At 44.0% G+C, this 144,179-nt stretch overlaps 1 protein-coding gene and 1 pseudogene across 1 annotated transcript; both read right to left on the reverse strand.

The window, feature by feature from the left end:
- Window positions 1-19,468: 19,468 nt before the first annotated feature.
- LOC147428675 (putative pectinesterase 68) lies at window positions 19,469-20,778 on the reverse strand (annotated as a pseudogene).
- Window positions 20,779-40,217: 19,439 nt separating this feature from the next.
- LOC147428676 (transducin family protein / WD-40 repeat family protein) lies at window positions 40,218-117,477 on the reverse strand. Its single transcript, XM_086497689.1, has 23 exons — window positions 117,029-117,477; window positions 116,373-116,430; window positions 103,673-103,795; window positions 103,505-103,592; window positions 103,385-103,421; window positions 102,815-102,923; window positions 102,673-102,730; window positions 102,490-102,587; window positions 102,292-102,411; window positions 102,131-102,197; window positions 101,944-102,047; window positions 101,669-101,799; window positions 101,015-101,600; window positions 100,370-100,462; window positions 99,698-99,883; window positions 99,402-99,612; window positions 99,159-99,256; window positions 47,613-47,717; window positions 41,796-41,897; window positions 41,523-41,702; window positions 41,162-41,438; window positions 40,831-41,069; window positions 40,218-40,690 (listed from the first exon to the last, which is right to left on the reverse strand). The coding sequence occupies exons 1-23, from the start codon at window positions 117,346-117,348 to the stop codon at window positions 40,601-40,603; spliced, it is 3,480 nt and encodes a 1,159-aa protein (XP_086353815.1). The 5' UTR covers window positions 117,349-117,477; the 3' UTR covers window positions 40,218-40,600.
- Window positions 117,478-144,179: the final 26,702 nt, after the last annotated feature.

Raw genomic sequence — 144,179 nt, forward strand, 5'->3', positions numbered from 1 at the left:
TGTATGACACCATGGATACCATGCCTACCCCAATGATGGGCATGCCAAGAAACACACCATGGACCTCGTTTGTTAGTAAAGCACCGCTACATGGTAGCTCAATGCCTGCAATAGTACCTACAAGTGCGTACCAATCGTATGCACCTATGGGTCATCACACTCATGTAGTCCCTACCCCTCCCATTGTTTCAACTACCTATGCTCCACAACCACAATACACAAGTTCTTATTTCCATGGGACTATACCGGCTAGCATTAACATGTCACATCCGACGTCTGCTATGCCTAGGGCCACCCATATGAACTATGGACCACCACATGGCACAAGATTGTACCCAACGTGGAACCCAAGGGCTTCCTATGCGCCAAGCCCAATGCCAATACCTACTCCACATGTAGTCTCTGGAGGGCCTTCACCCACGGTGCCTGCTCACTTAGGTGACTTGGCAACATTTGCTCAAGCTATTGGTTGATCTATTGCTGAGAATATCCGTAACACACCTTATAGAGAGCCTAGAAGTAAGGCAATACAAATAGCCAAGCTCACACAAAAATTTAGTGAGACGGGGATGTGAGAAAGCATATCGAAGTGTTTGAACAAATATGCGATTCTCTAGGAGAACACAATGACCTACATAAGAGCAATGCTTTAAGCCTAACCTTAAGTAGAAAGGCTGGGGATTGGTATAGAACCCTAAGGGTGGAAGAAAAAATGATTTACCGTACTCTTAGGAGACTGTTCTTAAAAGAATACATACGAGAGGGAGTGCTTTGGGGTGTAGCCTCTCAGCTCCAGAAAGCCCAACAAGAGGAAGGAGAGTCGGTGAGAGACTTTATAAGTCGCTTGAAGCATTTGAATTCTCGTTGTAATCCAAATGAGCGCTTCAACAATAACCAATTGCTTGATAGATTCATTAAGGGATTATGACATGAGGATATCTACAATGGCCTAGTCATTAGAGGTATCACCACTTGGGAAGCAGCCACCACCAATGCGATCCAATTGGAGGATAATCTAATGATTCAAGGAGAAAGAGTGTCTGTTGAGACTAAATCTATTAGCTCGCAAGCATCAGGGCATCAGCCAATGACCTTAAAGCTTATTGCTAAGGAGCCAAAGATATCTGAGATGACTTTAGCATATCTCACCAAGGCTATTCAAGAGAGTCTTAGAGACAATAGTGCTCCGCAAAACAATTATATATATCCAATTTGTGCTTTGATTTGTGTTCCTTCCACTGGTGGAGCATCGTGAAGTGATATTTTCAGTGCTCTCTCTTTCATTGAAAACATTCTCTACCTTAGCACTTTCCTTCACCTCCTATGTGGTATCTTCCCCTTTTGTAGGGTCACTTTGAGTCACTTGGTTCCACCTTGTTTCTTCATCTTTGTATAGCTGATTGAGCCATGCATGTGGATCTTCTTGCTTCATGTACATAGGATTCTTGTGTGCATCTTCTTGGGATTCGGCTACGAGAACTCTTTGAAATCTCCTTGGGGGCCTCTCTCCAACTCAAACACCTCACACTCCCGTTCTAAGTGGGATGCTCTTTGTGCGGACTCTTCCACTCTCACAAGTGGTGGCACTCTTACTCTTTTTTGCCCTATTGCACCCACTTTTTGTTTCCCTTTAGATTTTGTTTTTTTCTCTTTCTCAATATTCACTACAAGAGGTTGTCTGCACTTGTGACGTTTTTAGCGACGGAAATACATTGGGTTTTTATACTCCTTGGCGTCACTAAGACCGTCGCTAACAGCGTTGCTATGGGGACGTCGCTATAAGCGGCACTATATGCGTGGCTATACTCGTCGCTATATAGCAATGCATATAGCAACGCTTATAGCGACGGTTACAGGCTACCTATAGCGACACTCATAGCAACGTTGCAGAGCCTTATATAGCGACGACCGAGAGTAAAAATTTTTGATGTTTCAATAATAGAGTAAAACTAAATGAATCCAAGATAAGCCCAGATTCACCTTTGAAAGAAAGTGCAAGGTATAGACCCAAAGTAGTCACCCACAAGACAATATAACCATTAACTCCATCATCCATAGTATTGTTTGCAGAATAAAGATACAAAACTGACAAAAGTAAATTGATGAAAGTAAATCAATGACAATTGTACACATTATAGGCAAAATCACTTGATTGTTAAGCTTTGCAAATGTAATAGTTACAACACCATGTCAATATTGAGAAAATATACATGGTTTTCCAATAGTTACAAAAAGACATATACACATCATCTCATTATACATGCTATGACAAAAGGAAACTAATGCTATCTAGTTGCGGCTAGACTGACGTCGTCTAATTAGACATCTCATCGCGTCCAAGCGGCGTATCTGTTGGATTCTACAGAAAAAAACAATAAGACAGCTTTCTATAAGTATAAACATATAATTTACAAAACAATACAACAAATAGAAAAGAGTAAACCCTAATACTAACCATGCCGTCCCGAGAACTTAGAATGTCCATCAGGGTTTAAGCCCTTTCTACCTGTGTACGCGCGCTCGTACGGTGTGGATTCACGTCCTGTCATCAACCACTATTCAAAACATACAAAGAATCCATTATGTTAGAATTTAAAAGTACAAATAGACGTAACTATCAAACCTAAAGAGCAATGCAAAAAAACTTACAAAATCGGCCTCAAATGATGCCCACCCGCTGCTCCCCAAGTGGTGCGAGCTCCCTGCCTCTACTCGTACTCTGGCTGCCTCCTTTTGTCTCTTGCACTTCTCACTTTGAATTCTTCCAATCTTCTTTGGCCAGCCAATCTGGTCTGTTCCACCCATGCTTTATTGGTTTTTGCACTTCAGAGCGCTTGTGCTTGCAGTATTCGCGTATTCAAACCTTCATCATGTCTTCATTGAAGCGCTCATCCCGTGTTGACATAGGAAACTTGTCATGCATCATGCTGATGACTCTGTCTTTTAATTCACTTGGTACTTCACTCCAGGTGTTTAGTGTGTAGGGTCTAAACACCTGAGATCAAAGACCACGCATGCGCGAGATCACCTTCTTGCCTTCATCATCCAAGATGATGCCGCTATTGAAGTTGACGAAGTACGGCAAGCCCTCTCGCCTGTGACACGTGAACCTGGGTGTCCCGAGAAGAGTCTCTAGTGGTGTGTCGATGGGGGTACGGACGTCAGGTATCTCCACTGGAGTCTGGGTCCCGAAGCGAGGAGTGTCGACTGGGGTGACTCCTAGAGGAGTAGGTAGTGGTGTGTAGCCAGGAACGGCCGATAGCCGCACAAAACCTGGCATAGATGGTGATGCCGTGGCTGGTGTGGTAGTGGGCAAAGAAGGGGAAGGTAAAGAGCCTCGTTGAACATGAGGTGGTGTCAAGGCATTGGCGATGGCATCCCCACAACAACCGCCACTGCCACCACTAGAGCGTCGGTGCGTAGACGAGTGCGAAGATCATCTCATCGACACCGAAGCTTTGGAGCGTGCTGAATGCTCCAAAACAAAGGAAGACGCTGAAGGAGTAGAACGACGTGATGGTGCTCTAGAGCGATGACGATCCTCGTACCACTGCCTCTGCCGGGGTGACAAAGAAGAAAGAAACTCATCATCATACATACCTGCATTAAACACAGGAATATTTAATCTTAATATTGAATGGAGAAGAAAACATGGACAAATAGAGAGAGAGAGAGAGAGAGAGAGAGAGAGGACTCACAAAGGGGGAGGGATTCCTGTGTAGAGAGATTCCTGTGAAGTTCTTGTGAATTTGTCTCCCGTGTGCATTCTATGTATCTTGTAAAATCACTACGCTCCGAGTGTGATGGAGATTGAGGCTGCAATCCTGAAAGAGGTGATCCGTCTCTGCTCACAGATGCTGCTCGCCCCTCCACTAGATCTAGTTGATCGTGTGAAAGAGACGCTAAGAAGTAGTAGTAGTGCTTCTTAGCGTCTCTTTTATCTGATTAACTAGATCTAATGGAGGGACGGGCAACATCTGTGAGCAGAGACGGATCACCTCCTTCGTGATTGCAGTCTCAGTCTCCATCGCACTTGAAGCGTAGTGCTCATCAGCATATCAGACTTTCAGACACACTGAGGAGTGTCCCTATTTGTGAGAACATACGTACTTGGAGTGGACGCAACGACGATTAAACACAATTTAAATTTCTCAAGTATAGCCACGTGAATACAATATATATTCTAAAACGGAGCAAAATTGTTCAAATATAATGTTTATGGCTTTAAGAGGCCTCTCTCTCATCCTCGCATAGCTCAGCATAACTCCCTATATCTATATAAAGCTCTCCGTTTAGGCAGATGTCCTCCGTTTCATTTTGTAAATCCTCTGCATGCACCCCCATAGAGAGTAACAGCTTGATGCTCATCTGGCACCACCTCAGCGGCTTCTGACTAAGCATCTTCTCCAATCTCCTCCATTGATGCCACTGTGATTGGCACATGGTAGCCCTCATACGTCTGTGCACTACAAGGGGCTACCTCTACGACGTATCACTAGTTTGATGCAGACTTTGTAGGATGAAATATCACCTACCAGAGCCACATAACTTACATGAGAGCTTCCGAGCACATAACTTCTAAAATTGGATGTTAACTATTTACATGCTTACTTGTTCATAATGCTCAGGTAGTACAAAAGTGTCTCTTAGGTCGGTCCATTTTTTAGTTGAATCCACCTCAAGGAAACCAGACTCTTCTTTGCACACAGTAGCATTGCGACCCTCCATGTTTATCTTGAACCATTGCACGTCGAACAAGTCGACAAAAAATCCTCTATAATCGATCCTCAAAATCTCTTGAAGCATGCCAAAGTAAGTGAGTTTTGCCACCACAGGATCTGCATCAAAGGACGGTCATCGACTAGACTGTTCAAATCTTTCCATGATTCCACAATCTTGAGTAAATCGCTTTTTGTCGATCCGTTCTACCCTGAAATGTCAACCTTTACACCATGCTGCTATGTATGACTTATACTACAACCAACAGAGATTATGAGTGGCCGTTCAAACATCTAGAAAGTCACTAGTCATACATTGCAAACTTACCTTGGTCACGCAACCCCGAGAGTACTCCCACTCCTCCTCAGTCACTTCTTCACCGCACTGTTGTGCGCTTTTCAATTGGTTGTGCAACCATCTTAAGCTCATGAATGTTGGTAGGCTCTCCAGACCCTCCGGATAATGCATCGGTGGTCGTCCTCCACGTCTCCACTCGATCTATGCCCTTTGTCGCTCTTGCTTTGCATCCTCGTATTGTGAAATCCAATTTTGCATCACTGGATTGTGAAGCATGAAAAATCATTGATTTTAGCCTCTAGATCTTTCGTCATCTTCTTCTCAACACCGAGATTGCACATGACAATCCCATATATACGCTCATCATCTATGGTTCACCATAGCATGTCCCGGGCTTTATCATATGGACTAAAGAGCAGACATGCTTGCGGCAGCTACGTCTCCCAATCACCAAATGGATTAGTCATCCATCTTGGAATGATGTCGAAGGGTAAAAAGGGATCCTCTACCCGCTAAGTAACATGGACTAATGACTAGGCTTTATCTTCTCTAGCTCATAGTCGAGGATGACTCATAAAATCTAATATCTAACCAACCCAAATGATTTTATCATATTAAATCTGATCATTTAATGTGGGATAATAAACGGGAACAAGGGTTAGAATATAGACGTGTGCTTACGGATCTATCTCAACACGGGGCCAATGCTAAAGGGGTCCAAATGAGAGATGGTATGTCAAAGAGCAAGGTTAACTAATGGAGCTTAAAAGACCTTAGGGTTAGCTTCATTAAAGACCTCCAATGTATTTACGGATCTATCTCAACACGGGGCCAATGGTAAAGGGGTCCAAATAAGAGATGGTTTTTCAAAGAGCAAGGTTAACTAATGGAGCTTAAAAGACTTTAGGGTTAGCTTCATAAAAGACCTCCAATGGTTAGTGTTGAAAGTCTTTTGACCTTAGGCAAGCTAGGACTGAGATTGAGGTGGGAACCCAACCTAAGCTTGAGGTGCTTGTCGTGCTTGATGACTAAGGTGCGTGCTTGATGACTAAGGTGCTTGTCGTGCTTGATGACTAAGGTGCTTGAGGTGCTTGTCATGCTTGATGAGGAAGGTGATTAAGAAGCTTTCTATACATGGGGGTTAAGGTGCTTGAGTGAAAAAGAGACCTTACAAACTTAATGAGGAAGGTGCTTGAGAAGCTTCCTATGCATGGGGGGTAAGGTGCTTGAGTCAAAAAGAGACCCTACAAACTTAATAAGGAAGGTTCTTCAGAATCTTCCTATGCATGGGGGGTAAGGTGCTTGAGTCAAAAAGAGACCCTACAAAATTAATGAGGAAGGTGCTTGAGAAGCTTCCTATGCATGGGGGGTAAGGTGCTTGAGTCAAAAAGAGACTCTACAAAGGAGGGGGAAAGCCCCAAAGTTAGGGGAATCTTTGACTTAACCTCCCACTCACCCAAAGGGTACCCTTTTCTCAAGGGGCACATGGGACACATGTCAGACTCTCCCTATGCTTAGCCACATGGTGTGCTTGAATGCTATTGGTTGGGCTAAAGAGGGGTCCAATGAGCTTCTAGTTCCATCCAACAAATATCTAGATATTTTCAAGCTCTCTCTCTCTTAAGGGGGTAAGGAAGACACTTGTCCAAAGACTACCCATGTACTTGAATGCATGTTGCATGTGATTGGCTAGGAGGAGAGGGGTCAAATGAGCTTGAAGCATGTGGAAAGGCTAGAACTCACCCCAAGCAAGCAAGGGGGGTGCTGGGGGGGTATACACCACACACACACTCATCTTGTGAATTCATTCTCACTTGGTGAAAGTAGAGGAAGTTCACCTCCTTCTCCAAGCTTGTGAGAAGTAAGAGTCTACACCAACACTCTTGGCTATGGAATGAAAATCCAGCCAAGAGCCATGCTTCATTGCTTTAAGCTTGCCATCTTCTCCATCTTCATTACTATGCTATTATGTATGCTAGCAAGAAGAGCGATGATAAGTGAGGAACTATTTCTTTCTCCTATGGAATGTTTCTTCTTTCTCTTCCCTACCCTCATTCCCCGCTAGCTCTCTCAACCTTCAAAGGTGTTTGAGGCCTTGGGACTGAGGCTTGGGATAGTTAATGCTTTCTACAAAGTTTATGTTATGTTTGTGATGCATGAAGCTTTCCATCTTCATTGCATCACCTAGGTCACAAGGAACACAAAGATTGTATTGTACCAAGTCTCTCTTGATGGGAGAAACTATAATACAAATGCCTATTGGAGGGGGGACCAGCTCCGTATGAATCCGGTCCTCAACTATTGTCATGTTCTCTAAACTCTCTCTCTCTCTTGCAAAAGTATTGTTCATTCCAAGTTAACTAAGTATCATGTTTATGTTGCTACCATCAATTAAGTTCATCCGCTACGCTCACAAAGTAATCTCACAAAAGTGCTTCATCTAAATTCCTAATTCCACTATTCTCAAAGTTCATAGGCCATTTCCATTACAAATATATCATAGTGGGAATTGTGTAACAAATTCGTGTGTGAACTTTAATATCATTGCTAGACGTGTTTTGCAGTTTATTTTACCGGTGGCCATTAAGGGATGTTTGTCTCCTAACGTCCGTAACACAATCTACGAACTTGAAAAGTTGGTGCAATGGATTCGCCAAACTAAATGCTGCGGAGGTTGTGTGCATGTTTGAGAAACACTTTCCTACTACCATGCTAACCATTCAGGTGCATCTTCTTGTTCACATAGTTGATGAGGTGGAATAGCTGGCACAGTACATTCCAGATGGATGTTCTTTTTAGAACGTTTCATGAAAACACTTAAGGACCGTTTCTTAATACCTTGTCTTCATGTCATAGGATGGACTCAAATTGAAGTACTTGATCCCCGATGTTTGGAGGGTCTGCAACTATTGCTTCTTTTGATGGTGCTCCTTTGTAAGGCTTACGTAGGCTCTCATGGAAAACATGGTGCATGAGCCAATGGTTGGGCAAATTCAATCGATAAGCCATCTCATTGATTGGCTTAAGAATTTTAAAGACCGTAGTATCTTTCTGCTAGTTTAGCATCATACTCTTGGTGGTCCGTAGGGCTCTTGCCCGTAGTATGCCTCAAATGAGCCTTGAGAAACTTTAGCAAGACCCAATCATTTTCCTTAAAGACTAAGGCTCTTCTGTGCTTATTAGCAACAACCCTTTTTGCCTTTGCTTTGAGATGGATGTAACCTCTTTAATCTTTGGACAAGATTTTCGTGAGTCTTAGCTATATTCATAAGCAGTGAAGATCTTCCCATGTACTTTAAGTAGTAAGGGAACTTTGGATCTTCCCTCTTTAAGCTCGAAGGGTGCTTTCCCCATAGAAGTACGTACAATGTCATTGTACGCATACTCTATAAGAGGCATGTACTTCTCTAATTGAGAATGTTGATCTACGTCCATGACATAGGCTTTTAGTAGATTCAAGAATCATTAGATTAGTTATTTCACTTTCGTCATCCGTTTGTGGATGATAGGCCAAAAGAGAAATTTTATCTACTTCTTAGATTCCAAAAGAGACCCTTCTAGAAATTGCTGGTCATTCTAAGATCTTTGTCCAACACTATGAATGTTGGCAAGCCATGATACTTGAAAATTGAGATCTAAAGAGGGTTGCCGTTTGATGTGCCTTACTAGTCTTTTTGATGGGCATAGAGTGTGTTTTCTTGCTAAGCCTGTTGACTGAAACAAGCCAAGTTTCTTCCCTCGATCACATTTCAATTTTTGGTATACCACGCATTTTGAAACATACTCTTGTATGTTTACTTTTCATGGTAGACCAATAGAAATACATTTCTACTCCTTGAAGAGTAGATTATGGATTCCCTCTTTGCCCCACATAAGGAGAAGTATGGGATTCATACATGACTTTTGTATTGTATGGGTGAGTAACACATAGCCTATTGCCATTTGGAAGATAACCATCCTTCAAGGTGAATGGTTCTTTTTTCTTCCCTAATGCAAAGGTTGTAATTACATACTTAAGTTCTTGATCAGTAGCATACTCATCTATCATAAAAGATAGATCATTCTGAGTTGCTATAGACACCACATTTACCGTTGGTCGTTGTAAAAGTGCATCAACTACTTGATTGTGCTTGTTAGCAATGTGAGCAATATGAAATTTGAATTGAAAAAGAAAATTTGCCCACCTCGTTTGTTTGTCGGAGAGCTTGGTTTGCGTCATGAAGTTCTTGAGGCTTTGTGCTCCATTCATAGGATGAATGGAGTCCCCAAGAGATAGTGTGTCCACGTGTTTAGGGCATATAGAATAGCTAGTAGCTCTTTTTCGTATTTGCCCAATATGCACTTATCAAAGTTGAGTCTTTGGCTCTCATATGCGATGGCATGCCCTTCTTGAAACAAATAACTGCAAGGAAATTACCACAAGCATCACATTGGACCTCAAATGGCTTTGAGAGATCTAGTAGTGTGAGCACACGTTGAGAGATAAGATTCTCCTTAAGCTTCTTCAAAAGCTTCTTGCACTTTTGCAATCCATGAATACTTAACGTTCGTTTTTGTTAAGTCATGTAATGGGCACACATACTTACAAAGCTTCGTACCTCTTGTAGATTCCTTGGATTAGGCCATCTTTTTATTACCTCTAACTTTGTTGCATCCATATGGGTGCCATCTTTAGAGATAATGTGACCTAAGTAATGAATCTCTTGTAGGAAAAATTCACTTTTCTTTTGATTAATGAAAACTTTATTCTCTCTCACAACTTGAAAGATTACTTGGAGGTGTCGCTTGTACTCCTCAAGAGAATTTGAATGGCCTGAAGATTTTTGTCCATCATGAGTTTGAATACATCTGGAGCATTTGTCAGACCAAAACTTGTAAATTATCAAATAGATCTTCTACCCACGGCACGGAAAATCTATTTTTCATAGTGATCTTATTTAGTGCTCTATAGTCGACACACATGTGACATGTGTCGTCTTTCTTTTGCACTAAAAGAAAGGGTGAACAAAATGGAGAGGAGCTAGACCTCACCATCCCTTTTTTCACCAATTCATGCACTTGCCTCATGATCTCCTCTTGTTGAGCTTGTGAAACTCGATAGGGAGGCTTGTTAGGCAGCGAGCTTCTCGGTAGGGGATCAATTGCAGGGTCATCATCCCTCATTTTAGAGGTAGCTCACTATGGATGTCATCAATGAAAACATCTTGGGATCCATAATTTTAGGAAATTGGACAACTGTAATTCCTCTTGATTCCCTTTATTGCAAGGATATGGTGTTCCCCGACTCATTAGCATCTACGTACATGCTTTTTTTTCATGTAGGTGAAGCAGATTCTCCTTTCAGGGAACTTCATGTTGGAAGCCATGCGGTTAAACCATGGTGCCCCAAAAATAACATCCTCATGTTTGAGAGGGGAGATGAAAAAATCCTCTTTGTCCACATAGCTTTGGACATGAAGCCTCAATTTCCCAATTAAGGGAGTAACTGAGATGTTTTGTCCCTTGATAGATCCATCGGCTTTTAATATATCTCCCATCTCGTGGGCTTGTATGCCTACCTTGGTGGTCAACTCCGTGGATATGAAGTTGTGAGTTGAACAAGGGTCAGACAAAACAAAGGCATCATGCTCTTGCATCTTTCATCAAGCATAGGAAAGGAGAAATCCTTGGCAATGAGCATCCTCTTTTGGAGCTTCAAATATAGAGGCTCTAGGAGTCTCATTGCGGGCAATTCTCTTGGGGCAAGAACGATAACCATGGCCTTGCCCTCCACACTTAAAACATTTGTGGTCCTTACAAAAAGCTTCTAGCTCTTTAGAAGAGAGTTTATATTTACCTTTGTAAACTCCCTTCTCCTTGGACCGATTGTTGTTGTTGTTGTTGGAATAGACTTGGTAAGAATTTTGGGCATTGTTTTTCTTCTTGGCATCACTTTTGTCTTTATTTTCCATTGGCTTTACATTCCATCTAGCCCCTTTTTGGAAATTGATGTGTGAAGCAACCATGGTGTGGTGGATTACTTCGGTGATAGAACCAGGCCGTTGAGAGTTGAAACTCAAGCACCTTACCCCCCATGCATAGGAAGCTTCTCAAGCACCTTCCTCGTTAAGTTTGTAGGGTCTCTTTTTGACTCAAGCACCTTATCCCCCATGTATAGGAAGCTTCTGAATCACCTTCCTCATCAAGCATGACAAGCACTTCAAGCACCTTAGTCATCAAGCACAACAAGGACCTCAAGCACCTTAGTCATCAAGCACAACAAGCACCTTAGTCATCAAGCACGCACCTTAGTCATCAAGCATGACAAGCACCTCAAGCTTAGGTCGGGTTCCCACCTCAAGATCAACCCTAGCTTGCCTAAGGTTAAAGGACGTTTAACACTAACCATTGGAGGTCTTTTATGAAGCTAACCCTAAGGTCTTTTAAGCTCTATTAGTTAACCTTGCTCTTTGACAAACCATCTCTCTTTTGGACCCCTTTACCATTGGCCCCGTATTGAGATAGATCCGTAAGCACATTGAAGGTCTTTAATGAAGTTAACCCTAAGGTCTTTTAAGCTCCATTAGTTAACCTTGCTCTTGACAGACCATGTTTCATTTGGACCCCTTTACCATTGGCCCCATGTTGAGATAGATCCGTAAGCACATGTCTATATTCTAGCCCCTAAGGAGTCCCGTTTATTATCCCACATTAAATGATCAGTTTAATATGAGAAAATCATTTGGGTTGGTTAGATATTAGATTTTATGACAATATTCCACTTCAAACATACCTGACACATTTTATGCCAGTCGCGTGACTTCAAACTGGTAAGCTTTCCTTCTTTAGTGAAACACGTTCGGAGCGAGTGCATTACACCAGTGGGGTCCGCACAGATCGAAAGGTCTCTTTTACTTTGCGTTCTTGGGCTCCTGTCAAAATCCATGGCGCTTTAGGGAGTTTTATCGATCCATTGGATGCTGTCTGTGGCCAATATTTCTTCATACGATCCATATTTCTAAGGCCAACCCTAGCTCCCACAGTATCTTTCTTGCCGGTCAGATGGTCCCATAGCAGATTACCCACATTCTTGAATATGTGCATTGGATCAAGCAAGTGATTGATCATGAGTCGGGGCCAATATGGTAACTCGTACCATAGAGAGAGTCTCTTTATCCCTGGGGCAAACCATCATCACACATCTCCTTCGCTCTAACCATGCTTGTGAAGACATCCTCGGTAGATCTCTTCCCAAAAAGCCGTCGCGTAACACATGATTCTCTGAAAGATACACTTGATGACCTTCATAGATTTGCTTCTTCAATGATGGCACCCGACGTGCATTCAGTCTACGTCCACATGTGACACATGCTCTATATTTGCTTGTTTGAATCCCTGCATGTATACACATGAAAATAGATAAGCTTGAGAAAAACCAAGATTTACAGTGTTTGAGTTTGAGTGTAAATCACCTGAGCATTCTGTTAGTCTGGGATAATCATGCATGGTCCACATTAGAATGCCTCTGATCAAAGCATTCTGTTGACCTGTGTGTCGGCTCATATCCACCACGTGTATGCCAATCTACAATTGTTGTAGCTCTTCCAATAGTGGACGAAGATACACATCAAATTTCTTCACTTTATACCACCCCGACACAATCAAGCTTAGCCACAGGTGCCCCTTCTTGGTAGTCAACCACGGGGGAATGTTGTAGTTGATGATGACAACGGGCCATACACTATAAGATGTATTTGATCTCTGACCAAATGGATTTACGCCATCCATAGCCAGGCCTAGGTGCAAATTTCGAGCTTCCCTGGCAAAATCCGGCCATGTTTCGTCTATATGTGTCCAGGCTGCGCATTCTGCAGGAATCCGTAGCACACCATCCAAAGATTTATTCTCCTCATGCCATGATGCTAGGGTGGACATGGAATTACATTCGAAGAAATGCTTGATGCAAGGAAGCAGAGGAAAATGTCGCAAACCTTTTGTGGAATTTTTGTTCCATGGAGATCTACTCGATATCTCTCGGAATCACATTTTGGACAGTTCTCCATGTCTATGTATTCCCCTCTGAAAAGAATGCAGTCGTTAAGACAAGCGTGAATCGAATTGTAATCCATCCCCAAGTTTTGCAAGATCTTTCTTGCTTCCTCTTTGGAATCTGGCATCACATTATCAGTTGGCAGTATGTGCTCTTTGAGCAATCTACACAACGAAAAAAATGCGGTACACTTGGTGGGTAGCTGCTACTGCAGCTGTGGTCTCTTCTTTGAGCTCTCTAACTTGCACAAGTCCTCTTCTTAGTCTAGTAGAAATTGTTGTTGTCCTTGGTGGTGGTGGTTGCTCTTTATCATCTTCTCCCTTGTTTAGTTGCCAGTCATTTTGGGTGGGAGTGGGTGGTAGATGCTCTACTTGGACTATGGCATGATAGGAAATTCATGTGATTACCTCTAGAGCTCCATGATAAGTAATGGTAGATGGTTTCTTCGATCTAGTCAAAGCCATATGTACATATTGTGCATGGTTTTCTGGCATCATGTATGCTTGGGTAAAGGTAGATGCCATTGCATGTGTAGGGCTTGTGTATCTTGTTATTTTTTCCTATGAAGTAAAAATATTGATGATAAAGCCTTAGAACATTGGCCACCTCTCTTTGCTTCAAGTCTGCAAAGGATGTTGGATTGCTTGGTGAATATATATCTATGGTTTCCAAGTTGTCCTATTGCATGGTTTACCCTTTGGAAGTCTACCCTTCAGGCAGTAGCTCGATGGAATTTTTGAGCCCGACCTTCTCTAACAATGGCTTGATTGTGGGGGCTTTAGCAAGGTCCACTCCTTCCTTTGGTAGTAGGTAGATGTCCACTTTAGTCCCTTCTCCACTTTTGGATATTCCATGGTAGAAACTTCATGTGCTTCTTTGGGGGGTGCACTATGTAATCATGCCAATGTATCACGTGATTTCAGCAGGAGGGTTTTTTTAATGCAATAATTTTAGTGAAGTTAATAGAGGTATATTAACAAAAGGGGTTTTTATACTCCATCTTGAAAACAAAAACCTAAAATAAGGGGTCATTTTATTCATTCAAACATGTTAAAAAAGGGGGGTTTTAAACACCCCCAAACACTCGCTATATAGGGGGTTTCTCAATAGTGCACCCCTTGAGTGTGCTTCCAAGTGTTCTTGGCTAGTCCAAGTGACATTGATCTCTTTAAGTGATTCTTCCTCTAGTAGGTAGGGTGGTGACTCTACCAACTTTTCTTTCACAGACTTCTTCTTGGGAGCTATCGATAAGGATGATATAGCTCTTGCATATAGTCCAAATTGGAGATTAGTAGTCCAAAAGTGTTATTTTGCAAGTATAAGCTTTCAAATACTTGGAAATAAACCAGTAGAAGGCATGCATGGAGGAGAAAAGTAAAAAATCCAATCTTGATAATTCCTGAAATAAGCGTGTCTATTTTGCAATTTGTGCATATGAACTTGAAATTTGTGCATATTATCAAGATTGGATGCCCTAGTGATGTAGGAAGGGTTCGAAGATTGGTTAGGTTTGGAGCTCATATATGTGAGAGTTAGACTAAAAAGTATGTCCGCTTTTTCGCTTTTAGACTAACCTAGTGATAACTTGTGATTAGCTAGTCCATTACCGATTAAATTTGGTGATGTACAACTAAGCCATATTATGACTTTATGGAAATTCCCCCCAGATGACTACTTGCAAAATAGGCGCACCTATTTTGAATGTCTAGATTTGTGGATTTTTTGGCTCATGAGCATTGGCATCGGTAAGGTAGTGAAAGTTGACTTCTCATGCAATTTGCACTTGAAATGAGTGCTTGGGGTCAATGTGTATCCAAGTTTGGCTTTATGCATAATTTTAATATTTTTAGTCAAGATTTGACATTCATAGTTGATTTGGTGGGTGATCCATGCATATAAGGTGTGTAGGTGTTAGAGTTCAGGCATCTCTCTCAATTTATCCAGTCGATCCTAGTTTCTGCTAGGGACAAGTGAGGACATGTGTTAGGGGAGTAAGGAATGTTTTGTGGATGTGCCTAGCTAGTATGAGGTAGTTCTCTTTGCCATTGCCTGTGAAATGTAAAAGGTTAGTGATATTCGCAAAAGGAGGTGGTGCATTTGTTGTAGGATCCTTTGGATAAATATACCCATTGGTCCACAAATCCAAATGATGTTTTTTGTTTGTCCTTCTAAGTTCTTTCTCCTGTTGGGATAAGAAAGACTCCTTCCTACATTTTTGCAATGGTGCGTGTACGCTTGCAATACATCAACGTGAAGATGTTGTGTGTTCTTTCTTTGGGTAAGTGTTGAAGATGAAGGGGATGGGGATTGCAAGTTCAAATTGATGTTTTCATCAAGAAAAGAAGTGTTTTCCATTCCTATGACTAACAAAATATCTCAAGTTTTGGCAGCGAAGGCATGGAAGCTCGCATTTGACATCACTGTAGTCCCATGTTTAGAGTTGATAGAGTTCCTGTAGCTTATGTTTTTGGAGGGAACACTTATAAATTAGTGTTTCAAATCATTAGTCATACGGTTATTTAGATTCTTGACAAGAGAAAGAAGGACAAGAAAAGAAGGCGGCGGCTATCAAACAATGAATTTCATTTCGGCTATTTGTTGGTGCAAAAAAGCGTCACCTATAATATAGTATCTAACATTTTCATTTTCTCTCTCTAAGATGACGTGGAACTTCTTACAGAGCCCAAAAGTGAGTCCAAAGTTCTCCTAATGTTTGGAAGGGAATAATGTCGTGTTTGTCTTCGTTGCAAAACTTGGTGGGCATGATTTTGTTTCCGCATATGTACAAGGTGGCTAGTATATGAATGCTTTCATGGGGTGCAAAAAAATTCCTTGAAGAAAGGCTCGGATATATAGGCATCATCCTCCATTGATCTTTCTAATTATAATATTTATGAAGGAGATTATTATAGTCGATTGCTCCACACATTCAAATGTGAGTTTTGATTTGAAGCCATATGGGAGTTTTTGGTTCATCTATCGTGGTTGAGTCAAACTCTTCAATAGGTCTTCAAGTGACATCTCTATAGGAATGGTCTTTTAGGAGCACTATTGTAGCCGTCTCAAGTAAGATATGGTCATAACCCCAATCTTGAATCGTTTTAAGTTGTCACATAAATGGGCGTACCAATATAACCTCAAAATTGTTGTCCTTTTCAAAATCTACTAGCGCAAATGTATATTTGTATTCAATCCCACAAGATGTGACTACTATTTTCTCTAGCATCCCACCAATGTATGTTCATATTCAATCCCACAAGTTGTGATTGCCATTTGCTACCTAATGCAAATCTTGGTTGTTCAAGCTATATACATCTTTTTTAAATTTAGAAGGCCCAAATAAAACTTTTGCTATCTATTGTCTGTAGCAAGGCTCTTAGCTATCAACCCTTGAAAGTTTACATGTGCTAAGGTCCAACAAGGGATTTGGTGTATGTAGCACTACTCTTAGGTATCATATCTTTAAAGGTATACATGTTCTAAGGGACACTGGGTAAATGTAGGAGGGCTCTTAAGTATCTATCAACCCTTTAAAGGTATACATGTGGTAATGGTCTAGCAAGGAAGTTTAATGATGTGTTGTACAAAATGATTTTGAGACGATTCAGTACTACCTAGGGTGGAGACTAGGGCAACGAGGAAAATTGTTATTGCACCAATAGGAACATATCAAGACTTGGTGAATAACAACACTTCCAGTAAGGTGGGGTATGCCTTTTGGATTCAAAACCATAAAACTCCCCTTTTACTAATTATTTAAAAAAAGAAATATTTCTTTCTAAAAAAGGAGGTGAAAAATTTATAATTTGGCCGTTTATAACTCTTACATATAATCTCCATTTTGAAAAAAAATAATAGATATGCAATCTTTATCTTTTTGTACATATGTTACATGGTATGGTTTTACTTGCTAGATTTTAAACCTCATTTCGGGGGAAAATTTTGAATTCAAGTAAACTAGCCATTTTTCATGTTGCATTCAAAAGATGTCCTTTGATTGCTTTCTCAAAACTGAAGGTTGGATTGTCTTAAAGTGCCAGATAAAAAGGCCCTCCTAGACCCCATTCTCTTGCTAATGGAAGCCACTCGAAAATGAAATACCATGTAGGCGAGTGAGGGATGTAAGAGATCTCTCTGAGATCTGAGATATAGGAAATCTTCCATCATTCCTATTGTTACGATATTGAGCACCTTTTGTTGTATGTGGTTAGCATTACAATTGGGATAGCAGTTGTATAATGGCTAATCACCGTGCTGTCTTTATTTTTCAGTAATAAGTGAGGTGATGCTGTGTAGATTGGAACTTTAGAAACTGAGAAGAAGACATCGGCAATAAAACCAATAATTCCTTTCGGCCATTTATTTTAGCATAAGTGTTGTAGTTATTTTTTTCAATAAGCCTGTGTGGCTTTGTTGTACAACGTTAGTGAGAACCTACCCTATGAAGATTCATGCAATAAGTGATAGGTACCACCCATGAACTCAAGTGTAAAGAAATTAAATACTTAACTGTTTGGGAGCTACAACTTTAACCCATTTTCTTGCAAGATTTTCTCTCTCCTTCCCTTAAGCTATGTTGTTTGCTCTAATCTGTCCTCTAATCTTGTTCATATCATTTTCTCTTACAAGATTTCACCATCTTGACTATGTTTTGTGTGTGTGTGTGTAGATTGCGTTGTCTTTGTCTATCTGTGTATGTGTACTTGGAAAGGGAGAGATACTGAGATGTATGAAGGGTGTGTGTGTGTGTGTGGACAGCTTGAGATTCTGACATATATTATCTCGAGTCTCCCAACACTGGTATCAGAGTGAGGTGGCTCGTGAAAATCGTCTGGGGGATTCACTCTATATACAAAACGGGACACCAACTGTTGCGAGCAGATAGCTTTGATAAAACCCCTATATATGATGCCAGCTACTGCGAGCAGACAGCTTTGATAAAACCCCTATATATGACTCATATTAGAAAATATGACCCCCTTTCTACACTTATACGACAATCAACAAAGAAAACTATCATACCCCTATCTTACATATAAAATTTAGGTCTCACATGATCTAGCCGAGTAAAACTAGTCAAAGAGTGTGTAGCATATTGACTGACAACGTACTAAGGAACCACTTTCGTTGATAACTAGATGTACCCTCAATGTGTCTTAGTTTGACTTTCAAATTATGCGCTCAATCAACGTGCACTCTGGCTACTCGTCCAATTCTGACCCATCCAAAGTTGGTGTAAATCAACCCTTGATCTACTCCAAATTAGTCCTTATCTATGACGGGCTTGATGCAAAATTTGATGTGTGACCTGATAAAAAACTTCCCCAAAATTCATCCAAACCCTCGTGCACACCAATGACCAATCGTTACAAGTAATTAACCCGGGTCACGTTTCCCCCTCCCCTCTCCCATAAATATGATACCCCCCTCCCTTATTTTTAAGCTTGGGAGATAAATTATCGAGGGCCTGCCCCTAACTTATACGCTTATTAACTTGTAAAAAAAAACCCTCCCTTGCACTTACGTGGTGCGGTAAGTTTTCCATGGTGAATCCCCCGGCGAAAATCGGAAACATAATTTCAGTTTGTGAAGAGATAAGGATCAAATAGGCAAAGATCCGATTTGAATACTTGATTTTAAATGTTAATTGACAATTTTTTCATCAAATTGCGCTTAGCGACAGTCGTAAACCGGTATGGAAGCACTCAATTTTAAAATTGCTAATCTTTGTTGAATTTGTGAAGAAGAAGAGAAGTAGGATCAAGAAAATTGATGAAGTGATCATAAATTTTGAGATCGATGGCTTAACAATAAAAGTACCAATGAAATTTGACAAGCCTTGTAGATTTTGAAGTTGCTCGCAAAATAAGAAGGGAGGATCTTTGATGGGTCATTCAACAATTCTAAAGAGGGGATGGGAATGTAGGGAGCTTTTGGAGGATTTTTTTGCTCAATTGAGCAATTTTAAAAAAAGCTCCTTTCGCTCCACAATCTTTGGAGCAAGCTTTTTTTCTTAACTCTCTCTCTCTCTCTCTCTCTCTCTCTCTCTCTCTCTCTCTAAATGTACACACACACACACACACGTGTGTGTGTGCATTTCTTTCTCCCCCTCTCTCTCTCTCTCTCTCTCTCTCTCTCTCTCTCTCTCTCTCTCTCTCTCTCTCTCTCTCCATTGTATTATATATCCCTTCTCCCTCCCCTCCCCCCTCTCTCTCTCTCTCATGTCCAAGTGGATGTGCACTGATCTGACGTCAAATAAGTAGTCGACGTGGAGCAGTCTCCTTGAGGTTCACCCAAGATAAAAAGGCCTTAGGCCAATCAAGTAAAGAAAGGTGGTCTATTCGACTATGAGGACTGGAGACTACTTATTAAAATTGTTGCTGGCCCAATAGGAGTACCAGTTGAGCCCAATTTTGCATTTGTCTAGTGGCATCGCCAACTTGCGTGGTATTCTCTTGGTTTGTTGGGGCCATTGCGCTTCTGTGCCATAAAAGAGCCACAAGCCTTGGCAATTGCACGCAGTTCACATATATGATATTACCATCATGATTAAACCAATCACCAGTCATCCATAGTACCGATTATTATATAGACTATGCCAAAATTACATTGCATGCTTAAATTGAACCTTGCCCTATTTACCTTATAGAGTGAAAGTCCACCACCGAAAATGAAGTCCACAAAGCCTTGTATGTAGCAATTGTGGAATTAATGGCGGCCCTTATGGTCGTACAAGGTATCTTGTGTTCCTAAAAACTGACAGTTATAAAACGTGGCTCTGTCCCCAGATATTTGGAAGGCCACCGCCTGCATGTCATTGGAGCCAGGATGGGGATAAGGTGCCGTGTTGTGGAAGCATGCAACAATTTATAGTCAAGAATTCGTATTATAAGTTGCTATTGATTGCTACACCATCATCATCATCAATACTCAAACAAATTAGCTTGCACTTGTACGTACCGAGAAAGTGATGTCTTTGGATATAAAGCCATCAGACATCACCGACATTAAGGTGTCTCGAAAATGGAGCCTGTAGACCTTGCGTTGTCGTGCATGTGATCATCGTCTAGCCAGCTTGTTTGCCTGTGGCACCTTGGAATGTGATGTACGACTTCTTCTTAGGAATCTTCACCTTCTCTCTATGGCAAAGCATTGCATTATAACATGATGTTCAGTGTTTTGGGAAAATCATTTTTCCGAACATACAAAATTCCTTTCCTTGATTTTGTCAAGAGGAAATTTCAGAAAATTAGGGTTTTTTTTTGGCTTTTTACACTATTTTTGTTGATTTTGGGGTGGCATTATTTCCTTCACTCATAAACTACCGCCTCAATCTGAAGGACCACTCATTCAATATTTTCACTAGGAATAGAGTTGATCGCCGCTTGCGCAGACTTAAAATAGCCACTTCCCTTCTTGTTCACGGCAATTATTCATGCTACAGTGTCCACTATACCGTAGAAGCCCACCTGATGTGCGTTCTTCTATGCTACACTCCATTCAGGACTACTGGAAACGTAGTGACTTGTTAATGCGCCTTTTTTGACCAACCTGTCTCCTACACGTGCCACCCAAAAGAGGTAGTCGGTTCGTACTGTGACGATTTGGTGGTTGTGCCCTGCATCATGTAATTGTGAACAATGAGAGCCTGCATTTGCATCTACATCAGCGGATACTAGCTACAATGCCTAAACCAATTGTAGCAACATCACAAAGACGAGCTGGTGCCCCATATAACAGCTAGTCCTCAAGTAATGAGTCGATGGGCTGTCCTATGATCTCCACAGGCAGGAAGATCAGGGTGGAGCTAGGAGGTGTATGGTCAGTGACAAGACCTAGCTTGAGAGAGAGAGAGAGAGAGAGAGAGGGAGAGGGAGGCTCGCGCCTTTCATGAGGTGACACTACTCAGTCGTCTCCTTCTGCAACAAACTTGGCCCTTGACTGCCTACTCATAAGTACTCGCTCCACCCTTGCCATCATGAAGCACCTTGCCCGCCCTTGGCATCCTCCTTGCCCTCCTTGCCTTATGCCTACTTCGCTCATTATTGCTACCCCGTCAATCCTCATATCACACCTCTCACGCTACTTTGTCAAGTTGTTGAGGCCCGCCATCATGCACTCACACACATGCACACGCGATGGCCACCCCTCCCAGATCAAGTCCTTGACCTTTTGGTGCTCTCAGCTATGGGGGTTGTCTAAGGCGGAGTGTGCAAGAGAGGGAAGCATGTAAGAGAGGGGAGAAGAGAATTGGAGAAAGAGAGGAAGCACATACAATTTGGGTTAGTGGAGAGGAAAGTGAGAGAGAGTCAACTCTCTCACTTTCTCTCCCTATATTGATTAGGGAAAGAAAGAGTAAGGGTGGTTTTGCACGGCCACCTGGCTTACATCCCAACAACCTCCCACTTGAAGGTCATGGTGGCCAATAATGGCATTAGTATAGTTAGTTTATACAAAGTTGATGAAGGATCACTTAAGCTTCATCTTACACCCATAAGTTTTATGCAATGTGTAAATCGCTCCGAGGCTAGGCTCTTCGTGAGAGCATCTGTGGGGTTGTCGTCAATGTGAACCTTGACAACCTCGATGTGCTTGCCAACCAATGCATCTCGTATGACATGGTATTTGACCTCTATGTGTTTTGACTTTGAGTGAAACACCGGATTCTTTGCCAAAGCAATGGCACTGTGACTATCACAATGTAATACTAGAACCTCGTGAATACCCAAATCTCCCAATAGACGAGCTAACCATATGGCTTTCTTGCTTACGTCAGATGCACCAACATATTTTGCCTCAATGGTAGATGAAGACGTGCAAGAGACACAATCTCCAAGAGATAGATGCTCCAACAAACATGAACACATAGCCATATGTGGATCTTCTACGATCCACACTATTTGCATAATCCGCATCCGTGTAACCTACAATAGATGCATTAGTGTTTTCAAAGCGTAAACACTTGCTAGCTGTACCCTTCAATTATATGAGGATTTCTTCACTGCTTTCCAATGCTTCTTGCCAGGGTTTACCATGTACCTACTAACCACTCCCACTGCATGTGCAATGTCTAGTCTTGTGGCTACCATATCGTACATCAAACTGCCAACTGCTAAAGAATATGGCACTTTCGCCATTTCCTCTTTTTCAGCAATTGTCTTGGGAGAATCTTCCTTGCTAAGTTTGGAGTATGCTTGCATTGGGGTACTCAGTGACTTCCCCCTGCATACTGAAACATTACAAGACTTTGTGGATGTACTTTTCTTGAGATAATTCAAGAATTCCACGTTGCCTGTCTCTCTTGATACACATACCAAGAAAGTGATTGGCATTTCTCAAATCTTTCATGGAAAACTGAGTGCTTATCATCTTTTTCAATTGATTGATCTCATCAATTGATTTTCTTGCAATAAGCATATTATCTACATACAAGATCAAAATGATTAAAAAAGCACCATTCAACCTCTTTGTGTATAAGCAGTGATCCTCTTGACTTCTTATGTAACCCTGAGACTGCATGAATTTGTCGAATTTTTGATACCACTGCCTTGAACCTTGCTTGAGGCCATAGAGTGCCTTTTTAAGTCTACAAACCAATTCTACCCTCGTTGGCTTTTGGGTTTCACATACGAAACCCTCTGGTTGTTTCATGTAGATATCTACGTATAGATCCCCGTGAAGAAATGTTGTGTTCACGTCCATTTGGACAAGTTCCATGTCCTGGATAGCAGCCAAGCCAAGCACAGTGCAAAGTGTAGTCATCTTGACTATTGGAGAGAAAATCTCATCAAAATCCACACCTTTTTGCTGCTTGAAACCTTTGGCAACTAGACGAGCTTTGTATCTAGGCTCAGGATCTTCCGCTGTGTATACTTCTTCTTGTATACCCACTTTTGCAAGGTAAAGAATTTTTACCTTTTGGTAATTCAACCAAATCCCATGTCTCATTAGCCACAATCAAATTATATTCTGATTGCATAGCCTACTACTACTTAATGCTATCGTCCATTTGTATAGCTTCTTTGTAGTAGGTTGGCTCTCCATTGTCAGGGACCAAAATGTGGTGTATACCCGACTCAAACCGCTCGAGTGCAAATGCATTAAAAAGAGGATGGAGTGTAGGAGGGCCTCTTTATTTTCCATGAGCTTATGGAGGTGATTAACATTTTGACGAATAGGTGTACGCCATGTGTGCAAGAATGGTGGGTGTGTAAGAGATGTGTAAGAGTGGTCAAAGGATGCACTCCCCCCCTCAAAAAGGAGGTGGAAAATTTTATGATTTTCGGTCTTCCATAACTCCCACATATGATCTCAAATTTGAGCAGAGATCATAGATCTGTAATCTACGTATGGAGCTCTTTCCATAGATATGCTACATGATATAGTTTTACCCGCTAGATTTTAAATTCCATTTTGGGAGGAAACTTTGAATTCAAATAAACTAGTTGTTTTGTCTGTTTGAATTCAAAAAATTTCCTTTGATTACTTTCTTAATATTAAAGGTTTGACTTCTTTAAACTGCCAAATAAAGAGGCCCTTTTAGACCCCACTCTCTTCCTAATGGATACTCTTATAGAGTGTCTCAGTGCCTGACTGCTGGACTCTGCTCTCTCCAGAGCAATAGTAGTATCTTGCACTTGAGGATTAGGTGCAACAATACTGAATTGAGTTGGTTCGGAGGCTACATCCTCAAAATGAACGCGTCTATACTTCTTTAATGGACTTCTTGTGCATTTTTGATTCATTGAAAATCACGTGTGAGCTACGAATGACTTTGCGAGATTCTGGGTACTAGAGAGGATAGTCCATCGCTCTATTTGCAAAATAGCCTATAAAAATACATTTGTGTGACCTGGGATGTAATTTACGACGAAGTTCTTTGGGCACATGTGCATATGCCTCACATCCAAATACACGTAAATGCTTATAGCTTGGTGTTTTCCCAGTCCATAATTCCTCTAGAATTTGGAAATTCAAAGGAGAACTACGTGACCTGTTGATGATGTGCACACCTATCAGAACAACTTCCCCCCAAAACTCTAGAGTAAGCTTGGCCATAGAAATCATAGAGATAACTCGCTCTTGAATTGTGCGATTCATTTTTTCAGCTATGCCATTTTGTGTAGGTGTGTATGGAGCAGTAAACTGCCCACGAATGCCTCTTCGATTGCAAAAATCCTTGAACTCCGTGGAGACGTATTCTCCACCATTGTGTATGCGAAAAGCTTTGAGCTTTTTTCCCGATTGGTTCTCAACCATGGCGAGGAATTTTTGGACCATAGAAAAGACCTTTTCCTTACGCTTAAGGAGATACACCCACACCTTTTTGGTAGAATCATCTATGAACGTGAGAAAGTAGTTTGCCTCCCCTAGAGTTTTATGTGGCATTGGACCACACAAATCACTGTGCACTAAGTCTAGGGGTTTGCCTAGTTTTTTGTTCAATGGCAAAGATGTTAACCTAGTATGTTTGCCGTATAGACAATGCTCACACAATGGAAAGTCCGTGTAATCTAACACAGATAAGTAGCCAAAACACTGAAGTGTTTTCATTCCCTTTTGGCTAATATGCCCTAGCCGGCTATGCCACAACTCAGTAGATGGCAGCTCGCAACATAGGTAGAGTGTTCGTTGACACTCGAAACAAACATAGAGAATAGGGATGCATTTTTATGACCTTTCATCATGACTAGGTTGTTCTTGTGGATAAACCAAGAACGATTACCAAAAGCTATAGTGTAGCCAAGATTATCAAATTGCTCCATAGAAAGCAAGCTCTTTGTAAGCTTGGACAGATGTCTGGCATTCTGCAACGCAAAAGTAGTGCCATTATGCATCTGAAGTTTCACATCACCAATGCCAATAATGTCAATCTCATAGGAATCACAAAGCTTGACTATACCATGCATGGATGCATAAAAGGAAAACCACTCTCTATACGGTGTAACAGGAAAACTTGCACCAGAATCAAGAATCCAATTCTGTGCATAACCCTCATCCTGTGCAACCAAAGCATATGGAGTGAGAACTGAAGTGAAATTGAGAACATCTAAGGGATTTGCTGTCACCTCTGCATGAATCTCTGTTGGCATAATGTTCATCACTGGAGGAGGAGCATCCTCTATTGTAGTGGTAGGTATGGGAGACTCAATCACATTGAGCTCCTCAATCTTTACCATACTATTGCCTTTTTTAGAATGATCTTTTTGCATGTTTTTTTGATCTCTTAGAAAACTGCGACAATCCTTTTTGTAATGGCCCTTCTTATGGCAATAGTAACCCTCAACATTTCTGGCATTGCGGTCTCTACTTGAGTTCCTGTGTCTGTGAAGATTTCGCTCCCTACTTTTGCTTTTGTATTTGGTCATGTCATGGCCTCTTGACTTCGTTGAACTGCCAGCCATATATGCATCTCCCTGAATAGCACCGTGGAGATATTTACATTGAATTTCTTGTGAGCAACGCATTTGTGACGTCATTGAACACTAACTTGCCATTTGGAGCCGAATTACTAATGGTTGTGCAAAAGATGTCCCATGAACTGGGTAGAGAGCATAACAAGAATATAGAGTTGAGTTCGTCGTCAAACTCCTTAAAGCCCTGAGATGTCAAATGAGTGAACAAGGAGTTGAACTCATTTAAGTGACGAGAAATTGTGCTACCTTCTTTCATGTTGTCATAATAATCAATAGCTAATTGTCCTAAATTATTTTCTCATGTTAAACTGATCATTTAATATGGGGAAGTGTCAAGGGAGAAAAGGCTAGAATATTGGTTAAGCTAGCAGACCGGTCACAGTAGGGATCCAAAGGAGGGAAAATAGGGATCCAAAGGGGGGGCCATTTGCAAAAGAGCCACGTGCAACAATGGGCTAAAAAGACCCTAAGGTTCAGCCCATTAAGACTTCCAAAATGCTAAGGTTCCAAAATTCAAAGGTTATGTCCAAAGGTCAACCTTAAGGGAATTGGATGCTTTGTGTGTGTCCAAAAAAGTCTTTGCACATCCCTACATAGGAGGGGGCGAGCCTTGCATGTAGGTGATGAGAGAGAAAGCCACGCACACACACAAGCTCCCTTTACACAAAGGGAATGAGGGACACATGTCAGCTCCCTAGCCCAGATGCCCACAAGCTGTACCCAATTTCTATTGGATGGCCCTGGAGGTGGACCAATGAGAATTAGGCTAGAGTAAATCTAGTTTAATTAATTTAAAAACACTTAATAAAAGAACCAATGAGAATTAAGTCCTCTAGAAGACTATTGGATAGTCTCCCAAGGGGTCCAATGAGCATTCAGCAGCCTAATGGCTTGCCTGATTCCTATTGGCAAGGAGGCAAAGGGGTCCAATGAGAGTTTAGTTGAATTATTAAATTACCTAAAGCTCTCACAAAATGGGAAAGGGGGACACATGTCAGAAGGCTATCACTTATGCTGCTTAATAGTCATTGGCTTGACCTGGGGAGGTCCAATGAGGGTAGAGCAAGAGCAAATAGCAAGAGGGATCGCCCAAGAGAGAGAGAGGGGGCTGATTTTTGCAAGGCATTATCACACACACACTCTCACACAGTCTATGTGAGAAGTAAAGAAGACTATCTCTTACCAAGCTTTAATGGAGAGCTCATCACCTACTCCAAGCTTGTGAGATAGAAGCCTACATCGACATACTCTTGGCATGGGGACGTGAGCTGCAGACGAGCCAGAGCATTTGAATAGAGTTTTTGGTGGTGTATAACACACACACTGTGTGTAGCAAGCAGGTCAAGGAGTGGACAGAGCCGAGAGCAGAGGAGCTTGCAAATTGAAGCTTACAAGAGTAGCAACACTCAGGCAGCAGTTGTAGCCAGGTCGAGCAAATTCGACATAGAGCAAATCACAGGGCTGTGAGCACTGCAATGAAAAGGATTCGGGGGGGGGGGGGGGGGGGGGGGGGGGATTTGAGCGGGCAGGGCATTTCCAAGTTTGACATCGAGCTTGGTTAGTAGCAACCGGGCATAAGAAGTGGACAGAACCGAGACAGAGCAAAGGGCATCCAATTGAGGGAAATTGAGGAGCAACAGAGTGGGGGGAAATGCCGTGAGTAGTCGGGAGTTGATTGTGTGGTCATGTTGAACACACAAACACACACACACACACACACACACACACACTCAATTGGGGTACCAGTGCTACACACTGTGTATAGGGTTTTGCCGTGAAGGAGCCGTGAGCTACAAATCCGAGCAAAGAGAGATAGCACTACATGAGGAGATTTGCAATTTTGCCCTGATTTGCCATAGTGCACACACACACACACACACACACACACACAAGATCCACACACACACACCCCTCGTCAGTCTTTTTGCAAGCAGCTCGCAGAGGAATCAATTTTTTTTTAAAAATCTATGAGCTTTGTGTGCAAGGGGTTGCTCCCACCACCAAATCCTCGACACATCGACCTCTGACCCCGCTCATCCACACCTCTTTCCGCAATAGTAGAGGACACACCCACCCATATCCTCTGCTCTCTCGATCGACATCGGTTTTGGTTTTGAGCCTCGACTTCTCGGCATCGAAGTAGAGATAGAGATAGAGAACAATTGTCTCATTGTGGGAAAGCTTGAGAGATAAAGTGGAAAAAAAAGCGACAAATGTCGAGTGAGAGAGAAAGCAAGCGAGTGAGAACAAGCATGCTCTTTTGTACATAGCTCGGCTCAGCTTTCAAGCATCAACGACCTTGACCTCAGTGAATTTCCTCTATGACTCGGCATCGACAGCTTGACACCGGCTTCGAGCATAGGCATCTACAGCTCTTCGGCTAGCCACTTTCATCCGGTGGCGGAAGACAACATTGCTTTCATCTTTTGGCATCAACTCAAACTCTCGACGACCTTGACATCTTGACACCATTTCTAGCCCATCGGCTCGACATCCTTACACATTGCGGCGGATTCTCGATATTCGGCCCGACACCGACTTCACGCGGACAACTTTTCCCTACGATCAACAGTTGTGCTCGCCACACACATGGGTGAGGTGCCTCTACGATAGAGGAGTGACACCCGACATCGGCACCGAGTGCACCAATCATGCTCTACGGCACAATTTTCAACTACGACACCTTTGGTGGCTATTCGACTATCATATTTCTGCCCGGCGGCAAAAATCGGCACATACCTACATTGACACGTAGGTTACAGGTCACAGGGGGCTTTTGAGTCTATTCACACACAGATTCTCCAAGTTTCCATACACAACGCTTTCACAGGCAATTTAGCAGTCTTTTCGACAACAGTTTCTCTGCGGATAGATGCATTTTTGTGTGAGCACATCTAGTGCTACTGAGCTCTTTTGAGAGTAGATATCCCCACAGAGATCACTTTTCCTACATGCAGCAGTTCTTGCTGCATGTTTGAACGCGGTTCACTCATGTACGTTGAGTTGCGACATTGCCCATTGTACTACGCGTGGAGCAATTTTTTGCTAGTTTGGCACCTTTTCCCGGCCTTTCTGAGACTCGGACCTGAAGAGCCCTCTCTGAGACTATGGCTAGTCCATTTGTGTCTGCATTAGCCTTTGAAGGGTTGATAGCATGAGGATTTCTTTGAGCTGGGGTGTGCTCGAATGTTGAGACACCTTCGGTGATAAAGGTAGCTGGAGTTCCCCACTTTTGGTACCCTCGCCATAGGAAATGTATCTGGACATTTCCATATGCTTTTGACACTGAGTTGGCGATCACATTGGCAGTGAAAGTATCAATTTTTGATGCCCAATTAGTGCAGTTGGCGGAGACACTACCGGATTTCCTTCCCACGAGTCGTAACTTTCATTGTTGGCACCTTTTGACCCTATTTCGGTTGAGATTTTACTCGCGATACAAAGGTTACTCTGCCCAAATTTTTGCAGCTTCTCGCCATATTTTGGTACCTCTCAAACCCTCTTGTCAGTGATGGCTTCTTCTTCAAAAAAGGAGGAGTATTTCATTCGCAAGTTCGATGGCAGCAACTTCACCATGTGGAAAGAGCGCATGGAAGATGTTTTGATAAACAAAGGCCTATCAGAATCGTTGAAAGAGCGTGCAGAGGATGATGACTATATGCAAGCTTAGTGGGAGATTTTGGATGCGAAAGCCATGGCTACGATACGTCTACATCTAGCTGAGTCAGTGTTCTTCACTATCATAGGGAAGACAACAACCAAGGAACTTTGGGATAGCTTATGTTCAGCATGGCACAGCAAAAGTGCATCCAACAAAGTTTTTCTCATGAAAAAGCTTATGAAGCTCAACATTGTAACATTTAATGGCCTAATAACTTGTGTGTAGCGGAAATTAGCATGAACATAGTGGGCATTTCACTAGAATAGATTCCTAATGAGAATTACAAGAGTGCTTAGGTGGAGAGAGCAACAAAAAGCATAACACCTAGTTAGATAGCATCAACAATACTTTCAAAAGAGAGAGAAATTAAGCTATTGACAACAGTTGAGGACCGGATTTGCATGCAGCCGGTTCCCCCTCCAAAAGGCTTTGTATTATGGTTTCTCCCATCAAGAGAGACATTGTACAATACAATTCTTTGTGTTCCTTCAAGACTAGCTAGTGCAATGAAGATGAAAGCTTCATGCACTAAGCAAAACACTTATCAAACACAACATCAGTTATCCCCGGTCTCAGACCCAAGACCTCACACACCTTCGAAGATGGTGAGAGCTAGCAGGGTATGAGAGTAGATTGAGAGGAAGAAGGAGTATCTTACGAGAAAGATGTACATCTCCTCACATAATTACTCATATTAGCATAGCTTAGCTTAGTAATTAGCTTGGTAGAGGAGATGAGCATGCATTGAAGCTTGGGTCTTGGTTGGATTTGCATCCACATGCCAAGAGTATGTCGATGTAGGCTTCTATCTCACAAGCTTGGAGTAGGTGATGAGCTCTCCATTAAAGCTTGGTAAGAGATAGTCTTCTTTACTTCACATAGACTGTATGAGAGTGTGTGTGTGTGTGTGATAATGCCTTGCAAAAATCAGCCCCCTCTCTCTCTTGGGCGATCCCTCTTGCTATTTGCTCTTGCTCTACCCTCATTGGACCTCCCCAGGTCAATCCAATGACTATTAAGCAGCATAAGTGATAGCCTTCTGACATGTGTCCCCCTTTCCCCTTTTGTGAGAGCTTTAGGTAATTTAATAATTCAACTAAACTCTCATTGGACCCCTTTGCCTCCTGGCCAATAGGAATGAGGCAAGCCATTGGGCTGCTGAGTACTCATTGGACCCCTTGGGAGACTGTCCAATAGTCTTCTAGAGGACTTAATTCTCATTGGTTCTTTTATTAAGTGTTTTTAAATTAATTAAACTAGAGACCACCAGGAAGGAGCAACCCACAGAGGTAGAACTAGAGCCCAACAGGGAGGAAAGAGAGGATCCCACAACGCTTCAATCAGAGTCCACCAGGGAGAAGCCCGCCAATTCAGACCCTAAGCCAGTAAGAGAAGAGCCCGGTGAGGTAGGGCCAAAGTCTGCTCAAGAGAAGCAACAAGCAAGTACCTCTTTGCAAGGGCCATCCAACATAGAGCAACGACAAGCTAGCAAAGAGCAAGAACGTGTGCAAGAAGACTGGCATATTGTAGAGCAGATCAACGAAGAAAGCGAAGAGGAATTGCAAATGCTTGTCAATTCAGCAACTCTTCAAGCACATATTCCTCTTTCTGGACAATCAGAGGTGACCTCCGTTATCAACCTCTATCGATAAGATTTTCTCTGCATGCGCAATTTCTCCAACGCCAACGCAACGGATGCAATTGTCCATGCTGCTATGTGGTAAAGATAAGGTTCATTATGTGACATTGTTGGGGTTAGTACCAAGCAAATAGGGAGCCTTAAAAATTTACAAGATCGCTATTTGCTCGGTATTGACCTTTGTTTGAGGTCAGTACCAAGCAAATAGAGACACTTGGAAATCTTTGCCACTAATCGCTTGGTATTGACCCGGGTCAGAAGCAAGCAATTAAGGACTTCTATGACCATTTCAAGATCTGGAATCGCTTCGTTCTAGCCTATTTCTATATATCCAGTAACCATTCTAAAGGCTAGTTCTTTTTCATGCCAGGCATGCTATCTCGCTTCTACCTATGAATGTGCATGACAAAATATATGTAATAGATCCGCTTATATCACCTATGCTTCACAACATAGAATGTCATTTCTGACGTTGTTGGGTTGGTTCAGCAGAGTAATTTGGGATCTATCGCGCTTTCTGGTTAGTGTCTACAATCAAAGGTGAGTTTTGCATCGGTATGCAAAGCTATGTTGGATTTAGGGTCTTGCTATTTCTCATCATTCATAGTTTTGATGTTTTCTTTTTGTGTAGTGAACATTGGAGTCTGGTGTTATTCGACATTGAAGCGAAAGTCATTTACTACGGAAACTCCGAGCAAAGCAGGGGATCCCATGGGCGTGTAAAGGCGTAAGGATTATCTTTATGCTTTTACATGTAGTGTCTGTTTCTAATGCCCTATTGAGCAAGTGCTTATGTATGTAGTTCCACGAGAAAATTTAGTTAGTGTGTGGAGCACATTTTGTTAGAACATGATCTAGGTGCTGCCACTTAGCATCGACAGGTCATCGTGCCCACTCAAATTGATAATTTCAGTTGTGGTTGGAGGACGTGTGTGAATGCTATGCTCCTTCTAAGCCAAATTTTCGATGTATCAAATGTAAGTACGCATGTTGTTTGTGTTTTGAATCGTTGTAATGCCTTTATGAAAAGAAGATACTTATTTACTTACTTTTTTATTATCATGCATCTACAGGACCTTGAATTACATAACTACAACCCCTATGATGTGCACAATTTTTTTGTAACGGCCATTCAGCATTATAATTTCGGTGCATAGTCGATCAAGAGAGGAAAGCGCCCGAGCTGAGGAGTTTAAACAAGCCCGCATTGAACAAAATCACGCAGAGGTGCCACCAGACTCAAGAGGAGGTTCGAGACATGCAAGAAGCAATCAATCAATATTATGCGGACTCCACAAAAAGTAGAGGATTGGGCTACATGTCAACCTCAAGAGAGAGAACAAAGTGAAGCTTCACAGGTTCAAGATGCATGGGAAGTCATGGACGAAGCCTAGGCATTTGAGAGACGTGAAAGGACACCCGAGACCAGTATCCCCCGAGGGAGAAGGAGCAGTAACCAAGGGAGAGGGCAGGGGAGGAGTGGCAGCAGCACGGGCAGGAGACAGTAATCATCGCCCCTTTGTAGAAATTTTGAATAAAAAATTACAATGTATAAAGCCTTGAGACAATAGAAAGTTTGTGATTTTGAGACAATGTATGAACGGCACACAATGTCTTTGTATTAATCATTTTGGGGTGTACATCTTGGGTGCACTTATTGTGTGCACAGGGTTTTGTGACCTAGCCTTCAATTGAAGCAATCAAGTGAAGTGTATTTGAGAGGGACTCTTTGCACAATGTTGTTTTCTCTTTGCATCTTGGAATCTGAGGAAAACAAAGTGTTGGTATCTATAAATTTAAGGCATTGAAGACAAGTGAAATTTTTCCATTTAGTTAGTACCTTTGTATTGTTGAGACTGAATGCATACACTTGTGGCAGCAGTGGCAGGTCTTCATATGTAAGATCTACCCTAAGTTGTGCAAGAGTTGTATTTGACATTGTGTCCATCACAGTAAGTAGGTTCTCTCAAAAGTAGATCTCCATTGCTAAAGGTTTGTTCTCAGAGTTAAACTCTATATCTTGGTCGAGTGGAATAAGTTGCCCACTAAGAAGATGATATCTAAAATAGTAAAAATGATACTATAAAATTTTGAGAGCTTATAATGTACTTGTAAATTTTGAACTTCTTTTTCAAAATACAGATTTTTCCCCGACTGTTTCCTATCCCAATTATCATCTAAAAAGTCCAAACAGCTCTCAAACTTGCAAATGAACATTGTTGTGGTAGTTCTTATTTGCTCATCGAAGAAGAAATCTACAAACACTTCAAGAGGCATAAATAGAGTGAGCCTAGCAATCTTTGTAGCAATCGAATACTTGAGGGACTTCTGTATATCCTGAAACAACCTATCCTGAAGCTTTCACTAGTTTAGGATGCTGACAAATACCAATCCTTGCTATCAAACGATGGAAGTGAAAAATGAGTCACACGACCCCAGGCACACGATATTCAGGGTTCCAAATATGACATATCATAAATGAATATTCCATTATTTGCATGCTCCTTGTGCAATCTTCCTCGGTACATTTGCTCACCAATAAATGCATGGAAAGCAGCAAAAATCCCAACTATGCTCTCAATTGGTTGCCAATCCATCCTGTTTGAAGGATAAATATATGCACCATATCAAACATGATATCAACCATAATCCTTCGAAAATAAACATGCACTAAATGAGATATATGCTCAAAATACCATACAGTTGGATCGATGCTTTGGAAAACTAAGAGGAGATGTTTGCAACCTTAAGTCTGCGTGTTATAAAACATGTTGCATGAGGACCTCTTTCACTCGCTTTCTTTGTGCACGCACTTTAAACTCTTTAACTTGACCCTTGAAAGCCTCCACAAAATCATTGTGTTGTCTCCTCTTCCTCCTCCTCGTCTACAATAGTACCCAACTCCCGATAGTTATTCTAGATGGTATTCATGACTGATCATCTGTAGTATAACTATTAAAAAATGGTAACAGAGTCAATTGTAGTGCTAGGCCTTCAAGAGGTAGTTATGGTGTGCACTAGAACAGAAAATAGAGTTAATGAAAATATGAAAAAGGGAAGACAGTTTTGAGAGGGAAGTAGTTACTCAAAGTTACATTTGGGTGCGAACATAGATACTGGATGGAGCCTTCAATCCAAGTTTTGAAATTCTTCCATACAAAGTTGGTACAGCTTATGACATTTACGCTTTGAAAGTGTGACATTGTATAATTTGAATAACAAAATTTTTGTTTTTGCTTATTTTCTCAATGAGTTTCACTCTAAAATACCGATTTTCAACGTAACGTTAGCCTCTTCCTCATTGGTCGAGCACCACTCTCTCTCTGGAACTAAAAGGTCCAAAAGTGAGTCCAAAGTTCTCCTAATGTGGTTGGAATAATAAGTGAGAGCCTTGATAACAACAAAGAACATTAGGCAAAGGATGAGTTCTAGGCGGTCCTTTATTTTCCATGAGATTATGGAGGTGATTAACATCTTGACAAATAGATATACGCCATGTGTGAAAGAATGGTGGGTGTGTAAGAGAGGTATAAGATTGGTCAAAGGAAACAATTTAAGGTTGTAGACCCTTGCCTTTCCTTAGCTACATAAGGGTGTAGACCCTTGCCTTTTTCTAGCCACAAAGATCCAATTTAGGATGTGTTTCTTATGGTAGCAAGTAGCCCATATCGCTTTCTGTGTAGTATCTAATGTCAAAGAGTGATTGCTTTCCCTCTTTTGAGACCGTGTTCCATTCCTTGCTTTCCTATATTATTTCTTGAAAATTGGCCATTGTAGTGTTTCTTTTGAAAAGTCGAAGGTTTCTTGATTTTCAAGTTTGTTTGAGATAGTAGAAGCAGACAATGTGTGTCCAATTCAGAATGGCTTAGTTATTGAAAACCTTTCCTCCTAGAGTTAAATCATTCTTGAAAAAGTGTATCTTTCAAGTCTTCCGTACCCATTTGAGATTTTACCCGCAAAACCTCCCATGGCCGAGCAATATTTGAATGGATGGGGGGTATTCAATTGCTACTTTACATCTCGCGCATTGGTCCATGCCTATTCCTCTGGCTTTTACTTTGATCCGTATTGGTAATGCCCCCCCAAGCACCTTCTAGAGGAAGTACATTGTGCTTGTCCATGGATGATCCTAGATGTTGTGTGCAACTACTATCCACTTCGTCTCAGGTGACAGCATACTCCACTATTATCAAGCAGCAAGAACCAATCTGCTTTGTAACTAAGCTTGATGCATTTTTTTGTTGTTTGTGGTAGAGAAAAAATTCTTTTTTCGGGCTAATGCCAAAATTTATAGTCAAATTCAATCTTGCAAATAGGTGCCAGAACATTATCAGACCTTTAACCACTCTATAGACTAGAAGAATTTCATTTTGGTTGAGGTTGTACCTGGTAGCTACCAGGTTGTACCTAGCTAGTAGCTAGTTGGTTTGCTTCCTTCCAACTCATGTTGTTTATGTCCCAAAAATGAGCTAGATGTATTAACCTTTGTTGTTGATTTTTGTAGCATATTCTCTCCATAAGGGCCTTAGTGAAACACCTCCAGTCGTAATGAGCCAGGGGGACCAATGGGTGATGGAGTTCTTGAAGTATACGGTTGTCTCTTCCCATTTTAGTGCTTTGCTTTGGCCCACCAACTCAGCTATGATGCCACCTAGCTTCACATTTCCCAAAGAGGTGTAGGTACTTTGTTGTGAACTCCTACCTCTTTTCATGGGCTCCCTTGGGAGAAGAGATTTATCTTGTCTAGCGTGTCCCATAACATAATTGCCCAAGCGTGATTCTGGTTAGCTTCACACATAAGCATTCTAGTGGTAAGAAATTTGATTGTGCCAGATTGTGGCCACACCATACAACTTTTTCCACTATAGACGTGTGCTCACCTTCTTCATGGCTCTATATGACAAGCATCTCCAACCATTGCCCATACCCTTACATTGCGCATCATACCAATATTGGAACTTTGACATATATTTAAAATGCTGATTAGGAGCAGTATTCTGTCATGTAACCATGTATGCTATCAATTTTTGCACTTGTGATGTTAACTTGGTTGAATTAGGAGGGTTGATCACTATAGATATAGATTGTTGGTGCAAAAAGAGGATTTTGAAACACCCACGTTTTTACATATTTTGTACAAATAGGGTGTTTAAAAAATTACTCAAAGGAATGTCTTTCACTCATGAAAGATCTATGAACAAGAGGTTTCCAAAATAGGGATTGAATGCACATCATATAATAGCACACACACACTTCAAAAATTGCACACATTTTTATGCAAGGGTTTCATAACAGTCCAACTAAAATACCACGCCTTGTTTAATACGGGTAATGTACTTTAGATCATTGCTTATTCACTCATTCATACGATGCATATTGTCGTATTAAATTAGGCCCATTTCCCATTATTTTTTCACTCAATTTAATTCAATATAATGGGAAAATGAGTGAGGCACACAAAGCCTAAAAAGGGCATCATTGATTTAAAATTAAGCATTGTTACCTCATTTCTGAGGCAATTAGATTTAAAGCTTAATCTTCCACCATACAAGACTCTCCTTGGATGTCAATCTACAGATGATTCAAAGCTCAAATGTTTAGTTTGTAGTAAATGGTGAGTACGTTTATGCATAACACAAGGACTAATCTTTGTTGGGAAATGAAAGACTATTTGTTTACTAGAGACACCTATGTTAAAGCATGAGTATAACTATTAGTTTATGTGGTATTGCACCTCTCTTTCTACTAGCTATGTGTGCATTAATTGAACCTAGCTTGGCTTATGTTTGAATTCCAAATCAAACTCATGGACCAAAGAGTAGATTCAGCTTCAGACTAACATAGTTACAAAGCAAAGAAAGGCGTGGGTATGCAAAAAAATAAGAATTATGCATGTTCAAAATTAGTCCAACAAATAATAATAAGTAGAGTAGATTCTATCCAAAAAAAGACTTCTTTGCCAGATAATGGAGGACTTTATATGAAAATAGTTGGTGAAGGTCATTGCGAATGTGAGCAAGGACAACATAAGGATAGAAAGGAGTAAGAGAAACACAATTATCAATGCAATGATTGAATGTGCAAAGAACTAATGGTGCTAAAAAAGTTGGAAGCAATGATAGAGACACCTCTTAGCAAAGGAGGAGCACTTCTTAGCATGAGAAGAAGCATGAAGAGATCTATTAGTTGACATACCCAAGGTGTGATCACGAGACTATGGACTAGGAGAGGAGGATGCCTAACTTGGTAAGCCACCCTATGCTACAGGTAAGGTGTGATTGCTGAAGCACAAATTTGGCAAGCACATGCTATCATAACCACTTGTAGAGAGATTAGGTTACTATAAGCCTACGATGCTCCTGAGATTGACAATCCAATAGACACGGAGGCCATCTTGGGTTACAAAAAACACCCCTGGCTAAAATCAATGCATTATCATCCATCTACAAATCTGCAAATTGATCATCTATTTTTCCGAGAAGAAAGCAAAAGGAATTGGGAACAATATTTCAAGCCCACAAACGGAAAATCGATATTTGCTTTCTACCAAATTTAAAGTCAAAAGAAGACCAAGCTTTCTCTGAAACATGTAAGTGATGTGTGTGAACACACTAAAAGCTTTTTTGTAACTCACACAAACAAACACAACTATTCATTTGTCTCGAGCTTCTCTTTCTCACGGCTATGTGCCATCTCACAACCCTAATTCCAATAGCCTCTTCAAGGTATGTAGATAGAAAACATCTATCGAGCTCAAGGCACTAGCAACATAACACCTGCATGAGGCCAAGCTAAAAGAGATTGATTAACAAGAAGAATTTAGAACTTTGCACCATACTCATGGACCTTCCTCAAAAAGATGTCTTGAGCAGAGTTAGGATTTAATTTCAAAACAAAAATTGGCCATCTTAAAGACCAAAAAACTTACAAACCAAGGAGACATGTGGATAAAAGATTAAAATCTATTTATGTTGCAAATATCACGACAAAGGAGCCCACCGAAGGTTCCAAAATGAATGGGTTCTTAAACAAGTATTTGGAGGAGCAATTGTGCACGTTAACTAGTGAAGAGGCACTAAGTAAAGTTTTGGTGCAAGGATTCAAGAAAGAATCTAAACGTAGAAATGCTTCAAAGGAGCACAATGATCAATGCAAAGCAAATCGAGGAAGTGCAACAAAATTTAATGCAGATCCTCAAAGCAAATGTAGAATTTCATCACTTTGTCTCACATTGCCTTTGTTTGATGTTAGTGAACTTCCAAATGCACAAGATAGGCACCAATATATACCATGAATCAAGAAACAAGTACACAAATGGACCAAAGTTTTAGAAAGGTTAAGCAAGCTCAATTTCATAATTTGCTAAACCATCGACAGAAAGTGGCTTTCATCCTATCGCCTCGACACATAAGGGTAACTTGAAAAGAGTCATTTTACATAAACTTCAATGATACAACAACAAATATTTTAGTCCCCTCAATGAAAGTCTAATTTATCAATACCTAACAATCCATAAGGATGTTCTTATAGACATGAAAATTGTGAGTACAAAAAGTGCAAAGAATAGAAATATGGCGACGGACGCTCATAAACAAAATGATTGAAGATCAAAAACTTCAACAGGAACAGGCAGCAGTTGGTACCCCCACGTTATTTTGGACATCACATTGCTTGCACACAAGCCCCACAACCCATCTCGACATGTTTTGAAGTACTAACTCAGCATCAAACCAAGTAAATAGAAGTACAAGAAAAACCAACAAGGAAAAACAATAGTACCCAAGCTTCAAGTAATGTTTTCTCTGGTCTAAGTATCTTAGCTATTCTAGGTACTACTCAACCTGGAAGAGTTGAGCATAAAAGTCGAAGTCTATGTATTGGTGAAGTGAAAGAGGGAGTCCAAAAAACACTCACACACTGAGCATAATGAAGTATGAGTCAAGAAGCTTCTACATCAAAAATCCTTTTTTGAAACGTGGAAGCTATTGCGACATTGTTTGATGTCACATGTGCTACATTTGTTCCTTGAAGCACCCATCAACTCCATCTTTCACTGTGCATGTTTTTCATTGAAAATTTTCTTCTATGCATATAGAGTGCCCCATAATTGACACTTACATTAGACACTCCTCTTTTTATCATTCATCAAAGAATATGAACAATAGATGCAAGCCTTCACATGCTTATCAAGAGTAAACCTTAGCTTTGAGGAAACAAAAAAAGCTCCATCAAACAATGGCAAGTCGAAGACTGGGCATACAAAGATAAATGCCACACAATGATAAATTCTATAAGAGAGCTCTAAGCAAAAATTATAAGGAGCTCACACAGTGCTTAAAAGTTGGTGAAATATTGCAAAGGACTTGCATTGCAGTGGAGCCCAATGACAACATCCATCATAAAGTCAACGATTGAAAGAAGCTTAGTTCCCAAAAAGACAAGCAACACCAAAAGCCATCTTCACAACCAAACACGGGAACAAAGAGGAGAATGTGCAATCAAATGCAACATTGTCTCAACAATCAAAATCCAACACACATATCAATCATAACACATCAGATATGGATCACACAAGGAAAGAGAAAACATCATCAACTACGAAACAATTTCAAAGCTAAAGGACCACCATTGAAGACAAACATGAAGACCACCCTAATGACTAGATTGCACATCATCGTGTTAAAGAATGGGAAGGGAGAGATATTAGTTGGATATAACATACGAACGCCCACCTAGCCGAACACCTCACCGAACACATTTTTCCTGAATTTATACTATTATTTTTCTGAGCTGACATAGCTACACTGTAAATCCTAATTCCAAAGTAGGAGATCGATTTCCTAAGATGTTTTTCTTTCATAATGATTGTAGGCCCATGTGAACCGACCACTACCCATTTAAAAAACCCTGGGTAAAAAAGTAAATAACCTTAATATGAAAGAAAAAAAAAACTCTACTATAAGCAGCTTCCATTTATAATCAACATAATGTATGATTGGGTAGTCCATTTTCAATTCTAAAACTTGCATTGTGTTCCTATTCTGTTGCTCTTTCATTCACGTGTAAGCATCGCTTAGTCCGTTGTGGTTCATGACTACACGTCCATGAGCCTAATCTTCAAATTTGAGTGCTTAAATCATGTTTTTCTAACAATGAGTGAGTGTAATTAGACCTTGAGACAATACAAATCTGTTTGGTCTACGAAATAGTGTGATGATCTAGAGCGGTCAAAAAGGACATACAAATTTTTCGATCATTGCGTGCTGGTATGCTTGTTGAGTTGGTGCATTTGCTTATTAAGTACACTTCTTGAAGACTGAAAACTAAAAAATGAACACACTGACATGACATACTCCAAGAAGTGTAGTAATGGGGTTAGTTTTTGCAACAGAACGCTAACAAGTAATGGCGACCTGGACGGGGAGAGAGAGAGAGAGAGAGAGAGAGAGAGAGAGAGAGAGAGAGTAGCCTTTTTCATTTGATTGTAATAATTCAGGTTCCATATAAACAAACATATCAAGAAACTTCTATGTCAATTTCTGAATAAACATACGCAGGGCATTCGTCAAAAATTGGTCTAAAAGAAACCTGCCAAAGAGCTGGAAAAATGGACTGCTACAGCAATAGCCAACCACTACTTTCCCAAAAAAATATTTCTTACACAACCAAGGGCAAATGTACAATCTACTCTCACAAATAATGTGTTGGTCTATCTGCTCCGATTCTCCAAGCCGCCACTTCATTGTGGAGACCTCTCTCTACATGAATCCTTGCCAAAATCGGCAAAACCCGGTAATGCACAAGGATAATAGGGGACTAATTCCAGCATTGTTGATCTATCATCTTAGAGATTGTCGCAACTTGATCATTCGCTTCAAGGGACCCAGCCAAGAACCGCACTCATCCCAATCACTTGTTGTCAAGCTCACCTGCAGGATTACAAAGGCCAAGTTAACAGCCATGAGAGATCCGAGACAACGCTATGAGAAAAGAACTGGATTCAACATCTCCAAAGATATGGCCACAAGCATATGCACATAAAATTCATGTTGTACAAAGGTCTCCAAACCTGCAATTGACTGGCAGTTGCATAGTCCCCTGTATCAATGCTCTGACAAATCTGAGCAAGCTTAGCTCTGGCATTCGGGGATATGTCTGCTTTATTCAATCTCTCAAACAAGCCACCTAGCTTCTTTGAGTTGTCCTCGATTTCACGTTTCTTTGTGTGGGTAGCCCTGGCTCCACCCAGAGCTTCTGTCGTTTCATTGTACAGCCTTGAGAGAGTTGCAATGACGGGCTTTAAATCAGCTACACATTCAAAATCGACGGAATATCTCAGTTCCATGTGGCATAAATTTTACCTGCAAGACAATACGAAAAAAAGTTGGGTATCTACCTACCTGGCACCTTCATTGTATCCACCGTTTGAATTGTTACTGGAGGGGCAGCCACTGCAGGCGTAGCTTGAGCCCTCGGTGGGCTCAAACTACTTGGACTCTGTGGCTGCATGCCTGGAGCCACAGGCCCAGGTTGTTGTTGCATCAAAGGAGCTCTTGGAGCCGATACTGGCATGAATCCACGCGGAGTAGGTGTAGATACACTTGTTGGCCCTGGGAACAGAGTGGCTGGGGTAGGTTGGAAAGGTCTTTGGAAACCACTGGCCCACTCTCCTATACCCTGAACACGAGAAGTTGTAAAATTAATCATTTGAAACTTGGAAGTATGTGCGAGTCTTGTGCTGTTTTTTGATCTAGCTCTCACCGTAGAAGGCTGATTAGAGGAAAATGTGGCACTTCCCCCGGGTAAGAATTGCGTTGGTTGTGGCAAAGGAGGGCCCCTGCTTGTAAATGGGGCCTGCGCACCTCCTGTACTTGGAGGATCAACTGGAGTAAAAGAACTAGCTGAGGGAGGACCAAATGACGGCTGATAAATACTTGGAGGCTGCAAGGAATATTCCCAAAAAAGTTCTAAGCAACCATTCTGTTGGTTCAAACAAGTAACAAGTTCACGAGCATGTCTATCATAAGATCATACCTGAGTTCTGTCAAGTGCTTGCAGTGGAGTTGGTAAAAACATCCCTCGTTGAGGATAAGAGCTTTCTTGGGGAGGAGGAATGTAATTTGGATATCCACTTCCCTGCATCAACTCTCTATTATGTACCGTCCCCACGAATGACATAGGACCTCTCTCTCTCTCGCTCTCTCTCTCTCTCTCTCTCTCTCTCACACACACACACACACACATAAAAAGAGGCTGATTTCTATTACTTGAGAAATCCCTCAGAACGCCCAAATGGTGCCGATTTTGAGGGCAAGTACCGATTTTGAGGGCAAGTACAGTTGATTACAAAGCACGCTGGAAAGCAATAACCTGGAAACTGTACAAACTGGATACAACTAGCCACATGGCAAACTGTAGAATACCAAAAACCAGGGTTAAAAAACTCTCCTAAAGAGAGTAAAAAGTGCCCTGGCAAGCTAAGTGGAGAGAGGATGATAGTAGCCTCTGAAAAATAGGCACTTCCACCAAAAACAAACTTTGCTACGGTACATTAAAAACCTGTGACAACCAATAGCCACCAGTAGTCAAGAGAGCAAGGAACATCTGCATTGGCAAGAGCTCAATGTCGAGCAGTACCTCCCAGCTGGTATGATCTGACTGCAAAAGACAATGGATACACAGAAGGGAGAGAGTTGTCGATGGTGAAGGTGAGGGAGAAGAGGCAACTGGCATCACCAAGAAACAGTAGGAGTGTGCCAGAGGATGAGCAAAAGAGCATTGCACTAGAGCTAACAAGAAGCTATGAACCAAGATAGAGACCAGTCCACTTGCTGAAGGTGGCTCCCGAGAACCAAAGCTGGGGAGGGAATTCCAAGAAGGCTTTGAAGACACTTTCCACAATTGTAGAGTGAGTAGACAACAGAGTTGCAAGCTGCCAACAGCAAACACAAACGTCCCAATCCAGAGAGCACAGGAAAACAAGGAGAACAAGAAGAAAACAATGAAAGAAAACAAAACAAGGAAATCAAACGAAAAACATGCTCTAAAAACAGACCTCACCACATTCACACACCCACCCATACACATGCACACACATTGTCACTAGGAGGTGTATTCTTCTTCTTGCATGGCCAGTGTGAAACGGCTGCAGCAAAATCGGTTTCTCACATCGGCAATCTAGGTCAGTCAGCCGGTGACTGGTCGGACTAGTCAAAACTGAACCATAAGGGGTAAACTAGACACTTGTCAAGAGGAGAGCAACCTGCTAGACAACTCACACTCCAAAAGCACACCCCCAGCTTGGGGATGCCCAAAATGAGAGTGGGAGCTGGTTTTTTTGGCTTTTGTGAGTGGACTTTCACGTTCATTGCCTTCACCCTTGTCCCAGGTAGCGCGATGATTCCGCTCCCGTGCATCTCTCTCCCCCTTACACATATGGTAATGCCCCACTAGTTGGGCTCCTAACATCACTATGTATAGTCTTGTGGGTTTTATGCGTGGTTTGCCAAGGCAAGAGCCATCTGAACAAGAACCGGACTAGCTAATTGCTAATCCCCCACAAGTACGCAGCAACAGATTGGAAAACAGGAGAGTTTTCTCGCATGAAAACTCGTCCAAATCAAAGGGGAAGTGTCCAATTGCACGCGGGAGCTCCTGGGACACTCAAAGACGTGTTTGCTCCGCTCAAAACGATCCAAAACAGACAATTTCAGTTGCTGCAATTTTTTTGCAGGTTTAGGGTTTCGCACCTAAACTACAAGATAACACCTGGAAAGCTTCGGTAACGGGAGCTGAAAATAATTGAACTTTCAACCAAAAGAGACGAGGGAACATCGACACACTATTGGGGACCAAAAGATGGGTTGGTCCCGCACCCCCAATAGAGAATTTTTATTAGGGAGAATCTTTTTACAAGCACAAGAACAAGAGTAACCCCTCCGTTCTAAATCTAAGACTCGAAGGTCAATTCCTTCCCGTACAGGAAATTCCCAGAGACGAGCTCTCAATTGAATGAAGGCCAAGGCTTCTTTGCTCGAGAGAGACTGCACGCGACACGGAGTGGCGGAATTCCACCCCAGAGAGTATTGGCCCCAAACCTTGGCGCCCCTTTCGGTATTTCTTTATATTGCATCAACTCAGTACAAGCCGGTACTCCAAACACTGCACCTTCTCCAGGAAGCATGCCAGAGAATGAGCGCTAGCCTCATATTTAAAGGCCTTTGGCCTAAAAAGCAGTTACAGTAAAAAGCTTTTAAAACTCAAAAGCTTCTAGTCCAAAAGCAAAGCCAAAAGCTACCAACGTAAATCACGGAAATCCGTACAGCCTGCCACGTCATCAACCAACGCAAAACGGAGAAATCTGCCCTTAGGGTTAGGGTTAGGGTTAGGGTTTCTACAGCTTTAGGGTTTTTGGCAGAGCAAGACTAGGGTTTACAGGTTTTAGGGTTAGGGTTTCCAGAATTAGGGTTTCAATAGTTTGGGTTTCTGGCAAAAATTAGGGTTTGTAGGTTTTAGGGTTAGGGTTTCAACAGTTAGGGTTTTTGGCAAAAATTAGGGTTAGGGTTTCTGCTCTCGGGCAACCACGTCATCACTTTGTGACACTTCTTCTGTTACTTGTTCTTCTTAGGGTTTAGGCCCCTCCGCCTGTAGCTCCGTTCTTCAGTAGGTCGACACCTCAACAGTTTGTTACATCTCCCCTTTTTGAAAAAAAGTAATCGTCCTCGATTACAGCATATCTGTAAAACAACTCAAGTTAGCTCAAAAATTTCCGAGGGACAATCAGTTTGCTCTTTTTATTGAGGAGTTAGCTTCTCTTTTCTGCTCTTTTGATCAAGGAGTTAGCTTCTCCTTTCGGCTGTTTGATCAAAGAGTTAGCTTCTCCTTTCGTCCAGATCGGAACTCTTGATATTCCGGCGTAGTAAAATTAGCCATCATACCCAAACCGTACTGATCTTCCACGGGTGTCTTGATGCACTAAAATTACATGCCCAGGCAATCTCATCCAATTAGGAATATTCAGTAGTTAGCACATCACAATGCAACACAAACACTCACATATGCATGTTACAAGACATAGAAACATAAAGCCGCCGATGAACACTCCCCCCGCAAATAACCATCCAAGTCCAGGCCATGAGCTGTTCAACGACTCCCTCATCACTCCTCCCGCAAATAACCTAAAAAGGTCCAGGCCATAAAATATAGAGGCCTTTTACAACCAAACGCCCCTCCAGACCACAGCCTGCGTCGTTTGGAGGTGCTGAGAGTAACCACTGCTCAGACTTCTTAATACTCCTCCCGCATAACCATCCAGGTCCGGGCCATGAGTAACAACAACAATACTCCCCCCGTAAATAACCACAAGGGTCCACGCCATGAGTAAAAACAACACTTTTCAATCATTCAATACTCCCCCCGCAAATAACCACAAGGGTTCGGGCCATGAGTAAAAACAACACTTTTCAATCATTCAATACTCCCCCCGCGAATAACCACAAGGGTCCGGGCCATGAGTAAAAACAACACTTTTTCAATCATTCAATACTCCCCCCGCAAATAACCACAAGGGTCCGGGCCATGAGTATGAACAAGCATTCTCAAACATCACTTTTCACTTCTCCACCCGGGAGTAAAATCACCAATCATTGAAACCAGTATCAAACCAGAGTCAAACAATTCAAATCGGCATCAAAACAGATAGCATCCATTTCCAACAAATTCCAAACAGGATCACCAAACAAGTACTCAAACAGATTTGAAACTTAAAAAAGCAATCTCGACATCAGTCGAGCTCGAAAAGTCGACCGACTTTCCATCCTGGAACTTGCACCAAAAATTAGGGTTAGTTTCATTCCGGAAGGTCGTAGCCGAGCACAGCATGGTCCATCAGCTCTTGGACAGACAGTGTTTTCGTTGGCGGCGATGGTAGTCCCAAGATAGCAATCGTACTGAATCTCCAAGGTCATCTGCTCGTGAAGAGACATCTACTGAAAGATGTCGAGAAATTTCAAGTTATAATTTGCTAGGGTTTCCATGGCAAGCATTTCAAAATACCCCACTCTGCCAGAAGTTGCACTTCGAAGGAAGATGTCAAAAACCATATAACTTCCGGCAAAAATTTTCTTGAAAGCTTGCCAAGTACTTGGAGTATGCTGCTTGGTAGCTGAAGACATCAACATCTGCATGGCACTGCTTCTGAGAAAAAAAACAGTGACTTAAAACAAATCTGGATCCTTCTCTTGCAAGTGATCTTAATTGGCTTATGCCCTGTAAGACACTCCGCTGAAGACGGGAGCGCGGCCGATGCGTAATGAAGTAAGGATGGGAGTGGTTATTAAGTCTGGGTTGGAGGGCGAAGATACCTCAAATAAAATCTGTCTGCTCTTTTGTAGGACCAGTATGCTTTCAGAAAAGCACACGACTGATGCTCTGATACCACTGTCACAAGGCGGGCACCACGTGCCAATAGAAAAGAACAGACTAAACAGACTTTAAGCACTTCAATAACAACTGAACTGAAAGAGAGAGACGACAAGAAACACGAAGTGGCAGAATTCCACCCCAGAGAGTATTGGCCCCAAACCTTGGTGCCCCTTTCGGTATTTCTTTATATTACATCATCAAAGTACAAGCCGATACTCCAGATTCTGCACCTTCTTCAGGAAGCATGCCAGAGAATGAGCCCTAGCCTCATATTTAAAGGCCCTTGGCCTAAAAAGCAGTTACAGTAAAAAGCTTTTAAAATTCAAAAGCTTCTGATCCAAAAGCAAAGCCAAAAGCTGCCAGCGTAAATCACGGAAATCCGTACAGCCTGCCACGTCATCAGCAAGCGCAAAACGCAGAAATCTGCCCTTAGGGTTAGGGTTAGGGTTAGGGTTTCTGTAGTTTTAGGGTTTCTAGCAGCAAAATTAGGGTTTACAGGTTTTAGGTTAGGTTTTCCAGAATTAGGGTTTCAGCAGTTAGGGTTTCTGGCAGAAATTAGGGTTTGCAGGTTTTATGGTTAGGGTTTCCAGAATTAGGGTTTCCGGCAGAAATTAGGGTTAGGGTTCCTGCTTACTTGTTCTTCTATTACTTGTTCTTCTTAGGGTTTAGGCCCCTCGGCCCGTAGCTCCGTTCTTCAGTAGGTCGACATGTCAGCAGTTTGTTACAACTTACAGTACCTCAACTCATTTACTCTAAGAGACACTGAAGCTTGATGACAGTGACCTGAGCATACCTGCACCTACTCTATTTCCTTAATATCAAAGAAGGATGCAGCTTTCCTTAGTGTGACTATGGACAAAAACGAACTCCAAAAATGTGAAATGTCTGACACCAGCCTCCACATTGCATCATCAAGCTGTAGTGTTACATAGGTATAAAATAATCCAGAACTGTCACAGTTCTTAGACAGCGTTCTCGTGCAATGTCTAAAACATAAAACTATGCATCGAAGCTAATATCACACCACGAAAGGCTTGACCGTGTCTCTTAGACTAAGATGTAATGTAAAGCACTATGGAAGCCCAAGGGACTTGATATGGTCTACCACTGTCTTCAGCTAACACTCTTACGAATTTACCATTCTCCATATGGAATGACATTGAAAATGAGCAATGCACATTCATTCACTGCCCTAATTTATGTTTGATGAAGGCCTCAGTATCCTACCTACGGCCCTCATCAACAGAAGCCAGAACCATTAAAATCAGGGTTTAAAAATAAGGGACTGGCAACTGACACCCAATAAATAAGCTGCCAGGCAATGAGAAGTGAAAATCGCAAGATTAAAAAGACTTTTGAACTATACTTGGCTTAAGTGCTTATCATCTGCATCCTAAAAAAACTTTCATAAAGTACCAATCAATATACCTGCATCGGCTCAAAAAATGAGCCCGACCCACTATAATATGGCAATGGTTGGCTCGTTCCATAGGATGAAGTTTGTTGCACATTGTGAGATGGAAAGACATTATCCTACAAAACGCACCATATCTCTCTCTCTCTCTCTCTCTCTCTCTCTCTCTCTCTCTCTCTCTCTCTCTCTCTCTCTCTCTCTCTCTCTCTCTCTCTCTCTCATCACACCTAGCTGTTTCAGATTCCATAGAATTTTATTTTGTCATTTTTGTTACTCTGACTTTGTATCAGATCCACCACATTGTAACTTTCTGGTCTCATAGGTCATTCTGGCCTTCTGAAGACGTTAATATAACATTTCATTTCATCATCTCTCTCTCTCTCTCTCTCTCTCTCTCTCTCTCTCTCTCTCTCTCTCTCTCAATTGGTAGTGGAGGCACTCACTCGTTCAGTTTCATTTATGCATAGCACTTGGGCTCTCCCTACAGACAGATATGTTTGATTAGCACTAGAGTCTTCGCGACAGCTTGCATTGCAGGGAGATAGATCATGTTGGTATGCAGAGATGGCATCTTGGTTTCAGTTACATGGCTTTAGTATGGATCGGCTACCCCCATTTCAGTACTCTCTGGATGCACCCTCCCATCTCCCTCACTAGGGCAAAGATTACCAACCTCATCAGACAGGACTTAATTCAGTTGGATACGAAGAGGACATAGATACAACCTACACATGAGCTAGGTACAAAGATGACTTTCTATAGAGAGCATCTTCTCCAACTCACGGAGGATGGTTTTGTGATCAGACCAGGATACATGGACACTCATCTATCCCACAGGATACGATGTGCTATTGGTCAGATACGCACATCCTCACATCAGCTAGAGATTGAAACAGGCAGATTTAGAGGAGTACCCGTTGAGTCCAGGATTTGTCAGGTGTGCCAGATAGAGCCAGAGACAGAGCTACATTACATATGTCACTGCCCAGTATACTATGAGATACAAGGCCGCTTTCATTGTCTATTCAAAGAGGGCTTTGGGCCACTTTCTAGAGTCATGAGATACGAGGATCAGAGATGCCTCGGATTATACTTATTGGAGATTCGCAAACACAGAGAGGACCTCTTGAAGAGGGGCACAATGAGAGAGATCTAGCAACAACGGAAGATTATAGATTTCTTTCAGTCACAGACAGAGGAGTCCGAGCAGCCCCAACAGCATAACAACACCAGAGACACCAGAGGCATACTGCTTGATCGGGCGATAGAGTTGGCGTCGCCCACGGATGAAGGGGCCCTCTCAACATCGACAGAGATTGCGACAGAGGATCCATACCATACTGGCGAGACATAGGAGCCGATCCGACAGAGTGCCTACCTTGGAGGACATTGAATCTCTATAGCCTTTTGGATACTGATGTATATGTATATGATTTTTCGACAGTCAGAGAGCTCCATTGTATCAGCTCACCCTTTGTATTCCCTTTGTATCAGCTTTCACCCCACCCCTACCCACTATTTTCTTTTCAGTTCTTTGTACTTTTTGTACCCAGACCTGGTATTAGATTCACCACATGTAACCTTTTGGTCTCATAGGTCACTTTGACCTTTTGAAGACGTTAATATAACATTTCATTTCTCTCAGGCGCCGCGCGCAATAGCTGATGCCGAGTAGTAGTGTTGGAAAAACACACCGCATGACGGTACCTATGGGACCAACCTGAAAATGGCAGCATGGAATTGTAATGGATCAACGAAGCTAGATGTAGGTGCAGTTGAGGATAGCTTTAAGGGAAGAGACGTTATTTTTTACTCGGAATCGCATCAGATTCTTGGCAACACATTACCTGGAGTGACGAGATATCATTGGGAGACTACTTGTAGGAAGGATGTGAGATCAACGCATAGAGGACGGGGGTTAGGAGGTGTGGCAATCCTATTCAAGTAGGAGCTTCAACCCCTCATTCGTATTGTTCAAAGAGATGAGAAGGCCATATATATGTGGGTCAATGAGAGCAGAATCAGGGAGACCACTCTACATTGCAATATGCTATTTTGCCCACAACACATCTCATTATGCATCGCCCAGGGGGCAGTCACCCTACATGATATTGGATGAGGACATGGGAGTTCTCTAGAAATAGAGATGTCATTCTTCTGGGAGACTTTAATGCCAGGACGGGCCAATCTCAGACAGCTTTCTACAATACCTCAGAGGAAATGTTGAGAGAATTGAATGTCAGTGATATGGGATTGGCCAGGTGTTCGCAGGATGAAGAGCACGCTGGATATGGGGGGATATCTGATTTGGGAATTGCACATGGAGTGGCCATCTTGAATGGCCTCCAGAGATTTCCAACGATGAGTGGGTTCACTTGTTTTCCTCATAGACATGGGGCTAGCACAATGGATTATGTTTTGGCTCAGCCCAGTTTCAAACCCTCTATTCAGGACTTTACAGTCGGGCCCAGGCCTATTGGGGTAGCAGTAGATCATGCCCTCCTCACGTTTACCATCTCATTCCAATTCACCAAAGCTCCACTGGCACTGTCACAAAATGATGACGTGGCAGAGATTGTACGGACAACTGTACGCTTATCGCACTAAGGGGCTACTGACATGGTAGTATGGACCTCCACATATCACGCTGACAGGCTGCTGACATGGCAGATTGTACAGAATTCCGCTTTTTGCATTGATCTTAGGGGCCTCACTATGCAGAGCATCTGAATGCAAAGTCTGAGAGCACAAGACCCCTCGTGTGTCGTACTTTGCTCAAGCATTAATATAAAAGAAATACCGAGAGGGGCGCCAATCTTTGGGGCCAATCTCTCTGGGCACGAAACTACGCCGAGCCGTGTCGCCCAAAATTGAACTGTGATTTTAAAGTTGTGAAGTATTTTAACACTAGTCTTGTAATGGGCCACAAAAGTGGTTGGAGCCACTAAAGTGGCTCACGCCTATATATTATTATTTTAAGCAAAACTTTTGCATATGACATAGAAACTTCACGAAACTTCTTGAGCATCTTGTTAGGATATGTCTAAGACTCTGAGAGTCATTTTTTATTTAAAAATGCTAAAAAGAAAAAATGTACTTTTTAAAAAAGAGTCTTTTTTGCGTAAAATTGTAATTATGTAAAAATTTAAAAAAGAGCCTTTTTTACGTAAAAGAATCCGTGGTGCCAACTTGTGCAATGGCTCGGACCATTCTCTTCCATTGCTCTGTCCACAAGACATTAAATGCCATGATGCACTCTATGAGAGTGCGAGCAATCTTTGTCTGTGCAATCTTTTGCCGCTCTTTTACCCAAGACTGTGCATGGACACATGAAGGCAAAGTAGATTGTGCATAGGCGCGAGTCCCATGATTTGTATCCTCATCTACATCATGAGAGTAACGAGCCCTTTTCCTGCTAGTATCCTTTTCCTGCTGTGTATGTGCATCTGTCAAATCTGCAAACAGTGCATCCTGCAAGGCATCCTGTGTTGCATCATTACCTTTCTTACCCTTGGACGAGGGAAGACTCCTTGTTGGGAAGTGCTCTAGCTTTAAAGCATCCTTAATCTCCGGTGGAATAAGCTTACATCCTCCGAAATGCCCAGTAGTACCGATGCCAGTAAGGTGCCTCAACACACGCGTCACGGTACTTGTCTTCTGCTTTCCACAATACTTGCAAGTCCAAGTGCGTGTTCCTGATCCTGCTTGCCCTCCTGTATTCACCACCGCAATGACATTCGTGTGGGTGTTCCAGATTGGGTTGGGTTTGCGAGGCATGGTGCACCTACACATTGGCAAGCAACGACACAAAAACGCTCATGTTTTCGCGAGAACACCTCTGTGAGAGAGAGAGAGAAGGGATGGGGCGGGGGGGGGGGGGGGGGGGGGGGGGGGGGGGGGGGGGGGGGGGGGGGGTCACTTAATGCATGAGTAGTCCCTGCATAGGCTTCTGCAGATAAGAACTATAGTGATTGTTCACTCTTGAAGAGAATACCTGGAAAAACTAGACGCTGGAATAGCTTTAAGAAATGCAAAGCCAAATCTATCGCACCTTTGACGCAAAATGTTAATGGCCAAGATGTGTCGATTATGCCTACTACAGTGCCCATGTTGCAGACCATTCCCTATGACAATTTGGGGGCACTAGAAAAGCCGAAAGCTTACAAAGAAGGTGGTGCAGCTGTAAAGTTCAGCACTTTCAGTGGCTTCCACGATAAAGCAAAGGCTCTCACTTTCCTCCAGCAATTTGATACAGCTTATGCAGGAGGGAATTTCACAAAGACCTCTAAAGTAAGAAAAGCTGCCACTTTCTTAAAGGACAACGCGCTTACATGGTGGACGACATTGTTAATGCAAGGGCAGGCATCCGCCACTTGGGTTTACTTCAAGAAAATGTTTGCATCTGCTTGGCTGTCAAATGAATTTGAAGCAGACGTCATGACAGATTGGCACCAGCTTACTTCGGCTACATGCAAGAGCTTGCTGGAGTACAATAGGAGGTTTTGTGAAGCGTTACTCTCAGTAACCTCCTACAGATTTGTGCCATTGACAGAGCAGATAGATAAGTACTGTTGTGGACTGCCTAAAGGGCTTCGCGATTACTGTACCAAGAACAGAGTGGCTACCCTCACTCAGCTAACACTGGTCTTGCCTTGTTGAAAGGAGAGGACGGTGGGTTTTCGAGCAACGAGAAAGGAGGGCAACAAAAGAAAAATTCAGCGAAGAAGCTCTTTGTGAAAACGGCTCCTGAAGCGTCACAGGGGTCGGAAAAGGCCACCAAAGACAAGGATTCAGCCGGGACTTCTGGAGCGCAGGCAAAGAAACAGAAAAGGAAGCCTTTTGTGCGCAAGTCGCTCGAGGAAAAGAAGGTCCTAATGGCTGAAAATAAATGCTTTATATGCGAGCAGCCTGGTCACTTTGCTACCAATTGTCCACAAAGGAAAAGACCAGCCGACTCAGATGATAAAGACGACCAAAAAGGCAAGAAGCCTAAACCCACGGCAGGTTTGGTGCCAGACATGGTGGGTGACAGGCCCACTACAATTGCCAGTGAGTTATGCATGGCATGGGGTAAAGTTAGGGATCAGACGGCACTCGTCTTCTTTGATCCAGGTGCCAAAGCCAACTTTATCTCACTAGAGTTAGCTCTGAAGCTGGGCATCAGAGCTAAAGAGATGGGGTACACAGCACAGGCAAGGTTGGCATGTCCTAGCCACTCAGAGTGTGTTACTCCCATTATTGGAAAGTTGCGTTTGCATATCCAGTCATATGTGGACACAGAAGAATTTTATATCATGCCATTGGAAGGGTGCAATGCGCTACTTGGAATTCCATGGATGTTCAGAGTGCATGGCGTGCTGGATGTCTTCGGCAAGACGATCACCCTTCCGCATAGGGGCAAAACTCATGTTTTGGATGTAAAGCTCAAAGGAGAGTCTATCCCTATTGTATCTGCTTCTGCTATCACTTCTGTAATAAAGAATCAGCTTTCTGTGTACCTGATTTTTGCACTTGATGTCTCAGATAATGATCAGTCAAATTTATTTGTGTTAGATAAAGAAAGGTCAGCATTTTCCCAAAAGTTTAGTGACTGTTTTTCTGATTCATTACCGTCGCAATTGCCGCCAGAGAGACCTGAGGACCATCGGATAGATTTGGTGCCAGGATGTAGCCCACCAAATAGACGTCCCTACAGGGTTAGCGCGGCACAGCAGAAAGAGATTATGGGCCAGGTTGAGGAGTTATTAGAGAAGGGGCTGATTCAGCCTAGTTCTTCACCCTTTTGATCCCTAGTGCTCCTAGTGCAGAAGAAGGATGACTCATGGCGCATGTGTATTGATTACCATGCTTTGAATAAGAATACCATCAAGAATAAGTTTCCTATTCCTAGAATTGATGATATTCTCGATCGTTTAGAGGGTGCTGCAATTTTCGGCAAGATAGACCTTAAGAGTGGGTACCATCGAAAGGGATATTAAACATATTGTCGAGACAGAAAAATCTTCCAACGCGCGCTCGCTACTGCTGTGTTTCTTCGCTGCGCCATCGCTGCCCCCCCCCCCCCCCCCACAAAGCGCTGCCCGTCGCTGCCTGGCCTCCCGCTGGTGGCTGCCTCCACCCTCCCGCCTGCCCTCAGCCCCCGCTGCCTCCCCTCGCGCTGCCCCTGTCCCAGCCCGTCCGCCCGTCTTCAGGCCCTGCTGCCGCCCCCACCCTCAGCCCGAGCTGCTGCCGCCCGCCCTCAGCCCCGCCTTTTGTACACTGCCTTCCCCCGCTTGCCACAGCCAGCCAAAAAAAATAAAAATAAAAAATCCCCCCCCCCCCCCCCCCCCCCCCCCCCCCCCCCTGCCTCGGCCCGTTCGTCCGCCCGTTTGGGTCCTTCTCCCCGGTTACTCCTTGCACTTCGGCACTTTCGGCAATGTTTCAATTCCTTGGAGCGGTGTTGACACGCCCAATTGCAGCGCCCTCCCGTCGTCCCCTTCACACGCCACAGCAGTAGACACAGATGGAGGCTCCAGCTTCGCCACAGAGGGACTCGCCAGAAGCCCCCTCGCCCAATCCCGTTGAGCCCACCATTCGACTTGCTGTCTCGCCTACAAAGCAAGCGGGGCCTTGCCGCAGAGGTAGAGCGATTGCAGGCGACCTCGGTCATCTGCAAGATTCTCGGCACCCGACCTAGCAGAGGAGAGCTGCGAGACCTTCTCCAGGCCCGCCTTCTCGCAGAGGTGGGAAAGATTTTGGATGTCCAGATTCTCGGACGGGGTTACTATCAGATCGAGTTGGAGTCCTCCGAGATGGCATCCAAGGTCATAGCTATGAGTCCACTGGCCATCCGAGCATCACGTGCCCACTTTCGATAGTGGCGACATGGTTTTGACCCAGCTTCGAATGTTCTAGTAGAGGAGGCAGACATCCCCATCTCAGTTTGCTTTCCGGGTTTACGGAGGGAGTACCTACCACTTCTTTCCAGGATCGGTTCCGCCATTGGGACTGTCCTGGAGACACCTCGCACGGCAGCATCAGTAGCTGCCAAGGCGGCTGGCATTCCCTCAGTTCGAGTTTTGGTCAGAGATACCCACACGCTCCCGAAGGTTATCCTTTTACCTCGGGTGAGTGGGGGTTGGTTTCGACAGAGTGGAGAGTACGCGGGCCTCCCAAACCAGTGCTTCATTTGCCAACAGATGGGCCATCTAGCGAAGGCCTGTCCACGGAGGAGGCCGCGACCTGCACCACAGCCTCAGCCCCAGCCTGCCAGGGCTGGCCCGCAGCCAAAGCCAGCGGCACAGCGTGCAGATGCAGAGCCACCCTCCGAGCCTGGGGCTCCAGCGGAGGAGGGGTGGCAGCAGGCCCGTGGCCGCCGATGCCAGGGGCCACAGCGTCAGCCTGACACTCAGAGTCGCCCTCAGGTGCCTACTCAGCATCAGTGGGTTCCCACGGGGAACTGTTTTGGTCCTCTTCAGCAGGAGGAGATCCCTGCGCCAGCCCCCACCTCCGCTTCTCCCTCGACAGCCGCTCCCCCCTCCAGAGTTTCCCCCTGTGCCTCATCCTCCCGCCTTCTACACCTGTCGCCTCTCCACCTCCCCCCTCTACCTCTATCGCCCCATCCCGCCCCTCTTCTCCTCCACTCTCCCCAGCTCCTCCTGCCCCCCCTCCTGCTCCAGTTCCTCAGTCGGCTCAGGAGACTGGTCCCTCTCCGGCGGCTAGGAGATCTCTTGGCAGCGTCTTTGCCGCGAGTCGCCTAGCGAGAGAGGGTCAGCCCTTCTTGCGGCCCCCTCTACAGATTCAAACATCCTCCCTTGCCCTCGTGGGCTGACAAGCATTGACATCCGACGCCACTGGGACTTCTTCGACTACGGGTTCACTCGTTTTCTCGGCAATTCTGCAACAGACCATGAGGCAACCTATTTCAGGATCCATGTTTTGTTCCTCGCCGCTAGGGGGACAGAGGCCCTAGACTCGGCAGTTGGTTTCTCCTTCCCCCTCTGTGGTAGGGCCGAGACAAAGTGGTCCCTTGACTCAGTGGTGGGATGGTTGCATACTCAGGTCTTAGAGTTCTCTCACCACATGGGAGAACTTGGAGTTACAGATATGCTGCAGACTTTGTGGCCATTGGCCAAGTTTGCGGTGACACCCCCAGACTCAGCAGGATGTAGGCACATTGTGGTGTACTTCTTTGCTGATACACAGTGTTTGCCTTGCTATGTATACATTCATGAGGACTCCTAGACAGAGGAGGTTGCGTTACGCACGGCTCGCTCTGCTTGGGCTTGGGCTAGGCACTCACTGCAGTCACGCCTATCTAGAGGACGCTCGGATGCGGATTACTCCCCATCCAAGCCTGCCTCGGAGATAGCCCGTCTTGCTGCTGCGGCAGCATCTGTTCTCTCTCGCTCCCCATAAGGATCGTCTCATGGAACGTGCAGGGACTAGGTGGGCCCCAGTTTCAGCGACAGTGGGGCCGATTGCGTCAGGAGCTTCAGCGTTGCCTTGTGGGAGGAGAGATTGATCTCCTTATGCTCCAGGAGCACCATCTGTGTGAGAGCCGCATTCGGCGATGTGGTCAGATTTTGCGTGGACGTTATGATACCTTTTGGTCAGCTGCTTTTGGACCTGGAGGCATCCAGGGTGGGGTTTGTATGACTATTGCGGACTCATTGCAGCAGGCCATTGTGGGCAGAGGGATTATTGTGCCAGGCAGGGCTCAGTGGATTACTATGCAGGTTCAGATGGCCTTGTGAGCTTTCTGAACATCTATGCGCCCAATGTGGCGAGTGCTCGTGCAGAGTTTTGGTCACAGATTGTTGAGTCTTTGCCGCAGGTCGATCATTGGTGTGTAGGAGGGGACTTCAACATGTTGGAGGACCCTTCTGACAGGATTGGTGGCAGCCATGCTACTGTGCATGGAGTCGAGTTGCAGCTTGGGAGAGGTTTTGTATGACTTTGAGGGTCTCGGATACATGGCAGCACTCTGGTTTTGTGACGCCCCCAGACAGTCTTGCCTTCTCTAGATCAGACCGCAGAGTGGGAGGATTGAATCTATCGCGAATAGATCGCTTCTACACTAGTGACCACTTCAGTGACTTGGGGGGTTCAGTGGGCATCCTGGCAGGGACTTCCTTCTCGAACCATGCTCCAATGATCCTCACGGTGGCAGACAAGCAGTGGATTGGGAGCACGATGCTTCGCATCCCAGAGAGGGTCTTGTTGGACTCAGCACTCAGAAAGAGGGTAGAGGCTCTCTGGACAGAGGGCATGGACAACCAGGTCTCACCTGCAGACAGAGTGGCCTCAGGCCTAGCTCAGCTTAGCCACTTTTTTCTTCAGGAGTCTCTGGCTCGCCGGGCTGCAGCGAGGGAGGCGGAGCAGCGTCTCAGACGAGGCATTGCTTCACTACACTTTTTTCTTCAGGAGTCTCTGGCTCGCCGGGCTGCAGCGAGGGAGGCGGAGCAGCGTCTCAGACGAGGCATTGCTTCACTACAGAGGATGCAGGAGCAGCATCCAGACAGTGCATGGTTGGAGGAGCAGTTACAGCTGGCTCGACAGGAGCTTGCTAGCATAGAGGAGAGGCCTCATGAGTTTGCCTTTCACCGACAGGCATCTCAGTGGACTCAGGCGGGTGACAGAGTGACTGGTGCCTTTTTTGAGACAGTGGGACCTCGGCACTTGCATGCCAAGGTCATTCAGTTGAGGAGGCCCGATGGGTCAGTTGCTTGTGAGCCCGAGGATATGCGTGCAGTTGCTAATGACTTTTACCGCGAGTTACTGTCGGCTGAGCCTCAGTCAAAGTGGCAGGATGCATGCAGGGAGCAGATTTGGGCACAGATGCCATGTCTTGTGACGGAGGAGATGCGCCAGAGGCTTGAGATGCCACTTCAGCTTGAGGAGCTACACAGCTCTTAGGGCCCTCCCTCGTGGTAGCTGTCCAGGTGAGGATGGGTTGACTCCCAGCTTTTTCTTGGAGTACTGGGACCTGCTTGGCCCATATCTTTGTAGTGCTTTTCAGCACATTTTGCACACAGGGGTGATGCCTGACAGCATGAGTGAGGGCCTGATCTATCTCATTCCCAAGGAGGGTGGCTCCTTGGATGAGATTCGACAGTGGCGCCCCATCACCATCCTCAACTCAGCCTACAAAATTCTTGCCAAGGCTCTGAGTTTGAGGATTCAGCCACTTTTAGAGAGCCTTATACATGGGACTCAGACAGGTTTTGTCAAGGAACGCAGTATCCTTGACAACATCTTTACTTTCTGGGAGGCCTCTGCCCTGGCACAGCTCCGTGGTGAGGACCTTGTGATTCTTCTTCTCGATTTTGAGAAGGCGTACGACCGAGTTGACTGGGACTTTCTAGAGGGCACTCTCAGCAGGATGGGCTTCTCAGATGCTTGGATCAAAAGGGTGTCAGCTTTGTACAGACAGGCTCACAGTCAGGTGCTTTTGGCAGGGGGGAGAGGTGAGCGCTCCATGCTCACACACTCGGTCAGACAGGGTTGTCCTCTTGCCCCCTTTCTCTTTCTGTTCTATGCGGAGGCGATGAGCAGATTTTTGGTGTCACAGCAGGTTGGTCTTCAGGGCTTAGCACTCCCTATTCCGGGAGAGGAGCTACTGGATGCTGAGTTTGCGAATGACTCAGCCTTGTACTTAGATGGCCAGGAGGCCAATCTTCACCGATGTGAGCAGGCTCTAGAGACCTTCTGCTGTGCATCGGGCGCACTGATCAACTGGAAAAAGACAGTGGCTTTCTCGATTGGTAGTGCTCCTGTGCCAGATTGGATGCCAGGAGAGGGTTTCAGGTGGATTACCCCAAGGACTGCACTTCGGTACTTGGGTTGTCAGGTTGGTTTGGACTTGTCTCTGAGCAGCAGATTGCTCCTCTTCTCCTGTCCATCAGGAGAAAGCTGTTACATTGGAGCTCAGCACGACTTTTGCTGGCTGGCAGAGTAGTAGTTGCCAACCAGGTGCTATTGGCGACTATGTGGTACATCACTTCCTGCTGGATCTTCTCGAGTTCTTGTATCAGCCAGGTAGAGAGGCTGATCAGGAACTTCTTTTGGTCAGGACGTGACACTCAAATGGCCCGAGCCAAGGTGGCTTGGTCAGTCATCACGCTTCCTTGTTCTCAGGGAGGGCTTGGGATCATTGATCCAGCACAGCAGAGCAGAGCCCTTCTAGGGAAGTTCATAGTCAGAGGACTTCTTCCAGGTGAGGAGCCCTGGAAGGAGTTCTTGTTGCAGAGGCTTCGTGCCAGGGTACCTCAGTCAAGAGGCCCTTGGCAACCTTCGACCAAATGGATCTTTACAGAGATGCGCCGAGTTGGTTTGAGCAGGAGACAGGAGGACCGCTTCGCTATGAGTTTGCTTCGTTCTTGGGAGCTCTTGCGGCGTGGCCTAGAGCAGCGACAACCGATGTGCACGGAGGAGCGCCGGAGAGGCCACTTGGTTGGTAGTCGGCCTCATGTTTCCTGGGGTCCCATGTCAGCAGGTCCAGCGCGCTCTCTAGGTGACTGGCTAGAGTTCACAGGTTTGTCAGAGGAGGTGCAGGGTTCCAGTTGCAGGGCATGAGAGGGGTGCAGAGCATGTGTCAGGACATCTCAGAGTCAGTTCCAGCTGAGTGGCTCACGCCTCTCGATCCACTAGCACCCCGGTGGATGGGAGCCTTCACACGACTAGAGGTTCTCATTTCAGTCAGGGCCTGCTCAGAGACTGTCCCAGCCCTGTTCTTCGAGCTTCAGGGTGGGGGACGATTACAGCGAGTTGCAGTAGAGGCCCCGCAGGTAGCAGAGTGTTGTTTTCAGAGGATCCGAGTTGTGGGCTTTTGTAGGAGGACTTGCGTCATTGACCCTGACCCAGCAGCTCTTGAGACTGGACACTGGAGGCTATGGGCTTGGGAGTGTTGTCCACTGGCACGAGTATAGTGGGATCCTGGTGAGTGGCTATGGAGGGACCCCTCTCTTCTGCAGACCACCCATGAGTCCCCTTCTTTTAGTACACTATTCGGCTTGGACGTCATATACTTGCAACACACAGAGAGGCCCGCCCCGCTGCAACACGTCATTGGCAGGAGGAGGGCCTCACAGTTGAATTCTTGGCAGCCTTTTGGCAGAGGCTGTGGGACTCTAGACAGCCGAGGCGCGTCACTTTGTTTCAGTGGCTGGTTGCACACAGAGCTACAGCAGTAGGGAGCTGGCTTGTGCATAGTGGACTCTCGGCCGCATGTGCAGCCTGTGACCAGTTGGTGGAGAGTCAACATCACTCTCTTTGGGACTGTCCCTCGGCCCAGCAGGTGTGGCTCTGAGTTCTTCGGCTGATGCCTACTCTCTCCACGGCTAGACAGTACACTTGGGGGGCAACGGCTTGGTCCACTCTCATGGGCCCGGCACTTCAGTTTGAGCTATCTTCCACCAGTAGGATGATAGTGATACAGGGGGGGCGTCCTACACTCCAGCCTGCTACAGAGCTTACTCCACACGAGTGGTGCAGTGAGAGAGAGGAGTGTTGGGAGCTCATCAGTGGCCTGACACTGTGGTTCATTTGGCGGGCCCACTGTTTCCGCATTTTTGAGGCCCGCTCTGCGCCGCCAGCAGAGACTGTTCGTGACTTCTGGCTAGAGCTGATCCATACTCTCAGAGGACAGCTTGAGGGACTCCAAGGCAGCTCCGACCGCATGCGGGAGCGCCGCGAGGCTTTCCTTCGACTCTGGCGCCATGGGCCTTTCTATACCATTGTCGAGGGTGTGCTCAGATGGCACTACCGACCACCTGTGTGGCTTTTCCCTCCTCCCATCCCTTGATTTAGCCTCATTGTATATATGTTTTTCTTTCATTGGGAGAGTCTCCCCATCATGCTTGTTGTAGCCCTCTCTTGCATTAACTAATAGAAGGATCTTTTTCTCGGGAAAAAAAAAGAGTGGGTACCATCGGAGTCGTATAAGGCCAGAGGACGTGTACAAGACTGCGTTTAGAACGACATTTGGTCTTTATGAGTTTCTAGTGATGTCGTTTGGGCTAACAAATGCTACTGCCACGTTCAACAGAATGATGGAACGGATTTCCGCTGGCATCAACAGTTTGTTGGGACGTTCTTCGATGACATGATAGTCTATTCGAAGAATGAAGAGGAGCATAGGGTCACTTGACCATTGTGTTCGAAGAGCTGCACAGTCACAGGCTACTTGTCAATCCTAAGAAAAGTGAATTCTTCCACGACGAGATCCACTTTCTTGGCCTCATAGTCTCAAAGGATGGTGTCAGAATGGATCCCACAAAGGTCGAAGCTATTAAGACATGGCCAGACTTGAAGACTGTGCACGATGTCAGAAGCTCCTTGGGATTGTGTTCCTACTATAGAAGGTTTATCAGGAATTTTGCAGAGATAGCATCACCTCTTCACGCTTTGCAGAAGAAAGAGGTCACTTTCAGATGGACACATAAAGAGATTTCAGCTTTTAGTCTCTTAAAGAAAAAGTTGACTTCAGATCCAGTAATTGTTTTGCCAGATCTCAAGAAGTCATTTGTGGTCCAGTGTGACACGTGTGGCAGTAGCATCGGAGCAGTGCTAATGCAAGATGAACGGGTAGTAGCTTATGAAAGCCGAATTTTGCAAGGGCCAGAGAGTACTATGCAAGTCTATGAGAAAGAGCTCTTGACCGTGATTCATGCGCTTTCTAATTGGAAGCACTACCTCTTGGGTGCTGATTTTGTTGTCCAAACAGATCATCAGACCTTCCGATACTTCTTGACAGAGTCAAAGTTATCAGAAAAGCATATGCGATGGGCAAACATTCTTTCTATGTTCCACTTCCAGATTATACATATGGAAGGCAAGAAGAATGTTGTGGCTGATGCGTTATCAAGGAAGCCACAAATTTCAGCTGTGTCAATTCCTTATCATCATGAGCTAGATGACATGAAGGAACAGTATGCTACTGATGAAGATTTTGCAAGGATGTTTGAACAGTTGCAAGAGGGGCAACATCATGAGCACTACCTCCTCAGAGATGGTTTTATGATGATGCATGGCAGACTTTGTGTCACTAGGCCATTGCGACATAAGGCCATGGAAGAGAGTCATGTCCCACCATATGCAGGGCATCGTGGTATTAATGCGACAGTTAAAGCGGTAGAGACATTCTTCTATTGGCCTACCTTGAGGAGAGATGTGGATGCCTTTCTGCGAGCATGCGTGATTTGCCAAAAGGTCAAGTTTGATAGGCAAAAGGCACCAGGGCTGTTACAACCACTGCCGATTCCGACTAAGCCATGAGAAAGCATTGCTATGGACTTCATCTTTGATCTTCCAAGAACGCCAACAGGAAATGATGATATATAGACCATTATCTGCAGGTTCAGTAAGCAGGCCCATTTTATGCTTGTCAAGAAGAAGATAAAATCTGATCAGATGGCACGCTTGTTTATGTACAATGTGTTTAAGTACCATGGTATGCCACAATCGATTGTTAGTGATCGTGATCCTCGCATGACCAGTTTGGTCTGGAGAGGATTGTTTGAAAACATGGGCACTACGCTCAAGTTCTCGTCTTCGTTTCATCCACAAACTGATGGACAGTCAGAAGAGGCTAATTCTACTGTCTTAGATCTGTTGAAATGCTATGTGTCAGATAATAAAGGCAAGTGGGGACAGTATTTGCCTATGCTTGAATATGCGTACAATAATACGGTTCATTCGTCTACTGGCAAAGCACCTTTTGAGATTGTTGAAGGCGGCAAAAAGGTTCCTCCCATTTTGCATACAAAGGACAAGATCTTTGAGGCAGAACGATATGTTGAGAACATGGATGAAATGTATAAGAAAATTAAAGTTGCCTTGGAGAAGACTCAAGCAAAGCAGAAAAAGGTTGTTGATCGTCACCGTCGTGAATTGTTGTTATCACCTGGTGATTGGGTTCTGTTAAAATTCGAAAAGGCATGGTTAAAGAAGATGAAGGGCAAGGAACGGTTGTTTCCTAAGCTCAGTATACGTTACTATGCGCCTTTTCAAGTGCTTGACAAGATCAGCGATGTTGCTTACAGGCTGAAATTTCCTGATGCGTGGAAGATTCATAATGCGTTTCACATGAGTCTTCTAAGACCCTTCATGGGTGATGTGCCAGAAGATATGCCAGATGAGGATCAACCAGAAGTTGAGGAACTTGATGAGATCATGGTACCTGATCAAGTTTTGGCACATATGGATAGAAAAGTTAAAGGACACGTTGCAAGACGCTATTTGGTGAAGTTCAAGAACTATCTGTCTATGGATGCAAAGTGGATGGAAGAGTATGAACTGTCACAGTCACCAAATGTATTGCAGCTTTACCTTGAAGCCTTTGGGTTACAGCCTAGCTATGCCCCAACCCAATGTGTGCAAAGGAGGGGTAATGATAGACCTAGCACATCAAATGTACACATGAATTCAGTGTAATAGATGGAAATGACAAAAGTACGAAGGCCTCATTAAGTCATTTGTATCTATGTGTTACAACCTTTCTTGCGGATACATGCGATGATAAAAGAGTGCTAACAACACAAGATCATCAGTGGCGTGTATTTATGGTATGCAATCGAGGACGTTTGCGATTTCAAGAGGAGGTATGTCACGAGGACGTGGCAACTGCTAACCTTAGTTGTTGGTTTCTTTCCAATGATTTTTGTTTTATTTTTGAGATCCTCTTTTTGAAGTTGCAAACGGTCGGACATTGTATGATCAATGTGAACAGTAGTTTCACCGGCAGATGGGAAGTTGGTCGGCATTGGAATTCGTATAGTAAGAGGATATATATACCTGTCTAGGCTCAGTGCAAGATCATGTAGTTCCCCCCATCACACTTAGCAAGTTGGTGGATACTAGGAAGTGAACTCAGCAAGAGCTTGCTTTCAAGGGCATCTAGTGCACTCTATAAGGGGAGTCCTACCAAACCTCGAGCAAAAACATCTGAGCAAACCAAAAACCAAGCAAGATAATTTGTGAAAGCAAGGTAATTTGAATGAACCGTAACTAAGCTCCCATTATTCATGGTTTGTAATGTGATGTTCTTTATCTTCTGTCCAAATACCATAACTTCAAAATTATAGTGATGATCCTCTTATAGTGCTACTTGATTACCTCCACCTTGGTAAGTAGGAAGTAGCATAAACCATTGGCTAGTGTTCACAAAAATAAAGGTTTAATATATTTGTAACCAGCTAAAAACTATGACTTTGTTGAATCTATGACAAGAATCTGTGACAAATGTTAAAGGCATAAAGTCAAGGTGGGATCACCAACAAAAAGTATCCGACAGTTGGGCCACATTGCACTTTTGGATGCGGTCCCAATGAGGATAGATGGTCAGATGACCAATGGGAGCCCAACGGAAGCATCTCCTAAAAATTAGGGAACTGCTATTTTGGGCTGTAAAATGTGTTCACGTCATTACCTACGGTATGACTAGGGGACATTTTACAACTCTGCCACGAAGTCAACTGGGCAACCAATCGGGAGATTTTTAGGCAGCAACCCCGAAACGGGAAAAAGCTTGTAATCGCGCCAAGTGGCAGAATTCTGTGCACTTTCCTCTTGCATCAAAAAGTGGCGCTGAAATTGAAGTTGGGAGAGGCCTCACTTTGCATTTTCGTCACAGGTTAAGAGCTATGGAGTGCTTTCTTTCCCTCTCATGTACAGTGTGGTGCTAGGAGTGATGCCCTGCACACTACACACTACTCTCTCTTTCCCCTACGTGCAATTATGTGATGCCCCATAAGAGTTCTCTTCAATTGACCGATGTACAGCTGTGAGGGTTCATGCTTTTGTGCTGAGGCAAGAGCCACCTTGAGCAGGAACAGGGGTAGCTAACTGCTACTCCAAAGCAGGCACCGGAGAGGGTCATGACCTCACCGTACAGGTGCGTTTTGAGCGTTGTGTATGCGCTGTAAATTGACTGTTTTTCAGCCATACGGATGCCAAAACCATTAGGAATAGTGCCCCCTTTGGCAGAGGACAGTTAGGGGACTGTTTGGGGCTGAAAACAGGGCAAAAACCAGTAAATACAGCGTGCTGAATTACTGTTTTTGGTCAGGAATCAGAGGGTTTATGCCAGTGGAAGTGAGTTCCAACAGGGGGATTGGTTTCGCGCAAGTTTTGGGGCTGTTATGCTGCCGAAATTTGGCCAAAACGGGTGGTATCTAGCGGGATACTCGTAAAGGATTCCCAAGACTCTACTTTGTAATTTACCCTCTTAAAGTATAAAGAAATACCGAAAGGGGTGCCAATTTTGGGGCCTACAAGTTGTCGGCGTCTGCTCGGAGCATTCTAGCTTCCGAGCCGTGTGTGCTTGAGTGTTAATTCCCGTCGAAGGTTTCCTTTGCATGTTCTCTCTCTGTGTGTGTCTAAAGTAAAGAATTTCGGGTGAAAGCCAAACCTACCACCCCAGGGGCCAGTTTCATTGAACATCCACGAAATTCCAAGTAGCGCATCTCACCCTTCCAATGGCATGATATAGAACTCTTCTCTGCCCACATACACCCTGAGTGCCAAGGACATGCCAACCCTGCCTGTGTTGTGTACCCCATCTCTTCAACTCTAATGCCCAGCTTCATAGCTAACTCTAGTGAGATAAAGTTGGCTTTGGCACCTGGATCAAAGAAGAAGAGTGTCGTCTGCTCCCAACTCACAGGCATCTATACTGGGCCTAACACCCACCATATCTGGCACCAAACCTACCGTGGGTTTAGGCTTCTTGCCTTTCTGATCCTCTTTATCATCTCAGTCAGCTGGTCTTTTCCTTTGTGGACAATTGGTAGCAAAGTGACCAGGCTGCTCGCATATAAAGCATTTATTTTCAGCCATTAGGACAACCTTTTCCTCGAGCAACTTGCACACAAAAGGCTTCCTTTTCTGTTTCTTTGCCTGCGCTCCAGAGGTCCCGGTTGAATCCTTGTCTTTGGTGGCCTTTTCCGACCCATGTGACGCTTCAGAAGCCGTTTTCACAAAGGGCTTCTTCGCTGAATTTTTCTTTTGCTGTCCTCCTTTCTCGTTGCTCAGAAACCACTGTCCTCTCCTTTCAGCAAGGCAAGACTAGTGTTAGCAACTTTCATAAGCTGAGTGAGGGTAGCCACTCTGTTCTTGGTATAGTAATCGCGAAGCCCTCTAGGCAACCCACAACAGTACTTCTCTATCTGCTCTATCAATGGCACAAATTTGTAGGAGGTCACTGAGAGTAATGCTTTACAAAACCTCCGATTGTACTTCAGCAAGCTCTTGCATGTAGCCGAAGTATGCTGGTGCCAATCTGTCATGACGTCGGCTTCAAATTCATTTGACAGCCAAGCAGATGCAAACATTTGCTTGAAGTAAACCCAAGTGGCGGGTATCTGTCCTTGCATTAACAATGTCGTCCACCATGTAAGCGCATTGTCCTTTAAGAAAGTGGCAGCTTTTCTTACTTTAGAGGCCTCTGTGAAATTCCCTCCTGCATAAGCTCTATGAAACTACTGGAGGAAAGTGAGAGCCTTTGCTTTATCCTCGAAGCCACTGAAAGTGCTGAACTTTACAGATGCACCACCTTCTTTGTAAGTTTTCGGCTTTTCCAATGCCCCAAAATTCTCATACAAAATGGTCTGCAACATGGGCATTGTAGTAAGCATGATCGGCACATCTTGGCCATTAACATTTTGCGTCACAGGTGCGACAGATTTGGCTTTGCATTTCTTAAAGCTATTCCAACGTCTAGCTTTTCCAGGAATTCTCTTCAACAGTGAACAGTCGCTATAGTTTTCATCTGCAGAAGCCTAGCAAGGACTACTGATGCGGTAAGTGACCCCGTCTCACCCCCCCCCCCCCCCCCTCTCTCTCTCTCTCTCTCTCTCTCTCTCTCTCTCTCTCTCTCTCTCTCTCTCTCTCTCTCTCTCTCTCATAACAGGTCTTGAGTTCAACTCCTCGTCGGCTAGATCTTTAAGGTCTCGTTTCCTACGACGTTAAAACTTCTTCTTCTTCTTCCTCTTCCTCTTCCTCTTCCTCTTCCTCCTTCTTCCTCTTCCTTCCTTTTCTCCTTCTCCTTCTCCTTCTCCTTCCCTCCCTCCCTCCCTCCCTCCCTCCCTCTCTCTCTCTCTCTCTCTCTCTCTCTCTCTCTCTCTCTCTCTCTCTCTCTCTCTCTCTCTCTCTCTCTCTCTCTCTCTCTCTCTCTCTCTCTCTCTCTCTCTCTCTCTCTCTCTCTCTCTCTCTCTCTCTCTCTCTCTCTCTCTCTCTCTCACACACACACACAGGTGTTCTCGTTTTTCTGTCGTTGCTTGCCAATGTGTAGGTGCACCATGCCTCGCAAACCCAACCCAATTTGGAACGCACACACGAATGTCATTGCGGTGGTGAATACAGGAGGGCAAGCAGGATCAGGAACACGCACTTTGACTTGCAAGTATTGTGGAAAGCAAAAGACGAGTACCGTGACGCGTGTGTTGAGGCACCTTACTGGCGTCGGTACTACTGGGCATTACGGAGGATGTAAGCTTATTCCACCGGAGATTAAGGATGCTTTAAAGCTAGAGCACTTCCCAACAGGGAGTCTTCCCTTGTCCAAAGGTAAGAAAGGTAATGATGCAACACAGGATGCACTGTTTGCAGATTTGACAGATGCACATACACAGCAGGAAAAGGATACTAGCAGGAAAAGGGCTCGTTACTCTCATGATGTAGATGAGGATACAAATCATGGGACTCGCGCCTATGCACAATCTACTTTGCCTTCATGTGTCCATGCACAGTCCTGGGTAAAAGAGCGGCAAAAGATTGCACAAACAGAGATTGCTCGCACTCTCATTGTTAGGTGCAGCGGAATGAATGTTTGCACTTTGCTCAAGATGAGTGCTCCGAACTGTGCTCAAGGTTCCTTTTGTTAGGTGCAGCGGAATGAATGTTTGCACTTTGCTCAAGATGAGTGCTCCGAACTGTGCTCAAGGTTCCTTTTGTTCTTATGGAAGGGAGAGCCTTTCGTTCTTAATGAGAGAATGCTATGATCACAAACAAAGTGAATGGACACTGTGCGTGCAAGTGTATGAGAGTGAGAGATAGAGAGAGAAGAGAAATACGACACCAGAGACGTTGTGAAACCCTCCTCCGAAGGCCCCACTATCTATGGCGAGAGTGGTCTACTTATGATTGCACAAACTGGTACAAATTGAATGCATGTGCCTGATGCAAGTCTAGGCTACGTCGACGACCACGGGGATGGCGAAGTCGACCTAAGGGCTGAAATCTGCAATCTTTCTACTGCTGTCCAAAAACGCTATGGGCTGAAATCTGTGGCTAGTCCAAAAACGCTGATTTGGGGGCTGTTTTCTGTGGGTCTTTGTTGCTGAAAATCTGCAGTTTTAGGGCTGAAAACTGAGGTTCTTACCGGGCTGAATCTGCTACTCTTAAGGCTGAATCTTGCTGGTCTTTTCTACTGCTGAAATCTCTGCAGGCTGAGGTCATAATGGCTGACAACGCTAGGCAGATGGGTTCCCAAAACGCTAGCTGTAAGGTTCTATGGCGATGGTGTCATGAGGCAAAAATGCCAGGCTTATGCTCTGCGAAAACGCTATCTGATGTGCCCTTCAAAAACGCTAGGCTTGAGAGGATCTTGCGGGAGGATATGATGCAAAAACGCCAAAGGGCTAGACTTGTTGGCGATGGTGCTGATGCAAAAACGCTATGTCTGATCTTGCTTCTGGCGAGGATCTGCTGATGCGAAAAACGCTAGGGGCAAGGGTTCTTCTGGCTTGGAGGGAATCCACCAAGGTCTTGTTGAGAAGTTGCCTGCTGAGCTGGGCTCCTGTTGCCTCTTCTGCCAAATAGTGCTAGCTCTAGTTTGCTTATATACAAACTTAGCAAAATTGCCCTACCTACTTTCCAACAAAAGTCACTTAAATTAATAGGTGAAAAATGTCAAAAATAGGGAAAATAAGCTAAATGCACTGGAAAATTCCCCTGAAGGATTTTGATGGATTCTGATGGGAATGCTTATGATCATGCTGTGTGCAACCGGAGGATATGCATCTAATCTAAGTGACTAGTCATGCACGGTCTGCGAACAGACTCACAAAAGTGCCAGATCACTTCTTATTCTAGACTGACTTAACTAAACTGAACCCTTGTCGTGCTGTAGCTTGTCCACGGACACATAGGGTTGGATGTGTCACGTGACACTCATATAGTGCATCATTGCATCTAATGTCTTGTGGATAGAGCAATGGAAGAGAATGGTCCGAGCCATTGCACAAGTTGGCACCACAGATTCCTGGAGTGGCTTGGACTATCAAAAGATTTGCACGTCCATGTTAGATGAGCAGCGAGAGATCATTGACAGAGCATTGGTCCCGGTGAAACCTGGATGGTAGCACTTTGGTTGTACTATCATCTTTGACGGGTGGAGTGACATTTGTAGACACCACATTATCAACATCCTTGTGTCCTGTTCTTGGTACATACTTCCTACGAGCCGTGGACGCGGGCAATGCTATTGAGCGAATTTCTGCGGAGTTTATTTTTGGGCATATCAAGCAAGCCATCAAGGAGGTCAGCAAGGAGAATGTGGTGCAGGTATTCCACATTCTTTGGCTCCCTTAAAATCCCTTTCTCTTCTAGGTTCTGATGATATCAATGATCATTTGATAGCTGGAAGTTGTAATTAATAAGGTAATGTTCGTATGGTTTTGCAGGTTATCACGGACAATGCGTCCAACTACAAGTCCATGGGGGAGATGGTTGAGGTGGAGTTCCCTCACATAGTTTGCACTCCATGTGCTGCACATTGTCTCGACTTGCTCATGGAGGATATTGGTAAGTTGTCTTGGGTACAGCCTATTGTTTCTAATGCAACGAAGATGACTACTTTTTTCCACAAAAAACATCAAGAACTTGCCATATTCAAGAGTCACAGCACACTAGACATGGTGCATCCCTCGAAGACTAGGTTTGCATACATGTACCTAGATTTCAAAGGCTTTACAGGTTGAGCGATCCATTGTTGCAGACAGTTGTGGACCCTAAGTGCCGGTTGATGCACCATGCTTCAACTGAGCCTTAGAAGTACATACTGCCCAAAAACTTGATGAGAGCTTTTGGGTCGAGATGCTATCACAAACACGTGACGTGGCGTGCCCACAATACACACACATACACCCTCCCCTAGCACACAGTCCCAGAAATGCTGGCTGCTCCCGAAATTCATGCGAAGGGTGACGTGGCATGTCTGTACGAACTGGCCCGGAAAATCCGGCGCAAAACGCAGGGCTACTGACACGTGGCAACAGCATACGAACAGCAGCGGCAGCTTTTGGGGTTTGCTTTTGGCTACGCAATCTTTACGCCAAGCAAGAGAAAAAGAGAGAGAGCCTTGATGCTTTATTTTTACAAGGCTTTTAATTTTCAGCTTTTGGGGCTCTGCTTTTGGCATCCCTTGTAAACCTATATAATAGTGGCTTGGGCTCCCACTTCTCAGAGCATCTGGACGCAGAGTCTGACAGGAGTCCCAACCACTCTATTGTACTTTGGCAGCAGATTTAATACAAAAAGAAATACCCAAAGGGGCGCCAGTCTTTGGGGCCAATGTCTCTAGGCACGGAACTCCGTCGGGCCGTGTTGAATCGATTGTGAACTGTGAACTGTTTTGAAGTGAATTCCTGTCGTGTCGCGGTAGAATCTTGACTTAGTGTCCAAGTCTGTTACAGTGGTATCAGAGCATGGCCAATTTCTCTCCTACCGAGAAATCCGATCCTTTTTACGCGGCACTTATAGCTTCAAACAGAGATCATTCGACTTCCTCTGCATCCGGAGATGCGGGAAGAGATTGCGAAGAGGATTCACGCGAGGAGTGTGGCCCGCCTCGGCCTACTCAGACGGAGCTTGAAGAGATGGAGCGTCGGCGATTGATCGACGATGCAACAAAGATGATGCTAAATTTTGCAAAGGACCCGAAATTTGCAAAATTTATGAGCCAGACCTCCTTCGACGAGGTGCCTTCACAGTGGCGGCAAACCACAGAACCACCCCTCAAACCAACACTGAAGAAACCTCGTACTCCAAGGATGTACATAGAGCAAGAATTAGAAGAGGTGGTTGATGCTTGAATTTCTCAACTTTTTGACGCGCAGAACAAAGCAAAAAAGCACGACAAAAAGCAAAAGAAAGGAATTGACTTCCGGGGTTATTTGGGTCGTCAGTCTACATTTGCATCGGCAAGAAAGCAGAAGAAGCGTGTTTGATTTGAAGGAGTACCCAATTCTTCTTCTTTTTCTTCTTCTAAGAGTTCTTCTAGCTCCTCTGACTCGAGCGAAGAAGACAGAAAAGGGAAAAAGCGAAGCAAAAAGCAAAGCTTCGCAAAGGACAAGAAAAAGGCAAAGAAGTCTAAATCTCGCCCAGTTGTTGACAGTTTTATAGAGGACTCGTCTTCGGTCTTCGGATAGTTCGGACTCTGACAACAGCAGCTTTTACGCAAAGAAGAAGAATTTCTATAAAGCCAACCAGTATGACTTTCTGGAAGATAAAAGCAAGAAAGTCCGAGAGTTTAAGGAAGGTGGACAGTCAATTAAATTTGACACGTTTTCTGGTTATAGAGATGCTTCGAAGGCTTTGGCTTTCATACAGCAATTTGACATAGCTTTCTCTGGAGGGCGTTACTCAGAGCACTCCAAGATTCGAAGGGCTACCTCTTACTTCAAGGGAAATGCTCGAACTTGGTGGTCACGCTTTTATTGAACAAGACAGCGCCAGTTAAATGGCTGAAATTTAAAGGCTTTTTATTTCTTCTTGGCTGACTCGAGAGTACGAAACGCGACATACGAATTACTTGGAACCATCTTCGGATGACCAAGAAGAATACATTGGACGCATATTGCGAGAGATTCTGGAGCTCTTTTCTACCAACCTCTTCATTTAAGAAGATTTCGTTCAAAGAACAGATTGAGCAGTTTACCTTGGGACTTCCTACAGAGATCCGAGATCACTGCTTAGAGCAAAAGTCAGATTCCATTCAGGAACTAATGAGTCATGCAAAACGGGGTTTTGCCATTCATTCAGGCAGTTTGACCTACCCCACAGATGAAATCATGACGCAAAGGACCGAACAAACTTCGGTAGAAAGAGGAAGAGCACCCCAGAAAAGAAGAAAAAGATGCACGACCCAAACTCACTCCTCGAGAGAGAGCTCTCTACATCAAAGAGGGGAAGTTCTTTGGATGCGGGGAAACTAGGCATATCTCCGCAAAGTGCCCTAAGAAGCAACCCAAAGAACAGAACAAGGATGAAGATGGCTAGAGGGTTCGAAAGCAGCTGAGGAACGTGGACGAAAAGGCAAGATGAGAGCAGGACTGGTTCCAGATTGCATGGGTACTGACCCAAGCACGATTGACGAGAGTACAGAACTTTGTCGAGCATGGGGCATAGAGAAAGACCAAGAAGCCCTGATCTTCTTTGATGGAGGAGCCAAGGCCAACTTCATTTCACCTAAATTGGCGGCGCGACTCGAGATCACACCCGATCGGATGGGACCACTAGCAGAGGCAGTTCTAGCGGCACCCAGCAGGGAAGTAGCCATTACACCTGTCATTGGCAAACTTCGATTACATTGTCCAGGGTATTTGGGGCATGAGGACTTCTACATAATGCCCTTGGAAGGTTGTGATGTCCTCTTGGGAATTCCCTGGTACTACAAGAACAACATCATGGTCGACTATCGGGTGAGAAAAGAGACTTTGACTACAGAGAAGGGCAAAACCATTATACTTGATGTAAAACTTAAGGGCGAGTCTGTCCCTATTGTATCGGCTTCGGCCGTTTCAAAATTAATGAAATCCAGTCTGTTTGTTTAGTCGATCTTTTTGAGAGAGATAAATGATGAGAATAGGACAAATATGTCTGAACTTGATAAAGAACGCAAAGATATTCTCCACACTCATGCCGATTGCTTTTCAGAGGGCCTGCCAGGCGAGTTACCACCCGCTCGTCCTTAGGCTCATACTATTAATCAGATACCTGGAAGCACACCACCAAACCGGCCACCTTATTGTGTGAGCCGAGCTCAAAACGAAGAAATTATGAACCACGTAAAGGACCTCTTGGAAAAGGGTCTTGTCCAGCCTAGTACTTCACCTTATTGCTCTCCAGTGTTGTTGGTTTTGAAGAAAGACGGATCTTGGAGAATGTGCATCGATTATGGCGCTCTCAACAAAATCACCATCAAGAACAGATTTCCGATTCCTAGGATCGATGATATTCTTGACCGACTACAGAGATCCTCGTGCTTTAGCAAGATCGGCTTGAAAAGCGGATATCATCAGATCCGAATCGCGTCGCGAGATGTCTAGAAGACAGCTTTTCGGACGACTTTTGGGTTATTTGAGTTTTTAGTGATGGCTTTTGGCCTAACCAATGCTCCTACGACATTTAACCGGATGATGGACAGGATTTTTTGAGAGTACAGACTATTTGTTGGTACTTTCTTTGACGACATCATTGTTTTCTCCAAGGATGAGACAAAACATAGAGAACATCTGCTACAGGTGAAACCGGCCCGTAGGGCGGTAGGCTTTGGCTTTCACCCGAAATTCTTTACTTTACTTAAGACACACGGAGAGAGAGGGAGTACGTTGCAAAAGGAACATGCGATGGGAATTACCACTTAAGTACACACACGGCTCGGAAGCTAGAATGCTCCGAGCAGACGCAGACAACCTGTGGTACCCCTTTCGGTGTTCCTTTATACTTTGAGAGGGTAAATTACAAAGTAGAGTCCTGGGAATTCTTCATCTGTATCCAGCTAGATACCACCTGTTTTGGCCAAATTTCGGCAACATAACTACCCCAAAAATTGCATGAAACCAATTCCCCAACTGGAACTCACTTCCATTGGCATAAACCCTCTGATTTCTGCCCAAAAAACAGGTTTTTGTCCTGTTTTCAGACCTAAACAGTCCCCGAACTGTCCTCTGTCAATCTGGCGCTGTTCCCAATGGTTCTGGCATCCGTATGGCTGAAAAATAGTCAAATTACAACGCATACACAGCGTTGAAAACGCACCTATACGGTGAGGTTATGACCCTCACTGATGCCTGCTTTGGAGTAGCAATTAGCTACCCCTGTTCCTGCTCAAGAAGGCTCTTGCCTCGGCATAAAAGCATGAAACCACACAGCTATACATGAGTCAAATGAAGAGCCCTCTTGTGGGGCATCACATAACTGCACGTAGGGGAGAGAGAGAGCAGTGTCTCTAGTGTACAAGGCATCACTCCTAGCACCACACTGTACATAGAGTAGAAAGGAAGCACTCCATAGCTCTTAACCTGTGACAGGAAGTAAATGAGGCCTCTCCCAGCTTAAAATTCAGCGCCCATTTTTCTGAATGAGGCAAGTACACAGGAAAGTTCCACTTGGCACATTTACAAGCATTTGCCCGTTTCGGGTTTACCGCCTAACGACTGGTTGTCCAGTTGACTTCGCGGCAAAGTAGTAAAGTGTTCCCCTGGTTATACCGAAGGTAATGACGCGAACACATTTCACGGCCCAAAATAGTAGTTCCCTAATTTTTAGGAGATGCTTCCGCTGGGCTCCCATTGGTCACCTGACCATCTATCCTCGTTGGGACCGCATCCAAAAGTGCAATGTGGCCCAACTGTCGGATACTTTCTATTGGTGATCCCACTTGACTTTATGCCTTTATTGAGTTCACTTCCTAGTATCCACCACCTTGCTAAGTGCGACGGGGGGACCTACATGACCTTGCACTGAGCTTAGACATCCTCTTACTATACGAATTCCAGTGCCGACCAACTTCCCGTCTGCGGGTGAAACTACCGTTCACATTGGCCATACAATGTCCGACCATTTGCAACTTTAGAAAGAGGGTCTCAAAAATAAAACAAAAATCATTGGAAAGAAACCAACAACTAAGGTTAGCAATTGCCACGTCCTCGTGACATAGTTAACAGTTGCCACGTGCTCGTGACAACAGGTCTTTCAGGCATTACGAGATCACAAGTTGGTGTTTCGTGCGAAGAAAAGTGAATTTTTCCTACCTGAGATACACTTTTTGGGACACATTGTCTCAGCAGTAGGAGTGCAGATGGACCGGGCCAAGATAGAGACTATCCGTGATTGGCCCGATTTGAAGAATGTCCATGAAGTTAGAAGCTTCTTAGGCTTGTGTTGGTACTTCAGGCGGTTCATTAGAAAGTTTGTAGAGGTTGCTTCCCCTTTGCATATTTTGACACAGAAAGGAGTCCCTTTCTCGTGGGGACCCATTAAGGTGATTGCCTTTCAGAAAGAGAAATTAACTACAGGACCACTTTTGACTTTGTCGGACTTGCAAAAGTCATTTGAAGTATATTGTGATTCTTGTGGTCGTAGTTTGGGTGCGGTCTGTAACAGACTTGAACACTCCAAGTCGAGATTTTACCGCGACACCACAAGAGTTTACTTCAAAACAGTTCACAGTTCACAATTGATTCGACACTCGCCCGGCGGAGTTCCATGCCTAGAGATATTCGCCCCAAAGACTGGCGCCCCTTTTGGTATTTCTTTTTGTATTAATCTGCAAGTCAAAGTACACAAGAGTGGTCGGGACTCACTCTCAGACCAACCCTGCGTCAAGATGCTCTGAGAAGTGAGAGCCCAAAACCACTATTAAATAAGTTTACAAGGGATGCTAAAAGCAGAGCTCCAAAAGCTGGTAAAAAGCTTTTTAAGAAAACTAAAGCAAAAGAGCTCTCTCTCTCTCTCTCTCTCTCTCTCTCTCTCTCTCTCTCTCTCTCTCTCTCTCTCTCTCTCTCTCTCTCTCTCTCTCTCTCTCTCTCTCTCTCTCTCTCTCGCTCTCTCTCTCTCCCCCAAAGTAAACCAAGGCCAAAAATCTGCGTAGAACCTTTATTCAAGCCCCTACGTAGAGAAAAAAACAGGCCCAAAAGCTGTCCGCAAATGGAAATCTGCCAAGTGGCTGCCTACCCGCGTTTTCCGCCGTGATTTCCGGGTTTGCCACGTCACTGTCTGCAAGGACTGCCGTACAATTTGCCATGTCAGCATTTCTGCAAGGGGGTCAGAGCATGCGTGTGTGTGTACTAGGCAGCCACGTCACCGAGTTGTGACATACCCCCCTCTTGAAAGCATTGTAATTGCCCTCGATTACGCTTGCAAAACAGACAGAAGCCATAAATTGTCTTAGCAGACACTGACTGTTAGTACCGCCGCACTAGGAACACACATCTAGCACATGTACCAAATCAACAGGACATCACTTGACATCACAGGACAAATCACATTCAACATTCATTCGGATCTCAAACCATGATTTATCGGCAATGTAATTAGCAATCGCATATAGATCCACTCAGGACCTCATAGATGCCCGATTGACTAATCCCTATTGCAACCATGTCTATCGAGATCATTCAGACCAAAATGCTGCAGTCATTTCGTCCATGAGTTCCTGCACTTAAACAAGTCAAGAACAAATCAGTTTCATATTTTCCGGAATTCCATTTCATAAAGTCATACAGCAGAATACTATCATCTCTCAGTATCCCTGAAAGTCAAAGAGACATTAGTGACTCTAGTATTCAAAAATCGAGGCATTTGTTGACGAAGGAGCGGAGTAACTCCCCTCTTGTGCAAACGCATTGCACAAGATCTCCGACCAAGCTGAATTCGGGGTTCCATTTGGAGTAGACTATGCTAAACCAAAAGCTTCAAGGTAAAGTTTCAAAATTTGAGGAGTATCTGCTAGGTCCTCCTCCTCCATCCACTTCGCATCCAATGCAAGATAGTTCTTGAATTTAACCAAGAACCGCCTTCTCACTTTACCCTTATTCTTTCTGTCCTTATGTGCCAATATCTGTTCAGGAACAAGGATCTTCTCATTTTCTTCCACTTCGGGTTGCTCATCAGGCTCCCCATCTTCGGGCACATCACCTTTAAAAGGTTTCAAGAGACTCGCATGAAATGCATTGTGAATCCTCCATGTGTCAGGCAGTTTCAGTCGGAAGGAGACTTCATTGATCTTTTTGGAGATCTAGAAAGGTCCGTAATATCTCATACTAAGCTTTGGAAAAAGCCTCTCCTTTCCCTTTTTCTTTCTCAAGCGTGCCTTCTCAAAACGTAAGAGCACCCAATCATTCTCCTTCAATTTCAGATCGCGCCGATGCTGCCTTTTTCTGTCTTTCCTGAGATTTCTGCAAAGCCTCGTGGACCTTGGCAAAAGCTGTGTCCAAGTAGCGCGTGTACTCTTCAGTTTCAAAAATCTTATCTTTCGTGCTTAGGACGGGTGGAACCTTCGAAGCACCTTCAATAATCTCAAATGGCGCCTTCCCCATCGAAGAGTATACCGTGTTGTTGTAGGCAAATTCCACCAAAAAGATAAGTACATTTCCCATTGAGTCTTCTAATCAGAGATGTAAGACTTCAATAAACCTAGTAGCACTGAATTAGCAATCTCAAATTGCCTGTCAGTCTGGGGGTGGAAAGATAACGAGAACTATAACCGCGTGCCAATATTCTCCCAAATTGCCTTCCAAAACAAACTCGTGAATCTGGGGTCCTTGTCGGTGACAATCGTCTTGGGCATGCCATGTAATCTAAAAATCTGGGCCACAAACAGTCTCGCTAAGTGATTCGGCTTGACTGTTTTCTTCATTGGAATGAAATGAACCTGCTTGCTAAATCTGTCAATAACAGCCCAGATACCATCGTGGTGACCACTCTGTGTTCTCGGGAGATCAAAAATGAAATCCATTGAAATACTTTCCCAGGGGCGGGTGGGTATGGGCAAAGGCTGTAACAATCCCTGTGCTTTATGCCTGTCAAACTTGACCTTCTGGCATACAAAGCAACTGCGCACAAACTCGTCCACATCCTTCTTGAGTCTCCGCCAAAAGAAGTATCTCTCTACCCCTTTCAAGGTGGTAGCAATGCCGCGGTCACCCGTAAAAGGCGGACAGTGGCATTCGGTCATAACCTTTTCCCTCAACGGCTGTCTAACGCACAACATGGTTTTCCTCATCAAGTAGCCATCCCGAATGGAATATCCCGCTATTGTCTCCCCATCCCGTATCCGTGTAAAAATGTCTGCAAAATCCGTATCTGTGGCATACTGATCGACCATATCCTCGAAGCTCCTATGATATATCGCAGAAATAGCCAGAACCAACGGCTTCCAAGACAGAGGATCTGCCACCAAATTCTTCGTCCCTGCACATGGACAATCTAGAAGTGAAACTGTGACAAGATGTTCGCCCACCGCATCTGCTTTTCCAATAGCTGCTTCTGTGACAAGAAGTAGCGTAAACTCTGATGGTCTGTAAAGACAATAAAATCCGCTCCAAGTAGGTAATGCCACCACTAAGTAAGAGCATGGATAACCGCCAAAAGCTCTTTTTCATAAATCTGTGCTGTCAATTCCGGCCTTGAGAACAATCGACTCTCGTAGGCAATGACATGGCCTTCTTGCATTAAGACCGCACCCAAACTACGACTACAAGCATCACAATATACTTCAAATGACTTCTGCAAGTCCAGTAAAGTCAAAACTAGTCCCGTAGTCAATTTCTCGTTAAGTGTCTGAAAGGCAGTCACCTCTGTGGGTCCCCACGAGAAAAAGACTCCTTTCTGTGTCAAGATATGCAAAGGGGAAGCAACCTCTGCAAACTTTCTAATGAATCGCATTTAGTAGGAACACAATCCCAAGAAGCTTTTAACTTCATGGACATTCTTCAAATCAGGCCAATCACGGATAGTCTCTATCTTGGCCGGATCCATCTGCACTCCTACTGCTGACACAATGTGTCCCAAAAAGTGTATCTCTGGTAGGAAAATTCACTTTTCTTTGCATTAATCACCAACTTGTGATCTCGTAATGCCTGAAAGACTTGAAGCATATACACTCTATGTTCTGCCTCATCCTTGGCAAAAACAATGATGTCGTCAAAGAAAGTGCCAACAAATAGTCTGTACTTCCGAAAAATCATGTCCATCATCCGGTTAAATGTCGCAGGAGCATTGGTTAGGACAGAAGGCATCACCAAAAACTCAAATAACGCAAAAGTGGTCCGAAAGGCTGTCTTGTAGACATCTCCCGACGCGATCCGATCTAATGATATCCACTTTTCAAGTCGATCCTACTAAAGCACGAGGATCCCTGAAGTCAGTCAAGTATATCATCGATTCTAGGAATCGGAAATCTGTCCTTGATGGTGATTTTGTTGAGAGCTCTATAATCGGTGCACATTCTATAACCGGCCCGTACAACGTAGAGGGCGGTACTATTTCATTTACCTATTAACTTTACACAGACCACAGAGAAGGAAAGAGAACACAGTTGCATCCAGCGACTAGAATGTCACTACGCACACAGGACCGACACCCTGTAGGCCCCAAAGACTGGCGCCCCTTTCGGTATTTCTTTATTCAAATTAAGGTAGACGATCCGACCACTTAGCACAAGCTTTCACAAAGTTGTCCAAACCTGGCGAGGGCTGAAAACGCAGGTTTTCGACCGGATTTCGACAACATAACGGCTCAAAAACCCCTGTAGGTCAAAAACACCAGTCTAGGACGGATTCCCTCGATATCTGGAAGCTTTCTGGTGAGCTGTCACAGAAATTCAGCGGGCTGTAATTCTCTGTTTTTCACTGCCAGGGGCCCAAAAGCCTGTACACGCATCCCAAGGCTCTCACGAGGCTCCCCCGATGTTCCCTTGCAGTTTAGGTGCGAAACCCTAAACCTGCAGAAAAACACAGCAGGCTATAATTCCTTGTTTCGGATCGTTTTTAGCGGAGCGAACACGCCTACGCGTGTCCCAAGGGCTCCCGCACGCAATGGGACAGTTCCCCTGTGAATTGGACGAGTTTTCACGCGAGAAAACTCTCCAAACTCGCAATCTTTCGTGATGGAACTGTGCGTACCTGTGGGGGATTAGCAATTAGCTAATCCGGTTCCTGTTCAGAAGGCTCTTGCCTTGGCAAACGCGCATAAACCCCCAGAATTGTACATAGGTCAAATGAGAAGCCCACTAGTGGGGCATAACATATTGTACGTAGGGGAGAAAGAGAGCAGTATGTAGCGTGCGGGGCATCACTCCTGTTTCTGTACCTGTTACAATCCGCCTGAGGCTGAAAATGGCGCCCCCTTTGTTGATATGCAGCTCGTTTTTGCCTCCCAGAGTGGTAGAATCGCTCACAGGCTGACACGTCGCCCAGTTTCCGAGTTCGGGCTTTCCCTGCTAAAAATATCTCAACTGGTGCGTCAGTTGACTTGGCAGCAGAGCAATAAAATGTTCCCTTTGTCATTCCAGAGCTAATGACGCGAACACATTTTCCGGTCAAAAATAGCAGTTCCCTAAATTTTAGGAGATGCTTCCATGGCATCCCTATCGGTCTCCTGACCATCATTGAAGACTACCATTTGACCAACATCTACAATGTGGGTTAATTTACTAGCCCCTTTCAACTGACAACTTGACGAGTGGCCCAAATTCCAGTTTGGCGCACACAGGCTTCCATACTCATGAGAATTCAGTGCTAATTGGCCCGACCAGTCCCAGACTGACCGACCCAGACTCCCGCTGTGAGAAATCTATTCGGCCGCAGCCGTTTCACACTGGCCATGCAATGTCCACTTGCACCTTTTCAAGGGTTCCGGGAAAAACAAGTAAAAATAAATAAAAATATCTTATACTTATTCACGAAAGGCAACAGGAAAAAATACACCTCCTGGTGACACACCCCACCCTTGAAATACTGCAAGCGACCTCGCTTGCATGCCAATAATACATGCGGTATCTCCTGATATCACATATATTCTATGATGGGAATCCGAGATATACACGCTTCCGGAAATGTAGCGTTGGACGATTAAACAATCCCACCAACCTAGCTACGACACATATATCAAGCATAGAAGTCTTCTAGTGTACTCTCAAGCACAAACTTCTCTAGCTAAATTCTGTACGGAAAGAGTAGATATGATTGCTTAACTACTCTCTTGAGCATCATGAACCATGCTCTTGCCTTGCTCCAAAAAGGCTACATCAAGTCACTGTGAGTTCCATCTGAAAGGCTTCAAGATACAATTGCAATAGCTGAGGTGAATCAACCAATTCAGACTCTTCCATCCATTTGGCATCTAACGATGGATAATTCTTGAACTTCACCAAATAGCGTCTTCCAACTTTTCCTCTAACCTTTCTTTCTTTATGTGCCAATATCTGTTCACGAACAAGGATTTCATCCAATTCTTCCACTTCGGGTTGTTCCTCATCAAGCATATTCTCTGGCACATCACCAACAAAGGGCCTTAGAAGGCTGACATGAAAAGCATTATGTATTTTCCAGCCTTCTGGTAGCTTTAACCTGTAAGCTACATCGCTGATCTTTTCTGAAATCTGAAAAGGACCATAATATCGCATACTGAGCTTAGGAAACAAGCGTTCCTTGCCTTTCCTTTTCCTTAACCTGGCCTTTTCAAAGCGCAAAAGTACCCAATCACCAAGTGAAAATACAAGTTCACGACGATGACGATCAGCAGCTTTCTTTTGCTTAGCCCAAGTCTTCTCAAGAGCAATCTTTATCTCCCTGTATGTTTCATCCATATCTTGCACATACTTGTCTGCCTCAAATATCTTGTCCTTAGTCTGCAAAATGGGCGGGACTTTCTTCCCTCCTTTCACTATCTCAAATGGTGCCTTACCTGTTGACGTATGCAAGGTATTATTGTAAGCATATTCAACCAATGGAAGATGGTGTTCCCAAGTTGCCTTGTGCTCTAACACATAACATTTGAGCAGGTCCAAGACAGTAGAATTTGCCTCTTCTGACTGTCCATTATTTTGCGGATGAAACGAAGAAGAGAACTTGAGCGTAGTGCCCTTCCCATGGCCTATCAGGGATCGGCAATGGCTGCAACAATCCCGGTTGCTTTTGTCTGTCAAATTTGACTTTTTGGCATACTAAGCATGATCTTACAAATGTGTCAACATCTTGACGCAAAGCTGGCCAATAGAAGAATGACTCAACCCCTTTCACTATCGCATCAATTCCACGATGCCCAGCATAAGGTGGAGCATGACTTTCCATCAAAATCTTTGGCCGTAACTGTTTAGTAACGCATAACTTTCCATGCATCATGAGAAAGTCATTCTTAAGCATATAGTGCTCATGATGTTGCCCATCAACAAGCTGGTCATAGATCCTTGCAAAATCTGAATCTTCAGCATATTGTGTCTTCATTTCGTCTAGTTCACAATAGTACGGAATTGACACTGCTGAAATTTGGGGCTTTCGTGACAACGCATCAGCCACCACATTCTTTTTCCCTTGCACATGCACAATCTGAAAATGGAACATTGACAAGATGTTTGCCCATCGCATGTGCTTCTCAGACAACTTCGTCTGTGTAAGAAAATATCGCAAGGTTTGATGATCCGTTTGGACAACAAAATCAGCCCCTAACAAATAGTGTTTCCAACTAGTGAGAGCATGAATTACTGCTAGTAATTCTTTCTCATAGACTTGCAAGTTCCTTTCAGTCTTCAAAAGAATTCTGCTCTCATATGCGACTACCCGGGCATTCTGCATTAGAACTGCACCAAGACTATGGCCACACGCATCACATTGAACCACAAAAGGTTTAGAAAGATCTGGCAAAATAATTACCGGATCTGAAGTCAGCTTCTCTTTCAAGTGTTTGAACGCTAAAATTTCCTGGGCTGTCCACTTGAAAGTAACTCCTTTTCCTTGCAATGCATGGAGTGGAGAAGCAATCTCAGCAAAATTTCGGATGAACCTCCTGTAATAGGAACATAAGCCTAGAAAGCTTCGAATGTCATGTACGGACTTCAAGTCTGGCCATGACCTAATTGCTTCCACTTTAGCGGGATCCATGCGTACCCCATCCTTTGAAACAATATGCCCAAGGAAGTGAATCTCTTGCAAAAAGAACTCACTCTTCTTCGAATTAATGAGCAGCCTATTCTTGCGTAGCTCATTGAAAACTGCGGTCAAGTGATCCCTATGCTCCTCTTCAGACTTTGAGTAGACAATCATGTCATCAAAGAAGGTACCCACGAAGTTTCGATGTGGTCTAAAAATTCTGTCCATCATTCTATTAAATGTGGCAGGAGCATTTGTGAGACCAAATGGCATGACAAGAAACTCATAGAGACCAAATGTTGTCCTGAACGCAGTCTTATGGACATCTTCTGGTCTAATGCGTATCTGATGATACCCGCTCTTTAGGTCTATTCTTGTAAACAATGACGCTCCCTCAAGCCGATCAAGAATGTCATCTATCCTCGGTATGGGGAACCTGTTCTTGATGGTATTCTTATTCAAGGCGCGATAGTCAATGCACATGCGCCATGAACCATCCTTCTTCTGCACTAAGAGTACAGGCGAACAAAAAGGGGATGAACTGGGCTGAATCAGCCCCTTCTCTAAAAGCTCGTTGACCTGACCCATAATCTCTTTCAGCTGGGCTGCACTAACCATGTATGGTGGTCTATTCGGTGGACTAGAACCTGGCACAAGATCTATAGTATGATCCTCAGGTCTCTCAGGAGGTAACTCCCCTGGCAAAGAGTCCGAAAAACAATCACTGAAACCCCTCAAAAAAGTTCACCTGTCTTTATCTAAGGTAGACAAATTAGATACAACTTGAGGTACTTCTTTTGCAAAGATCAAGTACGCAGAAAGATGATTCTTTATTACAGATGAAATAGCAGAAGCAGAAACAATTGGAACAGACTCGCCTTTATGCTTTACATCAAGGACATGAGTCTTTCCTCTATGTACAAGGGTAATCTTTTTGTTGTAAGTATCCACCATAGCATGCAACCTGTAACACCATTGGATACCAATAACACATCACAACCCTCAAGCGGCATAATATGAAATTCTTCCGCATCCACATAGCTCTGAATGTGCAGACGAAGCTTTCCCAAAATGGGAGTAACAGGCTCTGAATGACCTGGGCATGCCAAACCTGCTTCCCCTGTCATACCCATCTCTTCTGCACGAATGCCCAACTTTGATGCCAATTCTGGTGATATGAAATTTGCACGGGCTCCTGGATCAAAGAAAACCAGCATTGTCTGGTCTCTAACTTTGCCCCAAGCTCTGCACAGCTCCATGGCATCTATGTTTGGCTGGTCTCCAACCAAATCTGGAACAAGTCCTGCACTCGGCTTTGGCTTCTTCCCTTTATGGTCTGACTTGTCATCCTTATCGTGTGACTTCTTCTGTGGGCACTCATTTGCAAAGTGTCCTTCCTGTTCGCAAATGTAGCATTTCTTGGCCTCCCTAAGAGCTTTCCTTTCTTGAAAAGTTTTGCCAGAAAAATGCCTTTTTTGTCCTTATCCTCGTTCCGAAGAAGATTTAGACTGCTTCTTGGACGTATCAGCTTCTTCAGTGGAGGGCTTCTTTGCAGGAGACTCAGAAGGCTTTGCTGCAACATTGCCCTTGGCTGAGAACTGTTTGCCCTGGGCCCCTTTCTTGTGGCTATTAAATCCATCGGAATCTCCCTTCGACAGATTGTTGGCCACTCTTGCATTCTCTATCAATTGAAACATATTCATGACAGTAGTCTTTGTGCAGTAGATTTTCTTGGGCAATCCGCAACAGTACTTCTCAATTTGTTATGAGATTTGCACACTGTTTAGCATTCAACTCGTGCCATTCTGTCATCACATCCACTTCAAAAGTATTTGTCAACCATGCAGGCGCAAAAAGTTGTTTGAATTGGACCCACGTTGTTGGGGCTTGACCTTGGTTCAACAATGCGGTCCACCACTGGAGCGCATTCCCTTTCAAGAAAGTGGCAGCCTTGCGTATCTTTGAAGATTCCGTGAAGTTGCCTCCAGCATAAGCTGCATCGAACTGCTGTATGAAGGTCAAAGCCTTTAATTGGTCCTCAGTTCCTCTGAAAGTTTCAAACTTCCCTCCCTGCCCACCTTCCTTGTAATCCTTAGGCTGACTCAAAGAAGCCACATTATCATAAACAGGTGCCTGTAACAGTGGTGCTCCATGAGTGTTCATTCCAGCACTCGCATCAACTGTTTTCCCTGTCATATCTGCATTTTGTACGTATGGCTGCGAAAAACCAGCCATACCAAATTGTGTTCTAGGCACTCGAAACTGGCCATAGGCACCCTGAAAACCTGGTTGGACACCCATGTTCATAGGGTTACCCATGCCTATTTGCATTGTCCCGAACACATTCCCTGGCATATAACCTGTGGAAGGTCCAGCCATAGCTTGAAACATGGAACCACCTCCAAAATAACCAGGATAAGTATTAGGTAATGGAAGGGTCTGACGCATAGCCTGTTCATTGCTCCCTTGACCATTCACAAACGGTTCCTGTCCGACTAAAGCAAGTTGCTTTGGATCATTGGACACCGCTAGTTGCTCAACTACATGGGCTTTCCCTCGAGTATCATGAGTCCTCTGCGCATTGGAAATCTCCTTTTCCTGCAACGGCTCAGTCATGCCCTGTGTAGGAGGCTGAAAACCTTGTGTCGGAGCCTGTAAGAATTCCTGCATCCTTGGGTTGTTAGCCAACTGCTGAAACATGTCCATGCAACAACGCAGTTGAGTTCTAAACAACCTGTCCTCTTCTTGAAGAGTTGAAGGAATTTTCTCTGTGCCATGTGAGGAAGATCCCTCTTCAGGTACTTGGTCTCTCTTCTCTGCCATATCGACAAGCTCTGTGTTGCTTTCACCCACAACAATCCACGCTGCACTTTTTGAAGAAAAAGTGACTATCCCGTCGATGGAACCATATAACCGGCCCGTACAACGTAGAGGGCGGTACTATTTCATTTACCTATTAACTTTACACAGAGCACTGAGAAGGGAAGAGAACACAGTTGCGTCCAGTGACTAGAATGTCACTGCGCACACGAGACCGACACCCTGTAGGCCCCAAAGACTGGCGCCCCTTTCGGTATTTCTTTATTCAAATTAAGGTAGACGATCCTACCACTTAGCACAAGCTTTCACAAAGCTGTCCAACCCTGGCAAGGGCTGAAAATGCAGGTTTTCGACCGGATTTCGACAACATAACGGCGCAAAAACCCCTGTAGGTCAAAAACACCTGTCTAGGACGGATTCCCTCGATATCTGGAAGCTTTCTAGTGAGCTGTCACAGAAATTCAGTGGGCTGTAATTCTCTGTTTTTCACTGCCGGGAGCCCAAAAGCCTGTACACGTATCCCAAGGCTCTCACGAGGCTCCCCCGATGTTCCCTTGCAGTTTAGGTGCGAAACCCTAAACCTGCAGAAAAACACAGCAGGCTGCCTGTTTCGGATCGTTTTTAGCGGAGCGAACACGCCTACGCAGGTCCCAAGGGCTCCCGCACGCAATGGGACAGTTCCCCTGTGAATTGGACGAGTTTTTACGCGAGAAAACTCTCCAAACTCGCAATCTTTCGTGATGGAACTATGCGTACCTGTGGGGGATTAGCAATTAGCTAATCCAGTTCCTGTTCAGAAGGCTCTTGCCTTGGCAAACGCGCATAAACCCCCAGAACTGTACATAGATCAAATGAGAAGCCCACTAGTGGGGCATAACATACTGTACGTAGGGAAGAAAGAGAGCAGTATGTAGCGTGCGGGGCATCACTCCCGTCACCATACTGTGCATAGAGGGCAAGGTAAGCATTCCATAGCTTCTGTACCTGTTACAATCTGCCTGAGGCTGAAAATGGCGCCCCCTTTGTTGATATGCAGCTCGTTTTTGCCTCCCAGAGTGACAGAATCGCTCACAGGCTGACACGTCGCCCCAGTTTCCGAGTTTGGGCTTTCCCTGCTAAAAATATCTCAACTGGTGCGTCAGTTGACTTGGCAGCAGAGCAATAGAATGTTCCCTTTGTCATTCCAGAGCTAATGACGCGAACACATTTTCCAGTCAAAAATAGCAGTTCCCTAAATTTTAGGAGATGCTTCCATGGCGTCCCTATCGGTCTCCTGACCATCATTGAAGACTACCATTTGACCAACATCTACAATGTGGGTTAATTTACTAGCCCCTTTCAACTGACAACTTGACAAGTGGCCCAAATTCCAGTTTGGCGCACACAGGCTTCCATACTCATCAGAATTCAGTGCTAACTGGCCCAACCAGTCCCAGACTGACCGACCCAGACTCCCGCTGAATTTCACCGTACTGCTCTCCTAGTACTTCACCGTACAACACAGGAGAGCAGTACGGTGAAGTACTAGGACCCTTTTCACTTGGTAGGCTCAGCTCACACGATAAGGTGGCTGGTTTGGTTGTGTGCTTCCAGGTATCAGATCAATGGTATGATCTTCAGGACGAGCGGGTGGTAACTCGCCTGGCAGGCCCTCTGAAAAGCAATCGGTATGAGTGTGGAGAAAATCTTGGCGTCTTTATCAAGTTCAAACATATTTGTCCTATCCATTTGATTCAACTCTTTCAAAAAGATCGAGTAAACAAACAGACTGGATTTCATTAATTTTGAAATGGCCGAAGCTGATACAATAGGGACAGACTCGTCCTTAAATTTTACATAGAGTACAATGGTTCTGCCCTTCTCTGTGGTCAAAGTTGCTTTCCCCGCCCGATAGTCCACCACGGCGTTGTTCTTGTGGTACCAGGGAATTCCCAAGAGGACGTCACAACCTTCAAAGGCATTATGTAAAACTCCTCATGCCCCAAATACCCCTGACAATGCAACCGAAGTTTGCCAATGACAGGCGTGATGGCTACGTCCCTGTCGGGTGCCGCTAGAACTGCCTTTGCTAGTGGTCCCATCTGATCGGGAGTGATCTCGAGCCGCGCCACCAATTCCAATGAAATGAAGTTAGCCTTGGCTCCTCCATCAAAGAAGATCGGGGCTCCTTGGTCTTCCACTTTGCCCCAAGCTCGGCATTCTGTACTCTCGCCCATCGCACTGGGATCAGTACCCACGCAATCTGGAACCAGTCCTGTTTTCATCTTGCCTTTTCTTCCACGTTCCTCGGTTGCTCTCAAACTCTCAGGCCTCTCATCATCCTTGTCGTTCTGTTCTTTCTGTGCCTTTTTAGGGCACTTCGCGGAGGTATACCCAGTTTCCCCGCATCCAAAGCACTTCCCCTCCTTGATGTAGAGAACTCTCTCTTGAGGAGTAAGTTTGAGTCGTGCATCCTTTTCGTTCTTTTCTAAGTTGCTCTTCCTCTTTCTACTTTCATTTTTCGAAGTCTGTTCGGCGCTTTGCGTCATGATCTCATCTATGGGGTAGGTCAAACTGCTAGAGTGAATGGCAAAATCCCGTTTCGCATGACTCATCAACTCCTGAATGGAACCGCACTTTTGTTCTAAGCAGTGATATCGGATCTCTGTAGGGAGACCCAAGGTAAACCGCTCAATCTGCTCTTTGAACGAGATCTTCTTAAATGAAGAGGCGGGTAGAAAAGAGCTCCAGAATCTCTCGCAATAAGCGTCCACTGTATCCTTCTTGGTCATCCGAAGATGGTTCCAAGCAGTTCATATGTCGCATTCATAGTCTCGAGTCAGCCAAGAAGAAATAAAAAGCCTTTTGAATTTCAGTCATTTAACTGGCGTTGTCTTGTTTGACAGAAGCGTGGACCACCATGTTTAAGCATTCCCCTTGAAGTAAGAGGCGGCTCTCCAAATCTTGGAGTGCTCTAAGTAACGCCCTCAAGAGAAAGCTATGTCAAACTGCTGTATAAAAGACAAAGCCTTCGAAGCATCTCTATAACCAGAAAATGTGTCAAATTTAATTGACTGTCCACCTTCCTTAAACTTTCGGACTTTCTTGCTTTTATCCTCCAGAAAGTCATACTGGTTGGCTTTATAAAAATTCTTCTTCTTTGCGTAAAAGCTGCTGTCAGCAGAGTCCGAACTATCTGAAGACGAGTCCTCTGTAGAACTGTCAACCACGGGGCGAGATTTAAACTTCTTTGCCTTTTTCTTGCCCTTCCCGAAGCTTTGCTTTTTGCTTCGCTTTTTGCCTTTTCTGTCTTCTTCGCTCAAGTCAGAGGAGCTAGAAGAATTGTCAGAAGAAGAAGAAGAAATGGGTACTCCTTCAAATCGAACACGCTTCTTTTGCTTTCTTGCCGATTCAAATGTAGACTGACGACCCAAATAACCTGGGAAGTCAGCGCCTTTCTTCTGCTTTTTGTCGTGCTTTTTAGCTTTGTTCTGCGCGTCAAAAAGCTGAGCAATCCGTGCATCAACCACCTCTTCTAATTCTTCTCTATGTACATCCTGGGAGTAGGAGGTTTCTTGAGAACCGGTTTGAGGGGTGGTTCTGTGGTCTACCGCCACTGTGAGTGCACCTTGTCGAAGGAGGTCTGGCTCATATATTTTGCAAATTTCAGGTCCTTCGCAAAATTAAGCATCATCTTTGTTGCATCGCCGATCAATCGTCGACGCTCCATCTCTTCGATCTCCACCTGAGTAGGCCAAGACGGGCCGTACTCCTCGCGTGAATCTTCATTGTTATCGCTTCCCGCATCTCCCAATGCAGAGGAAGTCGACTGATCTCTATCTGAAGCCATAAGTGCCGCCTAAAAAGGATCGGATTTCCCGCAGAAGAGAAATCGGCCGTGCTCTGCTACCACTGTAACGGACTTGGACACTCCAAGTCGAGATTCTACCCCGACACCACAAGAGTTCACTTCAAAACAGTTCACAGTTCACAATTGATTCGACACTGGCCCGCCGGCGGAGTTCCGTGCCTAGAGATATTGGCCCCAAAGACTAGCGCCCATTTCGGTATTTCTTTTTGTATTAATCTGCAACTCAAAGTACACAAGAGTGGTCGGGACTCACTCTCAGACTCTGCGTCCAGATGCTCTGAGAAGTGAGAGCCCAGAACCACTATTAAATAAGTTTACAAGGGATGCTAAAAGCAGAGCCCCAAAAGCTGGTAAAAAGCTTTAAAAAAAAAATAAAGCAAAAGAGCTCTCTCTCTCTCTCTCTCTCTCTCTCTCTCTCTCTCTCTCTCTCTCTCTCTCTCTCTCTCTCTCTCTCTCTCTCTCTCTCTCTCTCTCTTTTTTTTTTTTTTTTTTTTTGGAAAAATCAGGGTTGTATATTACTGAGTACAATAAATCCCCCACAGATGCCAAAATAGCCTCACGTGGGGTGTACAAGCTGAATGTAAGGATGATAGCCACTAGAGTGACAACTCGACTAGTACAATCTCATGGTGGTCTGTGTGATGAGTGGAGGAGAAACCACTGAGGGGGGGCATAATGCCAGATAATCTGTCCACCTGTAAGTGTGAAAAAGAGTGGAGCTCGGGCCCAACGCCGAAGAAAGGCAAATTGTCGAACCTCGGCTGCTCTATATGTACCTGAGGAAGAATCCCACTGCCAAATCAGGGTGTGAATGATGTCCAGCCAAATGGCAGTAAGTGTATCCTGAAGGAGCTGTGGAGCCGCATTGAGAATGTGAAGACAACGAGCTCTCCAAATATTCCATAGTGTAATGCTAGTGATGACTGAAAAAACTTCATCACGTGTCTGAGGATCCCCTTGCCATGCGATCTGTGGTATCATAACCAAAATCCCTCGCCGATAGCCAGTCGAGGTAAGCATAAGAGCCGGATCTCTGTCTGAGCCCTCGTAGAAAAGATGCGGTCCAGGCATCGGCATCAACCATGAGACAGAGCCCCAAGTGAGAAATTCATCCTGAACACCTGCTCTGCTAAGTAAAAAGCAAACTGGTAGCCACACTATATGAGAAGAGGAGCATGACCAAAGACAGTGTGCGGGTGACTCAGGTAGTCGCGAAGGACATCGACCGCATAACGGATCATGACCCATAGTAGCAAGCCAAGTCCCAACTGGAAGTCCTGCATGTGCAATCATCCACATGAAAAAAGAGATACGACGAGACGCATGTAAATCCCAGATGGCTGACCAAAACTGCTGTAGATAGGCATGGGAGAGACCTGAATGTAACCAGAAACGCATACGAGTGGGCTGCTCTGGGTGCTCTCTCATCAATGCGAATCTGCCAATTCTGACAATGTACTCAAAAAATGATACATGTGCACCGGTGGGGTTAGAGTGAGGCCAGTGCCACTCTCCTGGGTCCCAATAAAGCTGTGATAAGGCACGACCCTCCCACACCCAAAGCCTCCAAAGGGCGGCATCAGCGGATGCGAAACAAGGGTCAACACAACGACGCTTCCCGCGAGAGCCAACTACTCGTATGGCCTCCCAGCGAGCGCCAGGGTAGACAAGGTGCGGAGAGGTGGTAGCATATGTCAATCTAGCATGAATCCCCTGAGAGGAGTCTGAATCAACTGTGAACAGCATGGTGTCGAATCGAACTAATAAGAGAGTGCTCCGAGCAAAGAGACCTTCCTAGCCACTATGTGGAGGCATCTGAACCGTGCCTCGCATGACTGCATCCCACTGTGAAGGAATGGCGGAGTCAATCTCAAGAAGTCTGTCTGACACCCCGCGACCAATGTCATAATGTTCTGCTATGAAGTCTGCATCCAGCATACGCGTCTCATGAAACAACCGCATAGAGGCAACAGGGCCAGTGTCCCAAGCAGCCCAGTCAATGTGAGTCCTCTCTCCAAGCTGACGGGGTGGGTTAACCGAAGAATCAAGAACTGCATCATTCCAAATGAGAGGCTGGCGCTCAATCTCCTCACGACATGAGGGAGGTGAGCGTATGAGAGCTCGGCGCATGGAAACCCAAATCTGAAGGAGTGATCGGAGGAAGGGTAAGAGAGTGCGGGTGGTCAAGGGGGCATCCGTAAATAGAAAACGAAACCCTGTATGCCAAGTGTGACCATCTCTAGTGCCGAGGCGTGGAGTTGCAGTGCAAAGAGCGGCCTGAAGAAGCATCTTCCAAGGTTCTTGGCCAGGAAAAAGACCCCGAACAATGAGCTTGGTAAGAAGGGCGCGACTCTGTAATTCGGGATCAATAATGCCAAGGCCTCCCTCTGACCGAGGTCGAATAATCGTGGACCAGCGAACTCTAGCACGAGTGTCAGTAGTCCCATCTGTGCCACTCCATAGAAAGTTCCGCACTAATCTGCGGAGCTGAGCTATCACTCCAAAATGAAGCATCCAACAAGAGGCCGTATACCATACTGTAGCCAGAATGACCTGGTTGACGACCAATGCACGGCCAGCCAACGACAGATGACGTGAAGACCAATGACATAGCTTCCTGCGACTAGACTGTAGTACGGGTGCAAACTGCTGCTGTAAGGAAACATCAAATCCAACCTGAAAGCCCAGATATCTGCATGTCTGGCCCGGCTGCAGCCATGTGAAACCATCAGCTACCCCCCAAGTAGGTATGTCATCACTGCCAACCAGTAACCCATAGGATTTATGCCAATTAATACGTGCACCACTGGCAATGCAAAAAACCCCCAAGGCCTCCCGCATGGCATCAAGCGCTACTAGCAGATAGTGCAACATCAACATAGTATCATCAGCGAACTCCTGATCGATAAGATCCGGAGCTGAAGGTACGGGCATGGTCAAGCCACGAAATGCATGACTCTGAGCACGAAGAAAATCTGACATAGTCTCTCCAACAAACAGATACAGATATGCTGCTAAAGGACATCCCTGTCGTACAGATCGGGAGAGCTCAAAACTGCGACTGACACGACCACCAATAGTAATAGCACTGCTGGCAGTCCTGAAGAGAGCAGAAATGCCGACTATACATCGCGAGGGGAAACTCATCCTGGCTAGTGATCCTTCGAGAAAGTCCCACTCAACACGATCGTATGCTTTCTCGAAGTCAAGAATGAAAAAAGCGAGAGGTTCAGAAGATGATCTGGCCCACTCTACTGCCTCATAAAAAGTGAAGATATTATCCAGTATGCATCGATCCATGACAAAGCCTGTCTGAGAAGTATGAATAATATCTCGTAAGAACGGTCGCAAGCGATGACTGATCAGCAATGCTAATATCTTATAGACCGAAGGGAGTAGAGTAATACGTCTCCACTGGCGGACCTGAGTGGTATCACCCCCTTTCGGAATAAGAGATATTAGACCTGAGCAAAGATCCGGATGCATATATCCTGATGCAAAGATGTCCTGACAACCGCGAAGCAGTGGTATATGCAATACATCCCAATAAGTCAAAAAGAAAGCTCTAGTGAGGCCATCCTCTCCTGGACAAGCGGATGGATCGAGACTCTCGATAGCAGCATGAAGCTCTGCAAGTGTGAAGGGTGCCAACAAGATGTCGGCCATAGTATCTGTACAACGGCGTCGGGTGTGATGCTAGATCTGCTCACGGGCAAGTAAAACCTCAGTAGTGCATACATCAACAGTGAACAATGCCTCAAAATAATCTGCAGACATATCAAGAATAACATCAGGATGCATATGAAGTGTCCCCTGAGCATCGCACAAAGTCCGGAGGGTGGTGCCAGGAGGGCGCTCTTTGTGCGCGGCGAAGAAGGCTTTATTCATTCGATCAGCTTTAGCTATCCAATGAGATACCGAAGGATGATGAGTGAACTCAGACCTAGCCTCCTGGACGCGACGAATTTCCTCTGTGAGCTCTGTCTGTCTAGCAGCGAGATAAGCATCCTGAGGCCACTCCTCAAGCAAGCGTCGTGCGGAACCAAGAGGAATGTGAAGATCAGACTCGCGTACTCTCAACTGTCGATGAATAATAGCAGTCTGATCTCTCTCTCTCTCTCTCTCTCTCTCTCTCTCTCTCTCTCTCTCTCTCTCTCTCTCTCTCTCTCTCTCTCTCTCTCTCTCTCTCTCTCTCTCTCTCTCTCTCTCTCTCTCTCTCTCTCTCTGTGGTTCTCTTCTGTAAGTAAAGCAAGGCCAAAAAGCTGCGTAGAACCTTTATTCCATCCCCTACGTAGAGAAAGAAACAGGCCCAAAAGCTGTCCGCAAATGGAAATCTGCCACGTGGCTGCCTGCCCGCATTTTCCGCCGTGATTTCCGGGTCTGCCACGTCACTGCCTGCAAGGACTCCGTACAATTTGCCACGTCAGCATTTCTACAAGGGGGTCAGAGGGTGCGTCTTGTGTGTACTGGGCAGCCACATCACCGAGTTGTGACACGGTCTTAATGCAAGAAGACCGTGTCATTGCCTACGAAAGCCGATTGTTTTCAAGGCTGGAATTGACAGCACAAATTTATAAGAGAGCTTTTGGCGGTTATCCATGCTCTTACTCAATGGCAACATTACCTACTCGGAGCGGATTTTACTGTCTTCACAGACCATCAGAGTTTACGCTACTTCTTGTCACAGAAGTAGCTATCGGAAAAGCAGATGCGGTGGGCGAACATCTTGTCACAGTTTCACTTCCAGATTGTCCATGTCGAAGGATATATAATTTTGTACGAACCCCAAGACCATCCCGAGGTTATAAAGGAGATTGCCAATGGAACTTTGCGTTGCATTTCAAAGGTCAATCTATGCCAGCCTGGTTTTATTTGAGCACGCCTTGCATGCTATCAAGATCACCATGATGCTGCGAATGCTAGAAAGAACAACTCAACAGTGCAGAAGACTAATGCTGAGATTGAAGATGTTCCGTGAAGCTTGCAATATCTCCTCCCGTGATCGGAGGATTCCCATGCAATGAATTCCGCTGTGAGAAACCCCTCTTGGAACAATTAATTTTCCAATATCCAAAGTCTAATACCCTTAGTGGGCGCTAGGTTTGAGGGTGAAAGCAGGGACAGAAGAACTTGGCGGATGCTTTGTCTCGGAAGCCGTTGGTTCTGGCTATTTCCGCGATACATCATAGGAGCTTCGAGGATATGGTCAATCAGTATACCACAAATACAGATTTTGCTGATATTTTCACTCGGATACGGCATGGGGAAATAGTAGCGGGATATTCCATTCGGGATGGCTACTTGATGAGGAAAACCATGTTGTGCGTTACACATCCGTTGAGGGAAAAGGTTATGACCGAATGTCACTGTTCACCTTTTACGGGTCACCGCGGCATTGCTACCACCTTAAAGGTGTGGAGAGATACTTCTTTTGGCCGAGACTCAAGAAGGACGTGGATGATTTCGTACGCAGTTGCTTGGTATGCCAGAAGGTCAAGTTTGACAGGCATAAAGCTCAGGAATTGTTACAGCCTTTACCCATACCCACCCGTCCTAGGAAAGTATTGCAATGGATTTCATTTTTAATATCCCGAGAACACAAAGTGGTCACAATAGTATCTGGACAGTTATTGACAGATTTAGCCAGCAAGCTCATTTCATTCCAGTGAAGAAAACAGTCGAGACCGATCGCTTAGCGAGACTGTTTGTGGCCCAGATCTTCAGATTACATGGCATGCCTGAGACGATTGTCTCCGACAAAGACCCCAGATTTACGAGTTTGTTTTGGAAGGCTATTTGGGAGAACATTAGCACGTGGTTGCAGTTCTCGTCATCGTTCCGCCCGCAGACTGACGGTCAATCAGAGATTGCAAATTCAGTGGTACTAGATTTATTGAAGTCTTACATCTTGGATCAGAAGACTCAATGGAAAAAGTATTTACCTTTGGTGGAATTTGCCTACAATAACACAATACACTCTTCGACGGGGAAGACGCCATTTGAGATAATTGAAGGTGCTACGAATGTTCCACCCTTCTTAAGCACGAAAGATACAATTTTTGAAGCCAATGAGTACACGCGTGACTTGGACACGGCTTTTGCCAAGGTCCTCAAGGCTTTGCAGTCGCGATTTGAAAATTGAAAGAGAACGATTGGGTGCTTTTACGTTTTGAGAAGGCACGCCTGAGAAAGAAAAAGGGAAAGGAGAGGCTTTTTCCAAAGCTTAGTATGTGATACTACAGACTTTCCAGATCTCCGAAAAGATAAATGATGTCTCCTTTAGACTGAAGCTGCCCGACACTTGGAGGATTCACAATGCTTTATATGTGAGTCTCTTGAAGCCTTTTATAGGCGATGTGTCCGAAGATGGGGAGCCTAATGAGCAACCCGAAGTGGAAGAAAACGAGAAGATCCTTGTTCCCGAACAGATATTGGCACATAAAGACAGAAAGATTAAGAGTAAAGTGATAAGGCGGTTCTTGGCTACATTCAAGAACTATCCTGCATTGGATGCGAAGTGGATGGAGGAGGAGGACCTAGCAGATACTGCTTAGATTGTGAATCTTTACCTTGAAGCTTTTGGTTTAGCATAGTCTATTCCAATTGGAACCCCAAACTCAGCTTGGCCAAAAATCTCGTGCAGCGAGTATGCACAAGAGGGGAGTTACTCCGCTCCTTTGTCAACAGATGCCTCGATTTTTTATATTAAAGTCACTGATGTCTCTTTGAGTTTCAGGGATACTGTGAGCTGACAGATTCTGCTGTATGACTTTATGAATTGGAATTCCCGATAATATGATATTGATTTGTTCTTGACTTGTTTAAGTACAGACGAAATGATTGCAGCATTTTCGTCTGAATGATCTCGATAGACATGGTTGCAATAGGGATTAGTCAATCGGGCATCTATGAGGTCTTGAGTGGATCTAGATGCGATTGCTAATTGCGTTGCCGATAAATCATAGTCTGAGATCCGAATGAATGTTGAATGTGATTTGTCATGTGATTACCTATGATGTCAAGGGATGTCCTGTGATGTCGTGTGATGTGACTGTCGATTGGTACATGTGCTAGATGCGTGTTCCTAGTGCATCGGTACTAACAGTCAGTGTCTGCTAAGACAATTTATGGACTCTGACTGTTTTGCAGGCGTAATCGAGGGCGATTACAATGCTTTCAAAAGGGGGGTATGTCACAAATAGGTGACGTGGCGTGCCCATAGTAGACACACATACACCCTCCCCTTGCACACAGTCCCAGAAAAATTGGCTGCTCCCGAAATCCACGCAAAGGGTGACGTGGCATGTCTGTACGGACTGGCCCGGAAAATCCGGCGCAAAACGCGGGGCTACTAACACGTGGCAGCAACGTACGGACGGCAGCGGAAGCTTTTGGAATTTGCTTTTTGCTACGCAATCTTTACGCCAAGCAAGAGAAAAAGAGAGAGCCTTGATGCTTTATTTTTACAAGGCTTTTAATTTTTAGCTTTTGGGGCTCTGCTTTTGGCATCCCTTGTAAACCTATATAATAGTGGCTTGGGCTCCCACTTCTCAGAGCATCTGGACGCAGAGTCTAAGAGTGAGTCCCAACCACTCTATTGTACTTTGGCAACAGATTTAATACAAAAAGAAATACCAAAAGGGGCGCCACTCTTTGGGGCCAATATCTCTAGGCACGGAACTCCGTCGGGCCGTGTCAATCGATTGTGAACTGTGAACTGTTTTGAAGTGAATTCCTGTCGTGTCGCAGTAGAATCTTGACTTGGAGTGTCCAAGTCTGTTACAGGTGCACTCCTTGGCAGTGGCTCTCTAGACGGTCTACGTACTCTTTCTTGTGACAGACATGGAGGGGTCCACTCTTGGTCTTGTATATCATGTGTTCATGCAGATGCGGCGTCACATAGCAGCATGTACCTCTTTGACATCGCAGCGGTAAGTCAACGGAGCCCTTGATCCTTGCCACTTGGATGTTTTATTTTGTTTTTAAGTCTTGACTTCGGAGTCTTGTGAACTGTAGGCGGGAGGACATTCTGGCTATTGTGGAGAGCCGATGGACGTTCATGCGTCGTCCCATTCATGGGATGGCTGCTATACTCCATCCTCTCTACAAGACTCCAAAGCTTTTTGCGGAGAGCAGTTTGCTCACCTTGCGATCAGAATACCTCGACATCATGTTTACTGAGGATGAGCAGCTGCAGATCGGCAATGAGATGAGCGCCTACATGAACAATCTGGGACCGTCTTTCTTGAGGAGTGTGTCCTTGAGGCAAGAAGCTATCAAGCTTCCCCTCACTTGGTGGCAAAACTATGGAAGAGCTTGTCTTCCAAATTTGTGCAATCTTGCACTACGCATTCTCTCACAGGTATTTACTATTCTCTCGCTTGCGCTACATAGTACATAGTACGTACTACGCTTGGATGATTTTCATTGATTCCTATAAATCGTGTAAATGTCCATAGGATTGCTCGGCTGGTGCTTGTGAGCGCAATTGGAACGCCTACTCTCTTGTACACACGAAGATTCGAAACCGCCTGAGCACTATGCAATTGGAGAAGTTGATGTACTAACGAGCGAACATGAAGCTCGTGCGTTGCTTTGGGGTCACCCAAGCAGATAAGTCTTAAAAGAATCAAGATCATTGCTAATAGCTGTAGGATTAGGAGACCCAAATTTGTAGTTAATGCTTGGCTACTTATCCTCTTATGCAGGTGGATTCAACTCAAGTGAAGATGGTTCCTGACTCTACTGCAGAGGAGACAGAGTGCCGGATCAGAGATGAGCAGGAGGAGATTCTGTGAGATTCAGCAAGACCTCCTTCCTACATTATCCTGGTGAAGAAATATAGAGTTGGAGCAAATTACACAAGTGATGCATTGGTGTGCAAATAGTAAAAACATATATGGCATTGACATGGATGTTTGTAATATTGACATTAGAGTAACCGTGTCTGTATGTCTCTATGCATGTGTACACACATGCATAATATCTAAGTACAAATATATATATATACGTACGTATCTGACCAGTATGTGTATACATATTTACACACACACAATAATATACATACATATATATGTATGTATGTATGTGTTGTGTTGTGTGTGCACGTGCACGCACGTGCTTGCGTGTGCGTGCGTGCTTTGGTTGTACTCCATGATGAGATGCTTCGAAAAAGTTACACTATAGTATAACTATCCCAGAGGTCACTTTCGTCTTTTGACACATTATATCTTTTTTTCATTGAGGAAAGACAGGGCTGTAATACTCAGTAGTATAAGTGCATGAGAATGCTGGAGTCAGCCTGTCGTTAAGGAACCATACAGATCATAACATATGTACAAGGACTCCCAGCTCAAGGTGGCATGTACGAGTTATATAGAATGAATCAGGGCAGTGGAGGCCAGGTAATCTGGCGGCTGGCCATGTGACACTGTAAAGAACGTAGTGGTGTGTGCCCACTGCCTCAAGAAAGCATGATGACGCTCCTCTGCTGCCCTAGAAGAGCCTATGATGCATTCCACTCACTGCAAAGAGAGTCAACTATCTCCATCCAGACATTGCTGAGTGTATCCGCTGAGGTGGAAGTCTTGGCAACCGATAACGTGTGAGTAACTAGCCTTCCAAATCATCCACAAGGTAACTGCAGCCACACTGGCGAAATGATATTGCAAGGGTGTGACTCAAAATTATGTATAGTAGCTGGTAACACGTCCAGAGTGCCCCATCCATAACCAAGATCTGTCAACAAGAAAATGGGATCCTCCCCTTCTCCCTCAACAATAAGCTGAGAACCCGAGAGCTGTAACAGATATTGTCATATCTTTATTTTCATCCCTCCCTCCCTCTCTCTCCATTTTACTCCCCACCCCTCTCCCTCTCCCCCTCACCCTCTCCCAAAGAATATGTGCCTCTTGTCTATACGTACAATGTGTGCATAAGCAACAGAAAAATGCCTCATCACTCAATACAGACTGCTTGCATAGATAACAGCACAATTACTTCATCTCTTTATAGAAAGAACCTGGGCTTAACCAACATACCGAAGGCGCGTTGACAGAAACAGGTGCACTGACAGTTGGAGCTGCAAAAACCCCTTGGGGGTAGCTCTCAAAAGAGTAATTGGGCGCCTGTACTTCCTCTGACCAATCAAGAACAGAAATTAGGAACCAACATGTTTACAAACCATTTAAACAGAGAGGCATTTTTAAGTCAGAAAAGCATCATTGTAGCTTAGAACACAGGAACCTATGTCTCGCAAAAAAATACAGTTGACACATGCACACCTTGTTTGATACTACCAATGCGATCCCTTAACATTATCAAATCTTCAGTTGACTCCTCTGGAAACACAAGACCAAGATAGTCCATTGCCGCCATAACAATCCCCTGGCTTGCCAGAAGCTCTGCATAGCTTCCCACTAATCTAGATAATGCTGGAGTCACACGCTTTTCACCTTTTGCCAAAGCTAAGACAACTATCTTCTCCATCAATTCCTGTGACATTGAGTAGGAAAATTAGGATGGCAAAGGCATGCCCTACTAAAAGCATCATTCAAGAGCACACATAGGCAGAACTAGCCTGCATTTCTTTGGCAAATGCAGCACTGCTGGCAGTTGACAGAACATCCCTATACCAAAGTCTAGCCAACTCCTCCGTATTCGCTGCACATATGTAGCATAACAGTGCTGCTTGTGAGAGACCTGCTGCATCTAGTCTTGCTGCCAGGGCATCACAAAGAAGAGTCCATTCCTGAGAGCCTGCATACTGTTGAGATAAATACATTCTGTCAATCTCTGGAGAAGTGTAAATCTCTTTTACACCTAGATGAATCAACAAAAAGTTAACAATCACCTAAAGAGGAAAAGGTAAATTATAGACTCTGGGTACTTATGGACAAGGGAACGTAGCAAACAGCAGCATGATGCATGATATTGACTAAATAGGATCACAACCTCGCTGATGCCAGCAATTTCCAAAAATGGATACAGAACTATGGATCAATATATGCTCCCAGCCACAGACACAAGCAAACAGCAACACAAAAAATACGAAAACCAAGTTTGTGTCATGGCTCCATAATGGGCCAACTCGGCCATGATGGAGCCTAGCACTAAACAACTCATTGTTTTAAATAGATTCCTACAATTAAAAGGCATTTGATAGGGCATATGCACCACTAAAAATACATGGAATTATGATAGAAAGAAAGAAGTGCATGTGCCCAGAAGTACGCTGAATTCGAAAACTCACGGAGCAAAGTAAAGCCAGTGTCTCCCTCCATGCAGCAAGGGGTCTACTGTTGACAAGATTTCCAAAGTCATGGGCAGCTACAGCTGCTAACACCTGAAACAACAAGTAGCATGAGTCAGAGAAATCACTACAAGGCGATACACCTGCATGTTAATTATTCTTGAGAGAAATCCGAACTCTACTTGATCTTTGACTTCGCTCAATAGAGTCGCTCCTTCAAATGAAGTTAAGGGAGCTCTTTTTTGGCCCAGGAGATCATTACATACAAGGAAACCTTCAGGTCAGCATTCAATGAAGAAAATAACTTTCTTCAATCTTCAAAATAATTCCGAAGCTGAGCATGTCTAAATTCAACAAAGGAATTTCCTAATCTTGAATCATTTAAAAAGGATCATTTATAGAGGTTTTCAGTGACCTGTGCTCAAAAATTCATTTAAGTGAGCATATACAGCAATTTATAGACCATCTAATGAGAAGGTAAAGTAAGGACTTGCACATGAACAACTGCACCGACATGCCTTGGCAAATGTCATAAATAAAAAAGAAATTTCAGGTAAAAGAGAATATGAAAGAGGACACTTCTATAAAGATAAAACTGAATCAATGGTCCAGATTTAAGGGCTGTTCACATAAACAAACCTATACCTTTTGATAAGGACGACGATGCTTCTTGAAATAAGCTGCTAATGTCTCCTCCCAAAGTTCCGTGCCACCAACATGAGCAAGAACTAGCGCATCTGCCATCCGATCCTCAGAAAGGCACTGCCTTACAGCATCCTTAAAATCAGCTATAACCAGCGCACGCCGCAGTGCCTGTTCACAATCATCTTCCTCAACTACTTCATCTTCATGTTCCCCTTTTTGCAGAACTAAACTCTCTGCAACAGCCTCTTTATGAACTTGTGGCACCAACTGGGGGGATACTGCACCTTTGGGGGTAGAGAGAGTGTTAAAAAAGTCAGCTCCATCATCAACAATTTCTCCTTGACCATCCAATTCAGAAGCACCAATGAAATCTGATACTTCACCCACAGCTCCTACTTCACCATTGCTGACATTAAGTTTGCCTGCAACTTCTGAATTCAGCAAGTCAGCACCATTTGCAAGTTCCTCACTTTTACTTTCCTCTAATTGAGGAAGAGAGAATCCCAAGTGACTGAGAAGAGATGTTCTAGCCTGTTCCTCAAACATGATTTTCAAAAAGCTCCAGATTTCTCTCTCTTCCTCAGACCTGCAAAGTTGCACTCGTATTAGGTCCATAAAGACGAGCACATTGAGCGATCCAAACCTTGCACCAACCTAGAATCTTGAGCTTTCCTATCACATAGAGCTTGCAGAGAAGACTTGTTGCCAGGATCCTCGATAGCAGCCTCGAACTCTTTGGATCGAGCTACCAAATCATCCTCCATAATGATAGTCTGAATATTTAACTGAAACAACAAAAACAAAAAACAACTTTAGGCAATAGAGGAACCATTAACAATCGCGCAGACACAATATCAAACACCTATTCACGTATAAGAAAGATATTGCACAAATGCCTTCAGAGTGGACAAAATCTAGAAGTTGCAAACCTCTGACAAAGAACCTCCTTTTTTCGCACTAAAAGAAACAAGCTTTCCATCAAATCCGAATGTCACACCAGCAGGACGCTTCAGCCATTTTGGTGCTCTCATTGCTGATGGCAGCACACAGTATCCAAAACAAAACTGAAAGTCGATTCAACCAAGAGGAAGACAACCAGTCCTTAGACCTACTTACCCGAGGAAGTACCAGCACCCACTGTTCCACCAAAAGCACCCTCACTTGGAAGAATTCTACTGCAGGCCTGAGCTGGCAGTAAAACCACAAAAAAGAATAATTCAGAAGCCATCCCTGCAAATTCAACATACCATGACTTTTTCCTGCTCATCAACTATTACCTCAATATTGTAAAGGTTTACTCTTCCATCATAGGATGAGCTAGATAATACGCCCGCTATCCGGGGAGACCATTGTAAATCAAAATTCCAGTTACTGCTCACAGGAAGCTCACAAACAATCTGAAAAGTTCTAAACAGACATCAGAATCGCGATTCAAACAATAAGCATGTTGAAGAAGGGCAGGATTCCAAAAACACCTCTCCTGAAGAAGTGTCCCAGCACACAGTGCGGTAATCCTTGGCACTAGATAAGAGAAGCGCACTGTCAATTGGACACCACGCCATTGCTACCACACCTGCACAAAGGACAAGAAATTCAGTCAAAACAACAGAACGACATGCTATAAACTGATAGGAAAGGAACTTTAAAAAACTGCAAACCTTTTGTATGACCAACAAGTTCCTTAACAGGGGAGATGGAGTTCCTCAAATCCCAAACCTGACCAGATCAGGGACGCTATACTTTTTAGTCAACAAGTACAACAAATACACAAATCAATCCAAACGAGATAAAAAAGAGTACTTGAAGTGAGGGGGATCTGTCATCTGCCGACGCAACAATAAGTTGTGTTGCCCCCTCAGGGTTCCATTCCAAGGCTGCACAAGGTCTTCGATTGTTAGGATCCGTGAAGCTGCATTGAAATTCCAAATAAAGTTAGTGCAATGAGTGCTAAAATGTCATCGACCGGCCGAACAGAGAAGAAATGTCTACTACAAACATTTTTTATTATCGGCAGTGTATGAATGGCAAAGCTTGTCATTTGCCCCCAACTTAAGAGTCGTGCCAGTTCACAATATCAGGCCAAAGTTTTTTCTTGCTTGCAACCCTGAAACCTGTGACTACCTGCATGCTCTTATGCATTCCCATGTCTTGTGTTTGGTCAGTGGTACGGACATACAACAACTACCAAGACCATGCGAGCTCAAAAGGGCTCAACCCTTGCCCGTATAATAAGTAGGCAAGCATGTCTAAGATTTGGAACCAAAGCAATGAAACTAGTATTGATGCTTCCAGTACTAAGAGATTTTTGACTTCACACAGAAAAGCTTTATTAAATGGCAAGACACAGAGCATGCAAGATGAGGCTCAAACCTGAGAATAGACTTTTGTCTTCTCAAATCCCAAACCACTGCAACATGAGAAATTGAAGGCAATTAGGGCCATGCTATAAGGATTACCAATACAAAACACTTCACAATATCGATGAAATACTTGAAACTCCTGTATTTGAAGTTGTGGCTATTATGTGCTGGACTTTCCGATTCCAAGACAAATCCACAATATTATCTTGTCCCGAACCCTAGCAAATCAAAACCAACAATTAATTCACTTATGGGTGCCTTCCATCTAGAAAAGGAAAAGTTTTCTCCCATGGATTACCTTAAGTGCTGGAAAATGAGAAGGTGCAGTTGGATTCACAACATCCCAGATCACAACCTCTCCATCGTCACCCCCAGAGGCAAGAAGATTGGGTGTGATACCATTAAATTCTAAGCCACGAACCTGCAATGCCCCAGTACAATGATGTCTTACATGAACAAGTACATTAATGCCCAAACTGATAAAGTTGCCTAATGCACTAGGTATAGGTACAGTTTTCTTGTGAGTGTTTGAAGCTGTAATTCATAATCAATCAACTAGCAAGAGAGTTTCTACTATGTATTATTATCGGGAAATAAATACAGCGACTCATTCAATGATTAAGATACAATTTACAAGAAACAAAATTCCCCAACAAGGACAAAAAACAGTAATAAGGGTAAAAAACAAAGCGGGAAATTCCTGTTAAGATTCTTCATCTCCAGATGCTTCGCACACTGTCTACAGGCTCCTCGCCACTCACGTGCACTGGCCCTTGGCTGTGGGTTGGCCACCCGTACACCTGCTGGACAGGGATCTTAGGCACCCTTAGGGTTGTTCAGCACATTTCCCACTTTAGACCTTTTTTGGTCACATATTCCCCCATTTATATTGGAGGGTCATATTTTTAGTTCATTGGGCTATATTGAGGATTATTGCCCGACCAGACCCTATTCTCCTATATATAGGAGGGGGGGCACCCTCTTTCTCATTGTCTTGTTTCACACCATGTAGCCATCTAGAGTTACTGCCAACCTTTCCACCATCTGTCTCCTGTCATGTCTCTTCTCTCTCTCATGCCATTGTCTCTTTCTCTCTCTCACCTTCCACTGCTCACTCTGACATGGTATCAGAGCACCAGGATGCAGATCTGCCATCGCCATCAGCAAGGAGGACCTTTCAGAGAGTTCCATCGCGAAGAAAACCTCAGCTGCTACCTGCGTTTTTTTCCCAGCGTTTTGGGCAGACAGCAGCGTTTTCTGCTCTCTCTCCATCGCCCTCCTCCTCCACCTGTCAGCGCCTCCTTCTCTACACCCTCTACTGCCTAGCGTTTTTGGCCGGCCTGCGTTTTTCTGCCCATGCAGCCAGCGTTTTTGCTTCACCAGCAGAGGAGGTCTTTGACACCTGCGTTCTCAGTTTTTGTGCTGCCCATTGCAGTCCTCTTCCGGCCGGAGTTTTTCCTCCTAGGCCACCCGAGATTTTCTTCTATTGCTGCCTGCACCGACTCATGGACCTTCCACATTCAGATTCGGGACTGTTTTCCCTGATTTTCAGCCGGGAGTTTGTGCCCCACCCGTCCTCGTGCCCCAACCTTCAGCACATGGTGTCCCCCGACACTCTGAGGATGGCTGAATGCTCTGTTTACAGCTGCATTCCAGACCCCCTTTGCTGCGTTTTCCGGCATGGACAACACCTTCCCCTTTGCCTCGTCAGGTTCCCTTCAGTTACCCTTCCTGATTCACAGGTCTTTACCCCCTACCCGCACCAGTGTGGCGCTTACACGGCGTGTTTTCAGATCGCATTTCAGCTTTCCTCCTTCGACATTGAGAGGTGGACTCAGATATAGGTTCTGGCACAACGGACGGATGTCCCTCGACATTACAGATCTTCCCTCCTCGTGGTTCTCTTACCCTCGGGAAGATGCAGGGGATTGGATTGGTACAGGTACTTATGTGGACGTCGCTTGTATTTTCCATTGCTACTTCTCCCTCAGTAACCCTCCCTCCCTCTCCCTCAATTGTTGTGTCTCTCTATTTGGGATTGCCCTATCCACCTCCTTCATTGGTTCTCTGTATGATAGACCCGTGCCTCTTCGCACGTCAGACACTTCTTTTGGACATGTACTCCTAGATGTGAGTATCCTTTGGCATTTGGATGCCTGCATGGTCTCTTCCGGCACACTGCTCCATGGTGGCTTTTGCCTTGCCTCTCCATGGTAGAGCCTCTTCCTTGCTTCTGCTTGGTTCTGTGGCTCCTCCACTTGCAGTTTGGATGTACCTATGCACTACTTACACGGTGAAGACCTCATGGATGATCCTTGCTTTGCTGGTCTACTCCGAGGCTATGACTTCTACAACAGCAGTCATTCTTCCTCATGCCTCCTCTCAGCCGTTCTTAACCTCACCACATTCCATTACTTTCCTAGGGGGAAGTGCTCCTATGTCGCGTGTCTTCACAACTTGCACTTGCAGACTCTCTTGGATATTTTGTCCAGACCCCGGTGGTGGATGTGCTCCCACAGGTTGACTTTCCCAAGGATCTCCTCCGACTCTTTTGTCCGATATTGTGTGTCTGCCATGGAACAACCGATCATATGCAGCTTATATACCTTCTAGACGACTCTTCTCCTGGAAGACTGCAGACATTGCCGTCTCTACATGGATGGATTGCTTATCCTATCATCTTGTCTACTATGGTGGACGATGCCTTCCCTATTGAGCCTCTTCTTGTTGCTCTTCCTCCCTCTTCTGCTCGAGCTTCTTTGACTTGGATATGCTACCGGTTTCTCACCTCGGCAGTTTCCTCTCCTCTTGGTCAGAGTGTTCCTCTTAAGGGGGGATACCCATGTCTTGTCTCCTACTGCTACGCTGGGTCCCTCCATCCTAGTGGTGATCATCGGTGATCATCACCGATGGGCTATTGGACGCTCGTCGTAGGTTACTTCCTCATATAAATCCTCTTCAGCGACTTATTCCGTAGCTTGCCACAGAGAAATAGAGAGAGCGAGAGAGAGAGAGAGAAGATCGACACAGTACTGGGACCAGAAGATGGGTTGGTCCCCCCCGTAATAGTATTTTTATTACTAAGGAGAAGACTATACAAGCACTTGAACCGAACGTATTACCACGCTCGTTCTAGAATCAGACTCAATGGTTCCAGGAAGCCTCAGCTTCCCATTCCTAGGGCAAAACCCTATTCCAAGGAACTTCCGTTCCTTACTTTGAATCCTCGAGAACCAAGGTTCATGCCTTTGGATCTCACCTTCATCACTCAAGGCATAACATCCCTGCAATTCTTTCCCGACTCGGTTTCCAGAGTCCTCTTTTGCAGAATAACTCTGCTTTCCTAAACACGAAGTCCTTCCTTGGGAATCTCAACTTTCGGATCACTACTCAAGAGACTTACCTCTCTCCGATCCGTGGAACTACTCCCAAGCTCAGAGTGCAAAACCCTAGGGCTGATCTGGCTCAAGTTCCTCAGAGCACTTTTCTCTTGCAGAGGCTTATGCCTTCCTCTGCTCCTACTCCTTCACGAAGACGAAGTACACCTGCAAACAAATACTCAGAGATCGTAACATGAAAAACTTTACCTTGAAAGCCTCGACGCTCGAAACTCAATTCAGTCCTCGAAAGGCAATTCCCCGACAGAGATCTCGTCACAGAGAAACCTCTCTTCCAATCCTACACGCAAAAGAGGTGTGTTCTCGGGTTCCTTCTCGTAAATCAGCCCCGTCCTACTACGTTTATGGGCTGAAAAACAGAGAAAAACAGCAACTGGTCGCAAAAAAAACGCTCTCCGTCGACGCTTCTTCGTGATGGAGCTCGCCTACTCGTCTTGGCGACATCTCGTGCACTTGGGACAGCCATGGGGATCACTGGTGTCGTCTTCTCCAAGGCTGAAATCTGCAGCAGCATCCTCCCGCTTCTAGCGCGAGCCTTTTCTTCCTCTTGGGAGTGAGAGAGAATCTGTCTTTTGAACTCTTGGCAGCCGGCGGGAATAGGGGCAGCCTTGCTGGCAAGAATAGGGGAGGGAGAGGGGCGCCACAGAGAGAGAGAGAGAGAGAGAGAGAGAGAGAGAGAGAGAGAGAGAGAGAGGGATCGCAAGTGCTCAGCCGAAAAAGAGAGAAAGATATTGTGGGCTGCCCATTAAAAGAAGCGCTGGATTTCTTTTGCTTTTTTTTTAAATTGAGGGCTGCCCACTTTTTAAGTGGGCGGCCGGCCTTTTTTTTTTAATGGTCTGAACCTACCCAAAACTCAATAAAACCTAATAAGCTGAAAAACAATGCTTGCACAACACTTCCCAGGCGTCCCTAGATGCAACCACATGCATAGATGCAATGCAGACATCGACTTCCTCGCGGGAAAGCACCTGCTTTCCCAAAAAGCAACCCGCTTTCTCAAAAAGCATTTGTTTTTTCTCAAAGTTTCCTCTGAACCCATCTTCATTCAAGTGCTTGGTCATCCTTGTGCACAGTTCGGAATTTCTTCCCGACTATGGAATATTCCCTTTTCAATGCTCCCGTCACCCAGAGTTACCGGGGAACGCCCCCTAGCCCCCGTTCCGGCGTTCCGGGGGGCAGTTCCCTTCTTGAACGTTCCGAAACGTCCCGGAACGTCTGACGTTCCAGGTGGCCAGTGCAAACCGGAATAGCCGTTCCGGAACGTTCCGGAACGTCCCCGGAATGTTCCGGAATGCCCCTGGAACGGCCAACGGCTACAAACAAATTTGGCAAAAATTGGAAAAATTGAAGTAAATGTTTGGGCTTCGTTTTGAAGTGTGCAAGGCCTCGAGGACTCATAAAATGCACCCCCCTCCCCCTTTCTCTCCACAAGCTAATCCTCAAGGGTCAAGCTCTCTCCCTCTCACACTCTCAAGATCTCTCCCTCTCAAGACTCACTCTCTCAAGGCTCAAGGCTTCAAGCCTTCAAGCTCTCTTCCTCTCCCTCCCACTCTCTCAAATCTCTCCCTCTCCCTCTCACTCTCTCGAGTCTCTCCCTCTCACTCTCTCAAGCTCTCTCTCTCTCTCTCATCTTCATCTAGTCATAGCAAGGTTGAATGGTCTTCAAAACGAGTTTTTTGTGAGTATTAGAGTCAAAGCACTCTAATACTCCTTGTATTTAAACACAAGGAGCTAAAAAATGCACTATTTGGGTGTCTTTTAACCTCCCGTTCCGCGCCGTTCCCATTCCGGACCCCTAGCCGTTCCCCCGTTACGCGGGGATCCCGTCGCCGTTCCCGTTCCGCGTTCCGGGTAACTATGCCGTCACCCACCATGTGACGCATCAAGAATACCCATCACCTAACCTTTCCTACCGAACTTATGATACAATCTCCTTCGCGATGCTCTATGTCACCCATCCTATGACGCATCAGAGATGTTCGTTCCCGGATGGCATTTGGCATGGCATGGTGGACAATCCTCTGTAGGTAACTCCCTTCGTTTGGAGAGTCTGCATTGGAGCAGGGCCTTCGCTTCGACTTTGATGACTTGGGTTATGTTCTTTCATTCACTGATGCGGTGTCCCACTTTCTGTTGGGTCCTCAATATTCTCCTCTCTAGCGGGAAATTCAAAGGATGCTTGCTGATCACTCACCCATTCCTCCTTTGGATGTGGACTCCCGCTTCTCCGATTGGAATCTGGCTACTACCAGATTGGATTACATTTCTATGCCATCCTTCAATCTGATGTGTGGATTGAGCATCATGGTAATCAGCTGTGGTCGCTTTCCGTGTCATTCTTGTGGTGGCAACACACATTGTCTCACATTTGGCAGAGTCATCTACCTTTGAAGGAACGTGCTTTCTTGTGGCGCTGCTTGGTGGGAGCTCTACCTGTTGGCATTGTGTTACATGCACGGCATATTGCGCCTTCCCGCTGCCTAAGATGCCTTGAAGCTGAGGAGAACGTGCCACACTTACTGTGGGGTTGTTGCCACTCCAGAGCCTTCATTCGGCAAGTGTCAGCTGCTCTTCGGCTGCGCTTTCCTTCCGGCACTTTTCACAGACGCTTTTGGCTTTTTTGGGGTGCTCCAATCACCGCAATCTCAATTTGCGGTGTTCTTCACTTAAATCAGATTTTGGACTCTGTGGGCCATCTGGCACCATAGGAACTCCTTAATGTTCCAAGGCACTTATGTTGACCCCTTTCCCTATTTCAAATTATCTCTTGGTCAAGCGCTGCATTTCACTCATGATGCTAGAGACATCACTCTTGATGGCTACAGGATTTACTTTGACTGTTTCTAGCCATCGGAGCCTCATAGTGCTCCGGTTTTTGTATCCCTTTCTTAGGGTGGGTTTTCCTCTTCCCACCTGTAAATTCTATCAAACAAGATTTACAAAAAAAAAGTGTGTGTGTGTGTGTGTGTGTGTGTGTGTGTGTGTGTGTGTGTGTGTGTTTGAAATGATTATCTAACAGTAGTTTGAACTATACAAACTATTGAACAATATAATGGACCAGACTAGACTTTATAGATATATAATAATGTATAATTGATGAAGTTAAAGTTATCTTACAAGTGGAAAAAAAAGGAAATATTTGTATATGTCTATTGAATTTATTTGATCTGCTAACAATACACCAATTATTCTATATACAATAAGTCATAACACATCTTTCTATGTAAAGCCGGTCCAGTATGTAGATCCACTCTTACAATTGCAGTTGCTTTTGTAATTTTAAAGAAAGGACATGTTACCTGCATGGTTGAATAGAGGGGTGTATTCCGATCAGGTCCGAGGTTGAAAGTCACCTCTACGTGTGTACACGTGTGTGTGCGCTCCAATCGATGGTCTCGCCAGTGTAAAAGTTGTGATTACTATACTCTGTGTGTGAGAGAGATGAGGTGCTCAAGGTGCGTGATAAGCTTGAATTGCAAGGGGCAGTTGTAGCAGGCTTGGACACTCCAAGCCAGAAATCGATAGCAACACACGAGCAAAAACTTCATAAGCACTGAACTTTTGTAGAGATAGAGAGAGAGAGTCGACACGGCCCGGCGTAGTTCTGTGCCAAGAGAGATTGGCCCCAAAGACTAGCGCCCCTTTCGGTATTTCTTTTTATATTAATCTTTGAGCAAAGTACAACTCCCGCGGGTGGTCGCTCTCAGACTTTGCGTCCACATGCTCTGAGAAGTGAGACCCTTGGGACTTATTTATTGATACAAGGGGTGCTAAAAGCAAAGCCCCAAAAGCAGTAAACTCCAAAAGCTTCTAACTCAAAAGCAATATGCCTTAAAGCAGTCAGCGCTGTTCGCGGAAATCCGTATAGCAGTACCACGTCAGCAGCGTGAATCGCGGACGTCCGTACAGCTTGCCACGTCAGCACCGTGAATCGCGGGCGTCCGTACAGCAACCACCTCAGCATTCTTTACGCATTATTTTAATGCTAGGTGTCCCCTTTGGCCCTCGACAGTTGTCCATAAGTTAAAACAACTTATTGGTCATGCCACGTCATCAGTTTGTGACAGCAGCAAAAAGCGCAAAAGAATAGAGAAAGATGGAGAGAGAAGTTGTCTACTACGTATGTGTGCCAACTTGGTCACATTGGAAGGCATGCCATCTCGAGATTTTCTGGGCTCGATCAAGTTTCAACAAGTAGTATACACCATGCGAGGTTGACAAGAAGTCACGACTCCTCAATCGGATTCCGGGTGGTGAAGATATGCCAAGTTGAAGCTGAATGCAGGTGGTAGTGGGGAGCAGACAGAGGTTTTTTTCTTGTCTTTGCGGCCTCGGTTGGCGTATTTGGAAGTCTCCAAATCTGGCAAGGTTTGTGCGGCTTGGAGTCAACGGTGTGAAGTTTCAGCAAATTTTTAAGATTTGAGCAATAGACTTGTGAGTTGCTTTGGAAAAACTGGCATGCTTCACAACTCAAGTACTTCATGTCTTTCCGCTCACATTAGCTCTGGCCACCAATCTCTACTTGCCCTGTCCATCGGGGATCTGCAAAACCTTCCAGCTTCGAACTTTGATATCTCTCACCCCGTAGCTCCATTTGAGGAGTCATCTAGACCGGCTTCTAGAGCATTTGGAACAATGCATTCCAAAGCACATTCCTTGTATTTTAGACACCTTGAACATCCACCCCAATTGCCCCATTCTAGAGTCTTCGGGGCCTCTGAAACCGCCTTAGACATACATTTCCCCTACCCTCTACTCTCCCAAGACCTTTTTACCGACTTAAACCTTTTGCCATGCACCTGTGCATACCTCTGGCACTGTTTGGCATGTGTAACATTTTCTTGAAAGCTTGCCAACTCCTTGGAGTGTGCGGCTTGGTAGCTATAGACATCCACCACTGCATGGCAGTGCTTCTGAGGAAAACAATGGCCCACGAGATCCGCTCGCGTCAATGCGTAGGGCTCATCAAGACAACCTCCTTTATCTCCTCCTCCTCTTGCAAGTGGTCTTGGGTTCTTTATGGCTTACGCACCGTAAGTCAGAACGATGAAGACGGAAGCGCACTCGATGCGCGATGGACTAAGGGAGGGAGTGGCTAGTGAGTTCGAGTCAAGGACATGAAGATTCTTTGAAAAAAAATTTGAAAAATTTGGAAGCGCCATCTTGCTTTGTCTCCTCCTTAATAGAACCGAGGTCCGGTATGCTTGCAGAAAAGAACACGACTGGAGCTCCGATACCACTGTAACGGGAAGGCACCACGTGCAAACGGAAAAGAACAGACTGAACTACTACTCCTTCTTAGGGTTTAGGCCCCTCGGCCAAGATCTATAGGTTGGCTTCGTTCTTTACTAGCTTGACAAGTCAACAGTTTGTGGCATCCCCCCTTCTTGAAAGAAGAATAATCTTCCGTGATTACAGTATATCTGCAAAACAGCTCAAGTTCGTTTAAAAAAATTCAAGGGTTATTTTGAGGGACATTCGGAGGGACAATCAGTTTTCTTACCAGATCGGAGCTCTTGATATCCTGAGTCGTTGGCTTCCCAGAAAAATCTCATCCACTAAGGAGTATATTCTCATTCCAGATTGTAGCTCTTGATATTCAGACGTAGCAAAATTAGCCATCACACCAGACCGCATTGATCTTGAACGGGTGTCTCGATGCACTAAAATTACATACCCAGGCAATCTTACCCAATTAGGAATATTCAATGGTTGGCACATCACAATGCAGCACAAATGCTCACATATGCATGTTACAAGACACAAGGGACGGCGTTACTAAGCACTCCCCAAAGACAGACGGTCTGCAGTATGAAGCTACTCAAAGACTACCTCGTTACTCCCCTCGCAAATAACCTAAAAAGGTCTAGGCCATTAGTTCAAAGGACAGATACAACCTAACGCTCCCCAAACATCCAATCTGTGTCATTCAGAGGTTTTCCAACGTACAACGAAACGCTCCCAAACATCACGTCTACGCCGTTTCGAGGTTTTCAAGCATACAACAAAACGCTCCCCAGACATCCCGTCTACGTCATTCCGAGGTTCAGACAATACCAAAACAACATTTCTCGCTACCCCACCCGAGAGTAAATCGCCAAGCACTGAAACCAGCATTAAAACCAGAGTCAAACAATTCGAAATCGACCTCTTGAGAGATTTAAAACAAATACCATTTATTTCAAACAAATTCCAAACAATTTCTCAAGCAGATTCTCAAACAAAATTCAAAAGATGTCAATCTCAAAAAGCATTCTCGACGTTAGTCGACCTCAAAAATCGATTGGGCTTCCGCCCAAAAATCTACACCAAAATTAGGGTTAATTTTATTCCAAAAAATTGTAGTCCACCGCCGCAGGGTCCATGAGCTCTTGGACATATAGTGTTCCTGTAGCGATGATGGTAGCCCCAAGATATAACAATCACACTAGGCCTCCAAGGTTATCAGGTCGAGAAGAGACTTGTTGCGAGATGTCCAAAAATTTGAAGCATGGAGATACGATATCATAATGTTCGAGAGAAGACCCTAATGGTAACATTCGGCATATGTATTGTCCTGCGTCTGATAACCCTGTAGACATCTTCACCAAACCTCTTCCACAAGCAACACTATCCCTTTACTTCAACTCCCTTGAATTGATTCCCCATCAAGGAGATGAGACAGGGTGTAGGAGTTGCACCTCCTCCCTAATGGTGGCTCCGATACCTTCCCGAGGCAAAAGTGAGGACTCGTTTATGGCTATGACCATCCATATGAGAGGTAGGCATACTTGTGTCGACCTGCTAAGCCAAGCATGTGCGCACCCGGTAGGCTAGCTAGAGGCAGGACCCCTATGCCTTAAGACTTTCCTAAGAGTCGGTTCTTGTAGTTTTCACCTCTACCACTAATGTGATGTGACATAAATGTGCCACATGGCACACATTTATGTTGACGTGGCAATTCCTAGATGAGGTGGCATTTTATGAGAGCACCCTCTCTATTTTCACATCGTGGATGTTGGGTGTGAGTCAAATAACCTTGAAGGTTCCCTATATAGGGACCCCTAAGCAAAACAATACTCTTGTTGCTTTGGGAATAATATAGGAAAGACTCAATCCTCGAGGGAACCTAAAACCCACAAAGTTTCTAAACCTAGCCAAAATCCCAAAGATTCTCATATGTGCACAATTGAAAAAATAGGTCAGCTTGAAGAGACATGTTTTGTGAATCCTAATCTCAACTTCAAAAGAGCTAAAATAAAGCAAATCCAAACAAACTAACGATAGTAAAGGCAAAGACAAGTCCAAATAAGAAAGAACTCCAAAAGTTGCTTATATAGCTCATACCTCTCCCTTTATCTTCTCCCTCTCTCTCTCCTAGAGAGCCTTCTTTCGTGATGATTGCACCTCCTACTTCGTAAGACCTTGAGCCGTGAGGCTATGGCCAAGAGTGATGGATAGGTCATCATGGAGCATCCTCTCACATATCTCACACGGAGTTATCAGCCTATCACAACACTTCATATTGGTGTCGATTTTACTTCCCTATGGTTATAACCTTCTTGGTAAAACACCCTTGTACGATGTTCTTCATGTGCCTAAGGTATCAACTGTCAAAGTCGACGATGCAAAAGCATCGAGACCAAGGAGGTGAGCATGAGAGAGAGAGAGAGAGAGAAACTCTCAACCAATCAACCTTCGCAATGAATAACCGATACAATGTACGATGGGGGCAATGGGTTGCATATATACCCATCTAAGTAAATTGCCCTACCCAGACTTTGACAAATAAGTAAAATAAATACCTAAAAGCCAAAATAAATAATGGGATCGCGTTGGGCAGTTCACTTGAGATGCCATTACTTTAACACCCTCTCTCCAGCTCATAGTGGAGATAAATAGTGAGACCAAGTCGATGAAGAAGCTACCATGGACACCCCAGCAGAAGGCCTTGGACTACTGGATACACCTCGGTTTTGCTACCCACAACTTTGTACCTTAGAAGAATGCCATCTTGAGCAAGAATCCTCATTCGCGAACTGTGAACACATCGCGTCCAAAATACTCCAAGATAATGAACTTTGAAATACATCCTATCCATAATCTGGCCAACAACAATGGACTGGTGTGCACATCCATGGTGTTTTAGATACGTCTGATTGGTTCCCTACCAGATGCATGTGCCTTGAAACACAAGGGTCTAAATTATTTATAGGGAGCACTTCTTGCCCCTCTCTGCCACTTACAAGCCTCTCTCTGGTTGAAGCTAGCCACAGCAACGTTCCAAAACGCAAGCGCAAGAATGGGAGTAGGCTAGGGGTGACATCGGCAAAGGGTAACGCGAGATGATGGCGTTGGCGACGACAAGAGAATACTCTTCACGGATTCTTCTTCTCAACCTGCTCTTCTCAACGCCGCCAAGGCTCTAATACCATGTCAAAGTCGACAATGCGGAAGTGTAGAGACAGAGCACGAGAGAGAGAGAGAGAGAGAGAGAGAGAGAGAGAGAGAGAGAGTCTCCTGAACCAATCAACCCTAGCAATGAATAACTAATACAATGTACAATGGGAGGCATGAGTGGCATAAATATCTATCTTAGTAAATTGCCCTACCCAAACTTTGACAAATAAGTAAAATAAATACCTAAAAGCCAAAATAAATAATGGGATCACATTGGGCAATTCACTTGAGATGCCATAACTTTAACATCAACAACCTCTACGGAAACTTCTAAAGGTCTTGGAAGTCTACTTTGATGATGAAGTCACTATAAGTGATGGATATGATCCTAAGAATGAAAGTGTGTGAATGTGTGCAGAGTGACTATGGGGTTCGTGCACAATGGTAGGGGGATGTTGTCCATGTGGTTCACTTCTCAGGTGTTTCCTCTTCTCCTCTCTCTTCCTCTCACTCGTGCTCCCTGCCTTTTGGTAAAATAAAGGGTAATTCAGTTCTTCATACAACAAGGGTCAAAAAATATTCAACGTTCTGAATCTACTTGTGAGTTCCAAAACAAATATGCAAATGAGCAGACAACTAGCATTGCTTTCATGGAGCTGAGGCCCCAATCTAGATTTGGGAGCATCGAGTTGATGCTCTTTTGTATCTCCCAACATTTTAAGAAGACTTCTTCCACTGTTGACAATCAACTGGTTCTTCTTAAATACTTTCTTCGTGCATCATTGAACCTTGTGAGTTGAGGCTTCGTCCCCTTTCTCCCTTATACAGAGGACATGAGTGAGAGTTGAACACTAAAGCCAACCAATTTGTTTTGCTAGCACCATTTCTATATTCCCTGCTCAGCCATTTTTGCCCTCCGTTGTGCTCCAATTTGCTTTTGCTAAATGGCCCATCCTAAGGACACAAGCTTGGAAGATTATAGAACTCCAATTCACCTCATGAAACAAGCTTGCCTTGCTAATTCCTAGACATGCCCTTGAGGGTCAAAACGATCTATAGGATTCTTGGCAGATTAAGAAAATAAAGCGTGAACCTGTTTGCATGGGAAATATCATAGCTTTGATGGTGCATCTCATATGAAAAAGATGTACAACATTTAGGTGGTCTAGAACGATGCATTCAAAGTAGCAACACGGCAGTGAAACTAAAAGCAGCTCTTACCCGACCCCCATGCTTTTGCGATTTTGTGACAAGTGCATCTTCTGTATTTGAATCCTTGCTGCAAAATTCCAAAACAAATGCCATTACTTATGTGTGCACGAAGTGAATGAGTACAATGAGGACAACTAGTGCCATCTTGTAAACATCCTAGTTCATTAAGTATGTCTACAAGTCCAAAAAATCGAAACTTGACACAATTTAACTCTTGATTGTACAACTTGAGTGCATGGGTGAAAACAAACGTCAGCATCATTAGCTACATGCACATTTTAGAAAGTCGAACTGTGGTAGACAAAGATGTAAGATGAGCTTTTCAAAAAGCACTACTGATGATTTAGAATGGGCTCAAAGGCAAATTTCCTTGTAAAAAGATCATTTTACACCCATAAGCAAAGACGAAAGTTCCTATGAGCAACAAAACAATAGATCACAAACCCCCATTACCATTAACAAGCTAAGCAATAGTCAAGCCCTGCTTTGACATATAATCAACTTGTGAAAACACAGAAACTCTCACAAAAATCCAGCTGGAAGTTAATAATTTAATAAGACACTAACACGTGATACAGAGGGTTAACAGATCTTCCATCAACATGCCAGTTGTGATCCAAATGTGCACAGTGGTCTAACAAAACCTTGAAACTGAGATCACATACCGGATGAGAGAAGTTGGATTCCACAGAGAAACGGTGCCATCAGACTGCCCAGTAGCAATGAGTCCATAGAATTGCTCTGCACTACCGGCACCTGCTGTACCCCATGCGATGCTGTTGAATTTCTCGCTGGAGGTGTAAGAGCTGAGGAGTTCCAGATCGGAATCTGAGCTTGAAAAGTCGATCTTGAAGATCTCCAGAGACGCAGAGGCGCTGAAGGAGGCATCTAGCGCCCCATCCTGCGTCGCTAGAGCTAGCAAATTTGGCTCTGTTTGTCCAAACGCAACATTGGAAGATCGGGCCACGCTCTTGATGGCCGCCATGGTAGCTTGTAAGCAGATCTGCGAAGAGAAGAATGCGACGAGGATTTACTTACGTACGTAGCTGAACTGGATTGAAGCGTCTTCTCATGCTCGATGTGCAGAAATACTTCTGGCCGACACACAAATACACGAGTACGTGGGGGGTGTTGAGAAAAGAACTAGAGACCTCAAAGATCCAACGAGTCTTGAACTCAAGACCTGATACTCTAGCCGATAGCCAATCTACCACACTTGGGTGATAGAAAGAATGTTTCAATTTCTTCTTTTTACTTGGTGAGCCCAAGGCTCTTTTCGGTATCTGAACTTAGAAGCCACCACGTGGCATTATTAAAAACAAATAAAAAGTAAACAAACGTTGCGTTGACGTGAAAAGCTCTAAATAAAGCTACCAACTGCTGCGTTGCTCAATTGCGCTCAGAAGATCTTCGAACTTCTCCACAGGCATCGCAGGTTCCCCAGAAGCAGCTCAGATAGGCAGTTCGCAGGTTCCCCAAAAGCAACAGGTTTGACTCTACTCTTTGCGAGCGAGAGAGAGAGAGAGAGAGAGAGAGACCCTACTGCCTCGTCGCGCCAAGCAAAGTCCATGCTCAACCGGGCCACCATGTCAAGGGAGAGGAGGGAGCTCACGGGCTTGGGCAGAAGGTCGCCATGTAATCTCCATCTCAATAGTGTGAGAGCTTTTCGTGTGCCAAGCTTTTTATATGGTTGATCGAAAGTAATTGTCCCTGGTCTGCACAAAGTTTGAAGCCAACATCAATTGTTTTGACAAGGTGTTAGCAGCATTCATCAAGCATGAAACACTTTTTGAAACCATGAGCGAGGATGGCGCTAAGATTCTTGAGTGCTTCGTCAAAATTTTTGCTCACCAGCACTCATGTAATTGTTCTCCCCCCTAAAAGCAAGCTTGTAGACATGCATGGAGAAACACGGGCCTTCTATCCTGATGACAAAGGGAGAATCAAAGATTTGCAAAATTAGGGTGGGCATGCTGCAAGGTGGTGGAGCGAGATTTGGGGCTGCAGACGGTGAAGTAGCTCGCCTCGTTATTCTCTATCACGACCCTGTTTCTAGCAATCGTGTGCAAGGGGCAACCACACACACAAGTATTAGAGTGGGCCTTTCTATATGAAGGTGATGAGAAGAAGCAGCCAAAATCTTGAAATCCTATCAATCTGGCTTATAAATAAAATTATTTTATCCTTATTTTTTCGTCTGGTGACCTAATGCATTTTTTTCAAATAACCTCGTAGCGTCGTCCACGTAGAGGCGTTGTTTCTCTCAATATCGTACAATAGAGCTTTTCCATCCCCAAGGGCCTCTCCGAAGACACTGTTTGCCACATATCCGGCATTTGAAAGGAGCCTCCCTAGCTTCTCCAATTTCGTCTCAGAGCCTACCAGCAATGGCTTGCACTCCACATCCCCACCTAGCCAAACATCCACGTCCCCCACATCGATGTCGAAGACATCTCTTAATATTCCCAACCGCAAAAGCAGGCTCAAAAAGAGGAGCCTTGACGAGGTGGATCCCAATATTGCCATTGATGCTATCTTTGACAAAAAAACAATTGCATGCAGCTGTAGTTGAGCTATTCTATGCAAAAGGTGCCCATATTAAGTATACGACTTGGAATGTGTATGCGGGGGATGAGGAGGGTCCAGGCGGATATTAAATTTTGGTATGGATCCAAGATTTCATGGATACAGGTACAAATTGGATCAACCATCACGTGGAAGTATCCTACCGTTGTACTCAAAGGGACAAATCCGGCCATTGGACCCAGTCGCTTGGCCTGATCTTGACCCTTGCCGGTAACTTCGATTGGATGACTTGCAGACATGCTACTTCTGAGTGTTGCAATGTAATGAGTTCACAACGGGTTTCAAAACACTCTATGTCGCAAAGGAGAGAGGGGCCTTTAGGGCTGCGAAAAAGCCACCATTTGAAGGCTCCCAAGGAGCACCGTTCAAAGAGGGAAGGGTCGCTCCGGGGGGAAAAAGAAGGAAGGCTTTGAAGCAAGCTCACAACAGCAAAGAGCAGCTGCTGAGGAAGAATTCCATTGCAGTAGCAGCTGTTGCAAACTCCAGCTCTCGTTCCTGTAGTTTGAAAAATACATTACCATAAACATGGAAGAAATCATCGTCGAAATATTCTTTAGTGTTCAGTAAAAGGTGGCCATAGTAGAGGAAGAAATCTCTCCCCACCCTAACTTCATCCCTGATAACGCAATGAAGTAGACCTTGTAGGCGGCATAGCCTCCACCTATTGAGCATGTTGAACGATTAACGGTGCAGCGATGTTGCACATGATGAGACGCAGGGCAGAGTCCGAATACGAAAGAGCTCTGTGGTTAATTGTCGAGGGTGAGGTCGTGAGAGAAACACTAAAGAGGGTCAGAGAAGATTTCATAGGCGTGCATTATTTGCTGAAAGATCGTGGAGGCGTCCTCAACGTGGTGGTTGTGCTGTTGTTGTTTATCAGCGTGCCATCTGAAGGTGAGCTTGAGATAGACAACGTGGATGTCTTGTATGTTGGCTGTTTCGTCCATCCCTCTATTCAGAACCCATGGTACCACAACCATGATATAGAAAAAAAAACAGGGAACGCAAGAGCTTTTCAAAGCATTAATCTGTCGACTCTTGGCCATGGGATTCCGTCTTGGGCAATAGCCCAGATCATGACAAGTGTTCGCCAAATTCGTAGATGATTGGCGAGTATGCTAGCCCGACAGATTGATGGGTTGACAAAAACAAGCAAAACGGTGAGAGCGCTCTTCAATGATAGCGGTTTTCCATCAGTGTTGTTTTTTTTTACGAGTTTCTTTTTGGCGATATTCTTATCAGGCTCAATTGTTGAGCATGCAATAAAATTAGATCTATTTCTCTTCAAGCTTAATTAATATGCTACATGCCCTATATTTATCCTAATGCGTATTTTGTGTCTGGCAGGGAGAACATATACTCAAAACACAGGCCGTTTCGATTGCACAAGCGTAACTCCAGCTGGACTACATTGCAAGGTTCGTCATCTCCATCCAACTCCCCATGACTATGTGTTTGCTTGGCGCAACACATAAACGCTACGGGGCAGGGCACGACTTCTGTTTCTTATAATTTTTGGAGAGACCACAGTGCCAACTCTCCACCATACTTTTGTATGGCACTCTTGCATGACGTGCACTGTATACTTAGCATCTTCAATTTATGACGCTTCATTGCAAGATGAAATGTTTAACTATTCACATTCCTTTTCTGTAGCTTGAATCAAAGATCGACATGTAGCTTGGACAGTCCAAAAACATCTGTACAACATTTCAGGTCATCAGTAAAGCACTTCATTTCAATTTGCAGTCCATTGATGCTTTATCAATTTGCTTCTTTTAGAATTTTGTACATTGCTTCCTTCAGTTTGCTTTACCTGCATAATGCTTTCAGAACTATACACTCGATGTCGATCAACATCTCTATATGCTAATTATACATACAACTCTTTGCATATGGTAGGTAGGCAATACATAATAATATTTTTAACATGTTGTGTATTAAAGAATCAAATGCATTAGTAGTGATTAGGTCTCCCCAATCTTGGAAAAATAAAAAGTCTCACAAAACATATTAAGTGTTAGGAAATGAAAAGACAGATGGAAGTGAAAAGTCAAAAGACCTTTTGTGCCCATATAAAGAGGTGCTTGACTTCACATTGTATATTTGTGTCCTCTCTCTCTCTCTCTCTCTCTCTCTCTCTCTCTCTCTCTCTCTCTCTCTCTCTCTCTCTCTCTCTCTCTCTCTCTCTCTCTCGCACATGCACAAAGTTGTATCCATCCTTCTCACATCCAGTGCTGTTAAATGTCAATTTGCATATGTTATGCTATATTCTATAGATGTTACATAGCAAGGCCCACCAAGCAAGACTAGTTATTCACACACCCACACGTACCAACGAGGAGAAGTCTTAACGTCATAGGAACAATCCCAAGAGACCAAAAGGATCTATTTGACTAATATATATATATATATATATAGAGAGAGAGAGAGAGAGAGGAGAATAATAAAAAGAAAAGTGGGTATGAGGGAGAAGAAAAATAGAAATAGGATATGAGAGAGAGAGAGAGAGAATCTTTCATGATCGACAAAGATTTGATTTTTATATGGTCCAAAACACATGATTCGTGATGAGGTGTGACGCCCATGTGTTCCTAACTTGTTGGAGTAGCAAAGCTTAACCTTAGTTATCCGTTCATTAGGGCAATAATGATTAATATTTCTAGGTCCTCCGATGTATATTGACATCCTGCTGGCTTGTTTACATTGTCTTTTGTGGTAAAATGGTTTTAATTGTGCTGCCTCAATTTGCATTGGCTCACATATCAAATTCTCTAGTGATTATAGTATAGCATTTTGTTATTAAGATGGTGGTCAAGGCTACTTCATGTCTCTTTTCAAACCGCCTTTCAAGAAACCTTTTAGCATATTCTATTATCCTCCTCAATGCTTGGGACATAATTTGTGAGTTTTTCGCATAACAAACATTAGATCTAATGGATGATTTCTTAAACTTCATCAAAATTGACTTATGAGCCTTAGCACAAGGTAAGGTCACAGAAGAATTGGCAAAATTAGATGTATGAAGTGATGTTAGACGAGAACTTTGATGTAACTTGCAAAGTTGGGACTCGCTGATTCATGCTCTATGCTCTCCATTACAATTTGTTGAGAACCCCCATACAAAGCCCTCAAAATCATAGAGAATCTCTTTGGAGTAGGGGTTCCAATAAAGAAAGAGAATACATATGAGAAGTGCAGATAAGCCCAACTTTGGAATCACCATTAGAATAACACTTTAGTTGCATGCATGTGTATAATCTCCCTTGTTGAAGGAAGCCTTTGAACTTGATCATGTCCCACAAAGTTTTTAGGTAGGTAGTTTGGCTCCTTCCTCTATTGTAAAGGAATGATGAGTTTAGTTATAAACGTTGGCATGCGTTGGCTTCACAAAGTTGAGGGATTTGGTTTTCCACTTCTCACTAATCTATCATGGTTCATGGTTAGACATCATGTACCACTAGGGATTTTTGTTAATCCCCTAGTAAAGTGTTTTGCTTTGGTGAATGCAACACTTTCTAACAGAATCCCTATTGTGACGTCTTGCCAATTTTATGAGCACATATCAAGCAAGACAAGAGCAAGTAATGGTTCTCACACATTTATGACACTAAAAACTTGAATCTTAATAACATTACTAATACAAGACCTTGAACTCTAGGCTTGATACTCTAGAGGGAACTGGGATAACCAATCTACCACACGTGGGTGATAGAAAGGTTATTCTAATTTCCTCTTCTTTTTCACACACACACACACACACTATAGAAGAGAGATTTTGAAGTTGTAGGAACATTTTCAAAAGACCTAAAAGATGTATCTGACAAGTCTTGAATTGAGAGAGAAAGAGAGAGAGAGAGAGAGAGAGAGAGAGTCCTTGATGTTATTGTTATAGTGAGACTAAACTTTGAATTAAAGACCAAAAGAGCCTTCTTCATATTTGGTCCAACCACATGGTCCCTCTTGAGGTTGCACCCATGTGTTCTTAAGTTGTTTGAGTAGTAATTTAGTTTTCCTTCTATTGGGGCAATAATTACTAATTATTGGTATGCCTGGCTCCTCGAATGTCTATGCAAAACCTATTGACTTGTTTACATTTTATTTTGTGGTTAAAAATGTTATCAAGGTAGTGATTTAGGTTACTCATTTCTTGCTGCCTTTTCAAGAAACCTCTTAGCATATTTCTATTGTCCTTTCCTATTCTTTAAAATTAATTTATTTAGAGTTTGAATTTTTGGCATATCAAACTTAAGACCTAATGTAACGTTTCTTAAACTTTGTCAAAAGTGACTCATGAAGTAGTCCTCATACCAGGTTATGTCACAAAAGAGTTGGCTTAAGTTAGATGTATAAAGTGATGTTGGGCAAGACCCTTGATGTAACTTGCAAAGTTTGGTCTCAGTGACGTATGCTCTCTCCTCTCCCTTAGAGGTTGTCGAGAACCCTCATAGAAAGCCCTCAAAATCATAAAGAACCAATGAGAACCTAAGCATGGGAAGCCCTTACTCCACCCAACCATCCCCTTCTTTGCTTATAGAAAGGCCCCAACAATGGCTCCCATTGGGCTGTGCTCGGGCCCTTGGCCTCACATTACTACCTCCTTGGAGAAGTATTTCCGTCCTTCAAAACAAAAGTGGGGTATTTCGTCTTAAGAACACCAACGTTTTCCCAAGTGGCACCTTCTTCAGATCTATCTTTCCACTTGACTAATACTTAGCAATGCATGTGATGACAAGTAAAGAAATCATGATAGTAAAAAATGCACTCTGGTTCATGTAGCTGGGTGGAAGGTTCAATGAAATCAACCAAAACGTGTTTATCATGTACATTGTAAGCCCAATGCAAGCGTTTGCATAAACGACAAAGATGAAAAACATGTGAATACAAGAGTGCACATATAAAGAAAGTCTGTAGGTCATATTTTGAATGGGCCACAATATCTAGGAGATAACTTAGGTGTAGGATCTTAGACTTTTTGAATGCTCTAGAACACGTAAGAATACCTCTTCACCATTCCTGAGAGTGGCTTGCCGATGTTTCGCATCAACCTACTTCTTGTATCTATCATGTGCTTGTTGAACATTTTGACAAGCAATTTTTAGCATATCCATATGATCTTAGATAAAGTCCTTGACTTGCTATATTTTCTTGGTAGCCAACCCGACCATAACTAATGATCGAGGTTGAAACCAGTGCATAAGCATGAAGGGACTAAACCAACTAGTAACATGCTTCACACTCTTATGAGAAAATTATAGAATACGGAGCACTCTCTGATGTTTCCCCCCCCCCTTTCTCTCACCCTTTGGTGATCACTATTTAAAGGAGGTGAGGTTTACTCCATGCCCCTCACTTAGCTTTGTCTTTGCATAGTGTGTGTGTTTGTGAAAGAAGAGATTTGAGAGCATATATAAACTTGTGTACTTGATGGCTATGGATTTGGTGGTTAAAGATGGTACTTCTCAGGTTCGTTCACTACTGAGATTGCATCTAGTTTTTTCAATTTTTAAACTACCAATTAGTATTGTTTCCCTGCACTGTGTCAATATGGGAAGGGTTTGACGACTTTGGTATACTACACAGTGTAATAGAACAAAACAACACATAATAAATTGATATTTTTTGGGGCATTTAGTTGGCGATTCTTAGCCTGGTGTGTTAACCCTCACGGCTCACGGACACCCTATCACCTACGACGGACGTTGTAACCTACGGCGGACATTGTATTATTTATTTGGTAGAGTCAGGTATCGGGCTTGTCGGTCCAATAGGAAAAGGGTAAGAGTGGTCGCCGATGAGAGGCGCACTCTAACTGGAACATTCAAGGGATTAATTGGCTAAGCATGGGCGCCCAAGTGTGAATGGGGTGAGCTCATATAAAAGTCAACTAAACCTAAAATTCACTCATTCTCTCATTTGTGCAATAGAAGAGTGCTCTTGCTCCATTTCCATCTTCTTCTTCTTCATCTCCTTGTGTGTGTGTGTGTGTGTATGCGTGAGAGAGAGAGAGAGAGAGAGAGAGAGTGCGATCGAGCATTGCGACGACGACACGGCGGCGGCGAAGCGGCGGCTCCTTCTTCTTCGCGGCGAGAAATCCTCCACGAAGCAAGCGTAGAGCGGTGAGTGACACACCATCGCCTTCTTTGAGCTTACTAGTTTAGACTTGTTGTGTGCTTGAAACCATTTGTGGCTAGCACACGGTGTATCGGCAAGTTCCTTGCATTGACACGTGCGACATATGCGCACATTTTTGGCGCCGCTGTCGGGGAATGCCATACACTAAGCTTGAATGGCACTCTGTGCTTCTCCGTGGTGCAATTTCTATTGTAGGAAAGGTAAGGAAGGAGGGTGTGTGTGTTGAGAAGAGGGATTTGGTGTTATACTGTGTGTTTTTTTTGTTAATGGAGTTTTCAAAGGTACTGTGTTTATTCTCTGTGTATTAAGGTTGTTAGTTTTCTTTGTTAATGGAGTTTTCAAAGGTACTGTGTTTATTCTCTGTGTATTAAGGTAGTTAGTTTTCTGTGTACAGTAAGTAGGAAGTAGATCTGTGAGAGTTAATAGAGTGTGTTAGTGTGTAACAGTAGGTGTATTAGTTAGAAGTAGGTAGATAGAGTGTGTGTGTGCTCTCGCGCAGGCCGCGGCGACCTTATCCTTAAAAAAAAAAGATAAAAATAAAAAAAAAATCAAAAAATTTAAAGGTAGCACCGAGATCGGGAATATCTCCCAGACCCAAGCCCAAGCTCACGCTCAGGCCTAGGCCTCTGTCGCCTTTTAAAAAAACGAATTTTAGCTTCACACGTAGCTAAAAATCGATTTTTTGAGGACCAACGGAACTTCAGATGCCCGAAAATTGTGTTGTAAAGCACACAATGACCCTCTAAGTGATACGCTCATTTTGAGCTATCACACACTTTAATAAAAAAATCAAACATTAAAAAACATTAAAAACATAAAAAACACGAGTGAAAATGGACGCTTAAAAAAGGTAAGCGGTTAACCTTCGAGGTTATTCGCCGACGCTTGTAGGGTGCCAAAGGCACATGCATCTGTGCTCTGGTCGTGTGCTAGAGACGGAGCAACTAGAAAGAATTTCGACTTACGCGAGTTCTCAATATCCACTTACTTTAGGTTCCGAGCCCTCGGCGGGGACCCAAGGTAGTACAAACCAAGACCCAAACATAGCGGCTAGTGACTCTTCATCTGGCTACGACGTCATGGAGGGTTTCCCAATGCCTAATCCCGATAGCTCGAGCCAAGACATGCATGCCATGGATCCTAAGTCCGGGCCGAGCGTGCTTAGCCGCGTGAAGGAAACCTTTAGTAGAGCTACTTGCTCCGAGCATGGAGCTAATGATGTAAATGAGGGGGGTGGGGAAGTAAATTCTCCATTCGTGACCAACGTAGACCTTATGTCCTTAGAAAATGTGCATGTGAATACTTCATTCACTGCACCTCCTGACTCTTCAGAGTTATTTCCCTCCGAGGTCATATTACTCGATGGTAGAAGCCTTGCCGAAGTGCAAGAGGTTGAGCGATATATCCTTGCAGCGAGGGAAAAGGAAGTCGAGAGCTTACGCAAGGCAGAGCAACGAAGAGAGTTAAAATCGAAAGGGCCTATGTCAATATCTTTGCTAGGAGAGCAATCAAGTGCTCTTGACTTAGCAACCGCTAAGGGCCAACCCCTAAAAAGCCACATTGCATCTGTTTCAAAGGACACCCCTAGCACCTCAATCCTAGATGGAGTGTTCTTAAATGAGAACTGGGAGTACGAACTACAAACGGAAACTCTAACAGACCTATACATAGGTCACACCTATCACGTGGGTTGGTTAGATGTCCTACAATCCACAATGGGTGCTACTAGTGTGGAGGATCAACAACAAAGAGTTTGTGAGGTCATCCATAGGTTCATTGAGTTAGAGAGACATAACGAGGGGATCAACATGCCTTCAACGGGTCTCATGAGATTCTTAGATACAGGAAATGCTAAACAACCGACCTTATCGCAAATGGAGACTCCCTCGGTAAGTCCGATGGATCCCCCATATGTTGTTTCTCCAGGGGTCTCAGTGCAATATGAGCCCACGAGTGATAGCTTCACCTTTCCAAGTCTAGCTCATCTTTCCCTTGATGACACCACGGCTATCATGCCTACCCCAATGATGGGCATGCCGAGAAACACACCATGGACCTCATTTGTTAGTAAAGCTCCACTAATGGTAGCTCAATGCCTGCAACAGTACCTACAAGTGTGTACCAATCTTATGCACCTATGGGTCATCACACTCATTTAGTCCCTACCCCTCCCATTGTTTCAACTACCTATGCTCCACAACCACAATACACAAGTTCTTATTTCCATGGGACTATACCGGCTAGCATTAGCATGTCACATCCGACGTCTGCTATGCCTAGGGCCACCCATATGAACTATGGACCACCACATGGTACAACATCGTACCCAACGTGGAACCCAAGGGCTTCCTATGCGCCAAGCCCAATGCCAATACCTACTCCACATGTAGTCTCTGGAGCACCTTCACCCACGGTGCCTGCTCACTTAGGTGACTTGGCAACATTTGCTCAAGCTATTGGTCAATCTATTGCTGAGAATATGCGTAACGCGCCTGATAGAGAGCCTAGAAGTAAGGCAGTACAAATAGCCAAGCTCACACAAAAATTTAGTGGAGACGGGGATGTGAGAAGCATATCGAAGTGTTTGAACAAATATGCGATTCTCTAGGAGAACACAATGACTTGCATAAGAGCAATGCATTAAGCCTAACCTTAAGTGGGAAGGCAGGGGATTGGTATAGAACCCTAAGGGTGGAAGAAAAAACGATTTACCCTACTCTTAGGAGACTGTTCTTAAAAGAATACATACGAGAGGGAGTGCTTTGGGATGTAGCCTCTCAGCTCTAAAAAGCCCAACGAGAGGAAGGAGAGTCGGTGAGAGACTTTATTAGTCGCTTGAAGCATTTGAATTCTCGTTGTAATCCAAATGAGCGCTTCAACAATAACCAATTGCTTGATAGATTCATTAGGGGATTACGACATGAGGATATCTACAATGGCCTAGTCATTAGAGGTATCACCACTTGGGAAGCAGTCACCACCAATGCGATCCAATTGGAGGATAATTTAATGATTCAAGGAGAAAGAGTGTCTGTTGAGACCCTAAAGCCTATTGCTAAGGAGCCAAAGATATCTGAGATGACTTTAGCAGATCTCACCAAGGCTATTCAAGAGAGTCTTAGAGACAATCGTGCTCTGCAAAACAATCATATGTATCCAAGAAGGGAGCAGCAATGGTGCTCAGTATGCTATGGACCGCATAGTACCAGTGAATGCCCTACTTTTAGAGTAAAATTCAATGGGAACTGCAATGCCTGTGGGAGGTATGGTCATCAAGCTAAGGATTGCATAGTATTTAAGCTCGCGATGGCCAATAGACCAACCTTAGCATGGACAGACACACCTCGAGTGCCTGCATTGATGCCGGCCCCACCTCTTGAACAAACAGCACAACACATGGTCCCTAGGGCCCAAAATGTTGTTCAAAGAACACCTTTACCACCTCCAGTGCTAGGACCGCAACCACCACATCCGAGAATCACTTCTGTGAATCAAGTGGGTTGTGAGTCATCTATTTCTTGTTTGGAAGGCTATGAGGAAGATATAGATCCTAATATTGCCTATGGGATGGATGTGCTTGAAGAAAGTCCACAATACTACATAGAGGACTATTGGGGACAAGTCAAACCTGTATATCAAGTAGCTGCTCTTGCGGCAAGAGGCCAAAATATCAATTACACTGCTAAGAGACCACCTCTTCAATGCTATGAGTGTGGAGTTCCACATCGTGTAGCCGAGTGTCCTATTAGGCTACAAAAGAACGCCACACTAATGCAAACCAATCAAGCGAGCACGTCTACAATGCCGATACTCATGTGTAATCGATGTGGCATAGATCATTTGATTGCCCAATGTCCAAATAATCCAAATGCACCGTAGATCACGCCATTAAACTTGATTGAAGTTACCGAGGAGCCATCACAAAGTACACCTGTGGTACCAGTAAACATACTCACACGGTCGATGCTCCAAAAACAAAATTATATTCTTGAGGAAAGAGACACGGCATCAATTGCCCAATCTCAGAAAAAGAAGAAAACACGAAGGAAGAGATCGCAAAAAGCAGCGAAGTCAGACCCCAATTCAAAGACCAACATAGGGACTGGTGACGACCCCGTATATATGAACGACGCTGAAGAAGATTCTGATTCAGGTGAAACCATGGAGACCAAAACGACCACTAACATAGAAACCAACAAGGAAGATCTTCATTAGCCACAATGGCCAGGATCCAAAAAGAAGATAGGAACTTACCCAAACCCTACAGAGGAGATTGAGCGAGTCAAGCAATTAAGGAGTTTGATAGAAGATACCCAAAGGGATCTAGAACCAGCACCTAGGAAGATCCAGATTACAGACACCGTGTTCCCTACGCAACAACAACCTCACCAAGTCCATAGACTCTTGGACATACCTAGTGTCATCCAAGAAGAAAGTGACTTAAAGTCATGGGAAAGTGGGCGTACTCACTTCTTGATGGAAAGAATGTTTATAGAGGGACTACCTGATCCTATCGAAGAAATGGAGATCCCATCTTCCCCACGTCAAGGGACTCAAGGCCAAAAGGTGCCGTTAAACATTACCAAATTGACGGATTTCATGTCTTCAGAAGTTAGAACCACCATCATGTCCAAACTATATAAAGACCCTGAGCTACTCTCAGCTCTTCGAGCCTTCCTCAATGGAGAACTGAAGTTTGGGCTACCACAATTTGCACAGATGGATGGAGCTGGGGAGATGCCAATAGAGGAGGAACACATAGATCCACAACCCAACCTAGATGAGAACCTTGTTATAGAAATACCTGTTAACAAGTTGGGACAATACTTTGAGGGTGATGAATCCAATGCGACCATACCAATCAATACTAAGGGATTAAGTGTGAAGAGAATCCCTGATGGTGGCGCTGGGGTTAGCATTGTGACTAAAAATTGATGGGAAACTATGGGAAGACCTCACCTTGCGACCACAACCATAGTAGTGAAGATGGCCAATGGGTCTATTGTTAAACCTATTGGGATGCTAGAAGACCTCAAGATCAAGGTCTTTGGACATAAAATAAGAGTTACCTTCATTGTTATGGATTTCTCCAAGCACACTATGGCATCGAAGATGATCTTAGGACGTCCTTTCATGAGGGAAGCAAAAATGGTGCATGACTGGTCTAAGAACCATGTCTACCTGCAGTTCCAAGATTCTGTCATTCGAGTGGATCTTATGACGGGTCGAGCACATCCTCTAGGAAACAGGTTTATAATTGATCATAGATATGACACCACAGTTCACTCGGCCCCATTGCAGTATTGTTATACGTGTAAAGCGGACACTGATGTTGGGGAAGATTCTCCTTATATGGACGTACTACCTGGGATGACTGAGTCGGACAATGTGGATTGGGTCCACCTAGCAGCAACCATAGACACTTGGGGAAACAGGGAGACAACCTGGGTAACACTTGAGGGGGATGAAATGCCCGTACCCTTAAATATGCTACAAGCAATGCATATAGCTTCTGACAAGACTCATACTAATATAACAAAAAAAAGATACAAGTGGGTCCCTAAAGCTTCTTCAACGACCATAACTAGTGCTAAAAAACGAAAGCCTTGTAAGAAACGTACCACTCGTTCCAAGAAAAGTAAGAAAACGTGGCCGTGGATTCCTAAATGACTATTGGAAGCCCAAGGCTACTATCAAGGAAATGATCAAATCTGGGTGCCAAAACGTAGATTGTGTTCTTACCTATCACCTGACCCATGTGAGCAATCCCGTAGCTTCAAAACAAATTAACAATCGTGGAAAGAAAAAAATCACAGAATGCTACACACCCGCTCCAGAGCTAGTTTGGGTACCGAAGAAAGAACGATTTGTTCCACCTAGCTCAGGAAGAGGGGAGTCCCATGAAGCTTCTAGCTCCTCATGTAATGCATCCATAAAGGTAAAAGCTTCTCCACAGCTTCCACCTACAATAGTGGACCTCCATGAAGCTACAAAGGAATCCACATCTCCCAGTGTTCAAGAATCACCTGATGAACCACTTCAAGCTCGATCCTGGGAGAGTACCTTACCACCCTTGCAACTCGACGAGACACCTAAGGTAATAGAAAACTACTGGCAAAAATCCCCACCTATTACCAACCGGAATAATTGGTTTCAAAGGGTGACAAGCTCATTTCAAATGATATGATCTACCCAAGGAAGGGGGGAGTGTTTGCTGACAGTCATCATTCACTCACTCCCCTCTCAACCTTCCTCCTTGACCTCTCAATATCCAAATCTTAGGGAATGTATATATAAATCCTTATACTCACAAAAAAAATTAAAAATAAAGAGCAAGAGCAATTATCAAACGTGTATGCACAATAAAAGTCAAAACATTGACCCAGACCTACACATTTACATCCGGTACACTGAAACAGAAACCTATGTCATCTAACACCTTTGATCCTCATCACTCGAGTGATGGAGGGTAGGTAGGATTAGTACAATAGGAGTGTTTCTGTTTTAGAGTTGAGTGATTAGCAAAGTTCTTTCTTCCCACTGATATGCCTTTTACAAGTATTCTTTGTGTTTCTTAGTGTGTACAGGAACGTGTTGCTGTTGTTAGGATTTGGACCTTCATGGGATCTTTCTCTCATTCACACTTCAAATCAAGCGCGACCATCGACACAAACAGGTGTTTCTTGTCCATTAGCATTGTCCCTTATCTTTTTGCATCCATGTTTGTCTGCTTTGATTGTGATTGGTAGCATAATATTCAGTGCATTTGCTTAGTACCAAACATTAAATTCAATGGATTTTTTGTCATAATCACTTGTCTAGGTTTAAAAATCAAGCAGTTCGACTAAGCTAGTTTGACCAAGTTAGGTGTTAGAGATCTTCTCTTAATACCATGGGGAATGCCTAAATCAATGGTTACTTAGGTTCTTAATCCGATTTAGGCAGCATTGTGTGAAATGTACTAGGGCTTTCTAGTGGGATTGACCCTATTGACCTTTAGCTTAAGTATTATAAAGGGAGTTTACTTGTGTGATGAGCTTGGGGAGGTGTATCAGTGTTATATGACCCCCCAAAGTTACAAAATTAAAATGCTGAAAATGAACAAACAAAAAATCAAAGTGTCACAATGTAAAATCTTAAGTTGGAAGAGAAATCTCAGCTTGATTGGGTACTTCACTCACATGTATCGCCTATGGTACTAGAGCCCTAGAGGTTCCCAGTGTGGACGCTTTTCCTTGAAAAGCAAAAAACCCAAGGCATACAAAATAAGCACACACATCAAAATTGAATCACTGTGAAAAGACTTTGGGGGGTCAAAGAAAAGGTAATCAATCAGGCGATGATTTCATGAGAAATTCCTTTTATCGTAGCTTAACTACAAGGTCTTCTAGGTATAGCCTCTAGTCAGCCCTCGAACATGAAATACTTGGCTCTCGCGATTAAACAACTTAATTGACCAGAGAAAATTAAGAAGCTTACCCATGGTATTAATAGTCGATCTCTAGTGCCTTTCGATCCTTAAATTAGCGACCCCAGACTTGTTTAATTTTTTACCTTTACATCTGTTTATGCATTTGATTATATTGCAATTTAATGTTTATTGCTCACAAATTGTTTAAAATTCTGTTACCAATCAATTTGTCTGCCTAAAACTGCATATGCTTTTTAATCGCTTATGAGAATGCAATTACTATGCCAATGTTGTTTGATTTTGCAATGACTGAAGAAGGCTAAGGACATTCATCTCAAATGCTCTTCCACCTCGACGAACGAGCTTCAACTCAATAGCTTTCGAGGACGGAATCTACATCAGGAAGGGGGGCATGTTAACCCTCACGGCTCATGGACACCCTATCACCTACGACGGATGTTGTAACCTACGGCGGACATTGTATTATTTATTTGGTAGAGTCAGGTACCGGGCTTGTCGGTCCAATAGGAAAAGGGTAAGAGTGATCGCCGATGAGAGGCGCACTCTAACTGGAACATTCAAGGGATTAGTTGGCTAAGCATGGGCGCCCCAGTGTGAATGGGGTGAGCTCATATAAAAGTCAACTAAACCTAAAATTTACTCATTCTCTCATTTGTGCAATAGAAGAGTGCTCTTGCTCCATTTCCATCTTCTTCTTTTTCATCTCCTTGTGTGTATGCGTGAGAGAGAGAGAGAGAGAGAGAGAGAGAGAGAGAGAGAGAGAGAGAGAGAGAGAGAGAGAGAGAGAGAGAGAGTGCGATCGAGCATTGCGACGACGGCACGGCGGCGGCGAAGCAGTTGAGTGCGGCGAAGTGGTGGCTCCTTCTTCTTTGCGGCGAGGAATCCTCCACGAAGCAAGTCTAGAGCGATGAGTGACACACCATCGCCTTCTTTGAGCTTACTAGTTTAGACTTGTTGTGTGCTTGGAGCCATTTGTGGCTCGCACACGGTGTATCGGCAAGTTCCTTGCATTGACACGTGCAACATACGCGCACATGGTGATTGCGAGTTACGGTCAAAGGAATGTTTCTTTGATGGGGTGTCTGGTTTTGCATTGGCTATTGACGTTGTTTCTCTACATGTGATTTTCTTCATTAGGATATGGTTTATAATTACAAGTTGTATGGGGTTGTTTGACCATTGCTCCCACTGATGTTTTTTTTTTTTGGCTCAACATTGAGGGCATTATCCCTGCATAGCGATGGTGCAAACAATGTATCTGCTACTGCAGGTGATGAGAATGGATTTTGTATATTCGTAGCAGCATGAATCTCTGAATAAACTTTGCCCATTATTGATGTTGTATAGCCTTCATTTTTTTGATAAGGATCCAAGGAGAGCAAAGCTTGCTTTAGGGATGTGACCGTAATGCACTATGCCTTCGGTTTGGAAAACCCCTGCTTAAACTAATTCCTGGCTTTGGATTAAATGTCTTGGTTGATGTCTATAATGAAAGAATTGGGTACTTACTGCTGAAAGTCTAGAAGGAGTTTGTCTTGATAATACACAGCTTATAGTTTGTTTTCTTTGGAAAAGTAAGAAAGATGGTAAGATTTACCCTTGACTCTCGCAGGTAAAGTATTGGTATATTGGGCAGGTTTGCCCAAAAGGGTGGTTATTATTTTAACATGGGTGTGAGGTTTGCTGTTTTGCCTACTTAGGGGTAATCTCTGATTCTATCTGATACCGAATGCTTACGAGGCTAGCAACATATTAAGGGATGCCACTGAATTTTTTACTAGAGTAATACTAGGTTGACTAGATTTGGTAGGTTTCTATCTAATTTGACACAACACTTACTAAAACAGACGGAGGCCACTATAACATGTCGGATACTATATGCCTAAGTGGGCATGTGAGGTGTTGTTTTGCTTGATAACACAACCAAGTTTTGATGGCTTATCCTAACATTAGAACTTTTTTGTAAAAAGAGATATTTGAAGTTGTGGACTAGGTTACTTTATGGCTTGATGGTACTTGTGAAAGAGGAATTAGTACCTAAAAATATTGTAAAGTAATTTTTTCTAAAAAAAGACCTACAGGCTAATATGGGAATCAAGACACTTGGATCAAAAGGGGTTGTGACCTTCTGATCAAAATGATATGTATGTCAAATATCTATTTAAGGGCTATATAGAAACCATACATAAAAATTACATCCAAGCATTGGTATAATAATTTTTTTTGAACAAAATTATTAAAAATTGAAGAATTGAGAGACATGAACACTTTGGACAGTGGTTTTAAGATTTAAAATTTTTACAAGTTGGACATGGATAACAACTGATACAGTATGTTGACACCTGTAATACACATTCAAGGTTAAAGTATCTGTTGTCTTGTTTGGATGGATGGAGGTGAGGACTATATCCTTTCTTGGAAATTTTTTTGCTTGAAGCAAATGATTGTCCTTCACATCACTGGCTCGTACTACTACTTGGGAGATACCTTTTAGATCAGCTAATGTACTTTTACACTAGAATGAGATCTCATTCTTATAGCCATGTATATAAATAATTCTAAGATTGAGTTGTTTTTGTACTAATCATTGTCACTTGTCTACAGCCAGCTATCTTTTGAGCTTAAAAGTTCATTTATGTCTTATTATATAAGTAAAACAACTACACACACACAGTTCAGACAATGAAAAAGAGAGTGAGCAAAACGTGTGCACATACACAATTCTCAGAGGAGAATACGAGAAAGGGAAAAAGTTGGCATAGAGTAGCTCAAAGAGAGAGAGCAAGAGTGCTCCTCTTCTCGGGTGGATAGAGAGAGAGAGAGAGAGAGAAAGAGAGAGAGAGAGAGAGAGAGAAAGAGAGAGAGAGAGAGAGAGAGAGAGAGAGAGAGAGAGAGAGAGAGAGAGAGAGAGCTTCAAAACTCTCTTGGTCACAGGGCACGTGCGCCCACAATGTGTGTGCGTGCACACACACACAGTCGTGTGCAAGAGGCAAGGAGTATGCTCCGGTTTTCCACGACATTGACACATCTATTGGTCGCAGTTTTTTCAATTTTTGACGTTCTTCTCCGGCTTAGCATCGACTCGGCTTTTGGTGGTTTCAACATTGGCTCGACATCGATTTTGACAACGATTTTGGCAATTCAATCGGCGCGCTTTCGTCCGATGGCGGAAAGCTACATCGACTTTCTTCTTGCCTTGAGTGAGAACTAGATAGAGTGGCCTAGCTCTTCTCTAGCGTAGCTTCACTCTCGACTACTCTCCCACACGCTCATCCGGGAGCAACTCAGCTTCGCAACGTCTCCTCAACGAACCCTTGATGGTGTTTCGGCTTTGACGGTTCTCCAGTTTCTAGTTTTGGCCACACACTTTAGATGCATAGTGAGTCTGACAGACCATCTCGGAGCGGATTTCTCGCGAGTGTGGCTCTTGGACGGTGTTTACGACCACAAGTTGTGCTATGAGTCTGGTTTGCGAATGACGTGCTTTTTGATTGACGAGGTAGTGTGCACCAAATTTTATCCAATTTGCTCACAGGTTGCATAGTCCTTCTAGTGCAGATTGTGCGGCACCAGTAGTGCTCATGTATGATTGTGTGGGGCATTCCAGAGAGTGGTTTTAGCACATCTTTGTGCAATTTATGCTATGTATGCATATGTAGATACAACTTTAGCTAGGTATAGATCGCACGTAGCAGGTTCACAGGTTTACAAGATTATTGAACACATGCAATCATCCATAGAACTACTCATTCAGGAGTGAGCCACTTTGCTAGGCTTTTGGCAATGTACACCATTTGTGGATCTATTTACTGAGACACTGAGTGTCTATTTTTGAGTGACTATTTTCATGCAATTTTGGTTGAGATTTTTAGGGGAAACTCTACCAGATTTTTCCCAGTTTCTCACCATGTTTTATGCATATCTACAGTTTGCTCTCTCATGGTATACTTGACAAATTTTTCCCACTTTGATAGTGATCGACTTTTTACTCTCGCTTTGACAGGTTTTGTGAGTTTGTACATAGTTTAACGTTCTTGTACCATTCTCACATGCGTGAGGATTCCATATGCTTGTGTGGCTATAGATTATAGGCAGTCACAGGTTTCACATGTTTTTTTGCAGAGTTTTGTATGCAATTTTCTTGTGGGATGCGTTTTGAGCTTGTTGCTCACTACTTGCATATATGGTTATGCTTTATGCTTGCTTGAGTTGTTTATCCCAGATTGTGGGCTTGCAAATAGCAGATTATGGAGCTGTTAACGCACATGTGAGCATCAATTTTGATGCGATTGATCATGGTTTTCATGATTGTGTAGTGGGTGAATGATCTCCAACTTTTGTTGTCAGTTTAGCATGGTTTATGGTTGTAATTTTGCTTGGTCTTTTACTCAGTTTATAGGGGAGACTCTGCCAGTTTTCTCCAAGGATTTCTTGCCATACTTTGGTTTCTTGGCATCCACATAGCAGACATGTGTGATAGTTCAGAGTCAACAATGATGACTTGTGAGAGACGGCGATGCGATGTCAGCATTGTGGTCACACACGATACATTAGGCACTGCTATTTCAGACGTACGAGACAACAACGAAGATCTATGCATGATGTAGTTGAGGTTTTGACACATGCTAGAGCGGTGGCTTCATATACCAGTGACAGTGATGTCACGTTTGCCTTTAACGTTCCTCCTGCTTACATGTCTTTGAGAGGTGACACTTCTCCACTTTGGTTGTTAAATGAGGATGCCATTTTCCACGTCACACCACATCGTGATTGATTTAGCACTTCTCTGGTGGGATCTTTGGTTGTCTACGCTTGGCCAATGGTTCAATGTTTTGCAGGTGCAAGAGATGCTTGCTTGTCATTACCCGGTGGTGCATCCTGTACACTACGACATGTGCGCTATGTTCCTTAGCTGAGATAGAGTTTGAGACAATTAGCAGATTGTGGGTGTGAGACAGTGCTTAGAGAGTAATCATTCCAAATGCATTGTGAATCATTAGTGATTGCCAAGGGAGCCCGCAGTGGCTTGGTTTACCCTATGCATGTATCTGAGGTTTGAGACAGCATGGTCTTAGCTTTGTTGTTGGCATGCGCTGAGCGAGAGAGACGAGATATGTCTTCTTCGCAGGTGAGCTCCACCATGCTCACGAGATAGAGATAGAGTGTCAATGCTCTAGTGAGACACAACAGGTGTTGTAAGAGTCTGTGCAAGTAGAGGTAGAGCGAGTCACAGACAAACGTGACACACATGAAGTTATTTGATATGCTCATGCTAGAGGCTAATGAGTTGATGATAGGACACATGGTTTTGCCTATGGGTGAGAGGGACGTAGCCATCCCAGTGTCGACGATGACACGTCTATATGTGATGGGTAGTCCTGATAATGCAGTACATGCATATAGCGTAGGGGAGACTAGGACAGCCAGGTTTGCACAAATTTTGTCAACGTTCGGGTGCCTCATGTATAATCTACTAGTATTGAGACTTGACCTAGCAACTGTAGTGGGAGCATTTGTAGCAAGGAGTGTCAGTTGTACATTGACTAACACTAGCATGATGCATCATGGAGCTCTGCAGACTATACAGAGTTGTCGGCGAGATTTACCCGCACTTTCGCCTATCACTAGAGCTAATACGGCTCCATGTAGATCGATTGAGCGAGCCAATGGGCATAGGTTGAGAGACTCTCTCATTAGTTTTCTTGTGCATACTAGTAGTTTATCTAGTAGGACCCACTCATCAGTGCATCACCTTTAAGTGGGAATTTGTTGGGGTAAAGGCATTGCACCTTTGCCCAGGGCCGGATGTCTGGTGTTTGGCCGCCCACTATACATTCTTATTCTTGATATTCACAAAGAATAAGGAGCTCCTCTCATATCGTGAGGTTGCTCCACCCACATACCGTGCTCTTGCTTCTTTCCTTCCCTGCACACATCGCACCGCACCACACCGTGCACTCATGCTTTTGCGCACGAGCGTATTCACACGATTAACCAAATCTACACCACTACCAAGGCGATTTATTGACATCTTGAACACACGAGGTTGTTGACCACCCCCGAAACATTTTGCACAAAATGGATACCTGCATTTTCTCTTAAGCTCAAGAACAACCTCCAAACCTTTTGACGCAATACCTTTTCTCTTTTTACACAATCCAAGATTCTTTGCACTCGGCACGTGCTTGAAAAGGGAGTCATTGTATCAAGCAAGTTTGAAAATTTTGAGTCCCTAATATAGCTATTTTTGTCCCTTTTCAAGTCCACAAGCTCATCCATAATGATGTCTTTTGCATTGTGGGCATAGTGCATGGCTAACAAAACTGCTCTAGACTCGACACCATTCAATCTAGTTTTCAGATTAGATGGATGCACTACTCCTTATGGAGTTTGTAATCCTAATCCTTGGACTAGCTAAAACACTTGAATAGAATGTCCATGAACTTTCAACCAGGGTAGATGAGCTTGAATAGCTAAACAAACAAATGTTATTGACCATTGCTCACATGCACTCTAAAATGAAAGCAAAAACAATTCTTTTTTTCCCAAAGTGCTGATTAAGGAGTTCAAAAAAGGAGACCTTGTTTTTGTCTACTCATTAAAACACTACATTCCAAATTTAGGAAAAGGAGGATTGACATTTTGTAATTGAGGATTATCTCCTAGCAAAGCAATACAACTTTCAAATCTAGATGGGGAGGTAATAAAAAATTGGATTAATGGAAGACCATTAAAAAAATATCACTTGCCACTAATCGAAAGACATGTTAGGTAGGTTGCACACAGCCAAGGAATGGAAGCTTAAGAAGCAAGAATTGTTGGAACAAGCTCAAGAGGAAGCATGACTTCACATTCTCAAGCATAAATAGCTAATGTGATCAAAGCTTGTATTAATGGAAATCATCACCTTGCATGATTCCATATAGGAAGGAATGGATGTTTGAATTTTGCTTGATTCTTCAATAGGTCATCGAAAAAGGGTAGTTGTTGATACAGGGGCCATGGAAAATGCTATGAACTAGACCCCTTATTGTAGGATAATCACAAAAGAAATGGAACCATCTAGAATGAGTCTACATACAGTGAATCCTTCTTTGTTCTACACAACCAAGAAGGTGTATATTGATGTTACGGTGCATGATATTCCATACAAAAAAATTGTTTTATCTTCTTCCAAATGATAAGTTAGCCAAAAAGAGAATCCTTTATACAGCTTGGATTTGGACTTACAATGCCATCCCAAACTGGGAGGATAATCCATTGCAAGTATGCACACCACATGGCCAACAAACTATTGAATTTTGACCAAGTGATTACCCATATACAAAATAGTTTGATGAACCGACAACCTGGTTGCAACAACCAACCACCCTACCCAAGAGATGCATGCAAGGGACCAAGCAAGTTTGGATACCTAAGAAACTTCTCCAAAACAAATTTTGATATATTTGGAACCCAGGTAACAACCCAAACAGTCAAGTACATCCCCATTCCAAACCTCTACAAAACCAAGTCAATGAACACGATTGGTATGGTGGAAGAAACAATTTCTAGCAACTAGTTAGCCAATTGTAATAGGACTAACCAATCATAGTGCTACCGTCTCCACCAACACCAACAATATAATGCAACAACTCAAGAGCCTAGATAAATGGGTTTGGAAGCCCAAGGTGCCTGCTAGGCTAAGTCCTACAATCAAAGAGCGGGCATGCCAATTGCAAAATCCCTTATTTGGCAAGCCCACACACTGAACTTAGCCATCAAAAACCCTTGAAAAAATTACTCAAAACCCTCATCTTGTACATTATGTTTCTTTCAACTGCATTGACCACACTTGCATGGTAGAGCCAATCATAGCTATGCATAGACACTATTTTTCCACCCATGCATGACACAACCTTGGTGGTCACCCATCGTCTAAGAGGACTCCATCTAGAAGGGAGGGAGGCATAGTATATACCAACTCAACATGATGATAATACGTTTATTACGGGCATTTATTTTGAGCTTTTGATTTCCAGATTTTTATCATTTAAGTGCGAATATTTCCAAAATTACTATATATGTCCATACCAAGAGCCATTAATAAGAATTAGTAACAAAAGTAAAATATGATCCATGAATCAAGTGTACATATGTATGTATGCATGATAACCTTTAAAAATAAAAGAAATTTTGCTAAAAATGGCCAAAATACCTAGAAAATGAGGAATCTCAATAAAAAAATTTGTTAGTGTGAGCAAGTAATGTCTTTTAGAATGTTTGAGTCAAGTTTGGTATTTTATAGTGGTTTTTTGGTAAATTTTTATCTTTCTTAAAATAAATAAATAATTAATTAAATAAGCAAGAAGATTGGAATCAGGTTCTCACTTCGAATGTAGAATTTCCAAACCCAAATTGATGGAATGGATAGAAAAAGTTTGAATCAATTTGAACAACATCACTTGGATGGCCTAATGGGCCAGGGACACAATCTGGGGCTATTGACAATAGAAGGATCCACGAGTGTCAGAATTCAAAAAAATTCAACTCAAGGGTACAATACATGAGCTAACAAGTCTACTGGGTAAGTTACTAGTCGAGGGCAATCGGGAATCCAAGGTATGCACATCCTCTAGGGCCATTTCCAAGCCCATTGTAGAGAGAATTTTTGACGATGCATTCTACAAGATTGTATGCGCTACTTGAGGCCTCTTATCTACTCTGGATATGAGGGGTAAGTTCCTAACCTTAAGAGAAAATGTTTTAAAGATGGGTATAGATAAAGGAATAGCGGCATGGCTCCAGGAAACATAGGGTAGGATGAAAAAATCCAGGTCCACTTGATCAAATCACAACAAAATTGAAATATAGCATCTCCATGGTGTAAAGAACCTATGACTAAGCTCAAAGTCCAAAATGGAATCCATTTTTTGACATAGCAAAATAGGAACGTCTATTTTAGGATGGCCTATTGGGAAAATCACCTTGACAAACTTGTTGGGGATGCCTTTAGAATATGTTTGGTGAAGTTGGGGCAAGTTGGAGCTACAAACAAAGATATGTGACCACTTGATCCTTCCTATACTGCAAAGTGTATTTTGTGCTAGTGGGCCAAATACTCATCATATGACCACCAAACTTCATAGGATGGTTGTTCTACACTTGACTCTAACCTATTCCCGATCCCACTAATTCAAAGGAAGTGTTGGGAGGGTGTCAAATTACTAACAGGCCAAGTCAGAGGTCTCGGGGACAAAGGGATCACCTCTTACGATATGGGACCACACAAATGTCATAAAAACACTTGATAGACTACTAGAGACCATGTGGGGGAGTAGGGAAACCACAAAATTCCATTTTTTTCTATGTTGAAAAAAGGCACGCCTATTTTAAGTTGGCACAAGATTGTATCTTTTTGCCCATACATTTGTTAACACATGTTCCCATTGTCAAAGGTGGTAGCAAAAGATGTAATGAAGATAAGAACCAACTCTGATCTAGTGGACACTTGACTTCGATCTAGAACACTTGCAATGCCACATACATGAACAAGGTATAATGGAATTCGCCTATTAACTTGAGAGTAGCGAAAATTAGAGAGAGTACTTTTGAGAAATTACTTTGTGAGCATAGCGGGTGATCATAATTGAAGATAACAACATAAACATAGCATTTAGTTAACTTGGCATGAACAATACTTTTGCAAGAGAGTGAATTTAGAGAACATGACAACAGTTGAGGACGGGATTTATGTGGAGCCAGTCCCCCCTCCAATAGGCATTTGTATTATGATTTCTCCCATCAAGAGAGACTTGTTACAATACAATCTTTGTGTTCCTTGTGACCTAGGTGATGCAATGAAGATGGAAAGCCTCATGCATCACAAGCATAACATAAAATTTGTGGAAAGCTTTAAATATCCTAAGCCTCAGTCCCAAGACCTCAAACACCTTCGAAGGTGGAGAGAGCTAGCAGGGAATGAGGGGAGGGAAGAGGAAGAAGAAACATTTCATAGGAGAAAGAACTAGTTCCTCACTTATCTTCACTCTTCTTGCTAGCATACATAATAGCATAGTAATGAAGATGGAGAAGTGGCAAGCTTAAGCATTGAAGCATGGTTCTTGGTTGGATTTGCATTCCATACCCAAGAGTGCTGGTGTAGGCTCTCAACCTCTCTACTTGCTTGGAGAAGGAGAGGGAGCTCTTGCACTTTGCACTTCACACAATGAGAGTGTGTGTGAGTATGTGTGGGAGAGTATAGCCCCTAAGTAGGCCCCCTACTTGCTTTGATCGACCCCCCCTTGTAGCTCATGCTTGAAGCTCATTGGACCCCTCTAGGCCTAGCCAATCACAAGCAAGAGTCATACCAAGCAACAAGGGTAGCCTTGGGACAAGTGTCCCCCTTTCCCCTTTGAGAGAGAGGGCTTGATAAATGCTAAAAAAATTAATTAAATACACTAAATTACCGTTGGACCCCTTGGAAGGCCAACCAATAGGCTTTAGGCACACCATGAGGGTAACCTAGCTAGGGGCTTGGCATGTGTCCTACTTGCCCCTTGGGCAAGGGGCGCCCTTTGGGAGAGAGAGTGGTCAAGCAACCACCCCCCCTTATTGCATGGCTTGCCCCCTCCTTGTAGGGATTCATTTTGACTTTTGTGCCACCTCAAGCCCCTCAACCTTGGGCCTAGTTCCCACCACAAGCTTGGCCCTTAAGCCCCTCGAGCTTGGACTGGGTTCTCACCTTAAGTACAACCCTAACATCTCAAGCATGATAAGCACCTCAAGCATCTCAAGCATCTCAGTCATCAGGCATGTCAAGCACCTTAAGCTTGGCCAGGTTCCCACCTCAAGCACAACCCTAGCTTACCTAAGGTCAAAGGACTTTTAGCACTAACTATTCGAGGTCTTCAATGAAGATAACCCTAAGGTCTTTATGCTCCATTGGTTAGCCTTGCTCTTTGATAGACCATCTCTCATTTGGCCCCCACTACGATTGGCCCCATGTGGAGATAAATCTATAAGCACATGTCTATATCCTAACCCTTGTTCCTGTTTATTCTCCCACATTAAATGATCAGTTTAATATGAGGAAATCATTTGGGTTGGTTAGATATTAGATTTTATGACATTACCTCTCTCTTGAAATCATAGTCGTCCTCGACTATGAGGTAGAAGAGATAAAGTCTCAGTCATTATTCAATCTTACTTAGCAGGTAGAGGATCCATTTTTACCCTACGACATCTTTCCAAGATGGATGACCAATCCATTTGGTGCTTGGGAGACATAGCTGTCGCAAGCATGTCTGCTCTTTAGTCCATTTCATTCTCCCAAAGTAGAGTGACAAATTCTACTTGGTGTTTGAGAGACGTCGTCATCACAAACATGATTCTAAGCATGCAAACTATTTAAACTTGTGCACAATTAAAAAGAAAACTAGTCTTATAAGAAAAAAACATGGGTCATTTAAAAGAAATTTGTACATTTGCTTACTCTAATGTAGCATTGTAAGCATTGACAAGGTTCATACTATCCTTAAGCTTTATTCCTTGCATCCATCTAGCATCTTCAAAAGGATATTTTTGAACATAATAAAATACCGTCGGATAATCATATCATGTTGTAGTACCTTGTTTCATACCGAAGAATAGCTTCAGGTTGTAGCAACTCTTCTTGGTCTTCA

This window comes from Adiantum capillus-veneris, chromosome 23 (genome assembly GCF_014529385.1).
Source record: "Adiantum capillus-veneris isolate H3 chromosome 23, ASM1452938v2, whole genome shotgun sequence".
Taxonomy (NCBI): domain Eukaryota; kingdom Viridiplantae; phylum Streptophyta; class Polypodiopsida; order Polypodiales; family Pteridaceae; genus Adiantum; species Adiantum capillus-veneris.

Coding starts and splice junctions, on each gene's coding strand:
- LOC147428676 (XM_086497689.1), bottom strand. CDS start 117,348: ATGGCGGCCATCAAGAGCGTGGCCCGATCTTCCAATGTTGCGTTTGGA. Junction 100,463..101,014: donor ATCGTCGTCCTTATCAAAAG/GTATAGGTTTGT, acceptor TTGTTGTTTCAG/GTGTTAGCAGCTGTAGCTGC. Junction 99,884..100,369: donor CACTGGCTTTACTTTGCTCC/GTGAGTTTTCGA, acceptor TTATCTCAACAG/TATGCAGGCTCTCAGGAATG.